This window comes from Artemia sp. Qi Xiang Cuo, chromosome 4 (genome assembly GCF_049724085.1).
Source record: "Artemia sp. Qi Xiang Cuo chromosome 4, ASM4972408v1, whole genome shotgun sequence".
Taxonomy (NCBI): domain Eukaryota; kingdom Metazoa; phylum Arthropoda; class Branchiopoda; order Anostraca; family Artemiidae; genus Artemia; species Artemia sp. Qi Xiang Cuo.
This window is the reverse complement of record NC_142797.1, coordinates 37,122,419-37,266,597: the sequence shown is the minus strand read 5'-3', so window position 1 is coordinate 37,266,597 and position 144,179 is coordinate 37,122,419. Positions and strand designations below refer to the sequence as shown.

Genomic DNA, 144,179 nt, shown 5'->3' with positions numbered 1-144,179 from the left:
ATATATCACTCAGATAATTCTTGTACTTGTCCTTTCTCCTTTCTATTAAACATAAAGCTTTTTCACTAATATTCTTACCTGCAGTTCTAGCTTTCTTCCCTAATACACCTTCAGCAACTTCACAAATTATTTTTCTAAAATTATTCCAACCATCTTCCACATTATCAAATTTTAAACTCTCAAGTTTAGTATTCAACTGTTGCTGGAAAAAGTTTCTTTCAAATTTTCCTCCTGGTATTATCCGGCATTGTAACGTTCCAGGAGATGGTTACCCCTCCGAAGCATCAGCTTTATACTAACCCCACCCATTAATAGCTGGTGATCTTTGCTCTAAGCACCAGCAACTACGTACATCAATGCCCTTTACTAATCCTGCCAGTCTTTGGTTTACCATAACATAATCAATAAGGTTTGCTGTCTTACCATCACCTGAATACCATGTTAACTTATGAGCCATTTTATGACCAAACACCGAATTGGTTATACTTAGATTGTTATACCGACAAAATTGCATAAGTCTGTATCCATTACTGTTTTCTTTTCCTTCACCAAATTTACCTAGGCTGGGATACCATCTATCCCTATTTCTACCAACCTGGGCGTTAAAATCTCCCAGTAATAACATCATATTTCTTCCCGGGACCCTGTCTATTTGCTCCTGTAACTGTAAGTAAAATTCATGTGAGTCACTAGTATCTCCGTCAGTCAGTTCTATAGGGGCATATACTACTATAACTGATACCCTGAACTTTTTAGTCATAAAATGAGCAATTAGTATTCTATTATTAATGCCTTCCCAGCCTAAACAAGACTTAGCAGCTTCCTTATTCATTATGAGCCCTACTCCCTTTCTATGTACCCCGTCCTTCCTACCTGAGTAAACAAATTCTATATCACCTAATTTCATGCTTCCTACCCCTGGGATATGAGTTTCTGAAATTTCTAATAAATCCAGTTCGAATCGTCTGAATTCGTCAGTCAAAATGTCGATACGATTGTCATTTTTTGATGTCGTAACATTCCAAGTTCCAATTTTCATGTTCTTTAAATCATTGAAAGCATTTTCGCCTCAGGAAAAGCAATGATCCCGGATACCAATGCAGGACGGGGATCACATATCTTCTCAAGTGTGGAGGGTGAGCTTAATGTCCAAGAGGCATTCACCTCATTCTTCGCTAATATTGGTAAGAATATTACTTCTACAGTTACTTTGTCTCGGCCTCGGAGTTTAGATCTTACCTCGGGCCGTCTTGGGCTAATTCCGTGTTTTTAGAACCAGTAATAGTAAGTAAAACCACTAAAATTGTTAATGGCTTAAAAACTCGTCCTCATCTGGACCAGATTCTATCCCTACAAGATAGTTAAACCTTTTTTTCTTTCAATAGAATTGCCTCTAACAAAACTTGTTAATTTTTCATTTGAATGTGGTGTTTTTCCGGATGCTCTCAAGCGTGCTCGGATTATTGTTTTGTTTAAAGGTGGACCAAGAAATGATCTGGCTAATTTTCGACCAATTTCAATTTTATCAGTATTTAGTAAAAAAGTAAGTAAAATAAGTAGTAAAATATCTGAAAAGGCTATGGTTTCTTGTCTCCTTACTTTCTTAAAATCTAAAAAATTTCTTCATGATTTTCAATTTGGTTTCCGAATGAAGCACTCCACTGAACATGCCTGTATGACCCTTATGAATTTTATTCTTTCTGCGTTTGATTTCGGGATTGATTCCGGCTGCTGTATTCCTGGATATTTGTAAGGCTTTCGATTCCTTAACCCATGAAATTCTTCTATCAAAGATGTCTCATTTTGGCATAAGGGGAAATGTATTTTTTTGGTTCCAGTCTTATTTGAAGGATAGATTAATTTCTGTTGATCCATTTTTCCGGTCACCCTTCGCAAGTGAATTTTGGTCTCCCCCAGGGATCAGTTTTAAGGCCTGTGCTATTTTTGGTTTATGTAAATTATCTTTGTTATGTTGTAAAAAAGCAGAAACTTATTAATTGCTGTAGACTTTGTCGACCTAAGCCTTCCCTTGCCCATAGTGGCAATTATAGTTCGCCTTCTTCTAATGTCTTTGTTTGTTTTGCTGATGACAGCACACTTGGAACTTTGGGAAACTGCGAATTCGAGCTTCGATTGAATTTGGAAAATTTGTTTGAGAGGGTGATTTTGTGGCTTGGTGCTAATTACCTTACCCTAAATTTTTCTAAGCCCAGTTTTTTTATTTTTTCGCGTGTTTCTCATATTTATCCCCAGTTATCAGAAATTTAGCAGGCAAATGGAATAATTCATGGATCTAAAGATCGATATGTTTGTTTTTTGGGCATTCTTGTTGATGAAAACCTATCTTTCAAACGTCACATTGATTTTATTAAAATGAAGATATGCAGGAGTCTCGGTATTTTAAGGAAACTTAGACATGCTTTTCCTGGATCAATTTTGAAAATCCTTTTTTCACTGCTTGATCTAATCTTACGTTTCTTACTATCCAATTGTGTGTATGTCAACTTTTCCTTCACTGTTAGAACCGCTTTCTAAGTTGTACAATAAAGCTAGAAAACTCATTCAGGAGACTGATCGTTCATTAGTTATACCATTACTTGATCTTGAGTCACTATACATTCTTTCATGTGCATGTTTTACTTTTGCTCAGCTTCATGGTGACCTCCCCCGGCCCTTAAGTGTTCCGCTATCTTTTAGCTCTTAGCAAAATAATTATACTCTTCGCAATATGACAAATCATGTTCAAGTTCTATTTACTCCTTGCATAAGGTAAGATTTTAATCCTCTAATGGCGTGTCATATTGTTTGGAATAAGTTGCCTGAATCAGCTCGAGGTTGCCACTCATTCGGTTTATTTAAAAAAAAATTAAAAATTCTTTGGCTTCGTAGAAGTTATTTTTATTTTATTTTTTTTAGTCTATTCAATCTAATTAATTAATTTTTTTTCTTGAACTTTGACTGAACTTAGTTTATTTATTCTATTTTTTCTATAGTTTTCATTTTATGTATATTTTCTTTTCTTCTCCTTCTTATGTGAGTAAGTGATCATTTTAAATTTTCTCTTGTTTTTCATCTCTGAGTAAGCAACTCACTTGTCTTCCCCCTTTGTACAGGCCAATGAGCCTTTTGGGGAATAATAACATGTAATATTGTATGTGTAACTAATGAAGAATAAATCTTATCTTATCTGACTCATTGTCATAGGGATTTTTTAAATGAATTAGCATAAATGATTAAACGTTAATTAACTTCAATATAATTAACCCCTATTAATGTGCATCTGTTCCAATATAAAATCCCAAAGTAAAAGAAAGGTACATATTCCATAAATAGTGCTTTATTTCTAGCCATGTTGCTATTTTAGGATTTTTGAGATTATTAATTACAAATCTGAGCCTAATAGTGCAATATATACATCTAGAATCGATAAACATTTACTACATATTTCAAAAACTGTGGACATGTTACATCTTGTTGAAAATCAGTTTCGTGTAAGGAATCTGAATCTGTAGGGGTTGTAGGGCCAAAATTGGAGGCCTTAGACCTGCGTCCTTTCTCAAAACTCCCCCTCCCCTCATCGCCGACACCCCCTTATATTGACATTTTGTATTGCATATATAGATACTATTTGTACCGTTATTTATTTCTCAAATGGTGTTTGATTTCTACCAATATTGATGTTCAATGGTTTCAGAGCTTGTTGGTTCCGAAAGTGGGGCTAATATTGTAATTTAGATGTACAGTGTGGAAACACATTTGGATCACGTTTCGAAAATAGTAGTTGATACTCACCAAAGCTCGTATTCAAGGATTCCGAAAGTTGTTGGTTACAAATCTGAAGCTAATATCGCAATATAGAAGTCCAAGCAGTTTTTCGGCTACGTCTACCATGAATTCTGCCACCTCGACTACCACTAACACGTTTCTTCTATTAATTAAAAATGAATATTTTTATTATCAGTGAAAATTTATTAGCCAACATTGCTACTATTAATTGAGAATTGAAAACAGATGTTAAGTTAACAAAGCTTTCCCAGCAAATAGAAAACCTAAAATGATTGGAAATTAGCTTATTTAGAATATAAAAATTAAAACGCCTAAAATCTGTCTTATAAAACGATCAATAATTGCATCAATTTAGCTATATTATTAAACGAGCAATAATTGTATATGTATATATCTTTATATTTTTTTTTCGAAAACGGCACTATTCTTTCCTGAAAATTGGCATACCTCTATTTTCCGATGTGAAAAACAGATTTAGATAGGTCACGATATCGGGAAAATTCGTTTAAGGCCTTAAATTTTGAACACATTTTTCACATGAATGGCGTTACAAATACTTGGTTGAGATGCTAGTGAAGTGGCTCCGCCTCTTTGGATGATTTTTCCCACTTTTCGGAAAACCGAAACCAGAAGCCAGACACTGATAAAAGAATATACTATAATGTGAAATCTGCCATATGGCTATGTTTTCATTCTTACAGGTAGTGAAATATAATAGATAACACACTAAATTCGTTAGGGCCTTAATGTTGAAAAAAAGAAAAAACATTTTTCAAATGACAGATATTTGAAATAGTTATTTTCGAAAGCTGCACTTTAATATTTTCGGAAAATCAGCATACTACCGTTTTCAGGTGTGAAAGGCGATCTAGATAGATTGTGACTGTTGTGAGAAAATTCGTTTCCTCCTCCCAGCCCCCTTAATATTTTTCATAAATCGTCTTCTGACTGAAATTAGAAACCCCTTGAAGATCGAAAGCTTTGAATATAAGTTGAAGGAGTTTTAAAACGCAATGTGATTTTGACAAATAGGTTGATTCCAAGCTTTTAAAGACATTCCCGTTTGATAGCTGTAAAGGGAGTCTAGGATTCTTAATTGCTTTTGTTTTAAATGCTATGGATTGCGGCTAAGATAAGTGTTCGTTTCCCGGTATGGAAAAACGATCTAGATAAGTCACGGCTTTGAGAAAATTGATTTAGGGCCCTAATTTTAGAGGAAAAAATACTTCAATTGAATGACATCACAAATACCCTGACGTCTAGTACCCTAAGTGTTTTACTTTCTACACTGAGTAAACCAAAATGAAATTAAAGTTGTTTTGTGGAAAGAAAACGTCTTTTTTTTTTTTACCGAGCGAAGCTTGGTCCCCTAATACTATTTCTGTAAATGAAGAAATGAAACCTAAAAAGAACGGAAATAGCAATGAACATTGAAGCCAAACTTAAAGCGAGCGTGTTTGAATGTTTGATATAAGGAAGAAACATGTTTGATATAAAATATTTTTGACAATTAATTTAGTTTGAAATATGTAGTTTTCGGCACCATTTTCTTTCTTTGAATTAGTTTATTTCAATCGTATAGAAAAATCAGTTGGCTTAACAAAACTTTCAATTTTAAGTCATCTATTAGCTGAAGGGTAAAAAAATGACCCTTGAGCCTTTCGGGGATTTGATGGTAGCAACACCTGCCATCTTTGTGGTAATTATTATATGCCTCGTTTTTATAAGAATGCCCTTCTTCTTAAGAGTGCCCTAATTCTTGAGAAGATTTTAAAAATGTGAGCATAAAATTGTTGTATGTTCTGATGATTTAAAACTAAACTCCGCAACTTTTGAAATAAGTGTCGCCTCAAACAGTGCATTTGGATTCCCAAATATCCCAACTGTCAGTTGTACAAAAAGAAGTCAACATTAAGTTTAATACCTTCCATTATAATTCGAATTTCGCATTTACGGATGAAACAGAATTTACTGTTAAAGTCTCGTAAACAGTCCATTTTTCTCCTTTTTTTCAGCTAAGTATCTTCAGCCTAGTGACAGCTATATTTTGTGTTATATTTTTTTCTTGTTTCTATTGATTTGTTAGTGGATAGTTTAATGATATTAGATACCATTGAATTTTTTATTATGGTACTCCTTTTTCTTTCAGTCAATGTCAATGTAACATTTTTGTTATATGATATTAAACAAGAGTAAACTTTGTTTATAGGAAGAATCATTAGCCCAGTCGGATGAAGAGATTTTAGCTCAAGAAGCTGAATCTGTTTGTGAAGAAATTGTCAATCTTTCACGGAATTTAGAAGAGGACGAAGAACTAGAAATGGATGAAGCAAGCTCCAACAATAAACACATAAGTATGTATTATTAACATTTTCGGTCTAAACCCTTTGAATACTACTTTTTGAACTTATTTTTGACTAACTTAGTGAGACATATCTTAAAATCTTAAACGAATAAAAAGCTAATTAGCAAAATTAGGTTGACGACGAAGAATATATATATTTATGTATAATATATGCTACTGTGAATGTTCGAAATCTGGTTAGTTTCGACATTCACCGGGGAATGTCCGAATTTTTTTTTTCTCTGCTTGGATTCAGTTAACTGTGCGAACCAGCTTTTTCAGTCTTATGCAAGCTTTGATGGTAAAAGTTAAAGTTAGGTTAGGCTAAGTTAAATTAGGTTATTCATATCAGGAAAGGGTTAAAAACCTAACCTGTTACCATCAAACCTTGCATAAAACTAAAAATTCGACTAACAACGCTGACTAAATCCAAGGAAAAAAAAAATTATTCCCAAAATGTTGCGTGATTCTAATGAAAAACCCACCGTTAGATGTAGCATATCTGAGAACCATACCGTTTGTGTTTCAAGCTCCTATCTAAAAAACGTGGAAATTTAAATTTTTTGCCAGAAGGCGGATGCGGGTTTGTTTGTTTGTTTTTTTATTTTTTCCAGGGGTGATGGTATCGGACCAATGGTCCTAGAAGATCGTGAGAGGGTCTATGCGAAAGCTCTACTGCCCTTTTTAAGTGACCAAAAAGATTGTGTTACTGGAAAGTGCCATTTTCTGTCTTTTTGTGGCACCAAGCCATGATTTTGCCCTAAAGAGAACCAAGTTGCTATCGATTGAAAATTTTAAGATAGTCAATTGATTTAAAAGTATCAAAAAACAAAATATTGAGCTTTCCAGTTGTTGAGGAAGCAATGCTGCACGATGTCACTTTCTTTCCTGAAAAGTCACTTAGTATATACAAGATAAACGTTTAATATGGACATTTATCTTATTGCTTAGGGAGAAATTGATATTTTACCCCTCTTAATTATATGGAAAACTCTTGGTCTGTGCCTTTACTATTGGTGCTAGGGGTGGGGGGTATTGTCTCATTACGACAATCTTTTTCTTTGTAGCATAAAAATATTAAATTCACATGCCTACCGTCACAGAGGTGGTAAATGTGAGGTGAGGCATTCTGAGCCTCGCCATGAATCTTCTTGGGGGGGGGGGGGGGTGACCAGTGCTACTAGAAGGTTTATTTTCAGCCATTTAAATGATAATAATTATCTTCTCCTATTCATGTACAATCTATTTAAGCATGTGTATGCAATGTACTTACAATGTGATAGTTTGTCTCACTAATGTGGAGTGTAAGAAAATTCAACTGAGGAATATAGGAGAAAATTGTCCCCTGACATAAAATGTATGCTCCCCTCCCCCAACAGAATTTCCTGTGAAAGTTTTGCCTCGATCCTCCAGCCATGATATAAAATAAGCTAGATCTTTCAGAACTACGCATGAAACTTGTCATAATTTCAATAGAATCTTACTGTGTAATGAGACAAACATAGGATCGATTGACAGAAAATAGAGCTATGTTTGAATTAGCACCTCTGTTAACGCAATCTGCGCTCAAGTTGTAAAATTTTGACATCTTGTTGATATTTCTTGTCTTTTAAGGGAAAAAAAATGGTCCGTTGTTAGGTCCGTGTCGACGCAGAAAGTATAAATTCAAGCGGCAAATTTAAAATTAAAAGTATACTGATAATATTTGTTTTTTAGGTTACGGGTTCAAATCCTGTTACACTATCCACAAGCTCTGTGTTGGTGTAGTGAGTTTGAACTTTGTTTGGCAATACGAGACCAAGAGGTTGAACTCAGCTGTAGCAATACACCGTAGGCCTTAAGCTAGGTGCCCACAGAAAGCGAATTGATTTCGCAGACGAATTCGTGAGTTCGCATCCCGACAGCAAATTCGAGGGGTATGCCTCACAGAACACGAAATTTCAAATATGACTTCTAAAAGACAGAAACAAAAAATTTGTCGATTGTTACTAGACGTCGGAGAGATAAGCTGAAACGATCAAGAAAGTTTTGGGTGAGGCCACTTTGCCGAAGAAGGGTTGTTTCTAGAAGTTTATTGTATTTCGTCTTGCGAATATCCTTCGTGCGAATAAAATTCGACTCGGAGTTGAAAGGTGCGAACTGTGAATTTTGGACGTGCGAAGCTGAAAATATTCGCCTGACGACGATGAATTCGCCTAGCGTCAGCGAATTCGCTTTCTATGGGTACCTAGCTTTAGTAATCTAAAAGTGTTGTTCTCCAATGCATACATACTTTTTTTTTATATAAGAAAGATGGTTTGTTTGTATTTAAGAGGAACATAAAATTAATTAACTGATTCAATGCTTTAGTTGGTTAATTCAGCATTAAAGAGCATTAATTTACTACATCTGAAATTGCCGTGGAAAATAAAACGCGTTCAACGTTCTATTCTAAGTTAACATATGAAGCACTAAAGAGCAAAATGTCGACGCGATTTAGATTTCGTAATACTATCTCAAACGCTGCTTAGCTTCAGATCTCTGGCGTATGACCTCTCATGATTGGGATAGAATCGACGTTTAATCCAGGTGGAGAATTCCAACTATTCAATCATGTGCTTAAGGTATGTATGTTCCCTCTAAACCTAGCAAGTTTGTGGCAAGCCTGCAGTTGTAACTTGCATCAAAAGGACAAGATGTTTATATTCATTAGATTCAATGTACTTTCAGTTGAATTTTTATTTTATTTAGTACACACTAAAACCGATGGGAGGTAACAAACAACGAATAAGTGGTTTCTAACTGAATCTTTGTACATTTTCATTGAAGAATGAGTTTTCAGTAAAAGCGCATATCCAATATGGAGAGCAATCATTATTGTAAGGCTGTTTGAGAGAATTATACAGAAGTTTTAAAATAAAACTTAAGACATGTGCATTATTTTCCAGATTACCCCTATATTTCTTTGACAATTTCTTCCAAAGTTGTCTAATATGATTCTTCATTTACAGATGGTCAACAGGTAGGGCCCTAGAAACTTGAAAGCCTTTGTAATTCAGTAAAGTATTTTTTTCACTCGGGATGCATCTAGATCCTGGAAAGTACTACCAGCTGGGATTTTGAGAAGCTCGGGACAAGATGATTTGTCATCCAACCACTCTTTTTGCTTCAAAATTTGAAGTTTCTTTGCTAATTCCGTTTGATCAGGTTGAGGGCGGACCGTAGTATTAAGGTGAATAATTTCTTCTTGCTACTGTTGCCTTTTCACCTTTTTTGGTGGCTTATGTTGTAACAAACCCTCTTGGGTCTATTACTTATTATCCTCTTCAAGGTGTTAGCACACACAATTTGCAATAAAAATCCAAGAATAGAACCCCGTGGGCCGTGGAATACCAGTTATATACCATAGTACTGAAATCAAGTTTTGCATTGAATTGTAGCCAATGTTGAAGAAAAAAGTAATTTAGTCCTAAGTTCATGGAAGCTCAGCTAACGAATAAAAGCTGTTTTTCTTTCAGATACAAATTCGAATGTAAATCACAGAGAAAGTCCTCGTAAGCCTGAAGTGGATTCAAGGACGTTTAAAATACCCTCTAATAGAGCACCAAGGAAAAGTATTCTTCCATCTGAAGCGCATGCCATTATTGATGAAAGATCGAAGGTAAGATGGCTACTATAATTTTTGTATTATATTGTACGTAAGTTCCAGTTTTAAGTGTGTGTTTGAAAGCTATTTTTATCTTTAAAGAAAATAATTAGTTGAATGTTTCTCCTTTTTTCTGAACCAGAAGCTTCTGATAGATGTTTGTCACTACCTGCACGATAGCGCAGACTTAGTAGACAGTGTTACGATGCCTGCCCCAAGATTGGTCTGAAGGATCCTCGTGTAAAAATTGAAGAATACAGGCCTAAATTGTTTTGTGTTATCTCCCATCCACTGATGATCCTTTTGGCTGATGGTTCCCACGCCTGAACCTCCTTGCTCTCCCAACCTCGTTTTAATACTCTAACAGCCTTTCGAGTCAGAATTATAAGCCACAGCAAATTATAAGAAATAAACTTACATAAAAAGGGATAAGAAAAAAAAAATGATTAGAATAGGAAAAAGTAGATAAGATAAAGACAAAGCCAATAGGTGCTCATATAGGTTTGCAAACCTAAGCAAATCACTTGAATTGGCGCAGAAGAGCTGTCAAGCTTTATGCACAAAATGAAGCGCTCTCTCTTTAGTTTCACTTGGTAGCGGTCCTTAATAGAAAATAAAAGTAAAGGATAATATAATACATTTTCGCTGCGTATCAGGTTGGACATATCACAAACAAGCAACCCATTAAAATAAAAAAAAACTTAATTTCGATAATGTCCACATGATCTGTAAAAATAAATGTCTATTATGAAGAGAATATAGGCAGCCTATAAAAGAGGAGGCCTGAGTATATATGCATTCTGGATGGGTATATTCCTGTTTGCACGAGTAAAGACTCACACTTAATGTGAAAATACTACACAGTACTTTATTAATACATAAATTTTATTTAAGGAACAAATTACAGTATTAATGAATACTAAAAAATCTCCGAATTTTGATGTTCTTTGGTCACAACTGATGGAGCTCAAGAAGATAAATTGTGTATTTTGCTTCCTTTTTTAAACTGAACTACTAGGCATAATACTATTAATAACTCACTCTAGTACCAAGCCATCTGAAGCCGACACAGCTACGCACACTTTTTCCTCTTTCCCCATCTATTCAAAACCTTCCATCTCTACTTTTTCTTCTCTACTAGACTTAAAGCATTTTCACCACTATTCTTAAGTGCGTTTCTAATTTTCTTCCCTAAGACACCATCTTCTACATTGTCAACTTTTAGACTGTCTAATTTAATATTGAACTGTTCCTGGAAAGTTTCTCTTCAAATTTTTATCTTGGAATCTGCCTACATCATTAATTCCTGGACTGTAGTTACCCTTAATAAATTTGAGCTTTAGATTAACCCTAGAAGCTACTAGATGGTGAACAATACTTTTAACATCAATAACAGCACTCCTACAAACCCTAGTATCTTCTATTGATCCTTCTAGTCGTCGGTTTACAATAATATAATCGACATGGTTGGCCGTCTTACCATCATGGGAGTATAATGTTAACTGGGTTGTTTTATGACCAATGTATTGGTCATAACAAGATCGTCATAGCTACAAATTTGCAGCAGTCTATAACCGTTACTATTTTCTTTTTCTGCAACAAATTTACCTTGGCTAGGATACTATCTATCCCTATTTATACCAACCTTGGCATTAAAATCCCCTAACAAAAATACCATATTTCTACCTGTGATCCTGCCTATTTGTTCCCGTAGCTGCAAGCAAAATTCTTGGGGAAGATCCCATGTGGAAACTCGCGAAGGATAGCCATTTTCCTCAATGCATATCTGGTGGACAGGTTGTGATCTTTACCGAGGTTTTGCCTTCCTGATCTGGAGTACTTGGAGGATAATCTCTCCGAGTCACTTCGTATTTCACCCGAACCTTTGTCCAGTAACCCTATTTATAGCTGTTATTCTTCATGGGAATCGACAATTATTTCCGGCAAATTGTATTCAGTGGGACATGTACCCAAATTTCATTTTCAATTAGCATCAACGCATATTCTGCATTTGATTATCCCAGGGGAGGGAACCCAGAAAAAAGGCGATTCATGGTTCGCGAAAAATTTTACTTCATTTCCAGTACCCTTATCGTTTTCACAGCCTTTGTATTTTCGGCCTTAGATTATTTGAAATTATGCCAAGGGGCAATTCACTTTTTGATAGAGATGTGGGGTTGTTTCCACAGATGAAAATTAAGAGGCTAGCGCAGCTAAATCTTTCACGATGGCTGGCATCATCATATGGGCCAGAAACTGATTCTCTGCTCCTCTCAAATGTAAATTCGGGAGAGCGAGAAATTTTTTTGTTTTGAATTGTGCTGCGCACAATCATTACCTACGAATCTTGAAAATTTCAACTTTCAAAATGTAGTGCGGAGGCTATACGATTTAGACCATGGTGGTCCTACAGTAGGGACGTGTCGAGGACGACCGATGCAGAGCCAAGCGGTGGAAGAGAGAAGGCAAATGGATTTTGTAAAGTTGAAGTTAAGTGTTTATGTTTGTAAGGGTGGACCAAGATAGCGCATGGGAGGCCATTTATCTTACGGGGGGAGGTATTGGGGTTCCACCCCTGTTTCTTTTCCTTTCAGATAAATGACCTGTTTTCTTTTTCTTAATTACATTTGCTTATAGTATAATTTCAAAAGACAGGTTAAATTCCCGTTACTAAGCGATAGTGGTTTCGCAAGAGGGAAGTTTTGAACCAAGTTATTTGTATACTTCCTGGTTTGGGAGTAATTGAAAGATAAATCTAAGAGGATGAATTGGGTTTGAATGGGGAGGTAGCTGATTGGCTGGGCCAAGTGGAGGTCCACCCATACAAACAGTGCTGTAAAAATTATTATTATTTGTTAGTCTGCGTTTTGACCCCGATTGGGGAAGGATATTTGTATTGTTATATGTGACCCTTTTGGAAGAATACAAGTAAGGTATTTTCTACAAACTGTGTACTATTTTCCGTAACCCAGGCAGGGTAGGAATAGAGCTACGAGTTACCGTCATTATTATATTGACAGGGAGGTTTGTTGCCTCCAAGGAGAGAGTTAAGAGATTTTCTAGCCGTAACCCAAGGCGGGTACACTTGGCTTTAGAAAGTGGCCATTTGACCACTCGATCGCGTTATCATACCCTGGGACAGGGTATACTGTAAATAGGGTAGTACCAAACCCGATATTTGCAGAACCGTTGGGGTAAGATCGGGGATCTCACTACCATTTGGGCCGACAAGGGGTTCTCCCCTTTGAGTAAGTGGCATAGCAACCTTTTTGCGCCATTTTTGCATCACTAAGTGGCGACACCCGTACTTACACCCCAATAAGTGGGGCCAGCGGTAGCTAGCACTACGAACACACCTCATCCTTCCTGTCTGAGTAAATAAATCCTGTGTCACTGAATTTCATGTGTCCTACTCCCGATATATAAGTTTAATTCACTCCTAACAAGTCCAGTTCAAAACGTTTGAATTCTTTAGTCAAAGTGTAAATACAGTAGTTGTTTCTTAGCGTTGCAGCATTCCAAGTTACAATTTTCATGTTATGTAGATGATTCAAATTATTATGGCCTCAGAAAAATCAGTGGTCCGAAGCCAGTGCAGGAACTAATACATCTTCTCTAAGTGCTTAAGCCAGCTTAGAAGCGGACATACTTCCGGTATGAATCGAGGCCTTGTGCAGTCCTGGGCCCATCTTGGTCACAACATGGTTTTCCGCACTTGGCGATGCTCTTCTGTCAACAACATTAGAAATCCTGCACAAACAGCCTCAAGCCTATTACTTCCGACTCATTATTCATGCATGCGTACAAATATTGTTCTACTATGGAAAGGCAACCCATACTAGATAAATTAGCTAGAAAGAAGTCTTTCAGCCCAAAAAAGCCAACCAAAACAAAAAAATCTCTGAAAAATTATCCATCAATCAAAATCCAGTGAGCAGAAAATCAAATCCTATTTTTTATTGACTCTAGTCAAAAGATTGTTCTAGCCGAAGTCTAGCCGAAGATTGTTCTTTTCGGCCAACCATCTAGGGCTAAACGGAAAACAGGTCGTCCCCGTCTGGGGTGGGAGGACGTCATAAAGAAAAATTTAAAGGACAGGGGAACTTCGTGGGTGGGTGTAAAAAGGGAGGCTTTGAATAGATTGGGGTGGAGGAGGAGCGCGCGTAGCTGTATTGGCCTCAGGCGGCTTGGTGCTGCTGTGAGTTGTTAGTAGTAGTAGTAGTCAAAAGAACTCTTCAAGTAAATCACCTGTACCAAAAACAGTTCTAAAGCGATGTAAATATAAACTTTAGAAACATTTTATGTAGTAAGTCTGAAGTTCCAGATTTCACAGTGTCTGTTACTGTATTCAGGTGATTTTCCTTTTTCTAGATTACATTTTTGACGTAAATTGACTGCTATCTGTATCTGGCAAACACAAAAAGAAGTATTTTATAGGGCTGACGTATGGATGGCGGGAGGGCAAGGCGAAAAAAAATCTATAAAAAGACCAATTATATAAAACACAATGGACATAACATAGAATATCGTATTCGTCTCGAGATTTAGGGAGGAGTGCCCCCTCTTATATATATATTTATATATTTATATATATATATATATATATATATATATATATATATATATATATATATATATATATATATATATATATATATATATATATATATATATATATATATATATATATATATATATATATATATATATATTTATATTATATATATATATATATATATATATATATATATATATATATATATATATATATATATATATATATATATATATATATATATATATATATATATATATATATATTATATATATATATATATATATATATATATATATATATATATATATATATATATATATATATATATATATATATATATATATATATATATATATATATATATATATATATATATATATATATATATATATATATATATATATATATATATATATATGTGTGTGTGTGTGTGTGTGTGTGTGTGTGTGTGTGTGTGTGTGTGTGTGTGTGTGTGTGTGTGTGTGTGTGTGTGTGTGTGTGTGTGTGTGTGTGTGTGTGTGTGTGTGTGTGTGTGTGTGTGTGTGTGTGTGTGTGTGTGTGTGTGTGTGTGTGTGTGTGTGTGTGTGTGTGTGTGTGTGTGTGTGTGTGTGTGTGTGTGTGTGTGTGTGTGTGTGTATATATATATGTATGTATATATATATATATATATATATATATATATATATATATATATATATATATATGTATATATATATATATATATATATATATATATATATATATATATATATATATCTACATATATATATATATATATATATATATATATATATATATATATATATATATATATATATATATAAAATCCACAGTGGTCTCAGAATGCACAGTTGTCGAGTCTTGTAGTCGATCTAAATTCTGGTATACACTATGGAACGAGTGCGGGCGCCCTCGTCAAGGTGTCTGAATGATATCAGGCTATATACTAAGCGAGAAAGTTCGCTTAAGACCCTTGCTAAACACCGAACCGACTTAATGGACCAGAATTGCAAAGTGCTTGAAGGTGACCCAAATGCAGTCTGGAAGTATATTAAAAGAAAAGGAGTCCGAAATCTCGCAAAGAAGGAAATTTTATGAGTGAAAGTGATTGGAACAAATATTTCACCGACGAATTCTCACCGCCGAACAAGGCTCTCGAGGAAGAGTTCGAAAAAGAGCTCGAACTCCCTCCTAGCGTCAAATGAACGAAGTGTCGGGTTTGTTGTTGCTGTCTCTGGTATCCGTCATATGCTATCTATAACTGAAAAAGAAGTAGTCTCGAGGTGATGATAAAATTTGTGGAATGCATCTGGCTATTGGGGGTGACAGTGTGTTAAATCCCCTTGCTCTTATGTACCAGTTGATCTTTAACTGCGGTCTTGTTTCCGATGTTTTCTGTGTTGGCGTCGTTACACCAGTTCCCAAAAAAGGGAATGATCCTAGGAACTGTTCATCATACCGCCCCATAACTGTTGCGCTGGTATTCTGCAAACTCATGGAAATGCTTGTTTTTGGTGACCTAAGTGAAGCTTGTTATACTCCCGATTCGCAATTCGGGTTTAAGAGTGGTACTAGTCGCGAGCATGTTCATTCGTTGATAGCTAATCTTCTGCTCAGTGCTCATGATAATAATGATACACTTGTTCTAGCAAGCCACGATGTGCGTAGAGCATTCGACTCCGGTATCCACGCACATATACTTAGTTCTGCTTGTAAACGCGGAGTTGACCGTTCGGTTGTCGTTGTATGGAGGAGCATGTATAGGAGACTGTGAGGGAAGATTAAAGTCCCCACTCATCGCGGTATGGTGGTATCCATCGTAGTTATACCTGTCCGTAAAGGTATCTGGCAAGGCTCCATTACTTCCCCTTCTCTATACAACAACAGTATTATCGTCCCCCAAGACTCTGCCAAAACGTGCTGCATATATCTAAGCATAGACGTGTCTCTCATCAATTACGCTGATGATATACTTAACTTAAGTAGGTCCGTTTCAAAGGCTGAGAATAATTACAAAATATTGAGTGATGAATATGCTAAGATTGGGCTAGCTTTTAATGCTGCCAAAAAGTGAAGTAGTTGTTTTTCGTCGCAACGCGAAGATTCGACCCCGATTAGCGTGCTCCTAGGTGATACTGCGGTGAGCTCAAAGCCATCTCTCACTTACCTTGGACTGCCAATCGCTTCAGATCTGCGGTCTACTCGTGAAGCACTGGTTGAGCATTTTTCAGAAAAAGGCACGCAAAGCATACGGACTACTCTACCCTGCAAACGTATGTATAACCGCCATATACTCGGAAGGCTTTATTCCGTGTTCGTTATCCCGCATGTTCTGTCCCTCTCGCCGTTTTGGTCTCTTTTCACCGAATCAGATAAGCGCTCAGTCCGTCGGGTTTACTATAAGTATGCAAAATATCTGTTAAGTGTTGCGCCATGGGAGAGAAATTCAAGAGTTTCGAAAAATTACAGCGTTGCGGACCCGACTACTGCAGCTACTGAGCGAATCGCCCGATTTCGGCGTTCGCTCAATCCTGATCATGATATGTACCGAGTTATCGTAGGCTAGTTTGATTACGAGTTTAGTATGCTGTATATAGATTGTTATTGAAGTCTTGTTGTTTCTCTTATTGCGTTTTCTTTTTTCTCTTTTTTTTTCTTTTTTCATTACTCCGTTGTGTAACCTTGTGTTATTTATGATGGGAAATAAAAACCATTCATTCATTCATATATATATATATATATATATATATATATATATATATATATATATATATATATATATATATATATATATATATATATATATATATATATATATATATATATATATATATATATATATATGTGTGTGTGTGTGTGTGTGTGTGTGTGTGTGTGTATATATTTTATGAATATACGCTACAGTTTTTCGTTTTACTATTTTAGGAAAGTTTTGAAGAAATGAAAAAGCTACAAGAAGCCACTGCTAGCGAAGAATTCATAGCTGGGAGTGCAGACATATTCAGTGACCCTGCTGATTTGGACTACCTGTCCGAAAAGGGTGGTAGAAAAAGGACAATTGCCAAAAATTCGTTATACACAAAATTTGATCCCATTGTTTCCATGTCAAGTCGAACTGGCCCAGATGGTACTGACAATCCATCAGATTCACAACCGAGTTTGGTATTGTTTAGTCCTAACAAGGTAATTATATTTCTGTTTTTTTTTTTTTTTTTTTTTTTTTTTTTTTTTTTTTTTTTTTTTTTTTTTTTTGAAGTTATCGAAAACATAAAGCAGGTGACTCAATTTTGATCATTTCAACTTACACTACTGCTTGGATTTCAGCATAGTATGAAATATACTACTACTAGCCTTTGTACAGACTTACTACTTGCCCACGTAAAAGACCCAGCAACTGAACCGTCGATTTGCCGTCCTATGCTCCAGTGGCGTCCCTTGTGGGAAATTCCCCCATGGACACCTAAAAATTGAGCAGCCACAGAGGAAGTACCAAATAGGTACCTCAGAATTTCGGTCAGATGTCCCAGTAAAATATATCAAAAACAAAGAGTGAAATATACCAGATATCAAAAACAGTTTTAAGACAGGGGCTCGTTGGTTTCCAATCACTTTCGACGCATAAAAAATGACTAAAACTCTCAGACATGATTGAATGAGTATCCTCCGAAATTTCTACGACCACGAGGGGGAGGTTGGGGATGAGGAAGAGGCAGCTCCTATACGAGCTCAATTCTGCTAATTTTGGGGTTTTTGTTGCTCTTTACTTTCATGATATCCGCGTAGACCAGAAATATTCTCAGAAACCAAGAGAAATTAAATATCAATTTCTTACTCCACATCCCCCTCGCCCCTTCTTTAGAACTAAACTGAAGGCTCAATTAGAGCTACGATGTTTCGGTATTAAAATGCACCCTTCGATGCACCCCCCCCCTCCTCTAAAGTTTATACTACCACCCTTCGCATAAATTCTTATATCTTAAAGGGCAACTTGCATATCTCCTTGCCCCGTATACAGTTCTTGCCCCGTGGTCTGGAAGGGAGTTGTCAAACCTGGAGGAGTGACTGTGGACTATTTTGGATAAAATACCTATCTCAAAATTTTATCGGATGTGTTTGGGGAAAGTAGGAGGTAATAATCCTGGGGGAATTTTCAGGGGCTGGGGCAACTATTCCCGCTCCAACAATGGCTCTGGAGGATTGTAATTTTTTTTTATCTTTCGAGTGGAAGTGCTAGATGTTGTTACGTTTTTTCTTTTCTTCTTTTTCTTTTCTTTCTGTCTTTCATTTTCTATAATCATAAAATAGAAGTTGGCTATCTAATTAGGCTAGTTTGAAGAGTCTCCGAGCAGTCTTAATATCTTGCAAAATGAATCTACTGCATGAATAATTTTTTTTTCCTTTTTTTTTAGGGTCATGGGATCCAAAATTATCTTGTAAACGCAGTCATAAGATATTTCAGCTTAAGATTAAAATATTAAGATTAAGATTAAGTAATAATGAATTACTGGGTCGACCTAACTGCGATAATGGACTATCTAAAGTGAATAAGGTTTCATACAATGTTTTCCTCTTAATTTAGGTCTGAAACATGACGAAAGATGACAATAAGGCTCTTTTTTCATAATTTCCACTTCTGCCTTGTCATCATATTACGTACCTTCTAGTGGCTCAATGGGCGGGTGGCTGGGAGATTGAACTTCACTCCCTGGATTCTTTGCCCTCGACCCTCTTCCCCTATAGAATTTGAAAAATCCCCTTTTTCTGGGGGGGGGGGGGAGGGGGCTATTTTCAATGAAAAATTCCCCTTTTTATTTTCATTGAAAATATTTCCCCATCTCGATATTGAAAAATAGATTCCCTCCTCAAATTTCCGTGAATTTCCGTGCCAGTGATATCGTCGTGCTCAAAAGGAAAGAGCATATTTTACAACTTTTAATCGAAAATTAAGTTTTTGGTAAATTTTTTTTCAGAAAGCTGAAATTTTCACAAAAGTCATGTAAATTCTATTTCTGATATATTCTAAAATTATAAAGATGTCTTTTTGTTCGGTAACGACGATGTAACCTTTAGTCATCCACCCACAAGCCACCACCCACACCGTTTCCCCCCAAACGCATTTGATCAAATTTTTGAGATACCCATTTTGTTCAAAATAGTCCGAAAGTCAAATAACCATGCCTCCGGGTTTGACAACCCCCCTTCGAGCCTCCGGGACAAGGACTGTAAGCTATGCAAGTTGTCTATTGTTAAGATATAAGGTTATTATGGGATATATGGTCTTGTAAACTTTAGAGGGGCAAATTCAGTTGGAAATCGAAAGTTCCAGTACCCTATTTAAGATTCAAAAGCGATTGGAGGGCGACCACCCCTCCAATCGATTAGATGCATTTGGAGAAAGAGAGTGTGGGGGGGGGGGTAATTTGCCCTTCGATCACTTTTGGCTCTTAAAATGGGAATGACAATATTCAATTTCCAATCAAAAGAGCTTTCTCCAAAGTTTTTACGACCATTCTTTCAAAATTTCTATCGGATGCATTTGGGGAAAAGAGAGCGTGTAGGGGAAGGGGCCAGGTGCTCTCCTTTAATCTTAAAAGGGGACTAGAATTTCCGATTAAAAATGGAAGGACCCCCCCCCCCCCCAAGTTTATACGACTACTTCTTCATCTTGGATGTGAGTGTGAATGAGTGGGTGAGTGTTAGTTTGACAAAACCCGCAACCCTTCCATAAAAGCGTTAATTGTCCCCGGAGCATAACTTACAACACTTGTCTCCGGGCTCTGGGGTTTTTTTCGACCCTGGAGCTTTTGTTTACTTTGAACAAAATGGTCATCTCAAAATATCGATCGTATGCATTTGGGGAAAAGAGGGTGTATGGGGGGAGGCTAGTTGCTCTCCGATCACTTTTGACTCTTAAAAAGGTACTAGAACTTCCGATTTCCAATCGAATGAGCTCTCTCCGAAGTTCTTACGACCACTCCTTCCATGTGAAGTGTCTCTGGAGAAAAAACATTGAAGCCTGAAGTAATTTAAATTTTTAATGCTCTTTTAAAGAATCAAAGAGATAGAAGGGCGATCGGCCCCTCTCCATGTCTTTTTTTAGCTGCCCTTCCCCGAAATATATCCGATAAAAATTTATGATAGCCATTTTGTTCAAAATAATCTAAAGGTCAAATAATTATGCCTCTGGTGATGACATGGCCCACCACAGCCCCGGGAGCAAGGGCTGTAAGTTATGCAAGGTGTCCGTTGTATACATATAGGATTCATTATTCGAAAGCGGGATGTGTTTGATCCTGGGTATCCAAAAAGGCTAAGGGTGTTAAGATGAAACTTCAGAGAATGTTGAGGGTTATGTTGAACTACATCAAAATACACTATGTGCATCCATGCTATCAAAAGGGCGTATCCACAATATTCTAGGAACGGCTAATGGTATTAACTTGAAATATGACTTCTGGGTCATCACTGATCAGAGATTTGTAGCGCGATTAAATAAGGAATTTTATCGCCCTCTCAAATTTACATTTGAGAGAAATGAAAAATGGGGTCCTGGTTTCTGAGCTAGAGGCACTGACACATTTTTATTCCAGTCATGTCTGTTTTCCCTTTCAGTAGAGATTCATATGCCTGTGAAGAATGGCACTATTGGATAAAGATCAATAAGGAGAAACTTTCTAACTGTTGCTCTCATTCTTGAAAAAAAGAAGAAAAAAGATGGAACCTTTCATTTTAGGCGTGACTGAATAAATCCCGCACAAGAATGTATCCAGGATTCTTTTCGGGGGGGGGGGGGGGTACAAACAAACTTTAAAAAACGTATCAAAAATTTCTTTATTTCTTTTACGTTTTTACGAGTCGGAAAAACATTTTTTTTTGGGAGGGGGAGGCAAACCCCTTAACCCTCCCCCTGGATACGGCCTTGATCCCACACAAACAGAGCATACCATAATAAGAAAACGTTTCACTATGTTTGAAAACAAATTTGGGTCAGAATCGGACTGAACACCCATACTGATTATTACTACAATTCTTTCGCAAAATTTCGAGCCTCATAAGTCGATAAAAGGCAAGGTTAAAAAATTGAAGAAATGTTTTGTGGAGCTAATTTGGTCTGAAGGCCTATTCTTGAAAGTTTTATTGACCTAGAAAATCGGGAACAAGACCTGCTGAAAAGCTATTCATGCTAATTATTACAAACTCAGTATTATGATCAGTAAAAGATATCATTGACTCGTATTTATAGTTTATTTGGGTACTTGTTAATTATATGGAACACACCCAAGAAGTGATGTTAGGTTAATCCTAAGGAAATATAACCTTCAGTTTATATAATAATGTAATTTGGACTATATATTTGCACATTCGGGGGGGGGGGACAAAGTATTTGGACAGCACCCCAAACCTAACCCCCACCCCCTAATGTGCAAACATAAACCCCAAATTATACAATTCCAATGCATCGTGTCACTTGTCGTCACTTTTTTTTGTGGCTTTGAAGCGGGTTTTCTGATATCTAACCTATCCGTAATTCTTGAGTGTGTTCCATATGATTAACAAGTACCTTTATTTGTAATACCGATTGATGGATTGTGCACCCTATGTTATAACGAAGAATAAAAATTGACCTATTCTCAGTCCGGCCCCCATCGGTCCTGAAATCGGATTGTTTTGCCCCTGTCCCTCTTGGTGCCCCATTTGAGTGCCAAATCTTCTCTTTCTGAAGTAGAAGAGTAATGAACCCCAAATAATATATCTAGCCCCTTTGCCATCACCTCCCCCCTTGAAATTGTGATTATGAATCCTGATGTATGTGCATCAGGGCGTAGTTAATAGTAAACACCCTCTTGTAATGGAATTGACAGGCCCACTCCTAAATATTATCATAATCACTAAAACATTGCCAAAAACTGCCCATCCTATACCTAATAACCGATTAGTCGAAAATGAATTAACTTTGTATTTAGTCTTGTGTGGTGTATGCTGTGTGATGTGTAAGGAGGATTTTAATTGGTTTGAAGTTGGATGTCCTTTGCGCTATGACCGAATTGGTAAAGAATTCTGTATTATTAACGCAACAACTTAAGTAATTTTAGTCTTACAAATTTTGGCAAATTATAGAATAATTTGGTTTAACTGGGTTGATTGCTGATGCCGCAGAGTGGGGATGTGTCCTCTGGAATACTTGCGGCAATGATTTTCCTGGTAACCGTGTCAATTCTGACCTTGAAATAATTTGACTACCATAATTTAAATTTGCAAAGTATAAAGGACAGTCGTAGCCTGGATTCCGTTTCTGGAGAGAGGTTTAAGCTGAATAAACTATAGATCGAGAGCAAACCACTACCATGCTTAGGCTCCAAAACCAACAGACGGACAAATCTTTTTCGAGATCATGAGTCAATTTCTCTCTCGCTCATGTTTTTTATTCGGCCACTTTGTATGGAAGGGGTTGTTCTGTATACTTGGGAGAAGACCCATTCGATCGGAAATGAAAGCTTTAGTTATATTTTTAAGAGCTGAAAGTGAATGGAGGGCAACCAGCCTCCATCTTGTGTTTTTTTTTTCTTTGAGTACCCCCCCCCCTTTACCCCCACCCCCTTCCTTGGTACTGCATCAAAATTTTGAGAGCCAATTTTCTCAGAAAAGTTGACCCCTGGGTTTTACATATCCCCTATATATCCTGGGGCAAATAGCTTAAATTGTGGAAATGACCCATTGTTCACAGATTGAATTTATTAGAAAGGACTGGCATGCTTAGCCTTGACTGTCCGATCGGCTTGGAGCTCACAGGTATCATCCCCTTGTCCAAGGTTTCTCAGAATTCCCTTTTATACTGTTTACTTTTTCTTTTTATATGTTGCCGTATTGTATACTCTTGAAATAACCCGCGTATCTGGGTACTTCGAAAGACGTTATCTATCCCCGAAATGCAGAATATGCTATTTGCAACATATCGGGAGCAGTTTGGGGGATTGTGCTGAAACTTCCAGGAAGGGTTGGAGGACGGCGAGGAGACTTCAAATTTGGTGGTTATTGGAGGGAATGAGTGGGCCACGACAAAGTTCTACGCTGATCCGCCTAAAATCTGTTGCACTATAATCTCCTGTTGAACTTCTATTAACGGTGAAGTAGTGAGATAAATCCAAAGACACTATGTGTACCCAGGTTATCAAAATTTTTCATTTGCAGTATTTCTGAAACATCTTTGGGGGTTATTTAGAGACTTTCAGGGTGTGTTGGTGGGAGGGGGAGAGCTGATTTGAAATTTTAACTGGGGGGGGGGGATTTATAGCTGATATTTGTCTAGACTTTTTGCGCACTATGAGTTCATGAGGGACTTTGAATATGCGCACGGTGAAGTTGTGAGGTATATCGAAAGAAAACAAGTGTGATGGAAATAAGGGAATGGAATCTGTAACATTTTGGAAAACCTTGGGGTGTTCGAGTTGGAACTGCCATGGAGTTTTGGGAAGATATGTGATTTAAATCCCTAAGTTTACAGCCCAATGGGACCTGAATGTCCAAGAATATCTTATGGTGATACGACTCGCACGAAAATGAACCATAAGTCTGGGCCATAAGGATCCTATTTCACAACAACAAAAAATATATAAAAATTGGTTCACCTGCAAAAGGGAAAGCTTTTTCCAGTCGTCTTGAAATTGGTTTTGGCAAGTTCCAGGGCCAAGGGAACCGTAATATAAAACCCCATTTAAAAAATAATTTAAATATAACTAACCTTAAAACCAAAAGAAACTGAATTTTTGGGCCTAGGAGTTTGAGACTATGCTCTCCCCCTCTCTTCGTCTGTCGAACAAATATAAAGCAACATAATTTGTTGATTTTTTCCCATCGATACTTTATTGAAATAACTATTTCTATCAGATATTATTATATCCATTATTTTTAACGGTATTAAATGATAACGAAAATTTAGCACCTTTTCACAAGATTCTTGAGATCAATATAATCAGTAATAGATAAATTTTCTATTCAATACATACTAGTGTTCAAGATTAACAAAGGGAGAAAACTCTACAAGATCTGGCTCCCAATAAAGTAATTGGTCGGTACTTGTATGATAAACCCACTACCGATAAAGTTGTTCATTCGTTGACGCATTATAGAACCGTTTTTTTTTTTGTTAGTTTCTTTCAGGTTGGCGTGAGACAAGACAAAGAGAAGTGACAGAATAGATAGAAAACATTCAATTTGGACTATAAATTTGCACACTAAGGGGGGGGGGCAAAGTATTTGGACAGTGTGAAGTTAGAAAGCAATTCTTACTACATAATATGCATAATAATCGTACCTAACACATTAGGCATGCAGACCCACTTTACTTTACCCCTACCCCCCCCCCCCCTAATGTGTAAATATATAGCCCAATTTTTTTTAAAGTATTTTATTTTTATCTTACTTTAGTGTATTTCATTAGGATTGAGCGTCAGAGAAACATATTAGAAGAATATTAGGTAGTGGGTGTATCATTCAAGTACCATTGGCCTAATTGTCTAAGAATGGAACCAGACTTAAACAATTATTGCCCTATGTTTTCAAGAAAAATTAAAAGAGGTCAATAGAATTTGAAGTACTGAAGAGTGTTTTTTATACTCTTTTTACTTAAAACTGTTATTCTTAGAACGTATTGCATCAATTTACCAGTAAAATAAAAATTTTATGATAAAAACTATCTGTCTCTTCCCGTTGCTATTATTTATGGTACTGCTTCTAAAATTTTTGTTCTTTCTGAACAACATACTGATGAAATCACTTTCAATTCTAATTACTTATGTTCTTTGAAAAAAAATATATATATATAACAGACAAATTCATTACATCCAGTAAAAACAATGAAAATAATTTATTCACTAACCTCTAAGCTGATAATATTGTGTGAACCCATTTTAGAATTTATTATGAGTTACGAAATAAAGATAAATCTTTTTAAAGTGTAATGAAAACACCGACAGCATGTCTGGGGATTAAATTTGCTTTAATCTTTCCGATATTTTACATGTTTACTGACATTATTTTGGGACCTTAAAATGAATTGGTTTAAGGTGAACGCAATTACTAGCAAGATCCCACAAAAATATGGACTGTTTAACCTTATTTTGGATTGTTATCTATCATTCAGATGAGCGAGTTCAAAGCTGGAGATGTAGTTCTAGCGAATTTCATCCGTTACCCGCTGTGGGCGTCACGTTTATTATAAATCGAATCAAATAACGGTCGAGTGAGCTACATGTCATTTTGCTAAGGCTCTCATGAGTATGTTTCTATTGCTGCGAATAGCCTACGTGACTAGGAGACGCACAAAGCTGAAGCTCTAAAGAAGAAACCGACTGGGGCCAAAGCCGTATTCGAAGAACTTGCCCTCCAATCTGATATTTATAGAAATTACGTAAGAAGTCAAGCCTACCAACTCAGGCCTCTCTAAATCTTCTTGAGTCCTAGTTATCAAGTTGCAGACCTTCCCCTGCGAATTCCTTCAGCAGAAAATCACCTATTAGCAGCTAAAGGGTCAGTCAAGGCTATAGTGTTGGCTCGTGAGTTCTAGTAAGAACATAGACTTCGACGCTATAGAATAATTCGTAAATGCATGGAGCTCCCTGATTTTAATTCGAATGATCTTGTGAGTGCTGCCAGAATCGGTTGAATTGAGATACAGCGAAGCCAAATAAATTTGCTGCTGTAATGGTTAAGTTTAACTCTAAAGAAATAGTAGGTATTCTTGCGTCGGAGAACCTCACAAAGAAAAACAAAATATCTTGGATACTGCACGTGAGCATTATTGTATCAGAAATATGTATTCAAGGGGGGGGGGGCGAATTTTTGTGAAGTAGCAGGGTCAAGCTACAGATCATCAGGTCACTAGATGACCTCGATTGATAGTTCAAGATTAATATTTGCTTGCTACTGTTTTTTTCCCCCTTTTTTGCTTTGTATTTTCTGTATTAGCTTTGGTTTTTTTTTTAGTTTATTCATTATTATTTTAGGTCACAGTTTTCCCTGTGGACATTAAAGGCCGGTCACATGGGTCATTTATGTACCAGTTTCATACTTGTCTGTCATTTTTTTCCAATTTTCCTTTACATTCACTCCTACTAATTCAAGCTTCAGTGCTCTTTTCTCTTTTCTCTATCCATTTTTTCTTACTAAGTAGCAACTTTTTCTCTTATTTCTTTTCCCAAACTTGGAGTGAAGTTACACTGGAGTGCGAGGAACCTCACTGTTGGTTCCATTCATATCTTGAATATAAAGATTTCTACTGGCGAGAACCCTCCAAATGACTTTTAAGTTAAATATGGAGTCCCATAAGATCCTATCCTAGACCTAACGCTTTATTTTCATTTGTAAAATGTACATTCCGAACTTCTGTTGCTGGTAGTCCCCCCCCCGCCTCCTTCGGGGGAACCCTTCGGGGGTTCCAGTCACATTCCAATGACAGCCTAGCTGCATTCACTGATGACTGTAAGCTATCTATGGTAGCAATTTTGCAAGCTTTACTGGATAAAAATCCCTTGCTATATTTGAGGGAGTTCTTTCACGGTTTAATGTGAACTATTTGGCTCTTAATATTTAAAAGTCTAATTCACTCCTTTTTTGTGGAATTTCTACAGCTTTTCAGGGTTTTTGCGCGATACATACGTTACTGGTACTCTGCTTAGATGTGAAACTGGTTATGTCCAATTCTTTGGGATTCTTCTCGATGATTCTTAGTCCTACAATTCCCACGTAAATGCATCAAAAGTCAAGATCGCCTGGAATCTGGGCATCTTACGTAAACTAAAGCACACATTCCCCGGATCTATCCTACGGCTTCTTTTCTTCGCCTTGATCCAATTGTATATTTTTTTTTTTATTGTATTAATATATAGATATCTACTTTCCAGTCGAATCTGTAGAGTATAGCGTTTTTTCATGAGAAGGCCCGACTAGTTGTAAATCTCGCAAATCCGTCTGCTGTTAAAACTAGACCCCGGCGCCGCGCCGATGAGGGAAGACCAGCGGCGGCGGGGTCAAAAACAGCACGCCGTGCCGCGCCGCCGGTAAGATGTCGGCGGCGCGCCACCGGCGCGCTCAATGTTCACCGCAAACATTAATGTTTTCATCAGTCTTCACACATCAGTTTCAAATCACAGCTTAAATTTACAACAGATTCGAGCCTATTCATGAGTTCAAAAATTCGCAAGTCGCTGGCTGGAAACTGTTCTTCTTTGTTATTCATCAAGAGAAGGAGAAATCTGGTAGAAACGAAATGGCTGTGGCGTTTCAGAACCCTTGCATAATACGAGCAGTTGAAGTATCTATTTGCTATGTATTCTTAACATAATTAATTATCAAAGTTAGCAGTTTCTTTCACTAAGCATTACTGCATACAAAACGTTAAATATCTTATCACAGTATTTGTCAGTTACCGGGATAAAAACTTTGCATATAACATTAGACTAAGAAGCTGATTTTTTTCATTATACCCTTTGCCCATTTCTGTTTTGTCACCTTTAAGACATTTGAAATGGATGACTGTGATATTGATTATTTTTTTTTTCTCTTTTAGATTCCTAAGACCAGTTTTCGAATTAAAAACTGTTTCTCAATAGCAATTTAAAAAAAAAATGCATTTTCAATTTTGTTTTGGCTCATTTATAGAATATATGGCTTTACATATCTTATATGTAGGCTAAGGTTGTATGGATCCTTTCTCATCGGTTTTGTCTGCTCCTTTTGATACTATTATTTTTTGGTTTAGGGGATTCATTCCAAACAATAAACTCACAAATACCTAATATCAGTCAAATTATGAACTGCATCTAAAAAGAGTAAATTTATCAAATTGAAAAATACATGATGAACACTTCACTTTAGAACACTTCAATTACAAAGAAACAAAAAACACTTAATGGTTCATTCGGTATGAAGAAAAATAAAGTGCCAGCTATTTTCTTAGGTAAAAAATGAAAAGCTCATCCGTTTTAAATGTAATTAAATGAAATAATATGCAGACTGAAGTAGCTCCAGGAAGATTTTGAGATTTTCATCCTAGTTCGTCACTTTTAATCCTAGCAAAATATTAGGACACTTAGTATCAGTTATTGAGTTTAAGCTATGATTTCCAAATGCTCACAAAAATTACCAAATTTAAGAAAGTCGCAACAACAAGTCACCTGTGGTCAAAATACTCAAAGACTCCTCTTTGATCCCTACCCAGGCTCAAAGCTTCTGTTATGGTCATTTCCATGGAAATATCCAAAGAGTTTCTTTTTAGAATAGCTTTCAGGCGTAGTTAGGGGTATTTAGCCTTTTTTGCTTTTCTTCAAAGCTTTGAAAAAAGTGTTATAATATTCCAAATGTTACATTTGTTGTATTTGTGCATATTTTTGGTAATCATTTGTGGCGTGATCGAATTTTTTAAACCATTGTAGATACGTAAGAACGTTGCAACATCTAGTACCGTGAGGTCATAAGACTGTCAAAGACTCCTCCTTGAACCTCCCAAATTGAAAGCTTTTATTATGACCTGGCCTTTTGATGTAACTCGGGCACTGGACCAAGGGCGCCATTGTCACTCGAGCACAACGTTAGGTGGGGATGTTTATATCGCTTTCGCCACACCAATTCGTTTTAGTATGAATCTGCCTGGTACTTATGAATGAATGAATGTTTTCAATGTAAACCCGTGTCATAAATAAGAAAAAAACGGGTTGAACGCAAATTTCCCTTTCTCGTTGGACGATATTACTACGTAAGTGCTGATTTAAATATAACTTACGAAAATCTTGGTCATTTTTGTCAACTTTTCAATTTTTTGACATCCCTGCTTTCAATAAAAAAAATCAAGGTACTATCACTTAAATATAATAACTCCCTATGCCCCCCTCCTCACCTCTAGATACCATCTTGATAGGATACCGTCTCTGCTTTAAATAAAAAAAAATGAACTTTTTGGCACCCCTGTTTTCAAAAAAAAAATTGAGATATTATCATTTAAATATTATAGCTCACTACCCCCCCCCCCTCTGTATGCCCCATTGATAGGATGCCATCTCTGCTTTAAATTAAAAAAAAATTAACTTTTTGGGATCCTTTCTTTCAATAAAAAAGAATTTCGAGATATTATCATTTGAATGTCATACTTCCCTACCCCTCCCCCCTCTGGATACCACCTTGATAGGATACCGTCTCAGCTTTCATTAAAAAAATAATTTACTTAATAATTAACTAGATCACTATGTGGTTCAAACAAACACGCAAAATAACGTTAAACAGCTTAGTGTTCCTTGAAAAAAAAAATTGAGGCTATGAGTAAAGGGGTACAAAGACAACAACGCAAATGTCGAAATTATTCAGATACAGCTCAAATTATTGGAAAACTGAGTCATAGATTCGCCGTGGCATTCAATAAGATCTAATCAAAAGATCTAAAGAATCTAATCAAAAGGGAGCACACACAAAAGCCAAATTAGGCCAGTAGCCTATGAGAAATCACAAAATACCCAAGACAATGAACAAATCCTAATGGGGGGCCCTGGGTTTATCAAAATATGTCCATGGTTTTCCAGGTAATTTGATATCATTTTCTTTGATATCCACTTTAAATGAAAAAAATAATTATCTTTTTGGCATCCCTGCTTTCAATAAAAAAAATTTGGTATTATCATTTAAAAATGATAGCCCCCTATCCCCCCCCCCCTATAGGCAATAATTTACAATTTATATATGAGTCATATTTTTAGGGTAACTTCCGGTTCAATCTTTAATTACCCAACCTTGTAAATTGCTTAGTATTTAGATAAATTTTGTCTCAATATAAGGTTTTTTTTTGGGGGGGGGGGGGTAAAAATGTTTAAGAAAGAAGATTGTATTTTCTGTCAGGCGTTCAACAATTGAGTATTAAACATTAAGAAAACCTTATCTAAAAACAGCAAAAAAAAAAAAATCTCAAACTTACAATTCAGCTGTAGAAACAACCTGTCGGATGTCAATTTAAAAATCTGACTGAAGGCTGAAGCTGTATAGTAGTGATTGCGTTCTATAATTATATTCAACTTGAAAATAAAATTCTTGACTACGAATGATGTAAGAAATAGCGATTGGGAAACTGCATTCGGAATGGTTTAAACTCATTTAATACAACTCATTTTACTATGAGTTTACTATTAAACTCATTTTACTATGGAACTCCATCCCTCCTGATGTCCCTCTATCTCTTTCTGCAAAGGCACTTTCTCACTGGGTATTTCCAGTATAGTATTTTCCCCCTTTTTTCTTCTTTTTTTTTGCATTCCATCCACATTTATATGTCTTTTTTTTCATTCAATATATTTCTCTTTTTTTTTCTTTTTTTTTTTTTCTTTTTTTTTTAATCCTAATTTACAATCTATTCTTCGTTTATATATTTTTTTTCAGTTATTTGTGAAGTTTCTTGTTAATTCTCCTATTTTCATAAATGTCTCTTATCCATTTTTTTTTTTTTTTTTTTATTTGGTTTATAATAGTGTCTTATTTGTTTTGTTGGCCCTTTAAAAGCTGAGCTTCTTGGGCGTGTATAAATTTTAAGTTTGTAATTGTTTTTGTTTTTTTAGTATTAATAAATTGATTTATTGATTGATTGATTGAAAGACAATATTTTTTTTTGTCAACATATGAAGAACTGTGTATATTCCAATATTTGCAATTACATATTGCATCTGTCTGGTTTTTATGCAAAGTAACAAAAGAGACGAAAATTAATGAACAAGAGGGTAGTGAAGAATTAATGGAATGCAAAGTAATATTTGGCAGGGAAAGTCACTGGTGATAAATCGCTAGGGGTGGCACCATGATTGCGTGATTTTCTGGGATTCGGGGAACCAATTTTTTTTTTGGGGTGATGCATAGATTTTCGGGGAAATACCTGAAAATTTGGGAATAGTGCAAGCCCTGCTTGATTTCTAATCAGGAAAATCGAAATACTAAACCACACGAGAAGGAAAAGCTCCGACTTTGCGGTTGACACAATAATGAATTGCCGAAAAATTAATTTAAGGTCGACCGAACGCCGCTGCCTCTGCCGGCGGCGGCGCGCCTGTCGCGCGCCAGTGGCGGGACGACACTTCGGCGGCGGTCGACCGGGCCTCTGCCGGCGGCGTTCGGTCGCTCCGCCGGCGCGGCGCCGGGGTCTAGTTAAAAACCTCCTAAACCTCTGCTCAGTTTATGTCCATCCGTATGCTTTTCTTACTTTTGAATGGCTACATGGCAGACTTACATTTTTTTTTTTTTTACCCGACAGCTCGCCGTATTACCCACGGTTTTCTGACGACGTAAGAGTCGGTGAAGTATTACTTATTTCAAGAGTAAGTAAAACGCTTCCAGCTGTGACACGGAGCTGTAATTATTTTAGCTTCTTCAAACGCATGGTAGTTTATTTTTTAAAGGTTAATTTTAATTCTTAAGTTGTTACAGATAATTTTTCCTACCGTACTTTTTTGTCTTATAATTTGGATATATTTTTCTTTCTGACTTTCCTTTCTATAGGTGTATTGATTGATTCTGTTTTATATGTGTTTTATGCACGTACATGTATATGTATATATATATATATATATATATATATATATTATATATATATATATATATATATATATATATATATATATATATATATATATATATATATATATATATATATATATATATATATATATATATATATATATATATATATATATATATATATATGTATATATATGTATATATATAATTATTTAATATAGTACGTGTTCAGATGTTTACTACTCTATTGTTCAAGTGGTTTAATGTCTACAAGTTTGTTTCATGATTCTTGTCTTTTACAGGGCATGGAGCCTTTGTGGGGGATTGATGACTTTATTTATTAAACAATTTTTATTTACGGTATTGTTAAAATTTATCTTATCATTACTTGAACCTGGTCAAAACAAAGTTGAATATTGTTGATTCAAATAATAGCTTTTTAGATTTGTGCTGCTATGCTAAGGATGGTAATTTCTCATAATGTTCTTTAATTTTCATGTAATTTGCCTGTTTTACAGTTTGACCAGTCAGACCAGCTGAGGAAGTAGAAGAAGCTAGACAGAAATATGTGGCGTGTTTGATTAATCTTTCTCTAGAAGTCTAAAAAATAATTTGGTAGTAAAACTAACTGTTTTGAAAGTTCAGTACTTGTACTATGAGCTTTTGCTTATACTTATTCTCATATTATTTATTTCAGGAGAGTTCAGGGGCAGCACCAACGATAACTAAACGTGAGGCCACAACCGTTACGGAACCACCTGGGGATTATGTCCCTGGAAGGCTTTTACGGGAAATGCAGCTTCTCTATGAGGTAGTTTTTTTCTTTGCATGCCAAATCTAATCTTTTGTCGATGTCGACCTATTGTCGAAACTATCAATGTCAAAACTATTGTTCCCAGCAATATCTAATCCTGAATATTTTATTTATTGGTGGATATGGAAGTTTTCCATATTTCAGGTATTTTTCAATGGATCTCATTATACGTACCGGAATTTGCCATGCAGACTATAACCAGGTTCATTTCAAATAATAATTTGTTAGGTTCTTTTTCTTTATTCCATATATTCTTATCTATCTTGGCTGCTGAGTTCACATCTCTCATAATGGGAAAACGAAATAGTTAGGTGGGATTGAAATTGATTTGCTCGTATTCATTTCAGTGCAGGAATTGGTATCTTTCTCTTTCTTCCTCTCAGTATTTTTCTTTCTCTCATTTCTCTTTATGTGTAATGGGTTATAGCAGATGAGGGGATGTCTTTCGAGCATCATGTCGTTAGGATCAGCACACAATCATCCTGAAATTTAGTCATCCTGAAATTCAGAAAGCTGAATTTCTTTTTCTTTTGAGTATGATACAAAAACTTTTTTCTTATGTACGCCTATATATTAGGGTCGTTCTTTTACTCATATTTGTGCTGAGATCTTACATCTTTTTACAAAGAACGCTTAAAAGTGAAATCTTAGTACTAAGATCTTACATCTTCTAGCGTTCCTTTGCAAACGTCTTTCATCATTCTGCTCTGATCAGCGGTCTAAGAACAATGATGAGTATATCATCAAAGTTCTCTCATCATTGTTCTATATGGCAGAAAGATGGCGTCTTTCACATTTTTTGTTAACATCAGTGAGCTGTAAGATCTTAGAACAAAGATGAGTTAAAAGAACGGAAATCTTTGCAGAAAGATGTGAGATCTTAGATGTAAGATCTTAGTGCAAAAGAACGGGCCTATTCTTTATTGTCGCCGTATTTGGGCTAGGAATGAGAAAGAATCCAGAGGTGAACTGGAAAATTGAGCAAGCTACTTTTTCTAGTTTAACAGTTTTTCATACGACTCTTTTTGTTCATCGTTTTATTTACGTTAAGAATTCAATTTCAATTTTAGATTTGAATGTTAAAGTTTTCTCCGTCCTTGCGAAACAAGGGGCATTCAAATTTTTATATGCCTGACCTAGATTCCACCTGTTCTAGCTTCTCAATAATTTTTAGAGATTGGATTTTGGAACGCATTTGATAATCGTGGTTGCAGCGGCAGGTGCAACCTAGTAAGATTATAAGGGCTTTTATTATGCTTCTTCATTACAAAATATTTTAATTCGATTTCTTTTTTTGCTTTTTTCCTTCGATTATTGGATGTTGAGTCCCTTGTCAAATCTTATTTGGAATTATCCTGTAACGATAGACTCCTTCAGCAACCTTAGGCTTTTTCAGCATATTGTGTGTTTTACTTTATTAATCTTATCTCTTTCTTTTAATACAATATAATTCTCTTTCTCTTCTGCATTACAAAGAACGACTTTATATTGTGCCGTTTGTAGGAGCGAATACTACAAAAGAACATGGAAATTCAATAACTGAAAAATGTCATAGAAGCTAAAGACGCAAAAATCGTTAAAGTTGAAGAAATGAATTCTAAATTTGAGTAAGTTGTATTTGTTGAAGTCTTCGAATGATTTAGCATATGTTTGTGCTTTTTGCTTAAATAGTATCTGGAGATGGACACATGGCACATGGTGCACATGATAGCACATCGAGATAGGGGGATTCCTTGCAGAGATTTGCATAAGGATCCACCCAACCATGAATATATATATATATATATATATATATATATATATATATATATATATATATATATATATATATATATATATATATGCGAAGAAAATTCGAAGTCACGCAATGTACTGTTATCATTGATATAAGTAAGTATTTCTGATTTTATTAAAGTAGTTTTCAGAATTTTTGGTATGGTAATCATTTTCTTCTGGTCAATAATAAGGAATAAGGTGTCACTTTATGTGTGCCTCTAAGGAGACATATCTGGTGGTGTATTCACATTCTACCTTTCTTATATTTTGACAAACTTATTTTTTTCTCTAAGAGTCAATTTGGCTTCAGGTCTAGTCATTCACATAAGCTATTGCTGTACTTTTACGAAGTATTAATGGTTCTCTAAATGATAGAAATAAATATGCGAAAGAAAATTCGCATCTGTCCATTTCGTTTCGTCGAAAACGAAATTTCGACGGGTCATTTGACCTTTTCAGTAATGGTGAAGCAAAACCTGACCTATTGAATTGTGACTATGCAGGAATTATCTAAATAAATAACCAACGAAAGAGTACGTACGTTTAATTGTTTTATGAAAAAGCTCAATACAAAAAGTTAGTGTTTCTTGAAATACGATTTCTATGCTTAGATGGGAGAGTCGCTAAGCCAATCAACATGTGGTTTTATATACAAAACATGTCTAAAATTAGAAATTATGTACATCTTCATTAAATACCTTTTAAGACCACACTGGCTATGTATACTTTACGACAACAATACGAAGAACGAAAAAAAAAAACGAATTAAGAAAAAGAATAGGGTAATACTCACGAATTAAGGAAAAAATAGCGAGGGTAATATTCACTGGCTGAAAATTAGCTTTTCTTTTTGGCTTTGTCCTCCTCTTAATCCTATCTTTTTCTTTTCGTTCTTCACTTTTTCCGTATGCTAAGCCACCGGAAAGCTAAGCCATATCTTATGTAGGTGCAAGTCATCATTCTGACACATTTACTAGTGCTCCCAGATACCTTAATTCCTGCGAAGTGCAGTAGGACATATAAAAAGAATTACTTGTTAGCCAAAAATACACCTTAAAGCTAAATGGAAAATTCGCAAAAAACTCAAAAGGCGAAAATATAGATACTTCTCTTGTTATATTAAATTACTAAATAAATAGATGTCCAAGGAAGCAAGGAATATGCAAAGTTTATGCTGATATTTTCGCTCTTGTTGTAGACATAGTTTGAGCATTTAACAAACCTTAGATTCATACGTATTACCGCTCAGTGTTAGGAAGCTGTCCACTGAGAAGATGTTTCCCGTAATATAGCTACTAAACTCATCTGTCCATTTAAAATTAAAAGAAAGATAAAGTATCTCATTTTTGCAATTCATCTCTCGGCAGAGAAGTACTCTTCACAAAAAAAGAGTCCAGGTTGAACTTCGTTGACGTAATGCTTCTGGGACTGTTTTAATTTTTAGTTTTAGTTTTAAAAATTGAATTTTATTGTAAGTCTTACTTAATTTATACAAGTTTTTTTTTTCAAGGACACATCTTGGATAAACAGTCGAAGTATTCATTTAAGGTTTAATAAATTTTTTCTCTCTTAAATAAATATCCTATTGTTTTACCTGCTCTTTTTTATGATATTACGTAGAAAGTTTCTCTAAAAAAATCACCTTAACGTACTTAAAAAACAGGAAATGCTCTTTTTTCAACTGATTCAGCCAATTGTTGATGTATTTCTCAATACAAAAAAAAAATGAATATCAAAAATGTAGTTTGGTAGATCTACAAATATTACAAATATAAACCGTAAAAATTTGCACTTAACTGAAAAAAGTATAAATGTTTTTACTTTTATAACTTTAATGAATCAATTAATATAAACATTTTGATTACTAAATATAAGTTTATGTATATTAAACTGACAATGCACATTCATTTATATTTTTTCAGTGAAGTGCAAATTTTGTTCTGGCCTTGGGAAGGCATAGGGGTTTTGCGCCCAACTTATGTTAATTTCTGCTCGTTTTGAGTAAGACTCGGTTAATTATTGTAATTTCTGTTCGTTTTGGGTTTCATTTATTTATCAATGCTGATTCGTAGTAGTTTCACGCTTGGTAGATTATTTGATTTTATTTTTGCTAATTTTTTGCAAAAATTTGCATATAACCTTATATGCCTTATATTTTTTGCATATAACCTTATATGCCTCCAGGGCATAACTTATAATCATTGCCCAGAGGGTTTTGGGGGAGTGTCCTCCTCAAAATATATTTTCTATCTGGAAATCAACTACGCTGAACAAAATGGCTATCTCAAAATTTTTATTGGATGTGTTTGGGGAAAAGGTGGGCGTGAGAGGGGAGTTAGTTGCCCTCCAATCACTTCCGACTATTAAAAAGGGTACTATCTCTTTGAATTTCAAATGGAATGAGCCCTTTTTCAAGTTTCTGCGGCAAAGATTTCAATTAAAGCCTTATATGCCTCCAGGCCATAACTTATAATCCTTGCCCTGAGGGTTGTGGGGGAGTCTCCTCCTCAAAAATATTTTTTCTATCGGGAAATCAACTACGCTGAACAAAAGGGTTATCTCAAAATTTTGATTGGATGTGTTTGGGGAAATGAGGGGCGTGGGGGGGGGGCCTAGCTGCCCTCCAATTACTTTTGACTATTAAAAAGGGCACTAGCCCTTTAATTTCCAATTGAATGAGCCTGTTTTGAAGTTTCTACGACAACGCCTTCTATAAAAAACCTTATATGCCCCTAGGGCATAACTTAAAACCCTCGCCCTGAGGGTAGTGGGGGAGTGTCCTCCTGATAAATATTTTTTCTATCTGGAAATCAACTACGCTGAACAAAAGGGCTGTCTCAAAATTTTGATTGGATGTGTTTGGGGGAATGATGGGCAAGGGGGGGGGACTAGTTGCCCTCCAATCACTTTCGACTATTAAAAAGGGCACTAGCCCTTTAAATTTCCAATCGAAAGAGCTTTTTTAGAAGTTTCTACGACAACGCTTTCTATAAAAACCTGATATGTCCCCAGGGCATAACTTAAAACCCTTGCCCTGAGGGCTGTGGGGGAGTGTCCTCCTCAAAAACATATTTTCTATTTGGAAATCAACTACGCTGAACAAAATGGTTATCTCAAAATTTTGATTGGATGTGTTTGGGGAAATGATGGGCGTAGGAGGGGGGGGGGGCTAGTTGTCCTCCAATCACTCTCGACTATTAGAAAAGGCACTAGCCCTTTGAAATTCCAATTGAATGAGCCTTTTTGAAGTTTCTACGACAACGCCTTCTATAAAACCTTATATGCCCCCAGGGCATAACTTAAAACCCTTGCCCTGAGGGTAGTGGGGGGAGTGTCCTCCTCAAAAATATATTTTCTATCGGGAAATCAACTACACTTAACAAAATAGCTATCTCAAAATTTTGATTGGATGTGTTTGGGAGAATGAGGGGCGTGGGGGAGGCTAGTTGCCCTCCAATCATTTTTGACTATTAAAAAGGGTACTAGCCCTTCGAATTTCCAATCGAATGAGCCTCTTTTGAAGTTTCTACAACAACGCCTTCTATAAAAGCCTTATATGCCCCCAGGGCATAACTTAAAACCCTTTCCCTGAGGGTTGTGGGGAAGTCCTCCTCAAAAACATATGTTCTATCTGGAAATCAACTACGCTGAACAAAATGGCTATATCAAAATTTTGATTGGATGTGTTTGGGGGAATGATGGGCGGGGGGGGGGGCTAGTTGCCCGCCAATCACTTTCGAATATTAAAAAGGACACTAGAAATCTCAATTTCCAATCGAATGAACCCCTTTTGAAGTTTCTACGACGACCCCTTCCATATGAAGTGCCCTTCTCTAAAGGAAAGAAAAAATACATAGTACATTGTGCCAACATCTTTCTTATATGCCCTCAGGGCATAATTTAAAACCCTTGCCCCGAGGGTTGTGGGGGAGTGTCCTCCTAACAAAATATATTTTCTATCTGGAACTCAATTACGCTGAACAAAATGGCTATCTCAAAATGTTGAGGGGATGTGTTGGGGGAAGGATGGGCGTGGGGGGGGGGCTAGTTGCCCTCCAGTCACTTTTGACTATGAAAAAGGGCCCTAGCCCTTTGAATTTCCAATCGATTGAGCCTATTTTTAAGTTTCTACTGCAGCACCTTCTATACAAACCTTATGTGTCCCCAGGGCATAGCTTACAACCCTTGCCCTGGAGGTTGTGGGGGATTGTCCTCCTCAAAAACACATTTTCTATCTTAAAATCAACTACGCTGAACAAAATGGCTACATCGAAATTTTGATTGGATGTGTTTGGGGGAATGATTGGCGGGGGGGGGGAATAGTTACCTTTCCAATTACTTACAACGGTTCGAAAGGGCCCTAGAACTCTAGATTTACTAATGAAGGAGCCCCTTTCGAAGTCTCTATGAAGACCCCTTTTACATAAAGTGGCCTGCACTACAGGAAAAAAAAATAAAGGGTACCTTGTGCAAACATTGTTTTTATATGCCCTCAGGGCGTAACTTAAAACCCTTGCTCCCAGGGTTGTGGGGGAGTGTCCTCCTCAAAAACATATTGTCTATCTTGAAATCAACTACGCTGAACAAAATGGCTATCTCAAAATTCTGATTGGATGTGTTTGGGGGAATGATGGGTGTGGGGGGGGCTTGTTGCCCTCCAATCACTTTCGACTATTAAAAAGGACACTAGCCACTCCAATTTCCAATCAAATGAGCCCTTTTCGAAGTTTCTACCTTTGTATGTAAGAAAAATCTTCGGATGTCCTCCTTTCCTAAAGTTTAGACTCGAAACCGTGGCCTCTGGGAAGAAACTGGTGTTTTCGTGCACCGGCTCTTCCTACCTAGACAAGGCTTCGGGCTTTAAGTGCCTGTCCTTTCAAAATATGAAAGACTTCATGAGAATGCACAATTTCCGCTTACTTGATGAACTAGGAAAGCTTTTGCGCGATGGACTCGGTTCACCCCGTATTTTTTTTCTAACAAAGAAGAGAAAAGTAGTTTTAGAGCTTTTAGACCAGTGATATTTGTTCTAACTTGTTAAACAACACTATTTTTAGATCCATTATTGGTGAATATGAGACAATTATCAAAGAAGTAACATCCAAAGCAGAGACTGGTGAAATGGATCATGAGAGAGAGAAAAGCCACCTTAAGGAACAGTATAAACTTACCGCCGATGACTTGAGAAAAGCAGAAAGGGCATTAAAAGATACTATTGAAAAGTATGAACGAGCCAGGGCTGCTGCCGAAGTCTTCCAGTCAAATGAAGAGGTAAGAATTGGATATTACAATTTAGACAGTTTCCAAACCTCTTGAACTGGAAAAATTGGGGGTACATTCCATGTGGCCTAACCATCATTAGTTTAGATGAGAGACTGGACCTAATGTTACCAAATATTTTATATCTATCTTGACCTCCTGCAACGAAAGTATTAAGGTTATAAATAACCTATCACCCAAATCAAATTCCATTTTATCATCAACCACTTTGTGAAAACCTATTATTTGTAAACCTAAAATGATTGTATCTTTGTGCCACACCTTGCGCAATGCGTGGCTCTTTACTTTTTCTTGTCATTATATGAAAAAGATTATTTGAGAGCCGCTATTGCGTGTCATAGAATTTTAGTCTTCTTAAATCTTGGATGATGGCAGCACTTTATGAAGAATTGCGAATTATTCTGTGTTGATAAGGTTAAATATTGTCTGTCTGAGCTGTAATTGAAGGTCATGAAACGCTAATAAATATGATAGAACTTTTTATTATTTAATATTATTTATGTAACCTTATGTAGATTTTGTTTTAAGAAATTCATGCATATCAGTGATCGTTGTGACGTGAGACAAAGCCCAGATCTAAGAATACGCATAAAGATAGTCAAACTCTACAGTGACTCAAAATTGTCAATTAATTCCCCAGTAACATATGCCTAAGTAAACTGCACTGAGAATTTCCGATGATAAATTTAAATCCTTTACCTTGACTGCTAATTAATTAGAATGCTCAATGGGGAAATAATTCAAAGTAAATACAGTAGTGGACTCAAAATGAAAGTAAGCCAAAAAACAGATTATTTGAATTGTAATGTATAGTCTTCAACCAGGTAATTATCAAGCTGATAGAAACGACAAGGATATTTTCACACGAAGTATTTAGTAAGCAGTAGTCACAGTAGGCGTAGTCGCGGGAGAATTAGTCGAGTGAGTATTCATTCTATTAACCACCAGAGTAGTAACAGTCGTGGTATTCGTAGTCATTGGGGTAAATTTAGCCTCGATAATAGCAGAAGTTGTACGGCTAATAGCAGAAGTTGTATGTAAATTCTTTGCAAAAAAGTATATTCCTGAGAGCGGGATACTTTCATTAATTTTGTCCATAGGAGGGTCATCATATGAAAATGAGTGCATTTTGGGATCAAAATTTGCCTGGACGGGATTGGTGTCATTCACATCAGTATTAGGGTAAATTCCCCCCTACCCTACTATGTCCACCTTTATTAATATCTTTTTCTCTTTTTTAGCATTATTCATCCAGTTTTACATTGTGTTTTTGTTTATAGAGTCATATTCTAGTCGTGTATTAAATGTAATATTAATTTCATGTAATAATATATTGATCTAGTATATATATATATATATATTGAATTGTCGGTGATGCATTTTAATGACTGCACACAATAAGACTTTAATGGGAATATCCTCTCCCAAGATTCGTACAAAGATTCTTGTCGCCAGGGTCTACCCCTCCCTCCTTTAATTGTTTGGCTGTGTTTAAACATTTTCTTCTTTGTAACTGTTGTATTTTTGTTGAGAGAACGTTTGTGATACTATATTTTTTTTATTGATTAACTTTCTTATTTAATTCTCTATCACTGCTGTTCCAAATTCAAATTCATTTAATTCAAAAACAAGACATCGCTCTCGTGGGCAAAGCCCAAATATGATGTCTCTTAGTCATAATTAGCAAAATAAAGTTGTTTGATAAAACCTTGTCAGGATAAATACAATAAAGGATAAAAACACTTGAGATTGAGAATAAAATTGTCTGATAAAACTTCGTCAGGATAAATACACTAAACAATAAAAACATTTGAGATCATTGCAATACTTCACAAAGCTTGGCACACAGCTTTTACTGTAGCGCATGGTGTTATAGTGGACTGGGTCAGTTTCGGAACCTTCTCAGCCACTTCCCTGGGGGGGACGAGATCTTATAGGGACAAAAGTTTGGGGAAGGAATGATCGGTATATGGGATGTTGAAGGAGGGAGGAGCCATATCTTTGGCATAATTTTCTCGATGGGAAGAAAGGGATTCACGTTTCAATTCCTTGAGGTAAAAGGAGTAAGGTGGAGGGGAACCGCCATAAATGATTTGCAGTGATCTCTTCTGAAACGTGTCCTATTTTATCAGTTTCCTCCTGGGTAAAGGCAAAGTGCCAAACCGGACAAGCATATTCAACTAAGGGGCGGATGAAAGTGTAAAATATTAGTTTCAGCTTGTCCTTAGAAACTCGAAATTTTTTCAGTGTTTTTAGCATTTGGATTGCGCCGTTAGTTTTTTTTTACAATTGTCTTTGTATTCTCCCGCCATGAGAGGTCAGAAGAAATCACCACACCAAGTAAAGTTATTTTATGGCTTATTAGCTCGGAAGCGATAGGAGGTTCGAAAGACGGTTGATCATTCTGAAGAAAAGAAAATGTGACCGAGCATTTGTCTTCATTCACGACCATGTTTAGTTCAGCCGCCTCTGAGGTAAATTGGTCGATGAAGCGAGCAGCATTGCTCTTCGAATCCTTAGATACGATTTCTGTTAAGGACAGTTCGTCAACGTATTTCCATCTGTCCTCCAGCTCAGCGGCAATTTCATTTATCATGAGGAGGAAGACCAGCAGCCCGATGATAGTTCATTGTGGAATTCCACAAAAAAACTGGCAGAGAAGTGGAAAATTGGTCTTTATACTTCACAGTTTGCTCTCTATTTGTTAAGAAACTCTTGATGATTTTAATAATAAAGCTGGGTATATTTTTTCCGCCATTTTTTCTAAAAGGATTTTGTGATCAACAAGGTCAAATGCTTTCTGAAATCAATTGCAATTAAATTTATCCATTTTCCAGGTTCATCCAGGTGTTTTAAAATAAAATCAATTAAATTAACGAGGTAATGAACTGTCGAACACTTAGGAATGTTACCAAATTGCTTTCGATCAGTTACTTTCAAAAAATATTTTTTCAGCCATGCGGCAAAAAAGCTTTCGTATATTCTGCTAAAAACTGACGTAACTGTGACCGGCCGGACACCAGAGAAATCATTAACTGCTCCTGTCTTTGGAATGGGGGTGATAAACCCTTTCTTCCATTTCTTTGGAAAATATCCTGTTTTTGTTATATTATTGAAAATTATCTGAAGGGAAAATGATAATTCTTTAGCAAATGCTTTAATGAGAGCAACTGGACTGTCAAAAGGGGCAACGGAAGTTCTTTTTGACGAAAAGAGTTTACGGATTATAATTACCGATGAAATATCAGCAATTAACTTATCATCTGAAGGAGTAGTTAAATTTAGTGGAGGATCCTCAGGTGGAAGAGGGGGGTAAGACTGCACATCTGTAGTAAAATGGGCATTTAAATCATTTACAGTTTTCTCTAGAGGCTCCTCTTTCATGAAGTCAACTGGTTGAGAATTTTGACCAGTCAAATTTTTCACTTCACTGAAAAACTGTAACGGCTTGGACTCCAAAAGATGGTCAACTTCATTTTCATAGTAATGTGCTTGTGCCTTTTTGATTTGCCATTTTATTTTGGTTTGCCAACTGTTTTGCTTGGTTCACTTGACCTTTTCGTATTAAGTGCGATTTATGTTTTATCAGTCGCTTTATTTTTGAATTTACTTATGGTTTATTACTAGTACAGAATTTAGTCTTACGTTCGGGAAAGCACTCCAGAAATTTTGAATTTACCTTATTATGGAATTCTTCTACTTGGGAATCCAAGTCTTTAGCTGAAGAGACCGCGACCCAGTTTTCTCCCGTTATCCAGTCACCGAATTGCAGCAGACCATGGTCAGTGATCGGCCTTGAAGTAACTTCGGTTACTGAATCTTTAATCCTCCTGACTGCTCCTTCAGACTACTTTGATGGTCATAAAGTGGTTGATAGTGTCATGGCTCTTGCAGTTAAAGGAAACCCCATATAAAAAGATACCTGCATGTATTGGGAAGGGGTCTTCTTGGTCTTAACAGACAAAATCTTACATGTCTATAATTTTTACATTAATTATTGTATTAATTTTACAATAATAATTATTGTAGATATTTTTTGTGTTATCAAGAAGTTAAGCTTTGGTCCGGAACGGCATAGTTCTGCCATTCTTACCAAGTTTCTAATGCTGCAAATATAGGCTTGGAAAATTAAAATGGGGCTTGGGTTGATTTTGGATTCTCTTTCGTGGATTTTGTCAAGTAGTACCCTGACATTGAAATTGATAAATTTTATATATTTTAGGTACTGAAAACAGCTTTAGCTGAATTTAACGAACAGTTGGAACTTCAAAAACAAAAGACCCAATTACTTAAAGAAGCATTTGGAGAGAAGATTGAAAAGTAAGGTTACTTTCAACTATTTTTTAGCTTCGATTATTATATCAACTAGATTACGTTAAAGCTCACGTAATCACACATCTAATAATCTAATAAAGATTATTATAAAGCTTATTATCTATTATGTTTTAGAGGTAATTACTTGGGAAGAAAAAAAAAAAGAAAAAAAGAAGGACTGTCATCCTAATCCAGCAATTGAGACAAATGTGCACTTGAACGAGGTTTTGACCTTACTCATCTATCATAAAGATTATGATCTAAGCTAGATTACGTTAAAGCTCACGTTAAAGGATTTACGTTAAAGCTCATAAAGGATGTGCCAACATTATTATCGTAATCCCCCTCTTCCTGGGACGAGGATGTCAAAACCATGCCATAGTTAAAGCTCATAAAATGTTCAGGCTACGTAGACCTGGTAGTAAATGTGGTAGGCCTAAACTTTAAAAGGAAAGAAACCTACAAATTAAATAATACGACATGTACAATCAGAACTTCAAAGAAAATGAGAATAGACACAGCTTACAACAAGCAGTAAGGCCGTATCCAGCGGGTGGGGTACCGAGTCTGAACCCCCCCCCCCCCCAAATTTTTTTCGACTCATAAAAACTAAAAAAAAAATGCATATAAACTTTTTTTTATGTTTTTTTTTTGTACCTCCTCCCGTCTCCGAACAAAAATCATGGATACGCCCTTGACAAGCAGACTATGGCCTAAGAAGGAAAAGGTAGATGGGCATATTTTATGTTGGTTAGCAGTGCTTAGCAGTGCTTTGTGTTGGTTAGCATAAATTTGTTGGTTAGAAGTGCTTGTTTGGTGGAGTCATATGAGGCTGAAACGTAAGGACTTGTACTTGTGAGACTTGTATAGGCGCAAAATAGCAGACATTTTGTAAAGAATATCAGGAAACATTTTCCCGGTTTTAAACTAATAAAATTCCAATGAGGTTAGAATTTATGCAGTAAAATAAGGTTGAAGGAGGCACGCTACTATCAAGACCTCAAAATAGCGTGTTGGAAATAAGGTTTTTGAAACTGTATAAAAACCATTTAATTTCAGAAAACAAGCGGTGATTTTTATTTTCAAAAATAAAATTGTCACAAGTCCATTAAAGCTTGTTTTGTAATAACGCCAAAGTATTGTCGAAGAGTTCCGATGAATATTGTTTTATTTTGGTGATATCTCCTCTAAATGCCATTTTTAAATACGTCAGAAAAATATGGTAATTTTTTTTCGGAAAACTATTGGCTTATAATCGGTATCGGATTTTTTCCATGGACGAGGAGCGTAATTTAACTGTGTTGGCCTCAGGCGGCTTGGTGCTTCAGGGAGTTGTTAGTAGTAGCAGTCGTTTTCTATTTTCCTGGGCTCATAATCTGAAAGCCAAGTTGTTGTTTTTTTTTCCCGAAAGTAAAGGATGTATCCATATCTTCTTTTTTTGTTTTGTGTTTATTAATGATTGTTTGTGAAAGCTTGCCACCATCTGTCAAAACCGAAAGAATCTGTCAAAAGTAACTTGAATGTGTGAATATTCACCTAGAATTGTAGAAAATAAATTAGTTATAGTTGTCAAAGTTGTACGTGAAAAATAGATTTGCGCAGGAAGTATCCTGTCTTTTCTACAAACGGAAAAAGTATATCTCCTCTACCCCTCTCTTTTACTTTTATCAGGTAACTTGCTTGCTCACATTCATTCTACAAGCTCACATCTGATATAAGTCCTTAACCTTATAGTCACATACCTTATTTCCCCGCTCCTAAGTTTGGGCTTTTGCTTTTGTGGCTTCCATGCGAGGATGCACTGAGAACCAAAATTTTAGCGGTAACATCCAGTCAAATTTTAGTGGTAACATTGTCAATTTAAATAGTATTTGCTGTATCTGACATGTCACGTAAATTGTTTACAACTCATAGCGAGAACTTTTTTCGAAATGTGGCAAAAGTTCTTTTTAGGGATTACAGTGTTTTTTTCATTAGAACAGTTGCTAATTCTAGTTAGCATTTCTGGCTGAACCTATCAGAGCTAGATTTTGTTGCTTTCCAATAATAATTACCGATTCTTAAAGCTAAGCATTGAAGCAGTTTTGACAGGTATGTAACTGATGAGACTAATTCTGTCACTCGCATGGACCAATTAATCTAGTTTTTTTTTTTTTTACCAGAGCATTAAGGAGTTTCATTCGTCGACCTCCCCTTAAACTTTTGTCTGACTTTCAAAGCAGTCTTTTGAAAAAGCATAGAGAAATCTAGCTAGTAGCAGCTAACAGCAGGACTTTGTGCCAAATTTGTTCTAAGTTGGGCTGAAGTACTGGGGGTTCGTCATTTTTTTGTTCCTCGTATTGCTTTTGAAAACCAAATGTTACGCCCTGTGCGGGAATTTCTTAGGTCAGTTAACTAGGTCACCTACGATTCGGCCAGGTGCTATGCTCAATTGTAACGAACCCGCCTCCTTGTTTCCAATGAGAAACAATGTAGTTACTGCAATGTTCTGGAGTAGAAATATTGAAAGCCACAATTTAGAGAAATTTGAATATCCTTTTTTCTATTGTAATGTACAGAATTCTGCTTAGGAAAATTTTTCTTAAATTCTCAAATGTTTAGAATAAAATTTCTTGGAGATATATGGGATCTCTGGTTTTTGCTCCCTCCCCCCCTCCGATCCCTTCCCTGTGTACAAGCATGGCTAATCCTTTATTTTGTTTCTTCTTTTTAGGTTAGTTTTAAAGCACAAAAGCGAGATAGAAGAAAGTCATGCGGAGCTAAACCGTGCAAAAACGTCGTTACAGAGATTTTCTGTTCAGATGAATTTACTCAAGTCGCAAAATGAAACTCTGGAAAAGGCCAATAAAGAACTTACATCCATATGTGACGATTTAATGGCTCAACAGAGCAAGTAATTGGGATAGTTTTGTCCCCGTCGTTTATGAAGTAAAAGTGACAGTGCTGGAGTTTAAATTCTATAAGTAGTGAAAACGGCTCATGATAGAAGAGACCTGAACAGTTGTCTTTTACTGATCAAGTGATAAACGTAGTGTTTAGTAATGTAGCTGAAGTGGTTCAGGTAGTGAAAATGTTGAACTAGAGCAGTTAATCGAGATATTGTTGAAAATTAAAGTTGAATTTTGGCAAGTACTCACGTTGAGTCTTGAATAGTCTAGAAAAGAGTATGATTAAATAGTTACAAAAATCTGTTGTTCATGCAGAAATACCAGTTGTAGAAGGGTATTTGGGTCAGAAGCTCTTGTAAAAAAAAAGGAGAAATATTAGAAATGCTGTATTTTGAAGGCTCTGTACAGCGGAGAATTATATTGAAAAATATCTCCTGACGCATGGTTAAGGTTTTTGTTAATTTTTTCGCTGAGAAATCCCACTAGAGCATTTTCTGTGCAGTTACCAGTGGCTCATTAACGTATACTATGCTACCGTGTACTATATACTATGTGTGTATACATACGCTTGACTTATTGGAGCTAAAGTAACGAGGATTAAAAGCATGCTAAAAACGAGATAATAATTAAAATGTGTTTATTAAGTTTCCAAAACCAAAAATTTTGACTTAAAATCGCCTTTAGTTTAAAAAACTGTGAATTTCTTTTGCTTTTGTATTATCATAATGTATCCCTGAATGGGGTCACTTTTAAAATGGTGCTGTCTACGAAGAGAAAATTGTCGCCCAAAAGTTTAATAATTTGTTATTTCTAATTTTCCCAAAGCTTAACATTTATACATAAATGTGACATTTAAGAGTATCCGAGTTTCATAAGAGCGTCTCAGTGAGCTTTTGATATGAAATGTGTTATGCTATGTTATGTGTCTTGGCTCAGATGCTTCCAGAAAAATCTATTTGATGGAGAAGGGGGAAAGTAAATTGGTCAGAACAGCAAACAAACAGTGGATTTTCTCGTTTTAGGCTAAATTGTTTCGAAAACTATAGCGGGTGAAAATCACTGGGTAATATCCCATGTTTTGTTGAAATGGCGTGATGATTTCTCTTGAACAAATGCATAAACGTATTGCGTTTTAATCCTTTGTAAAAAAAAAAAATTGTCCCAAAAAAATCCAAAACCATTTTATGCTTGGTTGTCCTTAGTATCTACTTTTGGGGTTAACTTAAACCTATGCATCTTTCTAGCACGCTTTATTTGATATCCTTTGTCCTTAAGGCCAGGGAGTCCTGGTGTCGCTGGCTATTTGGTTTCGAACGAGGTCAGTGGCGTGACTGAAAGCTCAGCTTGAGTCGACCTGGCTCTAAATGGGTACTTGAGAAATTTAGGATAAGTAAACAGGAAGAGTGTGCGAAAGCCCAGGATGATTGGCTCCCAACCCCCCATCGCACTTCCTGGCTGAAGAGTCATGTAACGGAGATCAGCACCGCCAGTGGGGACTTTAAAGTCCAATGCCGTATTCTTTACCTTTTTTACCTTACCTTGAAAATTAAATACGAAATACAACGGTTTCGACGTAGGTCCAAATCTACAGTAGGTTGCGTTCAAACTAATCCTGAAGTTAACTGACTTCAACGCTTAACATTTCTTGAACTTGTTAGTTCACTCGTCATTTCGCTTTTAACTTGGAAAACAATTGTTTTAAGAAGAATTTGATTTCCTATCGTATGACTGTTTAGCTATTTATCTCTGCTACTATTGTCTTGATATCATATTTTTGAAATGTTGTCTTTGAATACCCAGTGGATACATACTGGTAATTTGGAGAAAATGCTTATTGACCTTGTTAGTAGCTTTATGCACTTTGTTGAATTCGTGAGAGCAGAATGTTAGTATCAAAGATGTTGATAAACTATCTCTGTTCCATTACTAATATCAATTTTTTGCAAGGTTAAGGTGAAATTACAAAATCGTTAAAGCTGAGACGTTTGAGTGCCATTTGAGTGTTCTGAGAAAACTGCTCCAAACATTTTGGATTTAAAAAAAAAAAAAAAAAAAAAAAAAAAAAAAGATCAGAAATTAAACCATGTCGTAAGTTCGGACAATTTGTCAGCATTTGAAATTTGCCAAATATTTTACTCTTTTGTTGAATAATATATGCCAAATACTATTTTTTGTATCTTCTTTTATGCATTGGAGCGTTTCAAAAATTTCTTTTTTTACATTAAGTTTTTTTATAAGAAAAATGCGTGTTTCATTGAAACCAAACTTTGCTCTACTTAGCATTCTTGCAAAGGAAGTATAGTTTTATCTAATTCGAAATTTCTTATATGAAAACGGAAAACAGCTCTTACCATTGGAATGACAATATCATTGCAAGTTAGCGTAAAATTAAATTCTTGATTATCGAAAAACTCAAAAATACCCTTAATTTTTTTGCAGGGCATCAAATGAACTATCAACTTCATTTAGATCTTTAAATTGTATTTAGTTGTCTTAAAAACTAATCGAGGGTACTAAGTGGGCCTAATGGGGCGTGTGGCTGATAGTCAATTGAAGTAAAATCATTTGTTGGCTGGATTTCAGTGTAACATTGCAAATCTTACGAAGGAAAACGATTTCCCTTACAAGAGAAATAGTCGTCATACCCAGAATTTCAATTGACGGGTAGAGGAATCTGCGGCCGTTTTTTAGGGGTTCAACTGTTGGAATTTTTAGATTATGTAGGCCTAGTTTTACATGTTAAGGGTAGTGGAGTTAAATCTGAACCAAACCTGTATGGCCTTAAACATTTATTTCTAAAGTAAACTGTTTTCCACCAAATGTAAGCTCTGTCGTACGATTACCATTTAGTGTTGTATCAACGTCATTGAAATACAATTAAGCGTGACTAATAGCTAGATGCTATTAAGTTCCTTATTTTGTATTGATCTTACCATAGGACTATTGGCATATGCATTTAAATTTGTGCATGTTGTGGCAGCCTTGACCAATTGAGAACACTTTTATCATCTTTTTCCTTCCACAGCGATTTGTCCAAACTTTAGTTAATGCAATCTATAACTGACGATGGTTTTCAGTCCCACTGAATTTAATCTAACATATAATCATTAAAATTGATAGTAGTTTCTCATAGGTTTGTTTGTAGTTGTGTAGGGGCGTGCTTCATTATGCATTCAAATTTATATTCAAAGTGAGACTCTCGAAGACAAGAATTATTACAGAGCAATTTGGCAGAATTTGGCAATAGCAAAACTGATAAAAGCAGAAAAGACAAAATATCGTTCAACCAAAGACTCAAAATATTCTGCTACAATTCCGTGGAAATATCTGGTTTTGTTGAAGTAAAACCTTCTGACTTCTACTTTTTATTGATTACAATACTGCAGAAATTTTCTTATGTTGAAGAGTGCATATCAGTATGTTGTTTTTTCATGCAGTTCAGTGGAGTCCTTGAAAATAATCTATTTCGGAGTGTCTTTACCATCAAGGGAGAAGTTTTTTTTTTTTTCTCTCTTTTTTTTATCTATTTTTTTTTTTTTAAAAGGGATTTTTGCAGTTCATAAACGAAACTAAAATTTGTACTGTCAGTGCCTCCATACAATGCGACGATTTATTCTAAAATAAAATCCTCTACATATTTAGCGTGTTTCTAAGATCTGAAAACAAAAAATCTTGTTGGATTCGGAGGCTGTAGAGTATTGTGAAAAAGAATATATTTTACCATTTACTAAAAAAATCAATTATTGTTGCTTAAAAAAAGGTTCTAAAAACTAGTGTATCTGTGCTATAGTTTTCAACACTGTAAAATGGCGGTATTACCTATTCTTCCTTGTTAATACTATCTCTTTGACTGTTTTGTTCAGATGCGTTTCTCGGTTGGGCTATCTTCTCCGCAGAACTAGTCTCTTGACAAAACAGATGGAATTATTCTGTCACACTTGGCTCTGATGGGCAGATACTGCAGGCGGACGGCAAAGTTATGTCTTCAAACTTTCTTGTTATGCAACATAGGTTGTTAATAGAGGTTTAAAATTCTTCTACAGTGGTTCGACTTATTACTATTCCTGTAACTACGTTGCCGTGAATACTTGAAATTCGTTGTATAAGACCGAAAAGCTTACTCGCAAAGCTAATTGAATCCAAACAGAGAAAAATAAATTGGGATATTCAGCAGTGAATATCGACATTAACCAGATTTCTGACATTCAGGGTAACAACTTAAAAACTATATAACTACCTAGTTTGTCTAAAAAAGCACAATTTCATTGAACTCAAAAGAGGTAGCACCTAAGTTTGGACATCGACACCTCAGTCAGACTTGGATTTCAGACTTAGATTTCTGCAAGCATGATGAGTTCTTCGTCATTAGCACTATCGTCATATAGAGCACGAGATAGAAACTTGGGGCTACAGTACAGATATCTAGACACTACGATCATCCCCTATCTCAACCATTAGACAAAGCCGAACCGGGATGCAGCTCCTCCGGAGAACATATAAACAAAGAGGAAAATAAGCGACATTAGATTTTTTCATGAATAGGGACGCGTGTGGCATCAGTATTCACTTTGGGGGCTTTGGGAGGTTTGTCATCCTCAAATACATAATTTCCTGAACTTTCAATTACGTTGAAAAAAATGGCTATCTCTAAACTTCGATTGAACGTGTTTGGGGAAATGGTGGGCGTGAGAGGGGAGCTAGTTGCTCTCCATTTAGTTTCGACTATTAAAAAGAACACTAGCCCTATCAATTTTCAATCAAATGAGCCTTTTTTGAAGTTTCTACGGCAACACTTTCAATAAAAACCTTATATGGCCCCAGGACAAAACTTACAACCCTTGCCCTGAGGGGGTTATCATCCTCAAAGACCTAATTTCTAGAATTTTCAACTACGTTGAATAGAATGGATATCTCAAAGTTTTGATTGGATATGTTTGGGGAAATCGTGGGCATGACAGGGGGGTTAGTTGCCCTTCAATTACTTTCGACTATTAAAAAGGGCACTAGCCCTTTCAATTTCTAATCGAATGAGCCCTTTTTTGAAGTTTCTACAACATCGCTTTCAATAAACACCATATACGTCCCCAGGGCATAATCGACAACCCTTGCCCTGAGGGCTGTGAGGGGGGGGGGGGGGGTAATCCTTCAAGACATAATTTTCAGAACTTTCAACTAAGTTGAAAAAAATGGCTATATCTAAAATTTGATTGTATGTGTTTGGGGAAATTGTGGGCGTGATAGCGGGGTTAGTTGCCCTTCATTCGGTTTTGACTATTAAAAAGGGCACTAGCCCTTTCAATTTCCAATCAAATAAACCCTTTTTGAAGTTTCTACAACAAATCTTTCTATAAAAACTTTATATAGCCCTAGGGCATAACTTACAATCCTTGCCCTGAGGGGTCTGAGGGGGTTATCATCCTCAAAGACATAATTTCCAGAACTTTCAACTACGTTGAACAAAATGGATATCTCAAAGTTTTGATTGGACGTGTTTTGGGAAATGGTGGGCGTTACAGGCCGGTTAGTTGCCCTTCAATCACTTTCGACTATTAAAAAGGGCACTAGCCCTTTCAATTTCTAATCGAATGAGCCCTTTTTGAAGTTTCTACAACAACACTTTCTATAAAAAACCTTATATGCCCCTAGGGCATAAATGACAACTCCGGTCCTGAGGGCTGTGGGGGGGGGGGGGGTGTCATCCACAAAGACATAATTTCCAGGACTTTAAACAACTTCCAGAACTTTCAAAAAATGGCTATCTCAAAATTTTGATTGTATGTGTTTGGGGAAATGGTGGGCGTAAGGGGGGGTTAGTTGCTCTCCAATCATTTTCAACTATTAAAAAGGGCACAGCCATTTCGATTTCAAATCGAATTAGCCCTTTTTGAAGTTTCTACGACAATGCTTTCTATAAAAACCCTACAACCCTTGACCACAGGCCTTAAGTTACAACCCATGTCTGTGGGTGGCGTTTCCTCCTCAAAAACATAATTTCTTTCTGGAAATCAACTACGTTGAACAAAATGGCTATTTCAAAATTTTTATTGGATGTGTTTGGGTGGGCGTGGAAGGGGTTTTAGTTGCATTCCAATCACTTTCGACTATTAAAAAGGGCACTAGCCATTCCAATTTCCAATCGATTGAGCCTCTTTCTAAGTTTCTATGACAACTCCTTCGATACGAAGTGCACTGGTCTAGAAAAAAAATAAACAATACATTGTGCCAACATCGTTCTTTACTTAGGCAGCGCTATTGCGCTGCCTATGATTCTTTTTGATGTCCTTTAATTTTCTGAAAACTCACTAAGAATTTCACGGCAAACAGTTCTTAACAGACGTTTGGTATTTTTTTTAATAGGGCAATTCCACCAGTTATTAGAAGAAAAACAAAGGTCCAGCATCAAATTTCGAAGGATATTTTTATGGCCCTAAAAAGGAGTATAAAGGAGAAAAAATTCAAGAGAAAATTCCAAATTCAATCCTTACCAAGAAGAAAAAAGTTTTGACCCTCCACGGCGCAATATTACCATCTAAAACAATAGATTATTGTGAAACCTAATAGATAATCTGTGCTATAACTATTAGGTTGCCCCTTTGTGGTAAACATTTTTTGGCCTTCTTTCTTTCTGCTTTCGCAATCATAAGCAATACAGGTTCGCACCATTTTTCAAAATCATTACATGGATATAACTTCAAATCACGTTTCAATAGATGCTATTCAATCAGTCATGTTGAAATGTTGCCCCGAAAAAAATAGAATATGACTGCCAAATAGTTTTAGACTAGTTTATTTTACAAGAAAATACATAACATAATGCAGCGCCTATTAAGAAAACTCTGATGGGCTTGTTAACAGCAGATGGCAATCTTTCAAAAATCTTACTTGATATGCCTACGCAACTCGTACATAACTAACAAACATTCTAGGTACATAAAACACATTATTCTTACGTAAAATGCATACACAAAAGCTAAACATTAGTGTCATTACTATTCTTTTGCAAAGAAAAATCACCTCGTTGGACACTTGACTATTGCCAAACTAGTTAAATTTGTATTTTCAACCGGAATTAACTCCTATACAGAAGGGATAAAATTTTAATAGAAAAAAAAAGTTTTAGTCCGGTAACTGGGTTCACAAGATTTGAGGCTCCTCGTGTCTAATGGCTATGAAGGTCATTATAAATGGAGACAAAATGTTGAAAAAAAGAAGGAAACAGATTAATCAAATACTTATATGTTAAAATATCAACTTGATAATCTCTTGTTACTGAAATATCAAAAATTTGATTCTTAAAGTAAAATTTATTAATATTATGGGGAGTCAAAACTTTCGGAGACACAATTTTAAGGGCTTTATTGTGGACTCTTTGAATTTTGTTTGTAATATGACACAAAATTACTCGCCCATGTAGAGGACCAAACGTGTATAAAAAAAAATAGCAAAATAAAGTAATCAAAGAATTGTATGTGACAAAATTTTTCACCCAACGAAACACTCCCAGAGGTTTTGACAATGTCGACGAAATAATATTTGAATGTGCGGTCCGTAAAAGATTATCATTAGCAACAAAGCCTAAATACTTATGTCTTCTTTACTCTTTTATTTCCATTTCGTATTAGATCCAAATTGGTCCAATACTAGGAATCTGGGCAAATAAAATGTAACTAGTTTTAGAATAATTTAATGTCAAGAGGTTGGAGTCTGCCAGCTCAACAAATTCATTCAAAGCCTTTCTCCTTTTACCAAAAAGTAGATTAACTGATTGAGCAACTGCAAGTAAAAGTCTATCATCTTTAAAAAGGATTATATCTGACAAGTAATATTCAACCTGATCGGTAAGAACTACAAACAGAAGAGGACCTCCGTTTGTGGTTTATTAATAACTTTCATTTTATACTTTTGACCAATGAGGGAATTTACCGTTTTCCATATTGTTTTCATGTTATATTTATGCTACATAAATTCATCTTGCAAGTACATTTTCAGCTTTCCGTTTCATGCTTTCTCCTCTCGACTGAAATATATGTAAAAAAAAGCAGAATTAAAGTGAACAATTTGATGAAAGTGGGCAGTCCCCCAGCCGTTGTGACCCCCCCCCCCATCCGCAGCACCCAGGAAAACTGACCCAGTTGCCCCCCCCCCCAGCCTAGGAACGGCCCTGTATACAGGTCCATTAACATTTAATCTGATCAGTAAGAAATACAAGTAAAAGAGGACCTTAGTTTGTAAATTATTTCTAATTTTAAGCTTTTGACCCAGGAGTAAATCCCCCGTTTTCCATATTGTTTTCATGCAACACATTTTGTTTCATACCGCTTAGAATATTTCGGTAACTTTTACGCTGCTAGACAATTAATAACAAATGACTCATTTAAACAAGTTTTATAACGTTCGTTTTTACGACTTACAGAATTTAAAATGTCCTTAATGATCAATGTTTTTTTTGGGGGGGGGGGATTTAGTACATCTCCTTCTAAGTCTTCTAAGAAGAAACATCTTATTCAGTATCTTTGCAAGTGATTTAACAAAAATGTCATAGGCGACCCGATAGATTACATTCATTAAATACTGGAGTAAAATCGGCTTCCTCCACCTAAAATTATTCGTGAATTGTATATTACATGAATACCATGCTAGTTTACTCGGCTGGCCATTCGACCAGAGGTAAGATTTTCTTCAGTAACAGCTGATGTAGGGATATTTCAAATGCTTGACATACTCCCACTTTGAAGATCTTAGAGATATGCTCCTAATAATAGCTAGTGCCTTCTAAGGTCATCTAGTGTTTCCTCTTAAGTTTTTTTTTTTAAATATAAAACAGCTGATGGCTAAAGTCCTAGACAGAACCACAATCATTGGGAAACTATAGAGCCATCTAGCAAAGCACAATTCAGCAACATCCTGAAGTTCAACTGCCGAGAGCATCTTTCTCTTTCAAACAGGATGAAAATCTATTGCTATGAACAACCAAGGGATGAGGTACGATGCTCAATTTTGGTTACAAATACGCTTGAATAAACAAGTAGGCACAAATCTAGGGACCTCCCAACCAAGGGGTTGTGCAGTAGCTTCGAAGTAATCCGGGTTTTTACTAGCCAGTTGCTACAAGCATTGTTAATTGACAGAAAGCTAGGATAGAGGTTTTGATTTTTCAAACCTTGAAGCCTTAATTTTAGGTTTTCGAAAATGCTGACCATTCTTTCATAAGGTCTTTAGCAAAGAGTACAGGTAATTTTAAAGATCGACAAGAAAACCATCTAGCATTTGACTTTTCTTGGCATTTTTCGATGTAAAAATAAGGCAAAATTACTGTAATTAGTGCAATTGGAAAAATTAGTATAGTAATAAGTAGAACTAATAGTAGAATAGGAAAATACGAAATTTTAGTTTCGATTCACTGTCCCTTAGTCCTAGCACTGAGCTGATCGTCTAAAAATAATCTAATCGACATTATCGCGCAATCAGATTTTCAAATTTACAGTCAGATCGTCAAAATTTGAAATTTAATGACAATAACATTCTGGTTTAGATTGCGAAATCGAAAATCTTACTTCAAAGCAAGATTTGTGAAAACATTCAAATCTTGAAACTATGCAGTTATATAAAAATGGTGGCATTATTTCTCCAAAATATCTCGTTTTCTCTTTATTTTTAATTTTGTCTTAGGTATTTAGGGCCACTTTTTATAGTTAGCTTCAAAAGTGTGTACCTTTTGACCAGGTGGGGCTGGGTCAGCTGAAAGTTTCTGGGATGGGATGCGGCCTACAACTCGAATATATATTTTTTGCGGTAAAATTTTCAAACACTTTCCAAATACTGCCCTTAATAGTTGTTTTTATCGATGTGTTTTTTCCAGATCAAACAGTTCTCTTTGGTAAAAGTGGAGAAAAGGAAGTTTCTAAGTCTAAATCTTGCTTTACTAAATAAATGAAATCATAAGGGATGAAATTACAAAATAGGGGCTTTTTAATAAACTGAAAGCCTTTTTCGTCAGTTTGAAGTAACTTTCAGAACCGAAGCTATACTCTAAATAGGGATATCCAGGAACATATTTTCAAGCAACCGGGTTCCGTTCTCCCAAACAAGGAATTAGCTGATCTCAAACTTCAAGAATATTGTGCCAACTGGATGAAACCTTCAGAATTGGATTGACTGTCCAAACATGAGTTAGTAAAGGTGCTTCAGACTTCATACCTTCGCCAGAAATTAAGAATTAAAAAAATGAGCATGAGCATAGAGTAACTCTGAACAAAATTTACATTTCTTTTAGAATATTGAACTATGAAACGAATTAAGACTTAGGCAATTCGAAGTGTCATCAGCAAAATTACAATTTAGCATGCTTTTGGCAACTTGGAAAGCTATTCAGTTACATGAATAAGACTTTCAGAAAATAAGTGTCCGACCCAAATTAGGATCAGGGAAGGCTTTTTCAAGCTCACAACTCTACCCTAATAGCAAGGCTTGAAAGACTATCTGAAGATAGCTCTACTATACCTAAGCAATCTTGACTTATTTGGGAAAATAAGGCAATTTGGCTTAAGAGTCTACTTCTCTTGGACTCCAGGCAAAGTAGTTCTAGGGATTTGAGTGGGTTCTAAGCAAATTAAAACTTATTGCAAAATTGCAAATGATTTCCCTAGAATCTTTCCCATATTATAAGTAGTGACCTTCTAATTATTCCTTTGCTAATCGATACAAAACAAGACCCTGTAGGTTTTTCTTTGAATAAAATTCAGGTGAGAAATTTCATCGCACCTTATAAACCGGAGGTTTTTCTGCCCTTCCCTTGTTTTTAGTCTAAGCCGTATTGAGTATGAGACATTATGCAACCGTTCTGTCGTATTGCTCTCCAAAAAACGTGTGGTTTCCCCTATTTTGCTTTTATTTTCTACTCCAAACCCTTGAGAACCCGCTTTAACTGCTGGGATTTTCGACAGCCGAGCTACATATCCATAATTTATTTTTCATTGAAAATAATACTACCTTGAATGCTTTAAACAACGTAATTTTAGAAGAAAGCGCAGAGGAATTCGTATAATTTAAACAAAGAACTCTTCAAAATAAATTCTCAATTGCTGCGCTTCACCAAACGCCCTCCTGTAATTTGATAAGCATTTTTCTTCGGAAAAAACCATTTTTCTGCAATATTTTAATTTTATTTATATTTATTCAGTCTCAGAAAATTTTTAACATACAATTAGAAAAACCGTCAAAGTTTAAGATCTGAGTTCAAAATAGTAAATTTATGAGATTTTAAGCCTTCATTCCAATTACTAGCTAATTCGAACATTTACTCGCCGGAAAACCTGTTCAGGAGGTTGTTATGAATTTCACTGGCAAAATTTAGTTTTTACTAGCCTAATCGACGGAAATTAGCCAGCCTGGTACCACTGGCTGTATTTTCTACAATAAAACGTTTTGTAGTTATCCCCATTCCACAATTACTCTACAGTGATAATAGCACTAGTTTAAAATGTTTCAAATCTTGCAGAGGCTTGCTTAAATAATTGCAAAAATGGGTTCCTTTAACCGAAGAAATAAAAAAAAATAAGTCTTTTTAACTGAAAGTAAGGAGCAACATTAAAACTTAAAACGAATAAAAATAACTCCGTATATGAAAGGGGATGTCCCCTCCTCAACGCCTCGCTCTTTACGCTAAAGTTTTTTATTGTTTAAAAAATAGCGTTGTTGGGGTTCCATCCCTGTTTCTTTTCCTTTCAGATAAATGACCTGTTTTCGTTTTCTTAATTACATTTGCTTATAGTATAATTTTAAAAGACAGGTTAAATTCTCGTTGTTAAGTTAGAGGTGTCGCAATAAGTAAGCTTTGAACCAAGTTCTATTTTTGTACTTCCTGGTTCGGGAGTCATTGAAAGATAAATATAAGAGGTAGAATTGGGTTTGAATGGGGAAGTAGCTGATTGGCTGGGCCAAGCGAAGGTCCACCCCTATGAACAATTGTGTGAAAAATATTATTTTGTTTTAGTGTGCGCTTAGACCCCGTTCGGGGATATAGAATTATGTGGGAGTATTGTGACCCTTTTGGAAGAATACAAGTAAGGTATTTTCTACAAACTGTGTATCCATGATCTTTCTTCTGGAAAAAAAAATATACCAAATTCCACATTTTTCCAGATAGGAGCTTGAAACCTTAACAAAAGGATTCTCTGATACGATAAATCTGATGGTGTGATTTTAATTAAGGTTCTATGACTTTTAGGGGGTGAGACTAAACTTGATGAAATTCATATATTTGATATCAACATTAAAATGATTCTTTTGATGTATCTATTGGTATCAAAATTTCGTTTTTTAGAGTTTCGGTTACTATTGAGCCGGGTCGCTCCTTACTTACAGTTCGTTACCACGAACTGGTTGATACGCATCGAAGCCAAGCACGGATCCAGTGTTACTTTGCACAGTTTTCAGATTAGAAATATTTGATGATTCGAGTACGGTAATGTTGCTTATATAACAACTGACATATTTATATAAGCGTTGTACAGCGTTTAAGACTCGTGAGTACTAATTTTGAAAGAAAACTAAAAACTGAATTTAGCAGAGGTAACTAACCACAACTGAGCCATTGCAACTAAGTCTAATCACTTTACCTCTGAGTTATCCTTCTTCAAAACGGACAGAGGGATCACCTACAATGATCGAATCTACCAGATCATTGCGCACAAATAGGACACGACATATTTTGCATTCTTTAAGGTTTGCTAGAGAGTAAAGTTAACAGGGGGACCTTTTCTTTTATTTATGAATCAAAACAAGGGGAAAACGACGATCTACAGCTGAATTTTCTGGATTAATTTTGGTATGTAAAAAAAAAAACAAAAAAACAAATGACTAACAATAAATAGTAAAATATGGTGCAAAAAGCTGATCGCGGTACAATTACAGCTTACAGCAGATACAATTTTCTGGAAGTTTACTCCCGGAATTATCTTGTACCGCAAAATGTGGTCGAAGTGAAAATACTGAATACAGACACTGAAAACACTTTACAGAGCAAACATTCAATACGCAAGCATTATTCTCATACACATGCTTTATTCGACAATGGAAGTCACTACAGACCCTTTGTGGATGAAAAGGGTTGAGATAAGTAAATTTAGGTGGGTTATGAAGAGTTGTAGTATTTAGTTGGTAAATCCCACTATACAAAAAACTTTAACGAAAACTCAGACGAAAACTTTATCTGAGCTTCAGTCCTCCCTCCAGACGGAGGCTAATTATGAAAAAAAGAAACTTCTAAGAATTTGGCTTTAAATGAGGCACATGACCCATTTTGTGTATGTGTGTGGAAGGGGGAGGAGGAGCGAAAGATATATCCTCAAAGCTCGAACTCGACAAAACAATAGATAAAAGCTACAATACATGGAGGTTATTGACTAAAACTAAAAGATGTCGGAGGCAGATGTCGAAGACCCCCAAACGCACTAATACGTACCCTTCTTTGAATACAGCACTGATTAATTACTTAATTAATTACTTTTTTACCTCTAAAACTCTGTTTGAAATGACAATTCTAAAAATTGCACAAACAAGGCCACAAACCTGGTGTTTTTAAACATCTCGATTTTCATTTTTTTTAGGGGGGGGGGGAGGGGGGCTGGGTATACTAGTTTTCTGCAATATGGCTATATTAGCACTTTTTATAATGGTAATACAATGGTAAAGATCTTTGGGAGTTAGGAATTATGCAAAAATATTAGCAAATACGGACCAATCAGTATAATAAATAGGAAAGAATCCAAATTGATAGCAGCAAAGAAGCGTTTTCTTGAAAACAAACTAGGACAAAAGATGGATTGTTTGTCCCATATTTATGGTATTGTTTTCCTTTTTATTTTTATATCCTTCTATTTACCTTTTTATATCCTATCTATTTATATCCGTTTTCTTCACATCATCTCTTTCTCAACATAGACGAGTACTTTATTTAGAAAGTATATTTATTCCATGATCATTGGGTTTAGTAAAAGCAGCGCAACGGTTTTTAACGTATATGACCAGCTGTCATTACGAGTCCCTGGGGCTGATCTTATTTTTCTATATTTTTCAAATCGATGAGCTGAATCTAGAAGTGAGAACTACATAAGGAAAAGGCCAACTATAATAGCATTCGTAATTCCGATTGTTTTTATTGACACTGAAAAGGATAGAACATCCAACATGCAATTAGTCACTGCGTGTTTCACAAAAATAGAATGTCACAATTTATCGTTTGACAAAATCCAACCTCGCACTAAAATAGGCACATAAACATATATTACGCACACTTTGATTATCAAACATATTTACAGAAGTTTTCGAAAACATAATTATTTTTTTTAACTTTTAGTATAGAGAGGAATTTTCAGTAGACCTATCAAGTTCGAGACTCGAGTTATTTTAAACTACGATTACACTAGCAAAACTGGTTTTTGTTACGCCAGTTATGGAATTTAAAAAATGGGTGACATTGGGTCAGTGGCGGTTCCAGACCTGGACAAGAGGGGGGGGGGTTACCCCCCCCAGTTTTTCTGATATCTGATATTAAACTCCTTTTATTTTATATTTTTACAGTCCTATGGTATACCTAGCCTCACCCCCCCCGTCCAGATTATGAGGCCTAAAGCCGATATTGCAATGGCTCTGATGATTTTTTAGATTTCAAGAACTGCCACACTGATTTTCAGCTTCAAGTTCTTCTAGGGGAAGAAAAGGTATATCCCCTAAAAACACCAATTATGGAAGTTTCTCATATTGTTTATTGTTATCTACAATGAAAAAATGACAAGAAAACCTATATTTCAATTTTACTGGTTTCTTTTTTTCTGAATATTCAACTAGTTTTCATCACCGAGATCAATTTAATTCTTTAAGAAAATAACAGAGAAAAGTTATTCAAATACCCCCTCCCCCTCCAAAAAAACCTACTTTCTTCATTCTGGTTATCACTGTGACAAAAATTTAGTATGAATGTACATACTTAAAAGCCAGATTTCGAACATCCTTCTTTTTCATCCGCTAAACATTTTCAGATTATTTTAAAATTAAGCGATTGAACTCTCTTTTGACTTGACTAGATTTTCTGCCAGTTTCCCTTGTCTAGTACAACTTGAAACAGGTTTATCCTTAAATAGAAAGAAAAACCATTAACTCGCCCTTTGCCCCCCCCCCTTACCCCAAACGTTTCAAACTACAGTTCAGCAATAAAATTTTGTTGCAAGATAAGAAAAGTAGGATAAGAATATATACGTTTCAGTTTACTTCCTAATTTCTAGCCAGTTACCCTCTCTCAGCACATTCCTTGTCTCTGTTATGACCGAATAATAAGTCACTGCAAAGGAGATCGTTTGAAAGCTTTTTTTCATTCCAGTTCTCTCTTAATTTGATGAAAATCCTTAAATAGCAAAGCTTAGAATCGTTCAAATAGTTAAAGATAGGTGCACATTACGGGTAATTTAATTAAAAACAAATTATGAAAGACAGATGTTCCCCCTTTAATTAAGCAAGAATTTTTCTTTTCGTTTTCATGCGCCTCCTACTGCTAATAATTCTGAGAAAAAATATAAAACTCAAAAACAAAAGAAGCCTTAAAATAAAAGCTCAGCTCAGTGAATCACTCGGCGAAAAATGGCCTTCCCAAGCGTCCTCTCTTTGTTTTGCTGCCATCTTCTTGTTTGCTGCAAAAATTCATATAAATTAGTCACATACCAAAATACAGTGTCATAGAAATCACTATAAAAAATATTATAGCCTACTGAGATAGATGATGTTATGCAATTCCACAAAAACTCACGGTAACAATTTTGATCTGCAAACAAATTTCCGCGAATCAGCAGAAGCTTGTTATTAACAATTCTTTGTCAGAATTTCGGTTGGATTTTAAGGGGAAGATTCAAACAATGAAGTACTAAACAACTTGAGACTTTCTTCATACAATGGATGATTCCAGGGAACTTGATTGACTTAGAATCTACTTTTATACAAGTTTTGAGCTTTTATGTGGAAGTTTCACTATTAAAGGGAAATTAAATAAAAAGCGAGTTTTTTTCCCCTGAAAGTAAGGAGCAACATTAAAACTTAAAACGAACAGAAATTATTACGAATATGAAGTGGGGTTGCCCCCTCCCCAGAACCTTGCTCTTTACGCTAAAGTTTGACTTTTTGTTCCAATTATTTAAGAATAACTCATGAAATACAAGAACCGTTTAATTAGAATAATAAGCTTTTTTTAAAATTTTAGAAAAAGTTTGGCGTAAAGAGTTAGGTGTTGAGGAGGGGGAAAACCACCTCATATTCGTAATAGTTTCTGTTCGTTTTAACTTTTAATATTGCTCCTTACTTTCAGTTAAAAAAAAAGTTTTTCTTATTAAACTTCTGAACGTTTTTTAAATAATACCGGAAAATCCAGCTCCCACTCCATGGAAAATCTTTTCCCTCACAAAAAATTCATCCGTGGGAAGATCCTCCCATGTAACTCACCTTCCGCCACAAAATCACCCACCCCCGAAAAGTATCTGTGACTTCCCAATAGCCAATACTATATGTAAACAATAGGCAAAGTTCATAGTATATACTCTTTCTCCCGGGCGCTATGGGGGGTAAATTCATCCTCAAACACATATTATACATCTAGTAGAAAATGAGAAATAACAGAAGAAACTTCTTCCTGACACAACATACTTATGATACAAATACGTAAATTCAAAGTATTAATGAAGCAGCCAAGGATCTTTTACCCCATATACTCCACATATACTTAACCCCACATAATCAAAAGAGTTGTAGTCTCAACGAAAACAAATTTGACCTCTACAAGGACCTCCGAGGGATTTTAGACATCTATATCTAAAAAAATTAACAAATTTGTATGTTTCACGAGAAGGCTAAACCCAAAAGTGTTTTTTTTTTTTGGGGGGGGGGGATCATATCCTATCAATCAGGAGAGGTCTAATTACAACCAGCTATATTGTACTGCAAAACAATAGTTCTGAAACAATTGAGACCAGAGTGTAATCAGGAAAAAGGTCTACAGGAACCTCAAGTCTCAGAATCGGGATACCTCGAACCTCAAAAAGTGCATTTCATGTCAAAATTTTCGTAAAAGATCCTTTAAATCAATCAGGAAGGGGGAGGGAGAAAGCGTACTTACTATCCCCCCTTCATTTGAAGGAATATATTTAGACAAATAGGTAAGGAGCAAAAATATCAGACTTCCATACAAACACTGATAATATACACTTTTAGCCATAAGACCAAAAATTATGACAATCATTTGGTTTCAAGCGTGGACAAACTCTAAAATCAACCAGCTTCTATTGACATGCTGCTTCTATGATCCTAATGGGACAAATTGACCAGACCTATTAAGGGCATTATTCAGGGAAGCGGACTCTCAGCTTTACGAGCCTTTGCATCTAAAATTCAATGAAATACAAAATTTCCAAGGGGGTCTCCCAATGCCTTGAGGGAGGATACCACATACTTTTTGTAAATAGTGGTGTAAATACTTAGGGTTCCAATGCATAACTATTTACTACAATCAATTGTAACAGGGAATTTTCTTCCAGCACATGTGACATCCTTGATGTAACATCTTAAAATTCCATTATAAGAGTTTTGACCATTTAAGAAAATACAAGACAATTATGATCTATGAACATTATTGATGATACTATAAATGCTTCTTTTGGAAAATACCACCTGGTCTAATGCAGAGTGAGTAACTGTATATTGGGAAAGGGAACCGTTCGAAAAAGTACCCGACAATGCGAGACGTCTGTAAATAAAGAAAAAAAAAGAAAAAGAAGAAATACAGAGACACTGAAAGGGGATAATAAAATAGAATACTGTTATAGAGCAGCAAAACTAAAAATAATATACAATAAAACCTTTTGCATCCCTCAGTTTCTGTGCTTCCACTTTCCTCTGCTCTGGGGAGAGATTGGACTTCAAGCCCAGGGCACCAGTGACTAGTCGCCTAGCCGCTGAGGCCGTTGTAGCAGGACGTGGTTTATAAGGCAGTAGAAATTCGGAAACTTTCCTAGCTTTCAATTTTGATTCGCGCGAGGCTTGGGCTAAAGATCTTGCCTTGGCCATAGGGTGAATCAACCTGAGAGCTTCTAAAGCTAGAAAAAAATTTAAAGAAATTAACATCTTCCCCATCATCAACAAAAGAATAGCAAACATTTATTAAAGAGCGAAGTTTTTTTCACTGCATTATCTTTGTTTTATTTAGCCTCATCGTACAGACCTGATGACAGTAGAAAGTTGCGAAAGGTCTTATTTGATTGCAAATCAAAAGTTCTAAAGGAAAAAACACTTTAATGTATTTCCCTTTCTTTCTTCTTCTGAGATAAGAAACCTGGTAAAAGATCCTAAAATGAAGCCCTTGACCCTATGCACCCCCCCCCCCGCAAATTCGAACATATAGACACGTTCTATCTTTTTTGATCATCCAGAGAATTTAAGGAGTTCTCCTCAATGATGTTTTTAGGCATAAAAAATCATTAAGATCACCGTACGACTGCTCAAGGTCAGTAGACATTTCACATATAGTACTACATTTCCACCTAAGTTGGTACTTGAGAACTTCTGAGCCTGCTCATTTCAAATCTGAGACTAAGATTGAAGTATTAAGTCCAAAAACAAATGAAGCATATACTTTACAAATGCTGGAAATGTTACACATAATGTACAAAATTACAGAGATGCAATGATTTTAAATCTGTATGACTGTAGGAACCAAAATGGATCCTTTGGCCCTATGTCCTTTCCAACACCCAGTCCCCAATAAGTTCACTTATACAGGCATAGTGGATGCCTCTTTCCACTCTTGATCACCCAGGAATTATCTAGGGGATGGTCCAGAATGACTAAATATTAACAAACCATCATGATCGCAGCGTAACTACTTTAGATCACTGTTTGTTTTAAATATTGCTTAATTGTTTATTGTAAATTGTGTTGTTTTTAGGTTTCACTTTTTCATTTGTAGTATTTCTACTGGTTTGAAAATCACTCTCTAGCCTTTGAGGGATTTTTTTTGCTATTTAATTTTTGATAAAAACCATATCTACTAATTAATTCCGACTCTTTGAATAGGCCAATTATATACAATAAAGTTTGCTATCCAACTTATAAATACTTTCTGTTTATTAACAAAATCTAGATGGATTAACAACATTTTATCTGCTGCTGAAGACATCTTGTTGCAGAGCAGGTTAATATAATAAAAAAAAAACAGGCGATGAGCAATTTTAGACCAGAGAAGGATCAAGTTTTAAGCTCAAAATCATACTAGAATACACATTTGATTTTGAGTAAAGAAACAAATGACTAGTCAGAGGTGCGCTATTAAGAGAAAAGCCCCATTCAGTTATTCAACGACTAATCAGGTGAATATACCCTTTATTTAGTTCAGTTGATCTCAATTGTAGTCCCCGAAGCCGCGTCTAAAACCGTCAGTGCGCCGCCGATAATATTTCAGCGATCTACCACCGCAAAGGCTTCGGCGTGCCGATGCGCCGACATCATGGTCGGTGGCAGCGACACCGGGAATTCCTAGCGACGATTTACTTTCTGAGATAACTGAGAGGCAAATATAAGGAAAAATCACTATTTAATGGTAGACGCAAATTTTTTTTGATTCCTCTCAAAATGTTTTTGAATTTAACCGTCTAATGTGGACTTTAGATTATCTTTCACTTGGTTGTGTCCTCAATGCTACAATGTAACAATGTTAGTGGAGCGTAGAGATTGAGAGGTTGAAGGGTATCAACCCCTTTATTATGTAGATTAATTAATGACTATTTAATTTAAAATATTGTTCTCTACTTTCACACATTTTTTTGTATATTTGATTTGCATTAATTTTTTACTATCATATTCATTCTAATCCACCCTTAGCTTTTATGCCAAAGTTTAACTTTTGCATTTACAATGCTTCGAAACTGAAGGAAAGTCCCTGAAAAACTGTCTTCTTAATACTTTGTCAAAGGGGGCCTGAAATGCCAACATCGTCATTTTCATCCTGTTCTGCATCCTCACTGCACTCGCATTATCTGATCAAGCATTTCTTCTTTGACGCATGATCATGAATCATGAGGAGATTTATAGTTGCTGCTCTTTTGAGAAAACCCACAAGCCACATTCATACAACTGATTAGGGTAGCTGATCCACTGACAGCACCAGAAATTACAGCCTTCTGTTCAGCCTCAGTTCGTTACGTTTACATTTTTAGAAGATTCGCTGGAAAAATATTATTCCTCACAAATACCCCGCATCATTGAGAGCCGAAATCCATCAGGCCAGGGTTAAAAAAAAAAAAAAAAAAAAAAAAAAAAACCTTTATAGCATCTTATAAAAATAAACGGATTTAAATAAACTCCACCTAATTTAAATATAATATTTTACTTCGCAATAAAAAAAAACTTCACAATAGTTGGGGAGTAAAATTCCCTTTTACAGCCCAATCACATGCATAGTCCAAATATATTCCTCCAAGTGAGGATATACTAGAAGTTAAATCCTCTCTTGATATTGATAGGAAGGACCGACCAAGAGAATTTGCCCCTAAGAAATACACCTTTGAGGGTTTCCAGAACCCCTTCCCAAAAGAAAGGAGATCCACTGACTTGCACATCTTTTCTAATACTTGCGTGCAATAATGCAATAGTGGATACCGTCCCTCCATTTTATATGGAATGTGTAACTTTATCTTTAGAGATAACTGTGGCACCATGTGGCAATGTGTCTCTAAAACTAGGACGATATTCATATAGCTTTTCAGAAACTCCGAGTCAAATTAGCAATCTCCTAATTTTTCGGCAAAGTCAGGCCAACATTAATATTTATCTATTTGGAATTACCATAACTAGGAGCTTTTTTAAATATAATTATTACCGTCAAATTTCATTCTTTAGAGTTTCAATTACTATTGGAGCAAGTCAGGTGTATGTACATTTCTCTTTGTTGCCAGAATTTCTAAATGTTAAATGTGTTAAGTTTATCTAAATTTATGAAAACAAATATCTGTTTTTGAATAGGGAATCTAAAGCCGCTGGAGTCCTGCTTAAAACAAACAGTTAAACCACTTAAACTTACTCACACTCTGGTCACTTAAGCCTTGTCTTAGTATTTATCATTTTGTATCGTCGGAATAGAAATGATAGTGATAATATATGTGTAATATTGTAATCACAACGTTCCGGCATTAACTAACAGTAGCTCTTGGGAGTTTCAGTAAATTACTGCTTAATCTGCTAATTGAAAAAAAAAAACTTGGAAAAATGAAAGTTAGCTTTACTGAGTTAAATATCTTACAGACTCTTCTGTAGAGACAAATAATCGGAGCAAATAGGCTGTGGACATAGGTTTAATAACTATATTCTGTTGAAAGTACTATGTTTGAAAAATCGCGGCGGCGTTTGCTTGTTTATTATAATTTTGTTTTACCACTATTGTTTTGTATTCCCAATACTGTTGATACAACACTTGTGTTAACTGTAAAGCTTAAATGTCTGAACGCAGATGTTATATATTTTACGTGTCTGTACAGTTAATCATTTATTATAACATAGTAGAAAGTTTTTAGGGATCACATCCTGCTATTTACCATAGGTAATTTCTCTACGTTTTAATTTTGAATTTCTGTATTTACTTCATTTAAAAAATTTGCTTTTCTATTACCTCTTTTAACTTTCATTAACTTTTACAAGGTCTGATTATAAAATGTTACACCTAGTTTTCGTTGTTGGAAGAAATTTAAATTGTACTTGACTTGAACAATTTTTGGTGAGCTCTGAAATCGAGATACTGGTAGCTCTTACTTTTTTTAATTGCCGCTCTGAAATTCAAAAAGGCGGTTTAGTACAATTTTGTACATCCTAGCCGATGGGTCAGCACGCTAGACTTGAAATCCTTTGTCCGTGAGGACAAGGGCTCGAATCCTGGTGTCGCTGGTTATTTGGTTTGGAACGGCGGAGCGATGGTGTGACTCTGTGAGTTTGGCCAGAGTCGACCCAGCTCTAAATGAGAACCTGGAGAAATGTGGGGAAGTTGGAAGTTGAATATAATTTGAAATATTCATTCAAATTATCTTCACTGTCTTATGAAAAGAATTCCCTATTGTTCTTCTTGTTTTTTTTTGTTGTTGTTAGGAGAAATAATGGTAAAATGGACATAACATGGTTTTTGCTGAGTATCATAATGAAGGGAAAAGACCTCAGGGAATAGCCAAATACGTATAGGGTAGTCAAAGAAGTGGAAAGCAGGTTAAAACACCAGGAAATCCAGACATTGAGGAAAATATAGACAGCAGATGCCCTTGCGTTTTCATAAATTAGCTATGGAGATATGGTGCAAATAAATTTATTTCGATTTAAATTTTAGAGTTTAATTTAAATCAAATTTAAAATTCCCTATTTTGTCGAAGTAGTTCAATTCTCAGACAGGTTGATTTCACATTTGATCATTTGGATTAAAAGAATGTTTGGGAGAACTTAAACCTAATGTCTTGTCCTTATTTTGTCCGAGGTTTGTTCATGATGATGAAGCTGAAAAGGAATTGTGGATCCTAAGAGCTCTTACTTAGAATGAGGATGGAATTCCGATAAGAATTGATACCAATTTAGTTACTGAAACTTTTAAAAAACAAGCGAGAAAATGCTAAAAATAAAACAAACCCCAATGAATCAACGGCGTACTGCCAATCAGTTTTTGGCAGAGCGCAGCCAAAATTTTTCAGGCACACCGCCACCGAGCATAATTTGCGTCCACCACCGCCGAATTTTAGCTCAGAACAGCTTCGGGGAGTACTCAACTGGTATGAGGGACCACAAGGGCCCACGGGCATTTTCTCTCTTTCCCTTAGTAGACAAATATTAGACGTAAAATTAAAAACTTGACACATCATTGAAATACAACCCCCCTTTCTGGTGAAACAAAATAAGGCCGTTGATCTTTCCCCTTGAAATTTTTTTACAGGCTTGCCACCCGCCAGAAAATTTTTGTGGCACTTATGATCGTTGGCAATACGCAACGTCACTCCAAACGTCACTCAAATATTAACGTCACTTCTAAAACAGTTTCGTAAGTGTGTTCACTAAAAGCCTTTTATCGAAGAAAATTCTTAGTAAACAGTCCTTCTCTGATGGAAAAGAGGGAGAGGGGATCAGAAAAGCTCAGATACAGCCATACATCCATACCTGCAAAGAGAAGGGAGGATACAACCTTTTGGTATTTTTTTCGAAGGATGTCCAAGCTCCAAGATAGCTGTATCCGAATTGTTTTTTTTTATTTTTTATTTTATTTTTTTTCTAATCTGTCAGAAAGATTATGAAAAATTACATATTGGGGAAGGGGGTAGAATTAGGCTAATGTATACTTACTTTTAAATTTCCCAGCTCTTGTTAAATTTTTTAGGTTTATCAATTATTGCTTGTTCTTTTCAAATGTCAACGACGAAACGACAACGTGACTCACAGCCAGGAGAGCGGGGCTTTTATTTAAAAATCATCTTGCTATCTGATTATCAAACCACACTGCATCTTAAACCTCTTGTACTCTAACCTTGGGCACTACAGACTATATACATGGAGGTACCTACCAAAAGATATACTTATTTCACCCGATTTTACTTAGTTCTATTGTATTTAAGGATTGATTATGCTACCTAGTTGTCGAGTTAAAAAGAAAGAAAAAAAATACATATACGGATCTTATACCTGCTGCAGGACTGCTGAATACCCCAAGAGCATGTGTATCATCAACCCATTTAATTTCAAAAGATGCATTGCCTCCATGTTGTCGTATACCACCGAAAATAACTAAAAGATCTTCAGTCTTGATTGACGGCGAGAAATCATAGAATTCAACAACATGACTCAGCTCCTCGTCAAATTGAGTTTCATCAGCGATTGAAGGCACAAAACTAAGGTAATCCACTTTTGGTTTGTTTACTTGAACTGTTTTGCCCAGGGCCATGCTTAGCTACAAATATTGAAAAATTATATTAAATATCAAGGGAGTGATCAAACCTGTACAAAGGAAGCGACGGGAAAAGTTAACGTTTTATCTTTTTTTTTCTCAGAAAAAAAAAATCATTTTCTCCCAAGGCCGTATCCAGGGGGGGGGGGGGGTTAGGGGTTTTGCCCCCCCCCCCTTCGAAATGTTTGTCTGACCCGTAAAAACGTAACAAAAATGGACATGAACAAATTTTGTATGCGTTTTTTGTTTTTTTTGTGTACCCCCTCCCCCCCCCCAAAAAAAATTGAGTGAAACCCCCTCCAAAAAGAATCCTGGGTACGGCCTTGTTTTATCCCAGGAAGACTCATTTGGCCCCCACTAAAGTCAGACATGTGTGGACACATGGAAGTAGAGCGAGGACAAGGTAATGCATGCTAACCTAAAAGCTATATTTCCCTTTTCTAAAATCATAGGCATGGTACATAAAACTTCATATGATTTGAGCAAGTAAGGTAAGCGCCCTAAACTTGAATATTGGGGAGGAGGAGGCAATGGTAAATCTGGGCCAGGGTTGGCTGCCACCTGACTTGTGTGTTGTTTAATTGTGAGTAGTCAAAATTTAGGAGAGAGGGAGAGAGAAAGAGATAGGAGAGAGACAGAGCGAGTACATTACTGAAATGAATATTTTAGCTTGCTCTTCTGTTTTCTCAAATTTTTCCGAATGAAGGCCTCTAAGACGATTCGGAGAAACCACCCTTCTCTTGACAGCAGATTTGCTGCATAGAAAAATGTCAAAGTTACGTTAGTGCTAAAGTCCAGAGGGAGGAACAACTATAATTCATTTACCTATTGTACAAAATCTGTTCCACTTTTTTCTGTCAGCATTCATCGTATATTTCATACCACCAAGAACGAACAGTTAGAGTTAATAAATTAATAAGCCTTGTAAAATAGAAACTTAAAAAATGGTTGAGAAAATTACAAGTTCATTGGTTAATCTAAAAACGATGTGAAATTAAATAGATGAAATTTTCGAAAGAAAGAAATTTAATGCTGAATCAAAAATTATAATAACTATTTACCATTATTTGCGTACAACTAAATCGTAAGTTACTGATTTTACAAACCAGACTTTTGTAAATAAGAGGAAAACTAAAAGAAGTATTAGAAGGGGAAATAAAGATGAAAAGAAACAAAAGGTACATACCTCCTCCAAGACTTCAGGCTTGACAGGTTCTCCTTGGTCGTTAAACATTATATCCCAGGAATCGTCTTCTTCTTTCTTATCCAACTGATCAAAATCACGTGATTCTGAATCAAATACTTCATTGGCTAGTTTGAGTTTTTCTGCATCCACCTCTTCTAGACTTGCAATTGTTCCTTTGATTTCCTCTTTTTTATCAGAATCAGCCGAACTATACCCACTTGATCCGTGGGGTTCACTAACATCAGCACATCCATTATACAATTCACTAACCTCCACCCTCCAAACCTCTGACGGCTCATTAATCTCAGATCCATGATAGTTTATGCTAGGTTTTCGCAGGGGTTTAGGAGGATCGAATGTAGGCTGGTTTACTTGCTCTTCCACTGGAACAAAGCTAGTTTTTCTACTACGAGAAGATTTCTTCTCGAAATTTTTCCAAGTTGGACTAGCTACAAGATCACTTTTGTTGCTTCCACTCTCCGTGGCTATTGCACTAGCCTCTTCAATAGTTATAAGAGTTTCTATTTTCGAGTCAATTAATCCGTCTTCAACTTCGTTGAGTTTTTCAGACACCTTATTACTTTCATTTGTATTGCTTTTTATGAGCTCTTGTTTGGCTATTTTCAGCGAGGAACCATCTTCTATATGATCACCTGACTGAGACGATTCCTAGATAGAAAGAACAGACAAGTTAAAAGTGAAACTTTAACAAGAAAAAACATTCTTTTGGATGATAAAGTCAACTGACATGTCAACCACTAGCTACAGGAGGCGAACACTTCAAAAAAAGAAAGATATAAAGGTTGAAGTCAATTTTGTTAGTCAACCAGTTGACTGATTGATTGAAAGATAAAACTAATTTTGAAATTTTTCTCAACATGTTTACTTTGACAAGTAAACTAATTTATTACGCTAGTTTGCTAAGTAGATGTGTGGTTTACAATAACAACTAAAAAATTTTACCACTAAAAGCGAATTCGAAACTTATAGCAGAAATCAATTTACAGGACACATCGCCAAAAAAAAAAAAAAAAAAAAAAAAAAAATCAAAATTACTGTCTGCACTTTATTTAAGCACTTAGTATTCCAGCTCACTGCCCGTGCCAAGAGATATCCGTGCACTTGCCGAATCTCAACACTCTTGCCGAGTCAACCTAAGTCACCTACTCATAAAATGGGTAGAAACATTTGGCCTAGTTGACCCACTTCATTTCCCGTCCTTTATCTCACCCTATACTCTCTGCAATCATCTTACGACCAAAACTGAATTCATCAAGTGAATTTGGGGGACTTGCCCACTGGCAAGCCTAAAAAAGCAAACACACACACATATATATATATATATATATATATATATATATATATATATATATATATATATATATATATATATATATATAAATGTGTTTGTTTTTTTATTTACAAAATAAATAAATATTGTATCAATTATTATCCCTGAAACTTTTTGAATGCCAGATTTGCTGAAAATCAACACAATTCTGTGAAATGTGTACTCGCCATGGTTTGATATGGAAATATAAGGCTATTAGGGAAACGTATAAAACCTTTTATACTGAATTTGGCGGCAATCAAATACTGTTCGTTTATTAAGACCATTCCTTATTTAATCCCTGAATGATCATGTTCCAAAAGGTGGTAATATGTCTACGGATTTGGGAATTCAGGAAAGAGGATGGAACTCGAGAGCCACATTTTAAGCCCAAAATCAAAACGTCAGCATAAGCCTGAATTCTTTTCCCCTCATTAACATACAAAACTGGCTCAACTGAAAACCAAATAGAATTTATGTGGGACTTTTAAGATTCAGGCTTCGGTGAAATTGCAGATTAAAACTTACACTTTCTAAGTACGTCGCCGCTACATACAAGCCATTGAAAAAAATAAACGCTAATTATTATGGCATTCTTAAACCTCTTTTACGTCAGATTCTTTAAGTCCACTTTTTACACTTTATCATTCGAACACTTTTAACTCAGTACGCCCATATGTTGTTCCTAAAAGCAATGATGATTAGGAGGACACACAAGGTAACACAAATCACAAAACATTACCTGATGATCCCGCGCTCTAGCCTAAGGTTAAAGAGAATGACTCAATAGCCTTTAGAAGGATTGGGGGGTAGTAGCAATACTTCTGTTCATTTTAATTTTGATTTGGTTATTCATTTCAATTTTTACTTGTTTCGGGTATTTATTTATTCATCTATAGCAGTACCTGTTAACTTTCTGTTTGATGTGTTTATTCATCTATAATATCTGTTCGTTTTGGGTTTCATATATTCGTGATATTAAATGCTGTTCGTTCTATCTTTGAATTATTATAGGACTTTCTTTTTGCTGGTCTTAAATTTAATATGGTTCTTTACTTTTCTCTGAAGAGCTTTTTCCCGGAAGTTTTTTTTAAAATTAATTTCTGTTTGTTTTTGATTGCAATAATAAAAATATCCGATTCTAATCCATTAGCTTTAATTAGTGCATTTTAATTAATTTCAACGTTCCCTCACCATTCCCTGAAAGTTCCAACTAAATGTCATTAGCCGTTCTTGAGATATTACAAATTCAGGTATTACGTCATTCAGCAAGCTTTACCGCAAAGGATGACATTTTTTTTTATAACAAATTTCTATTATTTAAAAAATAGCTCTTACCAAGTTTTCTTGGTTTAGTGCCAAGGAACTACAGCGAGCTTCCAAGGACCTTCTCGCTTTAGGAACATAAACCACCATATCAGGTCTTCTGACTTTTCTAAAAAGATATAAAATTACCAGAGAATTACACTATAGGACAGCTCTCTAATTCCCGAATAGCAAAGCCAAGGATAACTTATACAGGCAAGTGATCTGAAATCACTAAGAAGATAAGATATACATTCATTAGACACGGTCCATTGTTCATTAAAATGAACATTACCCAAAGTTCGCCTTTTATACTCTACTTTTACACTTAGCATGGTAAAGTATATATTATAACATCTAGTTTAATTTTCACTGAATTCTTGGTCTGACTTCTCCAAAGATAAACAGATCAAGACAGATATCCTAGGGGGATCTTGGAAGGGCATAATTTGAACTATTAATTGAAATAATAAAACACCGTCAGCGTTATATACTAAGTCTGAAAAAAAGTCTGTCAGAGATAAAAAAAGGAATGAATTTTTTAAAGCTTTGATTGTGTCTCAAAAATTTACGTAAATTTTCCACGATTACCAGGCAGTTCGTGGAAACAATCTGTGAATCTGAAATAAAAGAATGATTCGTGCTAAAATTAACTGTAAAATTAAAAGAAGAAATTTTTATAATAAGATATTCATGAAAAGAATCTACTTTCGATAATAATTCCAAATATGCTCTGATATTGGAAGTGTACTTTTAAAATAGTAAAACTAAAGTAAAGATTACGTACCTATGCCACGTAGTTGTTTTTTCTTTAGCATCAACCACACCTACACAGTTCAAAATATATATTGCTTACAATAAACGCACTTATAGTCATTTAGTCAAGCCATTTAGAGCAGCGTCAGTTAAGTAATTTAACTGACGCTTAAATGACTTAGTTAAGTCATTTAGAGCAGCGTTTTTTAAACTGGGAGGTGCGCCTCCCTAGGGAGGCACGAATTAGTCTAAGGGGAGGCACGAATATTAGCAAAGATTGACAAAAATTCAAATGAAACGCTGTCATACAAAATATCTTAGCACTTTTAGAACTGACGGGATTTGCAGGCCCAGGCTGAACAAAAGCTAAGTTCGCCATCTCGAAGTAGAATAAGCAAGATTTTATAGACACTCCGGACACTGTTCAAGGACAATCAATTAGACGATCATTAGAAACGATTTTTGCGATCAATTAGTTTTTTAGATATGCAATTCTGATGCAGCTATAAACGCATAGTTATTTGATGTCTTTGATATATCAAAGAGGATAATATAACTATAAATATGTATTTTTGCAAACCTATTCCTGGTAAACCACATTCAGTGAAATTTTCAATACACTGATATTTTTTTTTTAAAAGGAGAAAGGCATATTGTGGAAAAATTCCGCTTGGCTTTGTACTTAAGGTGCAAAGTCAATGTCAGGGCACAAAACTGGCCTTCTAGTACTAATTAAAATGAAAACACCCTGCTCTCTAAAACAGGGTCTTTATTCTCTGGAAACACTGAACAAAGAAACACTGTTCAGAAACACTGTATGAACAAAGAACAAAGAAACACTGGAAACACTGTTTCTATGTTCTCTGGAAACCCTGCATGCTCCACAGAGCAGGTTTCGTATAAAAACCATAAGTCAGGAGCCTAGACATTTTATACAAATGTAACGAATGTTATAAGCTACATTAAAAACAGTCCATTATAAATTAGCTTATTTACAAAGCTGTGTAATGACATGGGAGCTACTGACACCGCTACTTCCACTTAAACACGTTGGCTATCTTGTGCCAAAGTGATTCAGAAGTTATATGAACCAAAAGAGGAAATTGCAATATTTATAAAAGAACATCGAGATGAGGATACAAATGTGCTTAGGGATGGTAGTTTAATTATTAAATTCACCTGTTTCAGCGAAATTTTAAGACTATTAAGTATTTTGAATAATTTGATGTAAGACCCACAAATGCATCTATTGTTTCAAAATGATGTCAAAGCATTCATAAAAAAAAAATCAGAGCTATGGAAGACAAATTTGGAAAAAAAAGTTTGATATGCTTCCACTTTTAAATTCATGCAACCAGGATAACATAGAAGCAATCAAAAATTCATTTGTTAAACACTTGTATGCTTTATTAATTTATTTCTCGAATTATTTTGGTGATATCTACTTTACAAAATATACGAGGATAGAGAATCCATTTATCGATGAAGAAAATGACGAATTTGAATTAACAAGTTATGAGAAATAAAATTTGATTGACTTATCTTCGGCTGCTTCTTTAAAAGTAAAATTTCAGAAAGCAGCTCTAATTCAATTTTGGCTAGATATTAAGAATGAATACGTTATTTTATTAAATAAATCTTTAAGTATTACTGTCGTTCACAAAATCTTATTTATACTAACAGGATTTGCTGCATTAGCTGAAATGAAATCGAAATATCGTGTTCGTTTGGTTGTATAAAAATAGGTTTGTGTAGCTATCTCATCATTGACGTCAAGATTTGACAAACTTGGCACTAATAGGCAAGCACAACCTTTTCATTAAAACAAAGCAAGTTTTTTCAATTGAAAGTAAGAAGCAACATTAAAACTTAAAACGAACAGGAATTATTTCGTATATGAGGGAGGTTGCCCCATCCTTAACACCTCGCTCTTTACGTTGAAATTTTTAAGAACTTTAAAAAAGCGTCTTATTCTAATTAAACGGCACTTGTGTTTTAGGAGTCGTTCTTAAAGAATTGGGACAACACGTCATACTTTAGCGTAAGAGCGAGGTATTGACGAGGGGGCAACCCCTCTCATACACGGAATAGCTTCTGTTCGTTTTAAGATTTAATGTTGCTCCTTGCTTTCAGTTCAAAAAACTAGTTGTTTATACGTAATTTCTGATCTATTTTCAAATAACAACAGGAAATCTGGCTCCCCTTCCATGAAAATTCCTCCCAAAATTGCCCACCCCCACCCCCGAAAAATTTCTTGCAGACGATTTCGCCTGAAAATTATCGTTAGCATACTTTCATTTGAAAACAATTTAATTTCTGATCCGTTTTCAAATTATGGCGGAAATCATCCTCCGTAAAAAATTTTCCAGGACATTCCCCCATCCCCAGTTGAAACCTGCTCCCGCAGAACTCCTCCATGGCAAATTTCTCCCGCGAAAATTTCTCCGGGACATCCCCGCATAAAAAATTGAGTCGTGGAGAAATTCTGGCAAATTCCCCAAGTGTACAAATTCCCCTGGTAAATTCACCCCAAAAACCTCCCCCCACGGAAAATTCTCACCGTGGACCCCCCCCCCCCCTCAACAAATTTTTATGTACTTCCCAATAAAAAATACTACACATAAACAATGGGCAAATTTCGTAACTTACAGCCCTTTCTCCAGAGGCTGTGGGAGGGGGCGTCCTGTTATCTCCAAAGGTATAGTTATTGGACCTTTCAACTATTCGGAACAAAATGGCAATCTCCAAATTTTGATCAAACGACTTTGGGAGAAAATGGGTGTGGAAGGGTGGCTAGTTGCCATCCAGTCTTTTTGCCACTTAAATAGGGCACTAAAGCTTTTGATTTCAGATCAAATGAGGCCTCTCCAGATCTTTTAGAATTAATGGTTCGATACAATTACCCCTGGGAAAAAAATAAAAATAAATAAACAAATAAACACGCATCCGTGATGTTTTTTCAGGCAGAATTTTTTTTTACAAATTTTACATTTTGTATATAAAAGCTTGAAACCTACACAATAGAGTTCTATGATATTCTGAATCTGACTGTTATTTTCATTAAGACATCAAGATTTTTTGGGGGTGTTCCCCCCTTTTTAAGAAATTCAGCAAATTTTCTCAGGCTCATAGCTTTGGATGGGTAACATTAAACTTAATGAACTTTATAATTTGGAATCAGCATAAAAAATCGATTCTTTTGAAGTATCAATGTTATCAAAACTCTGTTTTTTAGAGTTTCGGTTACTATTGAGCCGCGTCGCTCTTACTTACAGTTCGTTACCACAAATTGTTTGACAATAATATAGAATTGTTATTCGTCTTCTTTGTTTATAAGAGTCTATCTTAATAAATTTCGTTCTAAAATTTTTCGCGTTTGCGTTATTTGAAAACCACTGATTTAGAGGATTTGAAAGGAAGAAGGGAGGGGGGTACCACTCTTATTCGTAACCTGACTAGCCTGGTGCAATTATTCTTTGGTTGTGTTGTTATTGATAATATGGTAAATGAAAACACACTGTTTGAAATACATATTCCTGTCAGTTAAGCAGAAATGACACTCTAACCCTTGGAATGTTTGAGTGGGCGCCAACCCCTGGAAGGTCAGTTTGTGATAATTTTTGCTAGTTTAAATTTTTCACTGATTTTTCATTTCAATTTCTGTCCGTTTTAAATTTCATTTATTCATTCATAGTACCTTTTGAGTTTGATTTGTTACTTTTGAGTTTGACTCGATTTTTGATTTTAATTTCTGTTTGTCTGAAGTTTCCATTATTCACTCAGAGCGTCTGTTAGTTTAAGCTTGACAGATTTTATGACCATATTTCTGCTCATTTTAAGTGCTCATTCAGTTTATTTCACTATCTACTATATTTCCAAATGTACTTACCCTTGTGATGCTGATCCTGGACTTTTCAGCTCGCTATCATTCCTTATCTTTTCATGATTTTTATCATTTTTTGCCACAGGGGCCTTCAAGTCTGATGTTGAGGCTAAGTTGCCATTTTCACGCCTATGTGGAGGCTGGTACACGGCAACCCCCGTTTTTCGTGCTAAAAAAACAAAATTGTGTCATCTTCGACACCTTCCGCCATAAGCGACACAACAAACAACTACGGTCATATTCGAGTTATTTTTTTTTTTATCAAGAATTTATTTGATGAAAATTTTTGGCTTAGGTTGATTTTAATCCTCCACTACTTTCATCATTGGTGCCCAAACAATGATAAAATCTCAAAATATTAATTTTTGCCCATTCATAGCATGCAGCTTGACAAAATCCTACAAAATGACAATTTCTCTCTATTTTAATGTTTTTTTTAATGCAATACTCTTTTTCAGTGATCCGTTCGTTCATCTTAGAATTGAAAAATCTACTGGAAAGGGTGTTTTGGGCTCAATTATCCGAACTTCAGTGTGTTTTTCCCAAAATTTCCTTGGAAAGGAGGTCCTTGAAGAGGCTCTTTTCGGACAGGACAGTCCCTTGCTGTAGGTGTGAGAAATGTTAAAAGCATTTTAACAATAATGGGAAAAGCATTAGAAAGCTTTCTGTGGGAAGGACCGTTCTTTGAGAAAGCGTTTCGAAGATGGAACAAATCTTCCTATTTTCCACTTTTGAAATGGGAAAAAATCCATAAACAGCAAAAAACTTTGTTTCAAATAAATTTGAGTGCCCCAAATTACTACTTGTTTAAAATAAATTATTACTGCTACGTGAAAAAAGTTTGTTATTACAATTTGTGTAAAATATTGTTTATTGTCCCCCCCCATACAAAATTTAATTTCATGAGAAAAGTGATGAGAGAGAATAGGAATGATTCTAGAGGTCATAGGTTGCTTTTATTAGGAAGAAAAATGCTTAGTGAGTTGTAACTTATCAGACTAAGAGGAGCTGTAATTAAACTTTCAAGAAAAGAAGAGTGCGCTTTAAGGAAAGGGAGAGAATACGTTGACTGAATATTCTATGTTTCGATTCATAATTAGGAAATTCATGAATTAACGTTTTTAAGTTTTTTTTTTTAACCCCCCAAAAAAAATACTTTTTTACCCCCCCCCCCCCCCGAAAAAATCCTGGATACGGGCCTGGTAAAGGTCCTACTCTTTTTTCTATCGTATACCAGATAACTGCTTTAAAGTTACTTGCGCTATGACGAGAATAATATGGCTGTTGTTCAAGTAGAAAGTGAGGTTAGAAGTTGGTATGAAATATGAGTTAATGTCTTATCCCCGTTTATGTGAATTATTTTGACGGATTTTTTTTCCATAAAGAAGACGGCAAAGGCTACAAGACTATGAGAGAATTGAGCATTAAATGGGAAGGTAAAACTCTGTTGGACATGGAGTAAGTATATGGTTTGAGTCTCCCAGATAAAAAGTTGGCAAATTGAATGAATTTTTGAGGGTTTCGAGATTCAAAGACGGGGGAATAAGTTTGAGAATTAATATTAAGAAGACTATGTCACTTATACCAAGAGTAAATGAGGATGAATAGATGATGTTAGGCAATGAGAAAAATTAACGAGTGGTTAACTTCACTTACCTAGGTAGTATTGTCCTTATTGGGAAATATTAGTGTAAAAACGCCATATTTAAATCATTTTCCCTTCCCTAGGCAATGTTCTCAGACCCCCCCCCCCCCCATTCGTTGCATCCCATATTTTCTTTATCCATAAACTAGAAAAAACAGTAGCTAAAGAAACTAACCTTTTTTTGTAATTTTTTCTTCTTCTTTCATAGCAGCAGCCGACAAGGGTCGTGTTTGACCACGAGTGGGTCCAGAATCAAAGGAGCAATATATTGCAGTTCGTCTGTCGTCACTTTCTCCTATACTTTTGGTTGCTAGTCTGCCAAAAAAGACACTTTCAACTGTTTGGTGGGTGAGAAATCGAAACCGAGGTGGGAGTGGTGGTAGGAAAAATACTTGCCTATAAATAGCACAACAGATCTAAAATAAATCAACTGAAGTTAAAAAGAATAAACAGCAATCAAAATTTCGAAAGCAAAGGTAATAATTTTTTTTTTACAGACAGTATGGTAATTTTTCTATAGTTTACATAGAAAGAGTTTCCCTATACGTTCCTCTAATTGTAGGTCATATTAAGGCTGCTTGTGTCAGCTACTGAGCTATGATGGTATCTCATGTTGACTTGTGGTCATTTTGACCACAAACAATTTTAAAAGAATAATTTTAGAGCAGGTTTTGCACGTTCGTTTTGAGTTACAGATTTTTATATTTAATATTTCTACACACAATAATCTAAGCTAGAAAACAGGATAAGTATTCTGATTTTAATTTCAGGCAATAAGGAAATTTACCTCCCGTATATAGAATGCTTACCAAGTCCCTGACATACTAAGATTATTACAATTCTGTGCATTTGATTTACAAGAGATAAAACGTTAGCATAATGCTTAAAAAAAAGCTTTACTTGCCTTTGGGAGATACAGAGTGTCCCCCATAAAGTTTGAAAAGTATATATCCTAAAAAATAAACATCGCAACAGGAAAACATTATTTTACTGATGGCTTGGCTGACGAAAAAGAACAATAACAAAACTTGTAGGATGTATACACCACTGATCTCCCCTCTCTTAGGGGACATCATGACTTTGGGATATCAAGTAGCAACAACCACAGAATCTTAAAAATTTAGAATCTATTAGAAAAATAGCAATGTTTTAAACCTTAAAAGTATTTTTGGAAATTACTACTATTGGGAGTTTTCAGCATTTGTAAAATTACATGGAAGCGTTGTACGGCGAAAGCAAACTTCACAAGTTAGAAACTGGGTAAAATATTCATGTCTTAAAATCTTTTTATCAGAGAGAAGTTTTACACAGTCAAAGCCCTACCTGATTTTTTTTTTTTTACCAGCAGGGGTGCACATCCCTATTTTGGGAGTAACTTCAAAAGTCCAAATGCTTCTCATGCAATGGTTTACATATTAGTAGTCTTTAAGCAAAGTAAATAGCTTCATTTTTAATCCTCCAAAGCTACCAGACTTTTGCGTTCATAGTAATCCACATATACTGGTAAATATTTAAAAGAAATTTTCCCTAAAGTCTTATCAGAACAAAACATAGTTGTTTTTCCTTGGATTTGTCAACTCTGCAGATTATAAAGTGGGTTTCATTTAGAAAATTTGGAGTTACCATCACAGGCCCCCTGAAAAGGGAAGTGTGCCACCTAGATGTCGAATAATCAGACAGAACTTTCGAGTGTATAAAACTTTGAAATGATTTTTCAATTGATAATAAGGAGCAACATAAAAATTAAAACGAACAGAAATTATTACGTATATGAGGGGGTTCGCCCCCTAGTCAATACCCCGCTCTTCACGCTGAAGTTCAAATTTTGTCCCAATTCTTTGAGAATGACCCCTGAATTACAAAGGCCGTTTAATTAGATTAAATAGCTCTTTTGAAAGTACTAAAAAAACTTCAGCGTAAATAGCTAAGTATTGACTAGGGGAGGAACCCCCTCATAATAATTTCTGTTCGTTTTAAATTTTGATGGTGCTCCTTATTTTCAGGTGAAAAAACTTCTTTTTTTAAAAATTTAATTTCTGATCGTTTTTCAAATAATGCTGGGAAATCCGGCCCCCCTCTTCATAGAAAATTCCCTTCCCCCATTGAAAGATCCTTCCGCGTAACCATCTCCCCCTACCACCAGATAAAATCCCCCTGAAAACGTCTTTATACTTCCCAATATCCAATACTATCTGTAAACAATGGGCAAAGTTCATAACTTACAGCCCTTCCCCCGGGGACTGTGGGGGATTAAGCCATCCTCAAAATTTTGATCAGGTGACTTTGGGAAAAATGAGCATGGGAGGGGGCCTAGTTGCCCTCAATTTTTTTTGTCACTTAAAAAGGGCACTAGAACTTTTAATTCCCATTCAAATAAGCCCTCTCATGGTATTCTAGGACCACTGGGTCGATACGATCACCCCTGAAAAATAAGGCAAATTTTTTCAGGCTCGTAACTTTTGATTGGTAAGACTAAACTTGATGAAACTTATATATTTGAAGTTAGCATAAAAATTCGATTTTTTATGTATCTATTGGTATCAAAATTCCGTTTTTTAGAGTTTCTGTTACTACTGAGCCGGGTCGCTCCTTACTTAGTGTTTGTTACCACAAACTGTTTGATATATACCTCTTCTTTTTCTTTTATCATGTAGAAATTTCAATTAACCAAAAGGTCTAAATACTTGAAAAGTTCTTTTCGAATGTATTTTATCACACACACATAACTTGGAATTTAGCTAATGTTTTTTAGTTTAAATTAGCTTGTGTCACCATTTGTCGACACACTAGGTGATTTTGTCGGCATATTCTTTAAATCCCCCCTCTAAACTCAAAACCCAAGCTGCGCCACTGCCTGAGGAGTACATACTGTATCATGAGACTTATCACGCTTTTGGATACGTCATAACTGCTATGTAATTTTCTTAGTTCACTGTCTGGTAGCATTGTATATGAAACAATTAAAGATTGCTGCATTACAACTTCAGTTTGCCTTATTTCATGGAGCAATATTCACCTTGGAGAAATTCTAATCTGCACTATAAGCTGACAAATCCATACAGCCTGTCAGAGGAATGACAAGGATTTTATTTCAGGAGAGGCTCAATGATAATAAAGCTTTTTTTAGGTTACCGTGTCACCATTAAGTAAACATTTACTAAAATGTTTCACAGCGGGGGGGGGGGGGGTTTAGTCCCTAAAAACTTCGGCAACAACATTGCAGGTGTTAATAATATAATTACCAAAAGTAGGGGCCCATCATAGAGTAAGTGGATGGCACTAGGAATCCAATCCCTCCCCCACCCCACATAATATTATAGTAATAGAGGCCATAATAGAGGCATATTATTACAATAGAGGCCATAATATTATTATAGAGGCCATGACATATGGCCTCAGTCATATGTTAGGCCCCAAGCTTTTGTCAGTACATGATGCGAAATGGTAAAGCCAATGTTATTAAAATCACCCTCAGGGATATCAAAGGTTGTCTACATTTATCTGAGGCCATAACACTAAGAAAAATTTAATTTACAAAAAAGCAACTTACCTCTCAAGTTTGGGCACAATGTGACTAATCAAAAAGAAAAAAAAAACTTACTGTGATTGTTTATTAATTTGTTCCTGTTTTGATAGGAAATGTTCTAGATCTTTTATAAGAGCTGAAACAAACTTCTCCTCGTGTTTGTTATTCAAGTAAGTTCCATCTCGAATAAGTGTTTCCATAAGCCTTCAATTACACCTATAAAATGAATGAGAACAAATCAAACAAATGAAAGTAAAGTTTGCATATTTCATCCTTTAATAATAAAAGGAAATTCGTAACCTAATTCAATACGAACGAACGAATTCAAATACGGATAAAAACATAGTAAAACCCCAGAGTGATTCACAGACAATGGTAAGGTGAGAGCTACATTTCCCCAATAGATACATAAAAGTGCAAATAAAAGTGCAAATTCCACAAGTTCAGCATTGCAATCCTACTCTTCCTAGACACTGCAAACATAATGAAGCATATTCTATAACTGCATACCTTTCTTCTTTTTTTTGTAGGTGAAATCGATTTTCAGTGTGAAAATGTCATTTTTCAAATATTTCCTTGAGGTAAATGACCAAAGATTCATATTAGTTTGTGTCATCATGGATTTATAATATGGGACGTCATATGAGGAAGATCAGGTGCGTGTCCTCTTACTCATGTGTCCCTGAGGTAAACAAAGAGTCATATCAGTTTGTGTTATCCTGGTTTTTAAGCAGGGGTATCATTTGGGGACATCTCTCCTAATGTACCAGTTGCTGGTAGGCTGTCACTTCAATGATGACACTTATAGGAAAACACTAAATTTTCCCCAGATTTTGGGGTTACTGGTAGATGGCTCATTGGTGACACCTACTTTGGATAAATTTAAAGTTTAATAGCAATATTTATTTATGTGAATTTGTAAATTTTCAAATTATACAACGCTTGTACTTTATTTTGTATATACGAGTACAACTTTAAGCCAAAATATATTTATTGTAAATCAAAATCACGTTTTACCATCCACTAGCTGGTAAATTACCTGCTAAAGAGGGGAAAATTCCCTGCTAAAGAGGGGAAAATTCCCTTGATATTTCTGAAATAAAGCTGACAATATTTAAACATAGTAGATATTAGTTTTGTCTATTGTATAGACATTTCAGACATTTTTTCTCTTTAAACAATGAAGAATTTGTACTAATCTTCATCCTGCTTTATTCCTTTCTTTTATATTTTTACATTCATTTTCTAGAAATCCTGCTGAAACAATGATTTTCTCAAATCGTGAGCCATCCATAACAGAGTTCACCACCTTTACATAGTTCATGAGTTTTTAGAATCCAACAAGCAGAACAAATAAAGTAGAAAATTCTTCTTGATGATATCTGTGAATGTTGTAGATAATCTCAAAGCCATAGAGATGTTGACTAATGATGGTTCTGCTGCTTCTAGACTTGTTTCTGGGTTTATAGATAAAGAAAACTTTTAGTTCAATTTCTGTGGTACCTCATATCCTAGGCATACATTTCAGTAAGAACATTTTTGTTGCCTTTAAGATAAGATAACGTGTATTTCAAGCCAAAATGTGGTCATGTACACAAATAACATACAAGATTAACAAATTACAGCATCCGTTAAAATAATAAAGAAAAAAAAAAATAAAATAAAAGCTACTCTCTTCTTTTTGCAAAATACTAATCAAGATATCTTCCCACTAGACAAATAAATTGTGAAGACGCACTTTTCAAGGCATCAGGAAGCAGCACTCCATCATTCCCAAATAAATTTTCCCTTACCCCCAAAAGACCTCGACAACGACTAAGACAATGCTTCAAATTCTGCTCCTCCTCTTGGTAAAGAGGGCAATCAAACCTGCCGTCCGGGACACTTTTACTTCTCTCAAAAACTTTCAATCTCGAACGAATCGGAAGGCAATTAGATCATAGCTGCATCCAATATGTAAGGTATCAGGACTGTAAATTTAGCTTAAAGTAAAATTTCTGACCATAAATTATCTTAACCTCATTATAATGTCTTATAGTTTCCAAATTATCAATTTCCTCACCCCCTTTATGCATCGTATCGTCTTCTAACACCCACTTAATTTCTTTGTCCAAATGTAATTGTTGACTAGTTAGTCCAAGGCCATCATTCCATGCGAAAGAAAAACCTGTATTATCCAATACCTCTTTAACTTTAAAAGGCCAAGATCTCTTCCTATGTAGCTGAAGTAACTCATCATATGCAGCCTTCAGTAACCTATCACTGGGTAACTGTACAACCCTTAGCCAAAATTTTATCATTTGGACTGTCCTATAACTTTTAAGAGACCAAAGTCCAAGGTCTCTTTTAAGAAACTGGGAATGGGTCATTCAATGCAACCCGTACAATATCTTAAAATAACCTAGCTGAACGCTTTCTAACTGGGCAGCGTTCTCATTAATAGAAAATAGTACTTGAGGATACTCATTATTGATTTCTTCTGCTCTTCTATATAAATATTTTTTATAACTGTAAGACTCAAAGCGGGGGTAGTGGCTTTATAAATGTTTCACGGATGTCACAGCTCATGCACAACATGATGTTAAAGTTATCACCCATACATTCTCTTGGGTTGAGCAGATTTGGTATTCTTCCTAAAAAGCTTGCTTATTTTTAACTCTAGAATACTTTTCCTGCATACAATTTGTGGCAGAAAACATTTAATGTGTTGGTTACTGGGTCTGAGCAGATCTTGATTGGAACACATAAGAAAAACCCTTTGACTTTTTCTTAGCTGGAACCTAGTAAAGAGCAGACCACATTTTTTAGGCTATTGTCTATACTTAGAAACCCTGTAACCTCAGATATTCTTTCTGTGCCTTTGGCCTTAGCCATTTAGATTGGTCTTGTCAGGTTGGAGGGTCCAGGTTGTTGGGGCAAATTTGGTGCAATTGCGTTTTGTACATTGAAATTGATGTTGATCATCCTGGAATTCTGGACCTTTGATTGTCCAGGTTGATGTTATTTCAACAATGCATCCTTTCCAAAAATTGTGAATTTGCGTTTTTGGGTTGTCCTCTAGGCACGTTCCAAATTTTAAACTCTTGATTTGACAGCATCCTATATACATATAATAAAACAAAATTTCCTGGAAATTCCATTAGTTGACTGAAAACACTGGTACTTGTATGATATACGCTCTACCTAACGTTCTTCTGGTCAATCCTAATGAAATATTCCAAAGTAAGATGAAAACTAAATACTTTAGAAACAAAGTTGGGCTACATATTTGCACATTGGGGGGGGGGGGGGGTAAATTACAGCGGGGATGCATGCCTAATTTGCTATGTAAAATTATTATGCATATTATGCAGTAAGAATTGTTTTCTAGCTACACACTGTCCAAATACTTTATCCCTACCCCACCACCCTCTAATGTGCAAATATATAACCCAAATTATATATTTTCCATTTATTCTGTCACTTCTCTTTGTCTTGTCTCATGCTAAGCTGAAAAAAACTAACAAAAAAAAACACAACTGGTTTCTCTAATGTGTCAATGAATGAACAACTTGAGGGGTAGGGCGTTTATCATACAAGCACTAAAACACAAATTATATAAACTTTCCTTTTTGGGTTCCCAAAGGTAAAAACAGTACTGAATTCTAAACTAAAGCTCTGGGTGGTAGAACGAATTCTGGAATTTCAGCCACCTGTGATTGATTGATTGTTCTTATAAATTTATTTAATCATATACCATTTCAAATACAAACGCATAAAAGACAAAATAGCTCAGTTGATAGAGCATAATGACTAGACTGTTATGAAGTATCTGGTTTGACCATGGATTTTGGTAAGCTTTTTGTTGTTAGTATTTCTTTTTTGTCTTGTGTCATACAATATAAAAGTCGTTACAATTAAGTCTTAAAATATAAAAAAAAAAAAAATCGAAAAAAAAATGCATTTGAACACTTGCTTTTATCTTGTCCCTTTTCAATAAAACCAGTAAAAAGAGATTTTATAATGAAACACTGCTAATGTCTTCAAATAAATCAAAGGCTCTGATAAAAGTGAATCTCTGGGAAATTCCATTTAGGTAACTAAAAACACAAGTTATGCTCATTTTCCTTGTTGGGTTCTCAAAGCCAAAAATGGTACTGAATCCTAAACTAAAGCCTCTGGTTAGTAAAAAATTGTCAGAACTTTAGCAGCCATTTGATAGAGCATTATGACTAGACTGTTATGAAGTCCCTGGTTTTGTCAAGCTTTCTGTTGCAAGTATTCTTATTTATTTTTTTCCCTTGTGTCATAAAAAAAAAATTATGCACTTGCTTTACAAAACTATGATGCATCCATTCCTGGATTAAATCATTTTAATCTAAATAAAGTTTTAAAAGGACTGGTGGGAGAAGTGGATCTGTGGTGAATATCTGGACCTGTCCCCTGGAGAATATATATTATTAAGCAAGATGATGCAATCCCTTACTTGTCCTGGTCATGTCTGGCATGCAAAGTTAATCCTCCTCCTCCCCCCTCTAGTGAGCAAGCTATGATAAATAAGCTAGGATCTATTATGGATAATTCCTTGAAATCTTTCAGGGGAGATCTTAAGAAGGAGTTTGCCACCATTAGTCAGTTGACCCAGACACTTTCCCAACTGAGAACTGACATTAAAAGTGACATTTCTGCCCAGGTTACTGATATTGCAAAAAGGCCATCCCATATTGGAAATTCTCTACAATCAGTTTGTTCTGTTTCAATCATTCAGGACCTAGTGGTTTCTACAATGTCTCCTAAATTGTCTCAACTTCCAGTAACCCAATTAACTGAAACTGATGTTCGTCAGATAGCACGTTTAGAGTGCCAGCGTCTTGAAAGACGTCTTTACATTGTTCCATATGGTATCCCCACCCAGACTGATGATGCATATTTCCTGCATAATTATCGGTTATGCAATTATTGAGTTGACATTGGTCCCCCTGGCAGGCCCCCCCTGCCCAAGCAAAAAGCCTTTCAAATAGCCATCAACCGTCTGGTAGCCGCCCCCTCCTCTTCTCTTCTCTGTACCATCAACTGAATTGAGAAGGCAAATAATACAGAAATCCTTGGAAACAAAAGGATCAATCAGTTTCTATAGTGATAGTCCTAAAGAGGATTTCATAAAGCACAAAGCTCTAGTTGAGGAGCTGAAATGCAGAAAAGCAAAGGGAGAGGCAGATTTGATAATTCGTAAGGGTGCCATCATTAAAAAAAACTTGCCAGTTGGAGCATTCCCCCTGACCACTCTAATGTCCCACTAATGTATGTGCCTCCTTCTACCTCTGTTAATTGTTTAAATGTTTATGGACTTGCATCACCAAATTTTGTCCCTCAATGTCTAGTAATGAACATAATAATAATATTTGCTGTCTGATGCTGATATTTCTCTTGTTTCTTCAGCAACAACTTGCTTATCCGATGTTTCTTCTTTGTCGTTTCATAGTGCTGTATCCAACAACCTTACCAGTCCTTTACTTCCTGCATCCTCTCAGATTCCTACCTCTCAGGGAATGAGGTTCCTTAGCTCTACTGTTGATAGCCTCACTAATAAGCTTTCTGAACTTTCCTTTCACATGAAATCTGAAAGAGTGGATGTTGTAGCAATTACAGAAGTTTCACCAAAAATACCTTGTCAGCCTTATCTCCTGATAAATTAAAATTTTATGATTACCAACTATTTTCTAATCTGAATTCCCCACTTTGCCAAAGAGGAGTGTGTCTATATAAGAGATGGACTAAATGTTTGTCTCATTCAATTCAATTCTCTGAATACTGTTGGAATTGAGTCTGTGTGGATTAAAATACACAATCAAATAATTTCAATTGTAGTGGGTGTTGTTTATAGAAGCCCTAGTGCTCTGTGTGTTTTGGACTCTGAACCTAATTTGGCTGCCATTTTGTCTCATGTGATGTCCAAATTTGCCAGCTATGATCCTGTCCTTATGGGGGACTTTAACCTTCTTGAAATCCAATGGATTAATGGATCTGGTCTTTGTAATAGATTCTCCTTTTTTGTCTGCCCTCTCTGATAATTCTCTCTGTCAAACAATCTCATAACCGACTCGTTTCAGGGAAGGTCAAGTCTCCAACACTCTTGATCTGGTTATTCTCAGTAACCCTGACCTTCTTATTAAGAAGGTAGAAACCACACCTGTTGGTAATAGCAACCATGCAGTAATTATTTCACAGTTATGTCTGCCTACCAAACAACCTTCTTCTAAGCAACAAAAATATGTAAACTATAAACTAGACTCTGAAAAACTTGCAACTGGAAAAGCTTATTACTGATGATATTGATGAGAGTTGGTCAAATGTAAAAATGGAAATTCTGAATATTGAAAAGTCTTGCACCAGAATTTTTCAAGCAAAACAGGCAAAAGGTTTACCCTTTGTAACTACTAAAGTAAGCAAGCTAATTAATAGAAAACACAGAGCTGCTGATCCTGAGCAGAAATTTTCAACCAATATTTCTCTTGTGTTTTTTTATCCAACACCAGTATTGTATATCCTACACCTCCTTTATATGATGTACCACATAAGATGGAACCAATTCTGATTACAGATACTTTGGTTCTAAAGGAACTTACATACCTCAAATTGAATAAATCCGCCAATCCAGACGGCATTCACCCACATATCCTACATGAATGCCATACAGTTTTGTGTCAACCTTTTTCCCTGCTGTTCAAATTATAATTAAATCTTTCTAAACTACCTCATGACTGGAAAACTGCAAATATCATTCCTATTTTTAAAAAAGGTAGAAAGAGCCTTGCTGAAAATTATCAACCCATTAGCATGACATCAGCAGTTGTTAAGGTTCTTGAAAGAATAATCAATTCTGCAGTTATCAAACACCTTGAAGCAAACAATGTTTTACACAGTTCACAACATGGCTTTTGTTCTGGAAGATCTATTGACATCAATCTCATTGAATCAAATGATCACATCACCAAGTTGCTTGATATTGGGGTGCCTGCTAACATGATTCTGCTTGACTTTTCTAAAGCTTTTGACAAAGTGTGTCACAATCGACTTGCAATTAAATTATGCACAGTAAAGCTTGAAGAGAAATCCCTTCTCTGGATCCTCAATTTTCTTTATTTGCGAAATCAATGCGTTCAGTTATTTGATGACTTTGGTAATTGTATTCTTTCTTCCTCAACACATGTTCTGAGTGGAGTTCCTTAGGGAAGAGTCTTGGGTCCTACACTATTTAATATCTTCATCAATGATGCTCCTTGCATTATCAGCTGTAAATCAACTTTATGCAGATGACCTGAAGCTTCTTGGACTAGCTTTGTCCAGTGAAGATCAAGCCTTGCTACAAAATAATCTTCAACTGCTGGGTCAATGGGCTGAGGCTTGGCTTCTTGAATTCAATGTTGCCAAGTGCCATATCATTCACTTTGGAAAACTGAATCCTAACCACTCTTATTTTTCCTTAGGTCACCAACTCTCCTCTGTAAATAATGAGCAAGCTTTTGGTGCCACTATTGACACTGAACTAAAATTCAGCACTCATGCTAAGAGCTCAACTGCTGGGGATAGTTTGACCTTGGGACTGATTAAGCATACTATTTCCACTTGTTACCCTAAAGTCATCAGTCTTCTTTATAAGGGACTTGTGCATCCTAAGCTTGAAGTTGGAATGTCTCTTGCCTCTCCATATTTTAAAAAAGACATGAAAGTTCTTGAAGATGTGCAGAGACATGCCACTAAAGTGATATCTGGCATGCAAGAGCTTTTCTAACCTGTAAAACTATCAAAGCTGAATCTCCCTACACTTGTTTACACGAGAAATAGAGGGGATGCCATTTTAGCCTTTAAGTTATTGAGGGCTAATATTCTCCCAGCATTATTCCCTACTGTTTGTACCAATTCAAGAGCAAGAGATCATCACCTGAAACTTGTCAAGCAGTCTACAACATCTAGAGTATATACTCAATTCTTCTCAACACGTATTGTCAACAATTGGAACAAATTATCTAACGAAACAGTTGCTGCTGAATCCGTTGATGTTTTTAAATAAAGGGTAGAATCTGAGTGGTCCTTCAGAAAGTATAAACTCAATTGGGATTCTATTGAAGATGCAACAGCACCAGGGCACCAGTGTACCTTGCATACAAATAGTGATCTTTCCGGAGCTCTACAAGGAGAAATCCTTAGATTGCTCTTGGATGCAACTTAAGGTAATATCTTATCTGAATGGGCTAGCTGCTGAGACATGGTGCCAAAAAAATTTTTGGTTTTTGGTTTAGAGTCAGCTGTAATTCCCTCTTCATGGCCCCTCATAATTTTCTGAGTCAAGTTTCATAGAAAGATTCTAGAAGCTGACATTTACATTTTACAATATAGGCCTATGCTCTTTGCTTTCTCCTTATTGCTCTTTTTACTTATTTCAGCAGGTTTGAAAGTGTTTTAGGTGGTAAAGACCAATATTTGCAGGTATTTTTCTTTCTACCATCTAAATGATTACATTAAATGTTTCCTATCTTTTTTAATTTTCCCACTTATAACCAAGGGCAGGGTTGCCATCCCTAGTGATTTATCACTATTTCTAGTGATTTTTCAAAATATAGCACATAGATAGCATTTATGCAAATATAGCTCCTTTGAAACTTCTGATTTACCACCATATGTCCATATCAAATATAGACCTCAGAGTATTATCATCAGGGTTGCAGCAGTAGCTAGCAACATAGTAAGAGAAAATCAAATCCAACACAAAGAAATATAATAGCCCATACCTCCTAAAAATAGTGTCAGATAAAAAAAAAGTACACTATTAGAACTGCCTTGTCATATACCCCTAAATAGGAAACTTACTGTCCCTTGGCCTGAATAACAAGGAAAATCTATTGGCTTGAAAAACAATATAAGTTGCTTAAACTACAATATTCTGCTCTTACTGCATCTTTTTTTCTTTTCTTTTTTACTTTGTCTCCACAGATAGCAGGGCACTGGAAAATCATAGAACATCATTTAATGGCTCATTTTGAAGAGAATTTATATATTTAGAAACCTTTTGAAATTAACAAAAAAAATTTAAATAAGATCAAAATAGAATTTTTAACATTATAAAAATTATTATCATAAATCAAGATAATGGGCAAATCTAGTTAAAAGCAAAGTTGCAAAAATGCTCAATACTTCCTATTTCACAACACTTGCTCTAGTCAAATTTTTGTCTTCATATTTATGTTTTTCTCTCTATAGTCTATCAGTTTTGAATTAGGTTTCATTCTGTTAAAAGCTTTGCAAGTGGAGTGAATGATTGATATAAATACACCCTCTACATCTGCAAATATAATATAAATGTAGTCATTTAAAAATAAGAAAGTAGGAATAGATTAATTATAATTTTCTAAATGAAAAAAAAAAAAAACTTTGAAAAACAAAATAGGACTTAGTGCTTTTTATAATAGGATTTGTGATATAACTCGATAGATTAAATTGATTGTACTTTGATGATTGAAGTTGGTTGGAAGTAAGGGGGGTGTATCTACTCTAGTAATTGTCTAATGTTTTTAATCTTTACTTCTAATATCTAATCGAAACTCCAATATTTCTCCAAATTCTCTTATTTGTAACTGAAACACCAAATAAGCACAAATAACATCAAATTCTTCAAGTTTTTGGATTTATGTGCTAAATACCAAAACAGTTTGTGGTTACAAACTAGAAGAATGGCATGACAATAGTAACTGAAACTCTAGAAATGGAAATTTGATGTCAATCAATACATCATTAGCTTATTGTGTTGACTCCAAATATATAGGAATAATTAAGCTTAGTTTTACCCATGAATGGCTAAGAAACTGCTAAAATTTGCCTGAAAGAGGGAGGAAACTAGCACCAAAAGTCAAAAATTTTTAATTAAAATCCAACCATTAGATTTGGCATATCAGAGAACCTGACTGTAGAGGTTTCAGGCCTTTATCTGCAAAAGTGTTGAATTTTGTATTATTTGCCAGAATAAAAATCACGGATGGATATTAATTTTTTTTTTTTTTTTTTTTTTTTGAGTGGCAATCATATCAAACCAATAGTCCTAGAACATTGGTAGATGGCTCATTTCAATATGAATTAAAATTTCTGGTGTCTCTTTTATTAGAACAAAAAGATCAGATGGCATCCCTCCCACTCCCTTTTTTCCTCAAAAATTGTTTGATCAAAAGTTTGAGATAGCCATTTTGTTCAGCATAGTAGAAAGGTTCCAAAAATATATCTTTAGATTTATCCACACAGGCCCTGAGGATAGGTTAAGAAAAACAAGGATAATGCACAATCTATGAAAACCAGTTTCATAGCCACAAAGACAAACAACAGGTAACAGAATGCATTCAGCTTGTATAACTTGGGCTACATATTTGCACATTATGGAGGTGGAAGTAAGGTTAGATTAATTTACACCCAAACTTCCCTAATGTGCAAATATATAGCTCAAATTATATTATTATAATATAATATAATCCCATGAGGCCATGGTAATAAGCAGGGTACCACAGGGAACTGTACTAGGCCCAACCCTTTTCTTGATGTACATCAACAACATTTTCAATCATGTAGATAATAATATGCATTTGTTTGCTGATGATGCCAAACTGTTCAGCATTGCAAATCCACAGACAATCCAACGTGACATAGACATGCTACAGGATTGGACTCAAGACTGGGTCCTTCCATTCAAGACAATCAAATGCTGTATTTTGCACCTTGGACCTAAAAACCCAATGGCTACCTATTCAATTTACAATCCCATCACAAAAACAAGGGAGCATCTAGAGAATAGAGAAAAAGAAAGGGACCCTGGTGTCATCATTGACAACAAGTTGAAGTTCCACAGCAACGTTCAGCATGTTGTTTCCCATGCAAATTCCAGCCTTTGCCTATTAAAACGGACCATCAGTAGTCGAGAGGCAACAATATTCAAAAATTATGTAAAGCTCTCATCAGACCCCATCTCAATTTTGGCATGTGCCTTGCAGGTCCTTCTTATCAGCAAGATGTAAGGCTCATCAAAAATGTTCAGAGGTGGGCAACAAAGTGCACGAAAAGCCTAAAATCAACCTCATATGAGGACCGCCTCAAGCAACGTAAGCTACCTACCCTTGTCTACAGACACATGTGTAGCAATATGATGCTGACTTACAAACTTCGAGAAGAAAACTCTACCATCTTTACCAGCAGTCATAGCACCAGCCATCATTACACACGAGGACACTCCAAGAAGCTGCCAAAGTTAAGCTCCCGATCGAGAACCTGTCAAATATACTTCTCAAGAAGAGTCATAAACCATTGGAATCAATTGAAGGACTCAACTGTCAGCGCTCCCTCCATCCAGTCTTTCAAATGCCACCTTGACAAGGAGTGGGAGAAGAGGCAGTGGAGGTTCAATTGGGAGCCGTCAACTCTAGAGCACTACAGGTCTGGAGGACCTTAAAGCTCTCAAATGGATTAAGGTGATAAAGGTAAGGTGAATTATATTATTAAATATAAACTAAAGTATTATATTTTCAGCCTATTCCTTTCCATAAAAATAAAAAAGGCCATTTTCAAAACTGTCACTGTTGTCCCAGTATTTATGCCTGCTCAAATAGAGTAAAAAGAAATCCCCCCAGTCCCCCCCGAATGTGCAAATATATACCCTGAATTGGTATATATAGGGGTGGTTAGGCTCTTGGCTGATAGTGAGATTTAGTGGTGTTTGAAGCACTTTAACAGTTTACAATGCAAGGTATGCTGTGCAGACATCAGCATATTACATTCAAATAGCCAGTGATCAATTGTTTCATTATTCATATTACAATACCTGCAAAGAGGAGACAGAGGAACTGAACCACTTGAATTAGGAAACTGATAAGAGAATACAAGAAAGTTTAATCCGTTTGTTCCAGACCAAATTCTATGATACATTTTGGAAAAATACTTGTTGGGAAAGGGGGAAAGATTACGATTATTCTTATTAAACACAAAATCTGATAGTCTCCATCAGTAAATATCTCTGATGGGGATTGGTCTCCTACTTGGCTGGACAATGTTTATAGCATCTTTTGCTATTTCATCAACCTGATGATTCCCCAATTATACCAGAGTGGCTAGGGATATACTTGAGATAAGTTCTTATGCCACTTGAAATAAGATCATCTATAATACTAAGACAATGATTAGTATCAGTGATCAAATTATACCGAGGAGCTGAAGACAGCAACTCGAGGCTTAACAAAGAGTCAGAATAAACAATAATATTGTTTGAATAGCAATCAAGGATTGGTTTTTCATAAGGTGTTCTAATGCCATGATTATGACACCTAACTCGCCTGACATTATATATACATTATTATACAATCTCTCACCCATTGCAATGTTCAGGTGATGAAGGAAAGCACCACTTGCTACCTTCTCATTCAGTTTGGACCCATCAACAAAAATCTGGAAAAGGTTTTTATAAGTAATTGTATTAAGTTCAGCAAGTTTTTTCTGGATAAAAGCAATGGGGGTTAAATCTAGAGTCCACTTTGAGAAATCAGTATTTATTATGGGAATTGACCAACTCCATGGAGGGGAATGGGGAGAAGTAGATGCAATGGACTTTGCAGGTACAGGGAACTTGTTCTGAATAATGGCATACTCATCTGCAATGCCTCTATACATGGCTGGATTTCTTAACCAATTATGTAGGGTATGTGAGCTATTTGATTCAATTTTTGTAAGATGTTTTATCAAGAGAAAGATACATCTCTCCCTTATTGTTGTTAATCCACTCTCCATAAGCAGAAACTTGGTGCTTGTGGGTATGCTAAGACCAAATATGAGATATATTATATCATTTTGTATGGTTTCAACTTTTTGCATCTGGGTCTTTGCACATGCACCATAGACGATGAACCTATAGTCAATATGGGGTCTTGTGTGTGACTTATAAACTGGAGTAAGGTTTTCTTCTTACAACCCTAGGATGTGGAAAGAAGTCTTTTTAGTATTCTTGTTTTTCTATAGCATTTTTTAATGTGTTTGAAATGTAGAGGTGGAAATTAAGTTTTCGGTCAAGTATGTGACCTAGGTAATTAATATGATTATCTTCTGGAATAGTTGTTCCATTTAGAGTTAGTCTTGCATTAACATGATTTCGCTTTTGGTGAAATTGGATTAGGCCTATTTTTCACTTGATGGGTAAATCTGAACATTGAGAAAAAATTTCAAATTGGAAGAGTGACTTTTGCAGCTTTGACTGTGCAATCTCAAAGGTGTTGCCAGTTGACCATAGTACCAGATCATCAGCATATTGTAGGTTTGTGTGGGGGAGGTTCATGTCCCAGAGATATAGGTCAAAGAGGAGGCAGCTGAGGACTGCTCCCTGAGGAAGGCCTTTGGTTATTGTATTTTGGGGTGAAGAGGTTGAACCTACACAAACAATGAATCCTTATTCTTATTCTTCTTCTATTTTGGAGCAGGCGGGCTTTTCAGTAGATACTATTTAGCCCTTTTCCTTTTGCTTCACTCTGTGGGCTACAGAACTACTGGCTTGGTTGTCTCTTATTTATTAGATACTCTCAGATATCTTTCAGTAGATCTTTCAACTCAAGGAGTTCAAATATAAGATGATAGATGTCGATTTCTATGCTCTTTGTGCAGGTATAGTTGGCAAGGCTCTTGGCTGATAGTGAGATTTTGTGGTGTTTGAAGCACTTTGACAGTTTACAAAGCAAGGTATGCTGTGCAGACGTCAGCATATTACATTCGAATAGGCAGTGGTCAATTGTTTCATTATACATATTACAATACCTGCAAAGAGGGGACAGGGGAACAGAACCACTTGAATTAGGAAACTGATAAGAGAATGCAAGAAAATTTAGTCCATTTGTTCCAGAACAAATTCTATGATAAATTTTAGAAAAATACTTATTGCAAAAGAATAGGATTATTCTTATTAAACATAATATCTGATAGTCTCAATTGGTAGATATCTCTAATGGGGATTGGTCTCCCACTTGGCTGGTCAATATTTACAGCATTTTTTGCTATTTCATTAACCTGATGATTACCACTTGTACCAGAGTGGCTAGGAATATACTGAAGATAAGATCTAATGCCACTTGAAGCAAGATTATCAATAGTACAAAAGACAATGATAAGTGTCTATATCCAACTTATGCTGAGGAGCCGAAGACAGCAACCCAAGGCTTGACAAAGAGTCAGAATAAACTATAATATTTGAATTAGCAATCAAATGTTTATTTTCCATAAGGTGTTCTAATGCTATGATTATGGCATTTAACTCTGCAGACATTATAGATACATTATTATACAATCTCTCACCCATTGCAATTTTCAGGAGAGGAAGGAAGGCACCACTTGCTACCTTCTCATTCATTTTGGACCCATCAACAAAGATTTGGAAATGGTTTTTATAGCTAATTGTATTAAGTTCAGCAATTTTTTTCTGGACAAAAGCAATGGGGGTTAAATCTTTAGTCCACTTTGAGATATCAGTATTTATTATGGGAATTGACCAATTCCATGGAGGGGATTGGGGGAAAGTAGGTTCAATAGACTTTGCGGGTACAGGGAACTTCTTCTGAATATTGGCATACTCATCTGCAATGCCTCTATACATGGCTGGATTTCTTAACCAATTATGTAGGGTGTGTGAGCATTTGATTCAATTTTTGTAAGATGTTTTATCAAGAGAAAGATACATCTCTCCCTTATTGTTGTTAATCCACTCTCCATAAGCAGAAACTTGGTGCTTGTGGGTTTCCTAAGACCAAATATGAGACATATTATATCATTTTGTATTGTTTCAATTTTTTGCCTCTGGGTCTTTGCACATGTACCATAGACGATGAGCCCATAGTCAATATGGGGTCTTATATGTGACTTATAAAACTGGAGTAAGGTTTTCTCCTTACAGCCCCAGGGTGTGGAAAGAAGTCTTTTTAGTATACTTGTTTTTCTATAGCATTTTTTATTGTGTTTGAAATGTGGAGGTGGAAATTAAGTTTTTGATCAAGCATGAGACCTAGGTAATTAATGTGATTATCTTCTGGAATAGTTGTTCCATTTAGAGTTAGTCTTGCATTAACATGATTTCGCTTTTGGTGAAATTGGATTAGGCCTATTTTTCACTTGATGGGTAAATCTGAACATTGAGAAAAAATTTCAAATTGGAAGAGTGACTTTTGCAGCTTTGACTGTGCAATCTCAAAGGTGTTGCCAGTTGACCAGAGTACCAGATCATCAGCATATTGTAGGTTTGTGTGGGGGAGGTTCATGTCCCAGAGATATAGGTCAAAGAGGAGGCAGCTGAGGACTGCTCCCTGAGGAAGGCCTTTGGTTATTGTATTTTGGGGTGAAGAGGTTGAACCTACACAAACAATGAATCCTTATTCTTATTCTTCTTCTATTTTGGAGCAGGCGGGCTTTTCAGTAGATACTATTTAGCCCTTTTCCTTTTGCTTCACTCTGTGGGCTACAGAACTACTGGCTTGGTTGTCTCTTATTTATTAGATACTCTCAGATATCTTTCAGTAGATCTTTCAACTCAAGGAGTTCAAATATAAGATGATAGATGTCGATTTCTATGCTCTTTGTGCAGGTATAGTTGGCTAGGCTCTTGGCTGATAGTGAGATTTTGTGGTGTTTGAAGCACTTTGACAGTTTACAAAGCAAGGTATGCTGTGCAGACGACAGCATATTACATTCGAATAGGCAGTGGTCAATTGTTTCATTATACATATTACAATACCTGAAAAAAGGGGACAGGTGAACAGAACCACTTGAATTAGGAAACTGATACGAGAGTACAAGAAAAGTTAGTCCATTTGATCCAGAATAAATTCTATGATACATTTTAGAAAAATCCTTATTGGGAAAGGGGGAAAGATTTGGATTATTCTTATTAAATATAATATCTTATACTCTCCAACGGTAACTATCTCTAATGGGGATTGGTCTCCCACTTGGTTGGTCAATATTTATAGAATTTTTTTGCTATTTCATCAACCTGATGATTACCACTTGTACCAGAGTGGCTAGGAATATACTGAAGATAAGTTCTTATGCCACTTGAAGCAAGATTATCAATAGTACTAAGACAATGATAAGTGTCAATGTCCAACTTATACTGAGGAGCTGAAGACAGCAACTCAAGGCTTGACAAAGAGTCAGAATAAACTATAATATTTGAATTAGCAATGAAATGTTTATTTTTCATAAGGTGTTCTAATGCCATGATTATGGCATTTAACTCTGCAGACATTGTGGATACACTAGTATACAATCTCTCGCCCATTGCAATTTTCAGGTGAGGAAGGAAAGCACCACTTGCTACCTTCTCAGTCATTTTGGACCCATCAACAAAGATTTGGAAATGGTTTTTATAGCTAATTGTATTAAGTTCAGCAATTTTTTTCTGGACAAAAGCAATGGGGGTTAAATCTTTAGTCCACTTTGAGATATCAGTATTTATTATGGGAATTGACCAATTCCATGGAGGGGATTGGGGGAAAGTAGGTTCAATAGACTTTGCGGGTACAGGGAACTTCTTCTGAATATTGGCATACTCATCTGCAATGCCTCTATACATGGCTGGATTTCTTAACCAATTATGTAGGGTGTGTGAGCATTTGATTCAATTTTTGTAAGATGTTTTATCAAGAGAAAGCCAAGTCTCACCCTTATTGTTGTTAATCCACTCTCCATAAGCAGAAACTTGGTGCTTGTGGGTTTCCTAAGACCAAATATGAGACGTATTATATTTTTTTGTATTGTTTCAATTTTTTGCATCTGGGTCTTTGCCCATGCACCATAGACGATGAGCCCATAGTCAATATGGGGTCTTATATGTGATTTAAAAAACTGGAGTAAGGTTTTCTCCTTACATCCCCATGGTGTGGAATGAAGTCTTTTTAGTTTATTTGTTTTTCTATAGCATTTTTTTATTGTGTTTGAAATATGGAGGTGGAAATTAAGTTTTGGGTCAAGCATGAGACCTAGATAATTAATATGATTATCTTCTGGAATAGTTGTTCCATCTATAGTTAGTCTTTATTGGATGGGGTGTGTACCGCTGGCACCACTTATTCGAGGTTTACCGTGCGGGGTCACCACTTTTAAAGGCAAAAATGGCGCAATGGGTTGCTATGCCACTTACTGGAGGGGAGATCCCTCGTAGGCCCCAAATTAGTGGGACTTCCGCGGTTACTCCAACGGTTCTGTATACTAACGTGATCGGATGGTCTATGGCCACATTTAAAGCCAAAGTTTACCGATAAGATTTCTAATTAACTCTTTTAGATTCGACCTAAGCTGAAAAGTTAAAAGAGTACATAGAAAAATCTTACTGTATTAACAATCACGCTGTATAAAATGAACTCAAAACGGAACTAAAGACAAAAATATTACACTTGAACAATACTCTTCAAGACGCGCGCTGGCGCGCACACCTCTGACCAAAGGCGATGAATGGCCGAATCAAATCAAACTCCCAGCATCTTTTGAAGCTTTTCAAACTCTAGATTTAAGCAGTATGAGTCATCGCTCAACTGGCTTTTTCAGACACTCACTAATTAGTGGATTCTTTAGACATCGTAATAAAAGCTTTCCTGGGGTTTAGATATTTAACATAAATGAAGTTAAATTTATAAAAAGGCATTTTTCTGAAACAAAAGGGGCCAAAGGTCCCAACAGTCTTGCATTAACATTATTTCGCTTTCGGTGAAATTGGATTATTTTTGACTTGGTAGGTGCAATGGGTAAATCTGAATGTTGAGAGAATTTTTCAAATTAGAAAAATGACTTTTGCAGCATTGACTGTGCAGTCTAAAAGGTGTTGCCAGATGACCATAGTACCAGATCATCAGCTGATTGTAGATTCATGTGGGGGAGGTTCATGTCCCAGAGATATAGGGCAAAGAGGAGGCAGCTGAAGACTGCTCCCTGAGGAAGGCCTTTGGTTATTGTGTTTTAGGGTGAAGAGGTTGAACCTACAACTTCGCAATTCTATGAAAGATTTTATAAAAGATATTAACTTGGGGGGTAGTCCAAGGTTTGCAAGATTATTTAAAAGAATTTGGTGGTTCACATTGTCATATGCCCCCTCAAAATCTAGGAAACCTCCAACTAGGACATTATTCTTTGAAAATGATTCATTCGTTGCATTTGTTAACAATATGAAAGCATCTGTTGAGGAATGGTGTTTCCTGAAACCAGTTTGAGTGTGAGGGATCATATTATTTTTTCCAACAAACCAGAGGAGTTGGTAATAGATCATTTTCACTATTATTTTCCCCATCACAGGAATAATCATTATGGGCCTATAAGACTCAGGGTTATTTTTGGGTTTATGTTTCCTTGGGATTGAAAGGAGAGACAAATATTTCCAGATATTGGGGAATATAGATAAAGCCCAAGCATGATTATAATAATTTAGAAGTTCCTGTTTGTATGAATGTGTGAGATTCTTTATCCATGTAGGGTGTATATTGTCATACCTGCCGCTAGTCTTGGTCCTAATATGATGTATTGCATTATTCATTTCCTGGATTGAAAATGGGCTGGTTATATACTCGGATCCTGGGCAAGGTTGGTAACTTGGGTTCACAGGAATTGGGGACATTTTGCTACAATTATTTGATGTTAGCTTATTGACAAAAAGAGTGGCAAATAGCTTAGCTTTTTCATTATCATTGTCATAATGGGTATTATTATGTATAAGCTCATACAGGAGCGGGTTGGGGGAAGTCCTTTCCCCACAGATGTGGCTTATGACTTTATGTATAATTGGCTCGTGTGTTTCTCTGGAGAGATTATTTGCAAAATTATTCCAATAGTTATATTTAGCATTTATTATGGTCTTTTTTAGATTAAATTCTGCTTGTAATTTTTTTAAATATGTAGTAGGTGATGGTTTTTTTAAGAATGTTCTCCTAGCTGTCTTTTTTGTTCTCCATTTATTTTGGCACTCATTTGTCCACCATGCTTTGGGAATGTGTTTAGGGAAGATTTTCCTGGGTGTTGTCCTGAGGATAGCATGATTAGCTGTATTTATTAGTAAAGATGCCAAAACTTCAGCATGTGTGTCAGCTGTTGCGTTTGAAATGCATGAATTTTGGGTGAAACTGGTAATTTTATTATTTAGCTTGTTTTTGACTATAGGCCAACTTATTTTATTGTTGATATATTTGGAGAAATGTGATAGGTTGTCAGCATGCTGTTTTAGGGAGCAAACTATGGCAAAGTGGTCAGTACATAGACTATCAATTTTATTTATATAAATTTTATTCAAAATATTTAAAGACAAAATGTGTAGGTCAATTGTAGAGAAACTGCTACTTTTGGGGTTGAAATATGTATCCAGGTTTGGAGGGGTAGCAACAGCTAATTTAGTATTATTTGAAGTCATACGCTCAATGAACTTACCTGCTTTATTTGCTGGTCTATTCCCCCACAAAAGGCTGTGGGCATTAAAGTCTCCACAAATAATGATATTTTTCAACGTATTAGAATTATTTATATAGCTGACGTAATCTATGACACTTGTAATTTGGCCACTAGGATTACAAAAGCTTAATATGTAAGCTTTTGTATGATTTAGGCAAACACTGATACGACTCGCATCAAAGTAATTTACAAAATCGGGGTAGTTGTTGCAACAGAATTTTATATTATTTTTAACTATTAAAGCTACTCCACCTCTTTTTCTCTCTGATAATCTATCCTTTCTCAAGATATTATATCCTTGAGACTTAATTTGTTGATTTTGGGTTAAATGAGTTTCCTGGAGGCAAGCAACATTGATGGAATTATTATTCATAAAAGATATTAGTTCATTTAACTTATTTTCTGTGAGTGATCTTATATTCCACTGGAGTATTGATATGTGTTGTGTAGTTGATTTATTTTTCATATGACTGTGTATCAATGATCAGCTTTGTTAAAAGTAAAGCAAGATCTTTTTTTGCTTGAATGAGCATATGATCAGGGATGCAGATTTTTGCCAATTCTGCATTGATTTTTGTTTTCTGTAGTTGATGTATATTCCTGGCCTGAACTGCATTACAGGTTAGAATGAATAAGCATATATTTGGGGATTGCATGTTTAGTTGTGCATCCTGTTTGTCAGTTAAGGGATTGATTCCTGGTAGTGTTTCTGGTAAGACATGCCACTAAAGTGATAACTGGCATACAAGAGCTTTCCTAACCTATAAGACTCAAAGCTGAATCTCCCTACACTTGTTTACACGAGAAATAGAGGGGATGCCATTTTAGCCTTTAAGTTATTGAGGGCTAATATTCTCCCAGCATTATTCCCTACTGTTTGTACCAATTCAAGAGCTAGAGATCATCCCCTGAAACTTGTCAAGCAGTCTACAACATCTAGAGTATATACTCAATTCTTCTCAACACGTATTGTCAACAATTGGAACAAATTATCTAATGAAACAGTTGCTGCTGAGTCTATTGTAGTTTCCAGACGAAGGCTAAAAGCTGAATCGTCTTTCAGGAAGTATAAATTCAGTTGGGATGCTACCGAAGATGCAGCAGCATCTGGTCACCAGTGAACCTTGCATACAACTAGTGATCATTCTGGAGCTCTACAAGGAGAAATCCTTAGATTGCTCTTAGCTGCAACTTAAGGTAATATCTTATCTGAATGGGCTAGCTGCTGAGACATGGTGCCAAAAAAATCTTTGGTTTTCGGTTTAGAGTCAGCTGTAATTCCCTCTTCATTGGCCCCTCATGATTTTCTGAGTCAGTTTTCATAGAAAGATTCTAGAACCTGACATTTACATTTTACAATATAGGCGTATGCTCTTTGCTTTCTCCTTATTACTCTTTTTACTTATTTCAGCAGGTTTGAAAGTGTTTTAGGTGGTAAAGACCAATATTTGCAGGTATTTTTCTTTCTACCATCTAAATGATTACATTTAATGTTTCCTATCTTTTTTAATTTTCCCACTTATAACCAAGGGCAGGGTTGCCACCCCTAGTGATTTATCACTATTTCTAGTGATTTTTCAAAATATAGCACATAGATAGCATTAATGCAAATATAGCTCCTTTGAAACTTCTGATTTACCACCATATGTCCATATCAAATATAGACCTCAGAGTATTATCATCAGGGTTGCAGCAGTAGCTAGCAACATAGTAAGAGAAAATCAGATCCAACACAAAGAAATATAATAGCCCATACCTCCTGAAAATAGTGTCAGATAAAAAAAAAGTACACTATTAGAACTGCCTTGTCATAAACCCCTAAATAGGAAACTTACTGTGCCTTGGCCTGTATAACAAGGAGAATCTATTGGCTTGAAAAACAATATAAGTTGCTTAAACTACAATATTCTGGACACACTGCATCTTTTTTTCTTTTCTTTTTTACTTTGTCTCCACAGATAGCAGGGCACTGGAAAATCATAGAACACCATTTAATGGCTCATTTTGAAGAGAATTTATATATTTAGAAACCTTTTGAAATTAACAAAAAAAATTTAAATAAGATCAAAATAGAATTTTTAACATTATAAAAATTATTATCATAAATCAAGATAATGGGCAAATCTAGTTAAAAGCAAAGTTGCAAAAATGCTCAATACTTCCTATTTCACAACACTTGCTCTAGTCAAATTTTTGTCTTCATATTTATGTTTTTCTCTCTATAGTCTATCAGTTTTGAATTAGGTTTCATTCTGTTAAAAGCTTTGCAAGTGGAGTGAATGATTGATATAAATACACCCTCTACATCTGCAAATAGAATAGAAATGGAGTCATTGAAAAATAAGAAGATAGGCATAGATTAAGTATAATTTTCTAAATGAAAAAAAAAAAAAACATTGAAAAACAAAATAGGACTTAGTGCTTTTTATAATAGGATTTGTAATCAAGGAAGCACACTTGTGCCTCTATAAAGAGGCGACCCACCACAATGTTAAGCGATTTCAGGTCCTAGAGGTCGCAGAGAGACGGCGGTGATCGCATTTCTTAGCCCAAGCTCAAACTAAGAAACGTGCAAAATTTCATCCTCCTCCGACTTTATCTTCATGGGGTAAACTGGGCCGGAAGTTTCGACCCTCCAACCACAGCCCCCCGTTAATGTTGTCCGATTCGGGTTAAATTTAGAGGCTAAGATTTCCTAGGGTCCAGGAGCTTACCCTCAAAATTTCAGCTCAATCCAATCACTCCTTCCCTGTTTTCAAAAAACCAAATATAGCCACTTAAAATTCATCATTTCTTTTTTTTTTCTTAGCCACGCCTACAGGCCACAGTTGGCAACGGATCCGGTTGAATGAGGACTCATTCGAAGCAGAATTCGACCTGTTAGGGCCTTTTGATATTTTCAGACCGAAAATATTATCCCCCGAATTTACATTTACGAAAAACCTCGTTTTCCTATATTAGCCCATGTTAATTTTTCCCACCACAACCCCCCTTTAACGTTGTCTGATCGGGCTGAAATTTAGAGGATAAGCTTTCCTGGGGCCTGGGAGCTTATCCTCGAAATTTCAGCTCAATCTGATCACTCCTTCCAAAAACCAAATATCAAGTTTTGCTTGCGTCAAAAAGATTCATCACCTTACTAAAAAACAATTTCAATTATGTCCCTTTAGTGTAGCGGTGAGACTCCTTGCTGTCAGGGCGGAAAACCCGAGTTCGATTCACCGTTAGATCAAATTTTTTATATACTGACTTTAAATTTTAAAAAAAAAACTCAGTCTCTTTTTTAAATTATTTGATAAAATTATGTTTTCTGAAGAGTTAAAGAGGCTGAGTTACAAGGTCGACCCTTAAAACACCCTGTCGAGAAAGAAAAGAATAATACACAATCATCTAACAGTTAGTCAAGCAATAATAAGTAATAAACTGTACAAAAACGTGCAGAAATTATTTGAAAAAAACTACGTTTTCTAAAGAGTTAAAGAGGCTGAGTTACAAGGTCGAACCTTAAAACGTACAGGGATTAGGAGGCACAGTTGGGGGGCTGCCGCCCCCAAACCCCCGCTTTCGCAGCCTTTAAATAAAAAAAAGTTTTTTAAACTGAAAGTAAGGAGCGACATTAAATCTTAAAACGAACAGAAATTATTCCGTATATGAAAGAGGCTGTGCCCTCCTCAACGCCTCGCTCTTTACGCTAAAGTTTTTATTGTTTAAAAAAAGAGTTGTGAGAAAGTCAAACTTTAGCGTAAAGAGCGAGGCGTTGAGGAGGGCACAGCCTCTTTCATATACGGAATAATTTCTGTTCGTTTTAAGATTTAATGTCGCTCCTTACTTTCAGTTTAAAAAACTTTTTTTTTTATTTAAAGGCTGCGAAAGCGGGGTTTGGGGGCGGCAGCCCCTCAACTGTGCCTCTTAATCCCTGTACGTTTTAAGGTTCGAACTTGTGACTCAGCCTCTTTAACTCTTTAGAAAACGTAGTTTTTTTCAAATAATATAGCTGGATAGATTAAATTGATTTTAGTTTGATGATTGAAGTCGGATGTAAGTAAGGGGGGGGAGGTTCTACTCTGGGAGTTGTCTAATGGTTTTAATCTTTACTTCTAATATCTAATAAAAACTCAAATAATTCTCCAAATTCTCTTATTTGTAATTGAAACATCTAATAAGCACAAATAACATCGAATTCTTCAAGTTTTTGTATTTATGTGCTAAATACCAAAACAGTTTGTGGTTACAAACTAGAAGAATGGCATGACAATATTAACTGAAATTCTAGAAATGGAAATTTGATGTCAATCAATACATCATTAGCTTATTGTGTTGACTCCAAATATATAGGAATAGTTAAGCTTAGTTTTACCCATGAATGGCTAAGAAACTGCTAAAATTTGCCTGAAAGAGGGAGGAAACTAACACCAAAAGTCAAAAATTTTTAATTAAAATCCAACCATTAGATTTGGCATATCAGAGAACCTGACTGTAGAGGTTTCAAGCCTCTATCTGCAAAAGTGTTGAATTTTGTATTATTTGCCAGAAGAAAAATCATGGATGGATATTAATTTTTGTTTCTTTTTCAGTGGCAATCATACCAAACCAATAGTCCTAGAACATTGGTAGATGGCTCATTTGAACATAAATTAAAATTTCTGGTGTCTCTCTTATTTGAACAAAAAGATCAGATGGCATCCCTCCCACTCCCTTTTTTCTTCAAAAATTGTTTGATCAAAAGTTTGAGATAGCCATTTCGTTCAACATAGTAGAAAGGTTCCAAAAAAATATCTTTAGATTTATCCACACAGGCCCTGACGATAGGTTAAGAAAAACAAGGATAATGCACAATCTATGAAAACCAGTTTCATAGCCACAAAGACAAAGAACAGGTAACAGAATGCATTCAGCTTGTATAACTTGGGCTACATATTTGCACATTATGGAGGTGGAAGTAAGGTTAGATTAATTTACACCCAAACTTCCCTAATGTGCAAATATATAGCTCAAATTATATTATTATAATATAATATAATCCCATGAGGCCATGGTAATGAGCAGGGTACCACAGAGAAGTTTACTATGCCCAACCTTTTTCTGATGTATATCAACAACATTTTCAATCATGTGGATAATAACATGCATTTGTTTGCTGATGATGCCAAACTGTTCAGCATTGCAAATCCACAGACCATCCAATGTGACATAGACAGGCTACCGGATTGGACTCAAGACTGGGTCCTTCAATTTAAGACAATCAAATGCTGTATTTTGCACCTTGGACCTAATAACCCAATGGCTACCTACTCAATTTACAAACCCATCACAAAAACAAGGGAGCATCTAGAGAATAGAGAAGAAGAAAGGGACCTTGGTATCATCATTGACGACTAGTTGAAGTTCCACAGCAACGTTCAGCATGTTGTTTCCCATGCAAATTCCAGCCTTTGCCTATTAAAACGGACCATCAGTAGCCGAGAGGCAACAATATTTGTAAAATTATATAAAACTCTCATCAGACCCCATCTCAATTTTGGCATGTGCCTTGCAGGTCCTTCTTATCAACAAGATGTAAGGCTCATCGAAAATGTTCAGAGGTGAGCAACAAAGTGCATGAAAAGCCTAAAATCAACTTTATATGAGGACTGCCTCAAGCAACTTAAGCTACCTACCCTTGTCTACAGACTTATGTGTAGCAATATGATGCTGACTTACAAACTTCAAGAAGAAAACTCTACCATCTTTAGCAGCAGTCATAGCACAAGCCATCATTACACAAGAGGACATTTCAAGAAGCTGCCAAAGTTAAGCTCCCAATCAAGAACCTATCAAATGTACTTCTCAAGAAGAGTCATAAACCATTGGAATCAATTGAAGGACTCAACTGTCAGCACTCCCTCCATCCAGTCTTTCAAATGCCACCTTGACAAGGAGTGGGAGAAGAGGCAGTGGAGGTTCAATTGGGAGTCATCAACTCAAGAGCACTACAGGTCTGGAGGACCTTAAAGCTCTCAAATGGATTAAGGTGATTAAGGTAAGTTCTTATGCCACTTGAAGCAAGATTATCTATAATACTAAGACAATGATATGTGTCAATATCCAACTTATACTGAGGAGCTGAAGACAGCAACTCAGGGCTTAACAAATAGTCAGAATAAACTATAATATTTGAATAGCAATCAAATGTTGGTTTTTCATAAGGTGTTCTAATGCCATGATTATGACATCTAACTCTGCAGACATTATAGATACATTATTATACAATCTCTCACCCATTGCAATGTTCAGGTGATGAAGGAAAGCACCACTTGCTACCTTCTCATTTAGTTTCGACCCATCAACAAAAATTTGTAAAAGATTTTTATAAGTAATTGTATTAAGTTCAGCAAACTTTTTCTGGATAAAAGCAATGGGGGTTAAATCTTTAGTCCACTTTGAGAAATCAGTATTTATTATAGAAATTGACCAACTCCATGGAGGGGAATGGGGAAAGAAGGTGCAATAGACCTTGCAGGTACAGGGAACTTCTTCTGAATAATGGCATACTCATCTGCAATGCATCTATACATGGCTGGATTTCTTAACCAATTATGTACGGTGTATGAGCTATTTGATTCAATTTTTGTAAGATGTTTTATCAAGAGAAAGATACATCTCTCCCTTATTGTTGTTAATCCACTCTCCATAAGCAGAAACTAGGTGCTTGTGGGTTTCCTAAGACCAAATATGAGACATATTATATCATTTTGTATTGTTTCAAATTTTGCATCTGGGTCTTTGCACATAGACCATAGACAATGAGCCCATAGTCAATATGGGGTCTTATGTGTGACTTATAAAACTGGAGTAAGGTTTTCTCCTTACAGCCCCAGGGCGTGGAAAGAAGTCTTTTTAGTATTCTTGTTTTTCTATAGCACTTTTTTTATTGTGTTTGAAATGTGGAGGTGGAAATTAAGTTTTCGGTCAGGCACGAGACCTAGGTAATTAATGTGATTATCTTCTGGAATAGTTGTTCCATTTAGAGTTAGTCTTGCATTAACATGATTTTTCTTTCGGTGAAATTGGATTAGGCCTATTTTTCACTTGATGGGTAAATCTGAACATTGAGAAAAAATTTCAAATTGGAAGTGACTTTTGCAGCTTTGACTGTACAATCTCAAAGGAGTTGCCAGTTGACCATAGTACCAGATCATCAGCATATTGTAGGTTTGTGTGGGGGAGGTTCATGTCCCAGAGATATAGGTCAAAGAGGAGGCAGCTGAGGACTGCTCCCTGAGGAAGGCCTTTGGTTATTGTCTTTTGGGGTGAAGAGGTTGAACCTACTTCTTCTTCTATTTAACAGCAGGCGGGCTTTTCAGTATAACTATTTAGCCCTTTTCCTTTTGCTTCACTCTGTGGGCTACAGAGCTACTGGCTTGATTGCCTCATATTTATTAGATATATTCAGATATCTTTCAACAGATCTTTCGACTCTAGGAGTTGAAATATAAGATGATAGATGTCGATTTCTATGCTCTGTGTGCAGGTACAGTTGGCTAGGCTCTTGGCTGATAGTGGGATTTTGTGGTGTTTGAAGTATTTTAACAGTTTACAAAGCAAGGTATGTTGTGCAGACGTCAGCACATTACATTCAAATAGGCAATGGTCAATTGTTTCATTATTCATATTACAATACCTGCAAAGAGGGGACAGGGGAATTGAACCACTTGAATTAGAAAGCTTATATGAGAATGCAAGGGAATTTAGTCCATTTGTTCCAGAACGAATTCTATGATAAATTTTAGAAAGATACTTATTGAGAAAGGGGGAAAGGATAGGATTAATCTTATTAAAATTAATATCTGATAGCCTCCATCGATAAATATCTCTAATTGGGATTGGTCTCCCACTTGGCTGGTCAATATTTATAGCATTTTTTGCTATTTCATCAACCTGATGATTACCACTTATGCCAGAGTGGTTAGGAATGTACTGAAAGTAAGTTTTTATGCCACTTGAAGCAAGATTATCAATAATACTGAGACAATGATAAGTGTCAATGTCCAACTTATATTGAGGAGCTGCGGCCAGCAACTCAAGGCTTGATAAAGAGTCGGAGTAGATGATAATATTATTCGAATTTTTAATCAAAGGCTGGTTTTGCTTAAGGTGTTCTAATGCCATGATTATGGCATTTAACTCAGCAAACATTATAGATAAATTATTAAATAATCTCTCTCCCATTGCAATTTTCAGGTGAGGAAGGAAAACACCACTTGCAACTTTCTCATCCATTTTTGACCCATCAACAAATATTTGGAAGTGATTTTTATAGGTAATTGTATTAAGTTCTGCAAATTTTTTCTGGACAAAAGCAATGGGGGTTAAATCTTTATTCCATTTTGAAAATTCAGTATTTATTATGGGAGATGACCAATTCCATGGAGGGGATTGGGGGAAAGTAGGTGCAATAGACTTTGCTGGTACAGGGAACTTCTTTTGAATATTGGCATACTCATCTGCAATACCTCTATACATGGCTGGATTTCTTAACCAATTATGTAATGTGTGTGAGCTATTTGATTCAATTTTTGTAAGATGTTTTATCAAGATAAAGCTACGTCTCTCCCTTATTGTTGTTAATCCACTCTCTGTAAGCAGAAACTTAGAGCTTGTGGGTTTTCTAAGGCCAAATATGAGACGTATTATATCTTTTTGTGTTGTTTCAATTTTTTGCATCTAGGTCTTTGCTCATGCACCATAGACGATGAGACCATAGTCAATCTGGGGTCTTATATGTGACTTATAAAAATGGAGTAAGGTTTTCTCCTTACAGCCCCACGGTGTGGAAAGAAGTCTTTTTAGTATATTTGCTTTTCTATAGCATTTTTTTATTGTGTTTGAAATGTGGAGGTGGAAATTAAGTTTTTGGTCAAGTATGAGACCTAGGTAATTAATATTATTATCTTCTGCAATAGTTGTTTTATTTAGAGTTAGTATTAACATGGTTTCGCTTCCGGTGAAATTGGATTATTTTTGACTTGGTGGGTGCAATGGGTAAATCTGAATGTTGAGAGAATTTTTCAAACTGGAAAAGTGACTTTTGCAGATTTGACTGTGCTATCTGAAAGGTGTTGCCAGATGACCATAGCACCAGATCATCAGCATATTGTAGATTCGTGTGGGGTAGGTTCATGTCCCAGAGATATAGGGCAAAAAGGAGGCAACTGAGGACTGCTCCCTGAGGTAGGCCTTTGGAAATTGGTTTTTGGGGTGAGGAGGCTGAACCAACACAAACAATGAAACTTCGCACTTCTATGAAGGATTTAATAAAGGATACTAGCTTAGGAGGTACTCCAAGGTTTGCAAGTTTATTTAAAAGGATTTGGTGGTTCACATTGCCATAAGCTCCTTCAAAATCTAGGAAAGCTGCCACTAGGATATTATTTTTTGAGACAGATTCATTTATTGCATTTGTTAGCAAAATGAAAGCATCTGTTGAGGAGTGGTATTTCCTGAATCCAGTTTGAGTGTGTGGGATTAAGTTATTTTTCTCAACAAACCAGAGGAGTCTGTGATAAATCATTTTCTCCATTATTTTCCCCATCACAGGTGTAATCATTATGGGCCTATAAGACTCAGGGTTATCTTTTGGTTTATTTTTTTTAGGATTGGTAGGAGGGATGAACATTTCCATATATTGGGGAACCTAGAAGATGCCCAAGCGTGATTATAACAATTTAGCAGTTCTTGTTTTTATGAAGGTGTGAGATTCTTTATCCATGTAGGGTGTATATTGTCATAGCTACTGCTAGTTTTGGATCTAATATGATGTATTTCATTATTCAATTCCTGTATTGAAAATTGAAATGTTACAGATTTAGATCCTAGGTGCGACTGTTATTCTGTTTTAATTTAAATTATGGACATACATTTGATATTATTTTATGCGTTCTCATTAGAGAAACGAAATCCACACAGATCAGCCTTTTGGATAGCATTGACGTCCTTTGTCTTATTATTTTGAATTTCATATAGTAGTGGACTGGGAGAAATCTTTTTACCACAGATGTGGCTTATAACTTTATGTATAATTGGGTCATTTGTTTCTCTGGAGAGATTATTTGCAAAATTATTCCAGTATTTATATTTAGCATCTATTATAGTCCTTTTTAGATTAGATTCTGCTTGTAATTTTTTTAAATATATAGTAGGTGATGTTTTTTTTTATGAATTCTGTCCTAGCTGCCTTTATTATCCTCCATTTATTTAGGCACTTATTTGTCCACCATGCTTTAGGAATTTGTTTAGGAATTGTTTTCTTAGGTTTTGTCCTGGGGATAGCATGATTAGCTGTATTTATTAGTAAAGATGTCAACGCTTCAGCTTGTGTGTCAACTGTTGTGTTAGAAATGCATGAACTTTGGGTGAAACTTGTAATTTCATCATTTAGCTTATTTTGGAAAATATACCAATTTGCTTTAGTGTTGATATATTTGGATGTATGAGATAAATTTTCAGCAGGTTCATTTAGGGAGCAAACTATAGCAAAGTGGTCTGTACATAGACTATCAATTTTATTTATGTAAATTTTGTTCAAAAAATTTAAAGACACAATTTGTAGGTCAATTGTGGAGAAATTGCCACTTTTGGGGTTGAAATAGGTATTCAGGTTTGGAGGGGTAGCAACAACTAATTCATTATTATTTGAAGTCATATGCTCAATAAATTTACCAGCTTTATTTGCTGGTTTATTCCCCCACAAAAGGCTGTGGGCATTGAAATCACCACAAATAATGATATTTTTTAACATATTAGAATTATTTATATAATTAAAGAAATCCTTGGCATCTGTAGTTTGGCCATTAGGGTTATAAAAGCTTATTATGTAGGTTTTTAAATTATTCAGCCAAACACTTATACCAATTACATCAACATCATTTTCAAAATCTGGAAAATTGATGCCACAAAATTTTATATTATTATTAACTAATAAAGCTACACCACCTCCTTTTCTCTCTGAAGATCTATCCTTTCTCAGGATAGTATATCCCAGAGACTTAATTTGTTGATTTTGGGTTAAATGAGTTTCCTGGAGGCAAGCAATATTAATTGAAGTATTATTCATAAATGATATTAGTTCATTTAGCTTATTTTCTGTGAGTGATCTTACATTCCATTGGAGTATTGATAAATTTTGTGCTATTGATTTATTCTTCATATGACTGTGTATCAATGTTCAGCTTTGTTAACAGTAAAGCAAGATCTTTTTTGATTGAATGAGCATATCATCTGGGATGTCGATTTTTGCCAATTCTGCAATAATATTTGCTTTCTGTAGTTGATGTACGTTCATGGCCTGAACTGCATTACAGTTTAGAATGAATAAGCATATATTTGGGGATTGCATTTTTGGTAGTGCATTCTGTTTGTTGGTTAAGGGATTGATTCCTGGTAGTGTTTCTGGTTTGTTTCTTCTTGGGAGGGAGGGCCAGGCTGGCCTCATCTCACCGGAAAAGGAAGTTTGTGGGCTTGGTGATTTCTTCTGATAGGGATTTGAGCTAGGGGGCTTAGAGGATGGTGTTTTATATGGGGTGCTCGATGCATTGGGGGCATTTGACTTGGGGATGTTGGTTTGTTTCATTACAGGCTTTATTTGGTATTGTTGGGCAGTATTTGCTTCCATTGCTGTAAAGGGGTATGGGATGGCCTTCTCTGTTGATATTTGGAGTGTTAGAGCTCTTCTCTTGTATGCAGGGCATAATGATTTATTTGTAGATTCATGTGGGCCTTTGCAATTGATGCATGTAGGCTGAGTGTTGTTGCAAGTTGTCAGCTCTTTAGGATGGAAAGATTTACAATTACTACACTCTTGGAGAATTTCATTGCATTTGTTTGTTGTGTGTCCCAGTTTGAAACACTTCTGACACTGAATAGGCTTAGGTTTGTATTCCTTGTGTGGTTTGATTTGCCCAAATAGGAATAATTTTTCTGGGATATCAATTTTATCCTTCAGTGTGAATAAGAAGGATCTACTAGTTTTTAGGCCATTAGAGTTGGGTTTTCCAAGTTGGGTAACATCCTCAACTGGGATTGTGTTTCCAGCCCTCTCTGACAGGCCTTCTTTTAACTCCTGAGTAGATATCTCTGGGGGACCATTATAAACTACTATTTTTGTTGGTGATTGTTTTGGGTTCCAATTAGATGCAATAATTGGGTTATTCAGATGGGATTTAAGGTTAATTATTGTATCTGCTGATTTCTGATCTTCTACAGCTATTAGCAGAGATCCATCACGGTTAATGTTAAGAGAGAACATTGATTTTAGCAATTTAAAAATTGCAACTCTTATTGCAGAGATTATTTTTATTTCAAAGGGGGTAGTGGGAGTAATTTTAAGGTAAATTCCTAAGTTTTTGGAGGGAGGATCTTGGGCAGGGAGAGGGGAAATGCTTTTAATTGGGGAGATTTTTTTCCTTTTTTTAGAACGTCTAGAGAGGACCTCTTCAAACCCATTATCATCTATGGTTACATTAGCCCCTACACTTATCATTGTCCTAATCTCCGAATTAGAGCTATCATTAGAACTTTGAGATAGGGTACTTGACCAGCCAGGATGGTTATCTTTCACTATGACACTTTCACTGGAATTTGATTTGGGATCTGGGGGGACTTTTTTTTTTTGAGGACTTCTAATCATTGCCTATTGGAAAAAGCTTTAAACACAGAAATAAAACTAAAACAAGAAGGGAAAATAGATGATATCAAACCGTCTGCACTATACTATGGGGGAGGATAAACACCACAGTATAGACCTGAGGATGTCTTGAGCAGAATTGGTTGGGTACAACTGCTGATTAGAATAGATAATAATCACAAGAAAATATATTTCGATTTTCTTAAAAGGTTGCTGCTGCTGTTGTGACCAATGTTGTGACCTACACAAAAAATGCATCCTTATTCTTCTTCTTCTTCTATTTCGCAGCAGGCGGTCTTTTCAGTAGATACTATTTAGCCCTTTTGCTTCACTCTGTGGGCTACAGAGCTACTGGCTTGGTTGTCTCTTATTTATTAGATATTCTCAGATATCTTTCAGTAGATCTTTCGACTCAAGGAGTTCAAATTCAAGATGATAGATGTCGATTTCTATACTCTTTTTGCAGGTTTAGTTCGCTAGGCTCTTGGTTGATAGTGAGATTTTGTGGTGTTTGAAGTACTTTGACAGTTTACAAAGCAAGGTAAGCTGTGCAGACGTCAGCATATTACATTCGAATAGGCAGTGGTCAATTGTTTCATTATACATATTACAATACCTGCAAAGAGGGGACAGGGGAACAGAACCGCTTGAATTAGGAAACTGATAACAGGATGCAAGAAAATTTAGTCCATTTCTTCCAGAACGAATTCTATGATAAATTTTAGAAAAATACTTCTTGGGAAAGGGGGAAAGAATAGGATTATTCTTATTAAACATAATATCTTATAGTCTCCATCGGTAAATATCTCTAATGGGGATTGGTCTCCCACTTGGTTGGTCAATATTTATAGCATTTTTGCTATTTCATCAACCGGATGATTACCACTTATACCAGAGTGGCTAGGAATATACTGAAGATAAGTTCTTATGCCACTTGAAGCAAGATTATCTATAATACTAAGACAATGATAAGTGTCAATATCCAACTTATACTGGGGAGCTGAAGACAGCAACTCAAGGCTTGATAAAAAGTCAGAATAAACTATAATATTATTTGAATTAGCAATCAAAGGTTTATTTTCCACAAGGTGTTCTAATGCCATGATTATGGCATTTAACTCTGCAGATATTATAGATACATTATTATGCAATCTCTCACCCATTGCAATTTTCAGGTGAGGAAGAAAAGCACCACTTGCTACCTTCTCATTCATTTTGGACCCATCAACAAAGATTTGGAAATGGTTTTTATAACTAATTGTATTAAGTTCAGCAAATTTTTGGAGACAAAAGCAATGGGGGTTAAATCTTTAGTCCACTTTGAGAAATCAGTATTTATTATGGGGATTGACCAATTCCATGGAGGGGATTGGGGGAAAGTGGGTGCAATAGACTTTGCGGGTTCAGGGAACTTCTTCTGAATATTGGCATACTCATCTGCAATGCCTCTATACATGGCTGGATTTCATAACCAATGATGTAGGGCGTGTGAGCTATTTGATTCAATTTTTGTAAGATGTTTTATCAAGAGAAAGCTACGCCTCTCCCTTATTGTTGTTAATCCACTCTCCATAAGCAGAAACTTGGTGCTTGTGGGTTTCCTAAGACCAAATATGAGACGTATTATATTGTTTTGTATTGTTTCAATTTTTTTGCATCTGGGTCTTTGCCCATGCACCATAGACTATGAGCCCATAGTCAATATTGGGTCTTATATGTGATTTATAAAACTGGAGTAAGGTTTTCTCCTTACAGGCCCAGGGTGTGGAAAGAAGTCTTTTTAGTATACTTGTTTTTCTATAACATTTTTTTTACTGTGTTTGAAATGTGGAGGTGGAAGTTAAGTTTTTGGTCAAGCATGAGACCTAGGTAACTAATATGATTATCTTCTGGAATAGTTGTTCCATTTAGAGTTAGTCTTGCATTAACATGATTTTGATTTCGGTGAAATTGGATTATTTTTGACTTGGTAGGTGCAATGGGTAAATCCGAATGTTGAGAGAATTTTTCAAATTGGAAAAGTGACGTGTGGGGGAGGTTCATGTCCCAGAGATATAGGGCAAAAAGGAGGCAGCTGAGGACTGCTCCCTGAGGAAGACCTTTGGTTATTTTCTTTTAGGGTGAAGAGGCTGAACCTACACAAACAATGAAACTTTGCAATTCAATGAAAGATTTTATAAAAGATATTAACTTGGGGGGTAGTCCATGGTTTGCAAGATTATTTAAGAGGATTTGGTGGTTTACATTGTCATATGCCCCTTCAAAATTTAAGACAGCTGCAACTAGGACATCATTCTTTTAAAATGATTCACTTATTAGATTTGCTAACAATATGAAAGCATCTGTTGAGGAGTGGTGTTTCCTGAAACCAGTTTGAGTGTGAGGGATCATATTATTTTTTCCAACAAACCAAAGGAGTTGGTAATAGATCATTTTCACTATTATTTTCCCCATCACAGAAATAATCATTATGGGCCTATAAGACTCAGGGTTATTTTTTGTTTTATTTTTCTATGGGATTGGTAGGAGAGACGAATATTTCCAGATATTGGGGAACATAGATAAAGCCCAAGCATGATTATAACAATTTAGAAGTTCCTGTTTGTATGAATGGATGAGATTTTTTATTCATGTAGTGTGTATATTGTCATAGCTGGTATTAGTCATTATTCTAATATGATGCATTACATTGTTCAGTTACTGGATTGAAAATGGGCTTATTATATACTTGGATCTTGGGCAAGGTTGGTAAGTTGGGTTCATAGGAATTGGGGACATATTGCTACAATTATTTGATGTTAGCTTATTAACAAAAAGAGTTGCAAATAGCTTAGCTTTTTCATTATCATTGTCATAATGGGTATTATTATGTATAACCTCATACCGGAGTGGGTTGGGGGAAGTCTTTTTCCCTCAGATGTGGCTTATGACCTCATGTATAATTGGCTCATGTGTTTCTCTGGAGAGATTATTTGCAAAATTGTTCCAGTATTTATATTTAGCATTTATTATGGTCCTTTTTAGATTAGATTCTGCTTGTAATTTTTTTAAATATGTAGTAGGTGATGGTTTTTTTTAAGAAAAACCAGGTTCGTTTAGGGAGCAAACTATGGCAAAGTGGTCAGTACAGAAACTATCAATTTTATTTATATAAATTTTATTCAAAATATTTAAAGACACAATTTGTAGCTCAATTGTAGAGAAACTGCCACTTTTGGGGTTGAAATATGTATTCAGGTTTGGAGGGGTAGCAACAGCTAATTCATTATTATTTGAAGTCATATGCTCAATGAACTTACCATCTTTATTTGCTGGTTTATTCCCCCACAAAAGGCTGTGGGCATTAAAGTCGCCACAAATAATGATATTTTTCAACATATTAGAATTATTTATATAGCTGAAGAAATCCATGGCATCTGTAGTTTCGCCATTAGGGTTATAAAAGCTTATTACGCAAGTTTTTGTATTATTCAGCCAAACACTGATACCAGTTGCATCAACATCATTTACAAAATCTGGAAAGTTGATGCCACAGAATTTTATATTATTTTTAACTAATAAAGCTACTCCACCTCCTTTTCTCTCTGATGATCTATCCTTTCTCAGGATAGTGTAACCCAGAGACTTAATTTGTTGATTTTGTATTAAATGAGTTTCCTGGAGGCAAGCAATATTGATGGAATTATTATTCATAAAAGATATTAGTTCATTTAACTTATTTTCTGTGAGTGATCTTACGTTCCACTGGAGTATTGATATGTGTTGTGTTGTTGATGTATTTTTCATATGACTGTGTATCAATGTTCAGCTTTGTTAATAGTAAATCAAAATATTTTTTTGCTTGAATGAGCATATGATCAGGGATGTAGATTTTTGCCAATTCTGCAATGATTTTTGTTTTCTGTAGTTGATGTATATTCATGGCCTGAACTGCATTACAGTTTAGAATGAATAAGCGTATATTAGGGGATTGCATGTTTAGTTGTGCATCCTGTTTGTCAGTTAAGGGATTGATTCCTGGTAGTGTTTCTGGTAAGACATGCCCCTAAAGTGATAACTGGCATGCAAGAGCTTTCCTACCCTATAAAACTATCAAAGATGAATCTCCCTACACTTGTTTACAGGAGAAATAGAGCGGATGCCATTTTAGCCTTTAAGTTATTGAGGGCTAATATTCTCCCAGCCTTATTCCCTACTGTTTGTACCAATTCAAGAGCTAGAGGTCATCCCCTTAAACTTGTCAAGCAGTCTACAACATCTAAAGTATGTACTCAATTCTTCTCAAGACGTATTGTCAACAATTGGAACAAATTATCTAATGAAACAGTTACTGCTGATTCTGTTGATGTTTTTAAATGAAGGCTAGATGCTGAGTGGTCCTCCAGAGAGTGTAAACTCAATTGGGATGCTACTGAAGATGGAGCAGCACCTGGTCCCCAGTGATTCTTGCATACAACTAGTCATCATTCTGGAGCTCTAAAAGGAGAAATCCTTGGATTGCCCCTGGATGCAATTTAAGGTAATATCTTATCTGAATGGGCTAGCTGCTGAGACATGGAGCCAAAAAAATCTTTGGTTTTTGGTTTAGAGTCAGCTGTAATTCCCTCTTCATGGCCCCTCATGAGTTTCTGAGTCAAGTTTCATAGAAAGATTCTAGAACCTGACATTTACATTTTACAATATAGGCCTATGCTCTTTGCTTTCTCCTTATAGCTCTTTTTACTTATTTCAGCAGGTTTGAAAGTGTTTTAGGTGGTAAAGACCAATATTTGCAGGTATTTTTCTTACTACCATCTAAATTATTACATTAAATGTTTCCTATCTTTTTTAATTTTCCCACTTATAACCAAGGGCAGGGTTGCCATCCCTAGTGATTTATCACTATTTCTAGTGATTTTTCAAAATATAGCACATAGATAGCATTTATGCAAATATAGCTCCTTTGAAACTTCTGATTTACCACCATATGTCCATATCAAATATAGACCTCAGAGTATTATCATCAGGGTTGCAGCAGTAGCTAGCAACATAGTAAGAGAAAATCAAATACAACACAAAGAAATATAATAGCCCATACCTCCTGAAAATAGTGTCAGATCAAAAAAAAAAAGTACACTATTAGAACTGCCTGGTCATAAACCCCTATATAGGAAACTTACTGTCCCTTGGCCTGAATAACAAGGAGAATCTATTGGCTTGAAAAACAATATAAGTTGCTTAAACTACAATATCCTGCACATACTGCATCTTTTTTTTCTTTTCTTTTTTACTTTGTCTCCACAGATAGCAGGGCATTGGAAAATCATAGAACACCTTTTAATGGCTCATTTTGAAGAGAATTTATATATTTAGAAACTTTTTGAAATTAACAAAAAAAAATTTAAATAAGATCAAGATAATGGGCAAATCTAGTTAAAAGCAAAGTTGCAAAAATGCTCAATACTTCCTATTTCACAACACTTGCTCTAGCCAAATTTTTGTCTTCATATTTATGTTTTTTCTCTCTATAGTCTATCAGTTCTAAATTAGGTTTAATTCTGTTAAAAGCTTTGCAAGTGGAGTGAATGATTGATATAAATACACCCTCTACATCTGCAAATAGAATACAAATGGAGTCATGTAAGGGGGAGGGGTTATCTACTCTGGGAATTGTCTAATGGTTTTAATCTTTACTTCTAATATCTAATAAAAACTCAAATATTTCTCCAAATTCTCTTATTTGTAACTGAAACACCAAATAAGCATAAATAACATCCAATTCTTCAAGTTTTTGTATTTATGTGCTAAATACCAAAACAGTTTGTGGTTACAAACTAGAAAAATGGCATGACAATTGTAACTGAAACTCTAGAAATGGAAATTTGATGTCAATCAATACATCATTAGCTTATTGTGTTGACTCCAAATATATAGGAATAATTAAGCTTAGTTTTACCCATGAATGGCTAAGAAACTGCCAAAATTTGCCTGAAAGAGGGAGGAAACTAACACCAAAAGTCAAAATTTTTTAATTAAAATCCAACCATTAGATTTGGCATATAAGAGAACCTGACTGTAGAGGTTTGAAGCCTCTATCTGCAAAAGTGTTGAATTTTGTTTTATTTGCCAGAAGAAAAATCATGGATAGATATTAATTTTTTTTTTCAGTGGCAATCATATCAAACCAATAGTCCTAGAACATTGGTAGATGGCTCATTTGAACATAAATTAAAATTTCTGGCGTCTCTTTTATTTGAACAAAAAGATTAGATGGCATCCCTCCCACCCCCTTTTTTCCTCAAAATTTTTTTGATCCAAAGTTTGAGATAGCCATTTTGTTCAGCATAGTAGAAAGGTTCCAAAAATATATCGTTATATTTATCCACACAGGCCCTGAGGATAGGTTAAGAAAAACAAGGATAATGCACAATCTATGAAAACCAGTTTCATAGCCACAAAGACAAACAACAGGTAACAGAATGCATTCAACTTGTATAACTTGGGCTACATATTTGCACATTATGGAGGTGGAAGTAAGGTTAGATTAATTTACACCCAAACTTCCCTAATGTGCAAATATATAGCTCAAATTATATTATTATAATATAATATAATCCCATGAGGCCATGGTAATAAGCAGGGTACCACAGGGAACTGTACTAGGCCTAACCTATTTCTTGATGTACATCAACAAAATTTTTAATCATGTAGATAATAATATGCATTTGTTTGCGAATGTTGCCAAACTGTTCGGCATTGTAAATCAAAAGACAATTCAACATGACGTAGACAGGCTACAGGATTGGACTCAAGACTGGCTCCTTCTATTCAATACAATCAAATGCTGTATAATCCCATGAGGCCATGGTAATGACAGAGTACCACAGGGAACTGTACTAGGCCCAACCTTTTTCTTGATGTACATCAACAACATTTTCAATCATGTAGATAATAATATGCATTTGTTTGCTGATGATGCCAAACTGTTCAGCATTGCAAATCCACAGACCATCCAATGTGACATAGACAGGCTACCGGATTGGACTCAAGACTGGGTCCTTCAATTTAAGACAATCAAATGCTGTATTTTACACCTTGGACCTAACAACACAATTTACAATCCCATCACAAAAACAAGGGAGCATCTAGAGAATAGAGAAGAAGAAAGGGACCTTGGTGTCATCATTGACAAGAAGTTGAAGTTCCACAGCAACGTTCAGCATGTTATTTCCCAGGCAAATTCCATCCTTGGCCTATTGAAACAGACCATCAGTAGCCAAGAGGCAACAATATTCATAAAATTATATAAAGCTCTCATCAGACCCCATCTCAATTTTGGCATGTGTCTTTCTGGTCCTTCTTATCAGCAAGATGTAAGGCTCATCAAAAATGTTCAGAGGTGGGCAACAAAGTGCACGAAAAGCCTAAAATCAACCTCATATGAGGACTGCCTCAAGCAACTTAAGCTACCTACCCTTGTCTACAGACCCATGTGTAGCAATATGATGCTGACTTACAAACTTCAAGAAGAAAACTCTACCATCTTTAGCAGCAGTCATAGCACCAGCCATCATTACACAAGAGGACACTCCAAGAAGCTCCCAAAGTTAAGCTCCTGATCGAGAACCTGTCAAATGTACTTCTCAAGAAAAGTCATAAACCATTGGAATCAATTGAAGGACTCAACTGTCAGCGCTCCCTCCATCCAGTCTTTCAAATGCCACCTTGACAAAGAGTGGGAGAAGAGGCAGTGGAGGGTCAATTGGGAGTCATCAACTCAAGAGCACTACAGGTCTGGAGGACCTTAAAGCTCTCAAATGGATTAAGGTAAGGTGAATTATATTATTAAATATAAACTCAAGTATTATATTTTCAGCCTATTCCTTTCCATAAAAATAAAAAAAAGGCCATTTTCAAAATTGTCACTGTAGTCCCAGTATTTATACCTGCTCAAATAGAGTAAAAAGAAATCCCCCAGTCCCCCCCCCCTAATGGGCAAATATATACCCTGAATTGGTATATATAGGGGTGGTTAGGCTCTTGGCTGATAGTGAGATTTTGTGGTGTTTGAAGCACTTTAACAGTTTACAATGCAAGGTATGCTGTGCAGACGTCAGCGTATTACATTCAAATAGGCAGTGGTCAATTGTTTCATTATTCATATTACAATACTTGCAAAGAGGAGACAGGGGAACTGAACCACTTGAATTAGGAAACTGATAGGAGAATGCAAGAAAATTTAATCCATTTGTTCCAGAACAAATTCTATGATAAATTTTAGAAAAATCCTTGTTGGGAAAGGGGGAAAGAATAGGATTATTCTTATTAAACACAAAATCTGATAGTCTCCATCAGTAAATATCTCTGATGGGGATTGGTCTCCCACTTGGCTGGACTTCGCCGGATGGAAAAACCCGTAATCTTATTGATTACGTGCTCGTCTCTAGGCGGTGGAAATCATCTGTGCTAGATACTGTCACCCTCGCAGGTGGCGATTTCGACAGCGACCATTCCCTGGTCATGTCTGCACTAAAGATACGCCTGAAATCCTCCTCAAAGCTGAATAATAGACCCGCTCGTTTCAACACACATCTTCTCAAAGACCCTCAAATTCGCCAAACCTACATCGATGAACTGTCTTATCAAATATCGGACCTTCTTTCTAATATTCCTGTAACTCTATCTAAAGAGGATATCGATAAACTGGTCACAGACTCCTCTAAGATCATCAGCAAAGTAGCGATGTCCGCCCTAGGAACCAAAAAGGGTGATAAAAAGCCTTGGATAACAAATGAAATTATTTTATTATGTACTGAGAAACGAAAACACAATAACAGGTCAGACAAAGAGAGCAGGGACAGATATAAGCAGTTGAAGCGTGCTGTAGAAAAAGCCACCCGTAGAGCCCATTGCACCTACATTAAAGACAAATGTGAACAGTGTGAGGCTGATTTTAAGAGAGGCGATTCATACTTCATGTATAAGAGAGTTCGTGAGCTAACAAGCAAGAAAAACCTCAGTTCTTGTACACTGCTAGATAAAAATGGCTCTCAGATACAAAGCACAGAAGGTATCCGATCGAGATGGATGGAGCATTTCAAAGAAAAGCTTAATCCTGATATCTTTCCGAACTCTGCTGTCCTGGACCTCTTGCCCGTTACTGTCTCAGATCCCAGCCCACCTCCTCTCCGTTCTGAGGTCGAAGATGCCATCCAAGCGCTGAAGACTAACAAGGCCCCTGGCCCGGACGGGATAAAGGCAGAACTGCTGAAAGTCCGGTGTGAACCACTTATAGATCTTTTCCACAAGATTGTATCCAGTGCCTGGCAAAAGAGTCATTTCCCAACTTCTTGGTGCGAAGCCACAATTGTTCCACTACACAAGAAGGGGTCAAAGGCGATATGTGATAATTACCGTCCTATGAGCCTAACAAGTCAAACTGCCAAGATCTTCACCCGAATTATACTCCAACAGATCAGAGCCGTGTCATCATTAGTCATCCAAGAATACCAAGCCGGGTTTTGCCCTGGGAGATTGACCGTTGACCAAATTTTCAATGTTCACCAAATTTTAGAGAAATATCTGGAATTCGGTCGCAACCTGCATCAGCTCTTCATTGACTTTAGGCAAGCAGTTGACCTTATTTGGAGAAATGGCCTATGGCATACCCTTCTCCATTACGGAATCCCACGAAACCTAGTAGATCTTATCAAGGATATGTACTCAAAATTTGGGAGTCGTGTGATGACTAGTGAAGGTCTCACTGACAGTTTCCAGACTTCTGCAGGTGTCCTTCAAGGATGCCTTTTGTCTCCAGAGCTGTTCAACCTTTTCCTCACAGCAGTCTTATCCCTGGTGGAGACAACTTGTGGCGCACATATAGGGGGTGTTCAGATAGATAAGCCAGCCTACGCCGACGATATCAGCGAAATGGCTGAAACACCCGAGGATCTACAAGCCATTCTTAACGACGCCTTCAAAGCCACTAGTTCTTTTGGAATGATCATAAATGTATCAAAAACAAAGGCTATGTGCTGCTCACGAAAGCCACAGGATACGGTTAAGCCAGACCTGAAAATTAATGGAGAGAGTATCCAGTGGGTTGACGAGTTCCCTTACCTCGGTAGTGTGATCACCAGCGACAACAGTCCATCAAAAGACATCAAAAGACGTCTCGCCCTCGCGAGTTCCAGTTTCAAGGCCCTTAGGCCCATATGGCGAAGCACGGATTTGTCTCTGCGGCTTAAGACACGACTTTTTGATTCCCTGATCATCCCCATTGCAATCCACTCATGTGAAACATGGACACTAAGGGTAAATGACAACCGTCGACTAGCAGCATTTGAAACTAAGTGTCTCCGCCACATCGGCGGGATCACTTACCTTGATAGAATCTCAAATGTCGAACTTCTCAAGCGCGTAAAGTACAACAAACAATTCTCATGAAGATCCAGCTCCAGCAACTTCGATGGCTCGGTCACGTACAACGGATGAGTCGGTCCCGTCTCCCAAAAATAAACTTCGAAGGCCAAATTCACGGTTCTCGTCCTCGTGGTTGTCCCCCAAAAAGGTCGAAGGAAAACTTAGTACCTCACCGCCTCTCGGACCTTCTTCCCCTAGCAAAAGACCGTGAAGCATACAGAAGGCACATCCACGCCGTTACGAAGAAAGAGGCCCCAAGACGACGGTGTTGCCAGTTGACCATAGTAACAGATCATCAGCATATTGTAGGTTTGTGTGGGGGAGGTTCATGTCCCAGAGATATAGGTCAGAGGAGGCAGCTGAGGACTGCTCCCTGAGGAAGGCCTTTGGTTATTGTCTTTTGGGGTGAAGAGGCTGAACCTACACATTCAATGAATCCTTTTTTTTTTCTTCTATTCTTCAACTTCTTCTTCTTCTTCTATTTAACAGCAGGCGGGCTTTTCAGTAACACTATTTAGCCCTTTTCCTTTTGCTTCACTCTGTGGGCTACAGAGCTACTGGCTTGATTGCCTCATATTTATTAGATATATTCAGATATCTTTCAGCAGATCTTTCGACTCTAGGAGTTCAAATATAAGATGATAGATGTCGATTTCTATGCTCTGTGTGCAGGTATAGTTGGCTAGGCTCTTGGCTGAGAGTGGGAGTTTGTGGTGTTTGAAGTATTTTAACAGTTTAGACAGCAAGGTATGTTGTGCAGACGTCAGCATATTACATTCAAATAGGCAATGGTCAATTGTTTCATTATTCATATTACAATGCCTGCAAAGAGGGGACAGGGGAATTGAACCACTTGAATTAGAAAGCTTATATGAGAATGCAAGGAAATTTAGTCCATTTGTTCCAGAACGAATTCTATGATAAATTTTAGAAAGATACTTTTTGGGAAAGGGTGAAAGGATATGATTATTCTTATTAAAATTAATATCTGATAGCCTACATCGTTAAATATTTCTAATCGTGATTGGTCTCCCACTTGGCTGGTCAATATTTATAGAATTTTTTTATATTTCATCAACCTGATGATTACCTCTGATGCCAGAGTGGCTAGGAATATACTGAAAGTAAGTTTTTATGCCACTTGAAGCAAGATTATCAATAATACTGAGACAATGATAAGTGTCAATGTCCAACTTATATTGAGGAGCTGAGGCCAGCAACTCAAGGCTTGATAAAGAGTCGGAATAAATGATAATATTATTCGAATTTTCAATCAAAGATTGGTTTTGCTTAAGGTGTTCTAATGCCATGATTATGGCATTTAACTCAGCAGACATTATAGATAAATTATTATATAATCTCTCGCCCATTGCAATGTTCAGGTGAGGAAGGAAAACACCACTTGCAACCTTCTCATTCATTTTTGACCCATCAACAAATATTTGGAAGTGATTTTTATAGGTAATTGTATTAAGTTCTGCAAATTTTTTCTGAACAAAAGCAATGGGGGTTAAATCTTTATTCCATTTTGAAAATTCAGTATTTATTATGGGAAATGACCAATTCCATGGAGGGGATTGGGGGAAAGTAGGTGCAATAGACTTTGCTGGTACAGGGAACTTCTTTTGAATATTGGCATACTCATCTGCAATACCTCTATACATGGCTGGATTTCTTAACCAATTATGTAATGTGTGTGAGCTATTTGATTCAATTTGTGTAAGATGTTTTATCAAGAGAAAGCTACGTCTCTCCCTTATTGTTGTTAATCCACTCTCCATAAGCAGAAACTTGGTGCTTGTGGGTTTCCTAAGACCAAATATGAGACGTATTATATCATTTTGTGTTGTTTAAATTTTTTTCATCTGGGTCTTTGCACATGCACCATAGACAATGATCCCATAGTCAATATGGGGTATTATATGTGATTTATAAAACTGGAGTAATTTTTTCTACTTAAAACCCCATGTTGTTGAAAGAAGTCTTTTTAGTATATTTGCTTTTCTATAACATTTTTTTATTGTGTTTGAAATGTGGAGGTGGAAATTAAGTTTTTGGTCAAGCATGAGACCTAGGTAATTAATATTATTATCTTCTGGAATAGTTTTTTTATTTAGAGTTAGTTTTTCATTAACATGGTTTCGCTTCCGTTGAAATTTGATTATTTTTTACTTGGTGTGTTCAATGGGTAAATATTAATGTTGAGAGAATTTTTCAAAATGGAAAAGTGACTTTTGCAGATTTTACTGTGCTATCTGAAAGGTGTTGCCAGATGACCATAGCACCAGATCATCAGCATATTGTAGATTCGTGTGGGGTAGGTTCATGTCCCAGAGATATAGGGCAAATAGGAGGCAACTGAGGACTGCTCCCTGAGGTAGGCCTTTGGATAATGTCTTTTGGGGTGAAGAGGCTGAACCAACACAAACAATGAAACTTCGCACTTCTATGAAGGATTTAATAAAGGATACTAGCTTGGGAGGTACTCCAAGGTTTGCAAGTTTATTTAAAAGGATTTGGTGGTTCACATTGTCATATGCTCCTTCAAAATCAAGGAAAGCTGCCACTAGGATATTATTTTTTGAAAAAGATTCATTTATTGCATTTGTTAGCAAAATGAAAGCATCTGTTGAGGAGTGGTATTTCCTGAATCCAGTTTTAGTGTTTGGGATCATATTATTATTCTCAACAAACCAGAGGAGTCTGTGATAAATCATTTTCTCCATTATTTTCCCCATCACAGGTGTAATCATTATGGGCCTATAAGACTCAGGGTTATCTTTTGGTTTATTTTTCTTTAGGATTGGTAGGAGGGACGAACATTTCCATATATTGGGGAACCTAGAGGATGCCCAAGCGTGATTATAACAATTTAGCAGTTCTTGTTTGTATGAAGGTGTGAGATTCTTTATCCATGTAGGGTGTATATTGTCATAGCTGCTGCTAGTTTTGGACCTAATATGATGTATTGCATTATTCAATTCCTGGATTGAAAATGGATTAGTTATGTACTCGGATCCTGGGCGTGGTTGGTAACTAGGGTTCATAGGAATTGTGGACAGATTGCTTTGATTGTTTGATGTTAGCTTATTAACAAAAAGAGTTGCAAATAGGTTAGCCTTTTCAATATTATTGTCAAAATGGGTATTATTATGTATAAGCTCATACAGGAGTGGGTTGGGAGAAGTCTTTTTCCCACATATGTGGCTTATGACTTTATGTATAATTGGCTCATGCATTTCTCTGGAGAGATTATTTGCAACATTATTCCAGTATTTATATTTAGCATCTATTATAGTCCTTTTTAGATTAGATTCTGCTTGTAATTTTTTTAAATATGTAGTAGGTGTTGGTTTTTTTATGAATTCTGTCCTAGCTGCCTTTTTTATCTTCCATTTATTTAGGCACTCATTTGTCCACCATGCTTTAGGAATTTGTTTAGGGATTGTTTTCTTAGGTGTTGTCCTGGGGATAGCATGATTAGCTGTATTTATTAGTAAAGATGTCAAGGCTTCAGCATGTGTGTCAACTGTTGTGTTAGAAATGCATGAACTTTGGGTGAAACTTGTAATTTCATCATTTAGCTTATTTTGGAAAATAGACCAATTTGCTTTAGTGTTGATATATTTGGAAGTATGAGAAGAAGTTTCAGCAGGTTCATTTAGGGAGCAAACTATAGCAAAGTGGTCTGTACACAGACTATCAATTTTATTTATGTAAATTTTGTTCAAAAAATTCAAAGACACAATTTGTAGGTCAATTGTGGAGAATTTGGCACTTTTGGGGTTAAAATATGTATTTAGGTTTGGAGGGGTAGCAACAGCTAATTCATTATTATTTGAAATCATATGCTCAATAAATTTACCAGCTTTATTTGCTGGTTTATTCCCCCACAAAAGGCTGTGGGCATTGAAATCACCACAAATAATGATGTTTTTTAACATATTAGAATTATTTATATAATTAAAGAAATCCTTGGCATCTGAAGTTTGGCCATTAGGGTTATAAAAGCTTATTATGTAGGTTTTTAAATTATTCAGCCAAACACTTATACCAATTACATCAACATCATTTTCAAAATCTGGAAAATTGATGCCACAAAATTTTATATTATTATTAACTAATAAAGCTACACCACCTCCTTTTCTCTCTGAAGATCTATCCTTTCTCAGGATAGTGTATCCCAGAGACTTAATTTGTTGATTTTGGGTTAAATGAGTTTCCTGGAGGCAAGCAATATTAATGGAATTATTATTCATAAATGATATTAGTTCATTTAGCTTATTTTCTGTGAGTGATCTTACATTCCATTGGAGAATTGATAAATGTTGTGTTGTTGATTTATTCTTCATATGACTGTGTATCAATGTTCAGCTTTGTTAAAAGTAAAGCAAGATCTTTTTTTGCTTGAATGAGCATATCATCTGGGATGTAGATTTTTGCCAATTCTGCAATAATTTTTGTTTTCTGTAGTTGATGTATGTTCATGGCCTGAACTGCGTTACAGTTTAGAATGAATAAGCATATATTTGGGGATTGCATTTTTGGTAGTGCATCCTGTTTGTTGGTTAAGGGATTGATTCCAGGTAGTGTTTCTGGTTTGTTTCTTCTTGGGAGGGAGGGCCAGGCTGGCCTCATCTCACCGGAAAACAAGGCTTGCTGGCTTGGTGATTCCTTCTGATAGGGATTTGAGCTAGGGGGCTTAGACGATGGTGTTTTATATGGGGTGCTTGATGCATTTGGGGCAGTTGACTTGGGGGTTTTGGTTGGTTTCATTACAGGCTTTATTTGGTATTGTTGGGCAGCATTTGCTTCCATTGCTGCAAAGGGGTATGGGATGGCCTTCTCTGTTGATATTTGGAGTGTTAGAGCTCTTTTCTTGTATGCAGGGCATAATGATTTATTTGTAGATTCATGTGGACCTTTGCAATTGATGCATGTAGGCTGGGTGTTTTTGCAAGTTGTCAGCTCTTTAGGATGGAAAGATTTACAATTAATACACTCTTGGAGAATTTAATTGCATTTGTTTGTCGTGTGTCCCAGTTTGAAACACTTCTGACACTGAATAGGCTTAGGTTTGTATTCCTTGTGTGGTTTGATTTGCCCAAATAGGAATAATTTTTCTGGGATATCAATTTTATCCTTTAGTGTGAATAAGAAGGATCTACTAGTTTTTAGGCCAGTAGAGTTAGGTTTTCCAAGTTGGGTAACATCCTCAACTGGGATTGTGTTTCCAGCCCTATCTGAGAGGCCTTCTTTTAACTCCTGAGTAGATATCTCTGGGGGAACATTATAAACTACAATTTTTGTTGGTGATTGTTTTGGGTTCCAATTAGATGCACTAATTGGGATATTCAGAAGGGATTTAAGGTTAATTATTGTATCTGCTGATTTTTGATCTTCTACAGCTATAAGCAGAGATCCATCACGGTTAATTTTAAGAGAGAACATTGATTTTAGCAATTTAAAAATTGCAACTCTTATTGCAGTGATCATTTTTATTTCAAAGGGGGTAGTGGGAGTAATTTTAAGGTAAATTCCTAATTTTTTGGAGGGAGAATCTTGGGCAGGGAGAGGGGAAATGCTTTTAATTGGGGAGATTTTTTTTCCTTTTTTTAGAGCTTTTAGAGAGGACCTCTTGAAACCCATTATCATCATTTATGGTTGCATTAGGACCTACATTTATCATTGTCCTATTCTCCGAATTGGAGCCATCATTAGAACTTTCAGATAATCATCACTTTTGATTACAATATCCCACGTGCTTATGGAAAGGCATTAAAAACAGTTTAACAGTTTAACTCGTCACAACAACAACAGCAACCGTACAAGAAAATCGAAATATATTTTCTTGATTATTATCGCTTCTAATCAGTAGTTGTACCAAACCTATCCTGCTCAAGTCATCCTCAGGGCTATACTGTGGTGTTTATCCTTCCCATATTTTTGTGCAGAGGGTTTTATAAAATATTTTTTCCATAATTTTTTTTTTTATTTTTTTTTTTTTAAAGATTTTTCAATTAGTAATTTTTAAGAAGTCCTCAAAAGAAAAACATCCCCCCAGATCCCAAATCAAATTCCATAGTGAAAGATAACCATCCTGGCTGGTCAAGCACATTATCTGAAAGTTCTAATGATGGCTACGATTCGGAGAATAGGACAATGATAACTGTAGGTCCTAATGCAACCATAAATGATGATAATGGGTTTCAAGAGGTCCTCTATAGAATCTCTAAAAAAATGAAAAAAATCTCCCCATTTAAAAGCATTTCCCCTCTCCCTGCCCAAGATACTTCCTCCAAAAACTTACTAATTTACCTTAAAATTACTCCCACTACCCCCTTTGAAATAAAATTGATCACTGCAATAAGAGTTGCAATTTTTAAATTGCTAAAATCAATGTTCTCTCTTAACATTAACCGTGATGGATCTCTGCTTATAGCTGTAGAAGATCAAAAATCAGCAGATAAAATAATTAACCTTAAATCCCTTCTGAATATCCCAATTATTGCATCTAATTGGAACCCAAAACAATCACCAACAAAAATTGTAGTTTACAATGTTCCCCCAGAGATATCTACTCAGGAGTTAAAAGAAGGCCTCTCAGATAGGGCTGGAAACACAATCCCAGTTGAGGATGTTACCCAACTTGGAAAACCTAACTCTACTGGCCTAAAAACTAGTAGATCCTTCTTATTCACACTAAAGGATAAAATTGATATCCCAGAAAAATTATTCCTATTTGGGCAAATCAAACCACACAAGGAATACAAACCTAAGCCTATTCAGTGTCAGAAGTGTTTCAAACTGGGACACACGACAAACAAATGCAATGAAATTCTCCAAGAGTGTAGTAATTGTAAATCCTTCCATCCTAAAGAGCTGACAACTTGCAAAAACACCCAGCCTACATGCATCAATTGCAAAGGTCCACATGAATCTACAAATAAATCATTATGCCCTGCATACAAGAAAAGAGCTCTAACACTCCAAATATCAACAGAGAAGGCCATCCCATACCCCTTTGCAGCAATGGAAGCAAATGCTGCCCAACAATACCAAATAAAGCCTGTAATGAAACCAACCAAAACCCCCAAGTCAACTGCCCCAAATGCATCAAGCACCCCATATAAAACAACATCTTCTAAGCCCCCTAGCTCAAATCCCTATCAGAAGGAATCACCAAGCCAGCAAGCCTTGTTTTCCGGTGAGATGAGGCCAGCCTGGCCCTCCCTCCCAAGAAGAAACAAACCAGAAACACTGCCTGGAATCAATCCCTTAACCAACAAACAGGATGCACTACCAAAAATGCAATCCCCAAATATATGCTTATTCATTCTAAACTGTAATGCAGTTCAGGCCATGAACATACATCAACTACAGAAAACAAAAATTATTGCAGAATTGGCAAAAATCTACATACCAGATGATATGCTCATTCAAGCAAATAAAGATCTTGCTTTACTTTTAACAAAGCTGAACATTGATACACAGTCATATGAAGAATAAATCAACAACACAACATTTATCAATGCTCCAATGGAATGTAAGATCACTCACAGAAAATAAGCTAAATGAACTAATATCATTTATGAATAATAATTCCATTAATATTGCTTGCCTCCAGGAAACTCATTTAACCCAAAATCAACAAAGTAAGTCTCTGGGATACACTATCCTGAGAAAGGATAGATCTTCAGAGAGAAAAGGAGGTGGTGTAGCTTTATTAGTTAATAATAATATAAAATTTTGTGGCATCAATTTTCCAGATTTTGAAAATGATGTTGATGTAACTGGTACAAGTGTTTGGCTGAACAATTTAAAAACCTACATAATAAGCTTTTATAACCCTAATGGTCAAACTTCAGATCCCAAGGATTTCTTTAATTATATAAATAATTCTAATATGTTAAAAAACATCATTATTTGTGGTGATTTCAATGCCCACAGCCTTTTGTGGGGGAATAAACCAGCAAATAAAGCTGGTAAATTTATTGAGCATATGATTTCAAATAATAATGAATTAGCTGTTGCTACCCCTCCAAACCTAAATACATATTTTAACCCCAAAAGTGCCAAATTCTCCACAATTGACCAACAAATTGTGTCTTTGAATTTTTTGAACAAAATTTACATAAATAAAATTGATAGTCTGTGTACAGACCACTTTGCTATAGTTTGCTCCCTAAATGAACCTGCTGAAACTTCTTCTCATATTTCCAAATATATCAACACTAAAGCAAATTGGTCTATTTTCCAAAATAAGCTAAATGATGAAATTACAAGTTTCACCCAAAGTTCATGCATTTCTAACACAACAGTTGACACACATGCTGAAGCCTTGACATCTTTACTAATAAATACAGCTAATCATGCTATCCCCAGGACAACACCTAAGAAAACATTCCCTAAACAAATTCCTAAAGCATGGTGGACAAATGAGTGCCTAAATAAATGGAAGATAAAAAAGGCAGGTAGGACAGAATTCATAAAAAAACCATCACCTACTACATATTTAAAAAAATTACAAGCAGAATCTAATCTAAAAAGGACTATAATAGATGCTAAATATAAACACTGGAATAATTTTGCAAATAATCTCTCCAGAGAAACACATGAGCCAATTATACATAAAGTTATAAGCCACATATGTGGGAAAAAGACTTCCCCCAACCCACTCCTGTATGAGCTTATACATAATAATACCCATTATGACAATAATATTGAAAAGGCTAACCTATTTGCAACTCTTTTTGTTAATAAGCTAACATCAAACAATCAAAGCAATCTGTCCACAATTCCTATGAACCCTAGTTACCAACCACGCCCAGGATCCGAGTACATAACTAATCCATTTTCAATCCAGGAATTGAATAATGCAATACATCATATTAGGTCCAAAACTAGCAGCAGCTATGACAATATACACCCTACATGGATAAAGAATCTCACACCTTCATACAAACAAGAACTGCTAAATTGTTATAATCACGCTTGGGCATCCTCTAGGTTCCCCAATATATGGAAATGTTCGTCCCTCCTACCAATCCTAAAGAAAAATAAACCAAAAGATAACCCTGAGTCTTATAGGCCCATAATGATTACACCTGTGATGGGGAAAATAATGGAGAATATGATTTATCACAGACTCCTCTGGTTTGTTGAGAATAATAATATGATCCCACACACTAAAACTGGATTCAGGAAATACCACTCCTCAACAGATGCTTTCATTTTGCTAACAAATGCAATAAATGAATCTTTTTCAAAAAATAATATCCTAGTGGCAGCTTTCCTTGATTTTGAAGGAGCATATGACAATGTGAACCACCAAATCCTTTTAAATAAACTTGCAAACCTTGGAGTACCTCCCAAGCTAGTATCCTTTATTAAATCCTTCATAGAAGTGTGAAGTTTCATTGTTTGTTTTGGTTCAGCCTCTTCACCCCAAAAGACAATATCCAAAGGCCTGCCTCAGGGAGCAGTCCTCAGTTGCCTCCTATTTGCCCTATTTCTTTGGGACATGAACCTACCCCACACAAATCTACAATATGCTGACGATCTGGTGCTATGGTCATCTGCCAACACTTTTGAGATAGCACAGTCAAATCTGCAATAGTCACTTTTCCAGTTTGAAAAATTCTCTCAACATTCTGATTTACCCATTTCACCCACCAAGTCAAAAATAATCCAATTTCACATGAAGCAAAACCATGTTAATGCAAAACTAACTCTAAATAAAACAAATATTCCAGAAGATAATAATATTTATTACCTAGGTCTAATGCTTGACCAAAAACTTAATTTCCACCTCCTCATTTCAAACACAATAAAAAAATGTTATAGAAAAGCAAATATACTAAAAAGACTTCTTTCCACACCCTGGGGTTGTAAGGAGAAAACCTTACTCCAGTTTTATAAATCACATATAAGACCCCATATTGACTATGGGCTCATCGTATATGGTGCATGAGCAAAGACCCAGATGCAAAAAATTGAAACACCACCAAATGATATAATCCGTCTCATATTTGGTCTTAGGATACCCACCAGCACCAAATTTCTGCTTTTGGAGAGTGGATTAACAACAATCAGGGAGAGAAGTAGCTTTCTCTTTACAAAACATATTACAAAAATTGAATCAAATAGCTCACACACATTACATAATTGGTTAAGAAATCCAGCCATGTAGCCTATAGAGGTATTGCAGATGAGTATGCCAATATTCAAAAGAAGTTCCCATTAATTTTCAGGTCTGGCTTAACCGTATCCTGTGGCTTTCGTGAGCAGCACATAGCCTTTGTTTTTGATACATTTATGATCATTCCAAAAGAACTAGTGGCTTCGAAGACGTTGTTAAGAACGGCTTGTTCTTGTTCTGGGGAAAATAATGGAGAAAATGATTTATCACAGACTCCTCTGGTTTGTTGAGAAAAATAACATGATCCCACACACTCAAACTGGATTCAGGAAATACCACTCCTCAACAGATGCTTTCATTTTGCTAACAAATGCAATAAATGAATCTTTCTCAAAAAATAATATCCTAGTGGCAGCTTTCCTTGATTTTGAAGGAGCATATGACAATGTGAACCACCAAATCCTTTTAAATAAACTTGCAAACCTTGGAGTACCTCCCAAGCTAGTATCCTTTATTAAATCCTTCATAGAAGTGCAAAGTTTCATTGTTTGTGTTGGTTCAGCCTCTTCACCCCAAAAGAGAATATCCAAAGGCCTACCTCAGGGAGCAGTCCTCAGTTGCCTCCTATTTGCCCTATATCTTTGGGACATGAACCTACCCCACACGAATCTACAATATGCTGATGATCTGGTGCTATGGTCATCTGGCAACACCTTTCAGATAGCACAGTCAAATCTGCAAAAGTCACTTTTCCAGTTTGAAAAATTCTCTCAACATTCAGATTTACCCATTGCACCCACCAAGTCAAAAATAATCCAATTTCACAGGAAGCGAAACCATGTTAATGCAAAACTAACTCTAAATAAAACAACTATTCCAGAAGATAATAATATTAATTACCTAGGTCTCATGCTTGACCAAAAACTTAATTTCCACCTCAACATTTCAAACACAATAAAAAAATGTTATAGAAAAGCAAATATACTAAAAAGACTTCTTTCCACACCCTGGGGTTGTAAGGAGAAAACCTTACTCCAGTTTTATAAATCACATATAAGACCCCATATTGATTATGGGCTCATTGTATATGGTGCATGTGCAAAGACCCAGATGCAAAAAATTGAAACAACACAAAATGATATAATACGTCTCATATTTGGTCTTAGGAAACCCACAAGCACCAAGTTTCTGCTTATGGAGAGTGGATTAACAACAATAAAAGATAGACGTAGCTTTCTCTTGATAAAACATCTTACAAAAATTGAATCAAATAGCTCACACACATTACATAATTGGTTAAGAAATCCAGCCATGTATAGAGGTATTGCAGATGAGTATGCCAATATTCAAAAGAAGTTCCCTGTACCAGCAAAGTCTATTGCACCTACTTTCCCCCAATCCCCTCCATGGAATTGGTCATCTCCCATAATAAATACTGAATTTTCAAAATTGAATAAAGATTTAACCCCCATTGCTTTTGTTCAGAAAAAATTTGCAGAACTTAATACAATTACCTATAAAAATCACTTCCAAATGTTTGTTGATGGGTCAAAAATGAATGAGAAGGTTGCAAGTGGTGTTTTCCTTCCTCACCTGAAAATTGCAATGGGCGAGAGATTATTTAATAATTTATCTATAATGTCTGTTGAGTTAAATGCCATAATCATGGCATTAGAACACCTTAAGCAAAACCAATCTTTGATTGAAAAATTGAATAATATTATCATCTATTCCGACTCTTTATCAAGCCTTGAGTTGCTGGCCTCAACTCCTCAATATAAGTTGGACATTGACACTTATCATTGTCTCAGTATTATTGATAATCTTGCTTCAAGTGGCATAAACACTTACTTCCAGTACATTCCTAGCCACTCTGGCATAAGTGGTAATCATCAGGTTGATGAAATAGCAAAAAATGCTATAAATATTGACCAGCCAAGTGGGAGACCAATCCCAATTAGAGATATTTACCAATGGAGGCTATCAGATATTAACCTTAATAAGATTAATCCTATCCTTTCCCCCTTTCCCAATAAGTATCTTTCTAAAATTTATCATAGAATTCGTTCTGGAACAAATGGACTAAATTTCCTTGCATTCTCATATAAGATTTCTAATTCAAGTGGTTCAATTCCCCTCTCCCCTCTTTGCAGGCATTGTAATATGAATAATGAAACAATTGACCATTGCCTATTTGAATGTAATATGCTGACGTCTGCACAACATACCTTGCTTTCTAAACTGTTAAAATACTTCAAACACCACAAAATCCCACTATCAGTCAAGAGCCTAGCCAACTATACCTGCACACAGAGCATAGAAATTGACATCTATCATCTTATATTTGAACTCCTAGAGTCGAAAGATCTGCTGAAAGATATCTGAATATATCTAATAAATATGAGGCAATCAAGCCAGTAGCTCTGTAGCCCACAGAGTGAAGCAGAAGGAAAAGGGCTAAATAGTTTTACTGAAAAGCCCGCCTGCTGTTAAATAGAAGAAGAAGAAGAAGGTAAGGGAACTGACACTGAAGGAAGGTAATGGACACTGAAGGTAAATGACAACCGTCGACTTGCAGCATTTGAAACTAAGTGCCTCCGCCGCATCGGCGGGATCACTTACCTTGATAGAATCTCAAATTTTGAACTTCTCAAGCGCCTTAAAGTACAACAAACAATTCTCATGAAGATCCAGCTCCAGCAACTTTGATGGCTCAGTCACGTACAACGGATGAGTCGGTCCCGTCTCCCAAAAATCACCTTCGAAGGCCAAATTCACGGTTCTCGTCCTCGTGCTCGTCCCCCAAAAAGGTGGAAGGAAAACTTTGCACCTCACCGCCTCTCGGACCTTCTTTGCCTAGCAAAAGACCATGAAGCATACAGAAGGCACATCCACGCCGTTACGAAGAAAGAGGCCCCAAGACGACCTTCAAGGACGGATGGGACTTAAGTAAGTAAGTAATACTAAGAAAATGATAAGTGTCAATATCCAACTAATACTGAGGAGCTGAAGACAGCAACTCAAGGCTTGACAAAAAGTCAGAATAAACTATAATATTATTTGAATTAGAAATCAAGGATTGGTTTTTCATAAGGTGTTCTAATACCATGATTATGGCATTTAACTCTGCAGACATTATAGATACATTACTATACAATCTCTTACCTATTCCAATGTTCAGGTGAGGAAGGAAAGCACCAGTTGCTACCTTCTCATTCAGTTTGGACCCATCAACAAAAATTTGGAAAAGGTTTTTATAAGTAATTGTATTCAATTCATCAAATTTTTTTCTGGATAAAAGCAATGGGGGTTAAATCTTTAGTCCACTTTGAGGAATCAGTATTTATTATGGGAATTGACCAACTCCATGGAGGGGAATAGGGAAAAGTAGGTGCAATAGACTTTGAAGGTACAGGGAACTTCTTCTGAATAATGGCATACTCATCTGCAATGCCTCTATACATGGCTGGATTTCTTAACAAATTATGTAGGGTGTGTGAGCTATTTGATTCAATTTTCGGTAAGATGTTTTATCAAGAGAAAGATACATTTCTCCCTTATTGTTGTTAATCCACTCTCCATAAGCAGAAACTTGGTGCTTGTGGGTTTCCTAAGACCAAATTAAGACATATTATATCATTTTGTATTGTTTCAATTTTTACATCTAGGTCTTTGCACATGGACCATAGACAATGAGCCCATAGTCAATATGGGTTCATATATGTGACTTATAAAACTGGAGTAAGGTTTTCTCCTTACAGCCCCAGGGCGTGGAAAGAAGTCTTTTTAGTATTCTTGTTTTTCTATAGCACTTTTATTATTGTGTTTGAAATGTAGAGGTGGAAATTAAGTTTTTGGTCAGGCACGAGACCTGGGTAATCAATGTAAATTATCTTCTGGAATAGTTGTTCCATTTAGAGTTAGTCTTGCATTAACATGATTTTGCTTTTGGTGAAATTGGATTAGGCCTATTTTTCACTTGATGGGTAGGCTAAATCTGAACATTGAGAAAAAATTTCAAATTGGAAGAGTGACTTTTGCAGCTTTGACTGTGCAATCTCAAAGGTGTTGCCAGTTGACCATAGTAACAGATCATCAGCATATTGTAGGTTTGTGTGGGGGAGGTTCATGTCCCAGAGATATAGGTCAGAGGAGGCAGCTGAGGACTGCTCCCTGAGGAAGGCCTTTGGTTATTGTCTTTTGGGGTGAAGAGGCTGAACCTACACATTCAATGAATCCTTTTTTTTTTTTCTTCTATTCTTCAACTATTATTTTTCCCTTACCCTTCAACATTCGAGTGCAGAATGCAATTTCTTCAACAGAAAGCTTGATAATAAAAAAAGAAAACAATATCAACGTCATCTAAAATGCTGCATATTCAGGTTTTATAGACCTTTTCTGGCGAAAATCAATAATTTTCGGGGGACCGAAGATTTTTATTAGCCTATTGTTGGAAATGTTAAATGGAAGTGCCTATTTTTCTATTAAACTGAAAATTTCTCTACTATTTTCTATCAGACAGATGTTTACTCTAATGATCTTATTGTTTATATCCTTTTTCATGAACTGATGAAAATCCGATGCTTTAATTTTGCAAAACAAAATTTTTCAGTACTACTGTTTTGGAGGGTTAGATACTTTAAAAAAAAACTTTCTCATGTCTTATTTTAGGTAAGAGATTAATCTCATATTAAGTGCAAAAGAAATTATGGCGAAGAAGTTGTTTTTTCTCTTCTTGAATTGTAAGAACAAAAAAAAGTTCCTCCCATAATATTCTGCTTTGAAATTATCCACTTATTTTCAGCAACATGTTTGACAAATAAAAATTTTCAAATGTGGGTCGTTTTATGTACAGCGAAGACCAGAAAACCTTTGCTGCGCCAAAATTATGATTGTTGATAAACAATATCTTGCAAGAACAAAGGCCCCCCCCCCCTCCGCTAAATGTAAAAAATACCCTCTTTTTAAAATTTTTATTTATTGAAAACAAATTTCCCCCTTGATTTTGAAAATTACATTCCCCCACGAAATTTTCTTGCTTTGGTACCACAGCTTTTTTTTATTGATATACGGTAAAATTTTGCTGTTTTTCATGGATTTTAGTGATGGTCTCAAATAATATTTTTTATAATAAACTGTAATTGAGGAGCGATACGGTACAACAGTTACCAAAACTCTAAATAATAAAATTTTAATAAAAATATGTACATTAAAAGAATTTAATTTTTATGCTGCTTTCAAATATATAAATTCATTAAGTTTAGTATTACCCATTAAAAACTTAAGGCCTCAGACGATTTGCCTGATTTTCGAAAAACGAGAATCCATCTACAAAAAGGTGGAATTTTCTTTTTCTTTTTTTTACCAGAAGAAAGATTACTGATGTGTGTTTATTTGTTTGTCTTCTTATTTTTTACAGGGATGATTGTGTCGATCCAAGGATCCCAGAAGATCGGGACAATGCTCATTCAAACGGAAATTAAACCTTCTAGTACCCTTTTTAATTGAACAAAACGACTGGACGGCAACTAGCCCCCCTGTAACGCCCTTTCTTTCCCAAAGTCGTCTGATGGAAACTTTGAGGTATCCATCTTGTTTAATATAGTTTAAAGGCCCAATATATATGTCTTTGGGAATAAAATGATGCCCCACAAAAAGCTGAAGAAGCCCCTGAAGAAAAGGCTTATACTGCTAAAATTTGCCCGTACTATTGTTTACACAAATTATTTGTTATTAGGATGTATGTAAATATTTTCCATGGTTGGAGATTTTACTGTGACGAGGGAAGTTTCCTGGGTTGAGCTTTCCAGGGAAAATTTTGCATGGGTGATTTTGTCAGAAATCTTATACGAAACTGTTTTTATTTGTCTTACTTTCTCTATGGCGAATCAATTTTACATGTGGGAATTTTTTGGGGAAATTGTCCAAGGAAATATTTATTGGGACTGGATTTTAAACCACAGGACACATTTTTCACAGTAATAAGCCCTTATCATCGCTTTTGAATTTTTAGCGTAATTTATAACTGAAAAACTGTCAGAATCTAATGTTTCTTAGAGAACACCCTTTGAAACTAGTAACCGGCAAATAGCTAAAATGCCTTGTCTAGCAGTATGATGTAATGGCGTGTAATTTTCAGAAACTTTTGCATTTAAAGTCACCCCATTTGAAACTAATAGCTGACAAATATCTAGTCTACTTTCTACAGCGACATGATGTGAAACTCTCTTATGGAACTTAGATCCAAAGCGCCATAACAGGACACATTCTTCAAGAAAATTAGCCGATATCATCGCATTTGAATTTTTTGCGTAGTCTATAGGTGAAAAATTGTCAGAGTCTAATACATTTTAAAGATTACTCTTTGAAACTAGTAACATACAAATAGCTAAACTTCTTTTTCTGGCAGCATGATGCAATGGCATGCGAATTTTCAGAATCTCTTGCATCTATATTCACCCCATTCGAAACTAATAACAAACAAATATCCAGTCTACTCTCTTCAGCGGTCTGATGCAAAACTGATTACTGGAACTTAAACCCAAAGTGCCACCGTAGGAGCTATTCTTCTAGATAATTAGCCACAACCATTGTATATGAATTTTTAGCGTAATCTATAGGTGAAAGATTGTCAGAATCTAACGCATTTAAGAGATTATCGTTTGAAACTATTAACCGGCAAATAATGTTAGTGCCTTGTCTGGAAGCGTGTATATGGAAGCTATGTAATAGCGTGCAATTTCAGAATCTTTTGTATCTATAGTCGCTGCACTTGAAACTAATAGCTGATAAATATCTAGTCCACTTTCTTCAGCGGACACATCCTTCAAGATACTAACCACAGCCATTGCATTTGAATTTTTAGCGTAATCTATAGATTCTTGAAGATAATTAGCCGCAATCATTACATTTGCATTATTATCGTAATCTATAGGTGAAAGATTGTCTGAATATAATGTATCTAAG

The 144,179-nt window shown here is 35.8% G+C and overlaps 4 protein-coding genes across 5 annotated transcripts in view; 3 read left to right on the top strand and 1 right to left on the bottom strand.

Moving 5' to 3' along the window:
* The window catches only part of LOC148953080 (uncharacterized), a 192,638-nt gene extending 159,678 nt beyond the window's left edge, over positions 1 to 32,960 (top strand). Inside the window, exons 10-13 of the mRNA XM_089087860.1 lie at positions 5,996 to 6,140; positions 9,628 to 9,770; positions 17,239 to 17,496; positions 32,549 to 32,960. Coding sequence (XP_088943986.1) covers positions 5,996 to 6,140; positions 9,628 to 9,770; positions 17,239 to 17,496; positions 32,549 to 32,692 — 690 coding nt within the window. The 3' untranslated portion in view covers positions 32,693 to 32,960. The remainder of the gene's footprint in view (positions 1 to 5,995; positions 6,141 to 9,627; positions 9,771 to 17,238; positions 17,497 to 32,548) is intronic.
* Positions 32,961 to 34,147: 1,187 nt separating this feature from the next.
* LOC148953079 (transforming acidic coiled-coil-containing protein 3-like) lies at positions 34,148 to 49,004 on the top strand. The gene is made up of 4 exons (XM_089087521.1): positions 34,148 to 34,272; positions 39,499 to 39,712; positions 43,944 to 44,041; positions 46,749 to 49,004. Exons 1-4 carry the CDS (start codon positions 34,256 to 34,258, stop codon positions 46,930 to 46,932), a joined length of 513 nt encoding a protein of 170 aa, XP_088943647.1. The 5' UTR covers positions 34,148 to 34,255; the 3' UTR covers positions 46,933 to 49,004.
* Positions 49,005 to 61,063: 12,059 nt separating this feature from the next.
* LOC148953077 (uncharacterized) lies at positions 61,064 to 141,524 on the bottom strand. 2 transcript variants are annotated; one of them, XM_089088286.1, is made up of 9 exons: positions 141,497 to 141,524; positions 84,622 to 84,762; positions 81,196 to 81,416; positions 79,382 to 79,544; positions 74,770 to 74,866; positions 72,102 to 72,770; positions 70,654 to 70,918; positions 64,818 to 65,054; positions 61,064 to 62,606 (listed from the first exon to the last, which is right to left on the bottom strand). In XM_089088286.1, exons 2-9 carry the CDS (start codon positions 84,744 to 84,746, stop codon positions 62,530 to 62,532), a joined length of 1,854 nt encoding a protein of 617 aa, XP_088944412.1. In that variant the 5' UTR covers positions 84,747 to 84,762; positions 141,497 to 141,524; the 3' UTR covers positions 61,064 to 62,529. The 2 variants fall into 2 exon arrangements, with proteins under 2 accessions (XP_088944412.1, XP_088944413.1); XM_089088287.1 differs by lacking the exon at positions 141,497 to 141,524 and adding an exon at positions 136,431 to 136,448.
* Positions 123,607 to 124,269, top strand: LOC148953078 (uncharacterized). The gene has a single exon (XM_089087858.1). It carries the CDS (start codon positions 123,607 to 123,609, stop codon positions 124,267 to 124,269), a length of 663 nt encoding a protein of 220 aa, XP_088943984.1.
* Positions 141,525 to 144,179: the final 2,655 nt, after the last annotated feature.

Excerpts from the sequence above, each read along its gene's own strand:
- LOC148953079 (XM_089087521.1), top strand. Across the intron at positions 39,713-43,943 it reads TCTTCCAGTCAAATGAAGAG|GTACTGAAAACAGCTTTAGC; the intron begins GTAAGAATTGGA and ends TATATATTTTAG. Across the intron at positions 44,042-46,748 it reads TTTGGAGAGAAGATTGAAAA|GTTAGTTTTAAAGCACAAAA; the intron begins GTAAGGTTACTT and ends TCTTCTTTTTAG.
- LOC148953078 (XM_089087858.1), top strand. The coding sequence starts at position 123,607 with ATGCATTTGTTTGCTGATGATGCCAAACTGTTCAGCATTGCAAATCCA.
- LOC148953077 (XM_089088286.1), bottom strand. The coding sequence starts at position 84,746 with ATGGAAACACTTATTCGAGATGGAACTTACTTGAATAACAAACACGAG. Across the intron at positions 79,545-81,195 it reads AGAAAAAATTACAAAAAAAG|CACGAAAAACGGGGGTTGCC; the intron begins GTTAGTTTCTTT and ends TTGTTTTTTTAG. Across the intron at positions 72,771-74,769 it reads CACTAAACCAAGAAAACTTG|GAATCGTCTCAGTCAGGTGA; the intron begins GTAAGAGCTATT and ends CTTTCTATCTAG.